Here is a 121,896-nt window from a genome sequence, read left to right as displayed (position 1 = left end):
GCTCCGAGGCGGCTCCGGCCCAGCCCTGGATGGACCCGCCGGCTCGGGGCGCTCCAGCACCGCGCACAGCACCGCCCCGCCCCGCAGGCACCGGCGCCAACGCCACACGGGACGCGCGCCGTCCTACGAGCTGGTGCGAAGGCTGTAACCCAAAATCTGGCAGAGCAGCTGCATGAATACCCAGTTGAACGTAAGATCCAACACTCACAAGTCAAACTACAAAGTGGTCCCACTTGGGGTATTCTTGCAGGTTTTGGTTTAATTGAGCAGAATTGTAGGGGTCGGATTTCACCGTCGGCATCAGTGCGTCACGAGGCGTCCAGCGCTTCGGCGGAGAAACCGGCCCAGCACCCGCCTCCCGCCGAACCGCGCCGCGCTTTGATCGGGCGTTTTCCCCGACACGCCGCCCGCTTTATTGACTTCTGCTTCGCTTTAAAAGAGGCATCTACCGTTTTGCTTCCCTGAAGAAGCTCATAATGTTATAATTCAAGTGTCAGGACAGATTAGGTTAAATGTACTGTGCGATTCCCAAAGGAAAACAAACTTCCAAACACACTCTGTTTGCCTTGTTCCATGTCATGGATCGCATTAGAGCCGAACATGTAATTCTGTCGCCTAATGTGTTAAAGTTGGCATGGATTTTACTCTGTGCGCAAGGTGAGAAATGACTTAGCTAACACAACATCTCGCTCCCCTCTCTTGGCGTTTTTTCTTTATGAGATTCTGAATGTGACATTTTCACCAAAAATCCCCGCACTTATTTGTGAAAAATGTATATTGAACCCAAAACACATCAAATGGAAAGAAATCACAGATGGTTTTATTCACAAGCAGTAGAATTAATGGCCTTCCCTACTCTTTATAAATATTGGAAGCAGATGAGTTCATTACTATTTCACTCTAATAAAGAAAACCTGCTTGATTTTGACAAGACATCTACTTATCTGGTGTTTCTACTGAATAATAAAGCTATTTTCTTTGAAAAATAAAGAAAAGTTATCAATAATCAAAAACCTGCCTAGAAAATTTGTCAATCAAAAAAAAACCAACCCCAAGTCATTGTTTCTGATAACACAGAAATGGAATTCAAGGGATTTTGAAAATGTCCCTAATTTTCAGAACAGAAAGTCTGAAATGTTTACTTTGTGGTTGGCTGAAATTTTTACATCTTTCAGCAAAGCAAGCGGGAAAGTGAAACCATCTGAGGCGGCTTTGGAGCGAGGAGACTCAGCACACGCCGGAGGAGCCGCGGGCGCCGTCAGCCGCGAGAACCGCGCGCGGCGCTGGGGGCGCCTCCAGCCCCGCCAGGAGACGCGGCCCCGGGGGGTCCAGACCCCAGCGCTCCAGGGCCAGCGGCTCCGGACCAGCGGCCCCGGGACCAGCAGCCACCGCGGAGGCGAACGCTGAGTCATTTCTAACCCGAACAACACCCGCCATGTGGTCATCCCGTTAGTCATGGAAATCCTGTGTTCCTCCTGTTTATGCTCCTTTCAACACTTATTAACCAAGAGGGAGGGAGGTTTTATTGTGAACTGCAGAAGATGTTTATCCTCTCCAGGGCCGTGACAATCGGTTACATGGCTTATCCATCATTTCAGAGAAAGGAAAGGATTTTGAGAAACTCCCAGGGCAAGTTAATTTTTAAAGCCGTAGGAGGGAGAGGAGACAAGAAAACAAACAGCACCGGAGCCGCAGGCACACAAAGCCCAGCACAGCCCAGCGCCGCGGGACCGGCCCCGTGCCCGCCGCGTCCCCGAGCCAGAGGCGCTTTCCTGGGGGAGCGCTGGAGACACCTCGCCGGAGACAAACAGCCGCGCGGGGCCGGCAGCGCCGGGCTGAGCGAGGAACTGGTCGTGTTCCTAGAAAACAAATTCCGTGAACAGACGGCGTAAACCAGCGCCCGTCTCGCTGTTCTCATCCCGCCGCTTTGTGCCTCTGAGCACCAGGCGCACGCTCCAGCTCTGGTCTTTGAGCACAACAGCCCTGGCCAAAGTGCCACCGATGTCTGGAGGGGCAGCCAGGGATGTCCTGGAGCAGCAGGGAAGAGGGAGCACGATGCCTTTGCTTCCCCGGCTTTCAGCATCTCCTACCGACAGGACCCCTTCCAGCTCATCGCCACCAGCCACAACGCTTTAGAGAACGGCTGCTTCAGATTCTGTGAAGGATTCATTTTGTTTTAACATTCGACAATTACCTGAAGATTCTGAGCAGCCGAACTAGGAAATGCAAAGATCAGAGGCTGAGCAGAGACGCTGGGATTTCGGTAAAGCCTGGAGCGTTTCGGCAGCAGCACGAGCCCCGAGGCCTCGCGCAGAAGTGCCGTTCACCTGCGGGCGAAGGTCCCGGGTCCAACCGCAGGCACGCGAGGGCTGGGGACGCGGCTGCTCCCGGCAGGTGCTCCAGGCAGCAGAGGAGCAGCACCACGCGGCTCCACGAGCGGCAGAACCGAGGCCACGTCGGCGGCAGCAGCTCCTCGGGCAGGAGCGGCGTTGACGCTCGCGGGCGCGCGGCTCGGCGATGGCTCCGCGGCAGCTCCGTCCCGCGCGCCAGCACGGGGAGACGTGAGCTGGTGCGCAGGACGGGCTCACTCTGCTTTACGTCCCCCTGCACCGTCACCTCCCCGGCCGGGATATTCGATCAGGTGGCAGGGACGGCTCCCACGGCAGCTCCGAGACGCAGTGACTTAGTTTTGGTGGAACAAATGGTTCTCACTTTCGAAAGTAGGTTATAAAAACACGTGCATGAAGAGAACTTTGGGAGCTTGGGTATTAATCTCCTTTAATTCAAAGACCACTCAAAATAAGTGAGACAGAAATATTGGCTGGGATGAGAGAAGATGCCAGAGGTCGTATTTTGCTCCATCAGCTTGGGTCAAGTTTAGATGAATAATTTAGCACAAAGGACAACAATTTGCAGTTTTAGAGCTGCGGTACTGGCCTGTCCCCACCTGAGGAGTCCTGTCCCTGCCGGGTCTGGCTGCCACCAGCCATGTGGGTACCGGCCGGCACGGCAGCCACCACCACTGGGACCCGGCAGCGCCACTGGGACCCGGCAGCGCCACTGGGACCCGGCAGCGCCACTGGGACCCGGCACCACCACTGGGACCCGGCACCACCACTGGGACCTGGCACCACCACTGGGACCTGGCAGCGCCACTGGGACCCGGCAGCGCCACTGGGACCCGGCAGCGCCACTGGGACCCGGCAGCGCCACTGGGACCTGGCACCACCACTGGGACCCGGCACCGCCACTGGGACCCGGCAGCGCCACTGGGACCCGGCACCGCCACTGGGACCCGGCACCGCCACTGGGACCCGGCACCACCACTGGGACCCGGCACCACCACTGGGACCCGGCAGCGCCACTGGGACCCGGCACCACCACTGGGACCCGGCACCGCCACTGGGACCCGGCACCGCCACTGGGACCCGGCACCGCCACTGGGACCCGGCCGAGCCCAGGGAACGGGCTCTGCCCTGAGCTGAGCGCTGCCCTCACCAGCACCCTCACCATCCCTGCGCCAGGGATTCTTGCCACGTTGTGCCCCATCCTGCCAGTAATGAGGTGTCTCCTCACTGCTGGGAGGCGGCCAAAGGGACTTCGTGTGGCCCTGTGCAAGCTGCACGCTGCTGTCACCTGCTGGTGCTGTCACCTGCTGGTGTGTCACCCTGCGCGCTGCTGTCACCTGCTGGTGCTGTCACCTGCTGGTGTGTCACCTGCTGGTGTGTCACCTGCTGGTGTGTCACCCTGCGCGCTGCTGTCACCTACTGGTGTGTCACCCTGTGCGCTGCTGTCACCTGCTGCAGGCGGCTGCTGCAGCACCTGCTGCTCCGGCTGCAGCGCCGGCGCTCCCGGCGAGGCCACCGCCGCCCTGAGCTGCAGCATCTCCTGTGTCCAGCAAACCTGAGATCACATCCAGACGCAGAAGCGGTTCCAGGTGCCGCAGCTACAACCGCGACACAGCAGCTGAGTTCAGAACAAGCACCGACTCTTCACTCTGGGAACGCCGGGGCTGGGAGGTCACGGCAGCGGCGGCGCGGGGGGGCAGGAGCGGCTGCTCCCAGGGATGCCCCTTTCTGCTCCCGCGAGGCCGAGCTGCAGCATTTTAAGCTGCTGCTATTCCAAATTTAAAATGCACACAAAGCACAGAGAACAAACTGATTAAAACAAGTTTTATTTAACAAATTATATTAAGAATACAGACTAAGTTATCACACAACGAAACTTCCCTTCGTAAAATACAGGAGGGTCATCTAAAATAAATATAAAACGTAGTAACATTCATAAGATTAATGCACAGTAAGTTCACTTTCAGTAACCCAACAAAATGCATAGCATCTTAAAAAAACACTTTGCAACTGCATAAAAGGTTTCTCTTTTCCATTATGACATTTAAAACTGTTGCTGTTAGGAAACAATTTCACAATAAACGACCAGAGTATCCAAACTGTTTGGTTTCCCTGTACTGAATGAAGTGAGCAGCACCTTAGTGAGGAGCAGGGGAGCCCCCTCGCTGCCGCGGCCCCCGGGGCTCCGGCCGGCAGCGCTCGAGCCGCTGGGCAGCGCTGCGGCTGAGCTCGGGACGCGACGGCAGCGAGAGGCGCGAGCCCTTGGAGAGGGACCGGGGCGGCTCGGGGTGAGCTGCGCCGCCCCCGTGGGACCCGGGGACAGACGTGGGGACAGACCCCGAGTCGCCCGCGGGCAGCGGGAGGTGAAGGCCAACGTGGGAGCGGCCGGCGCCACGGCACCGCATCCCGTTTCCCTCCCGCCGCACCAGTGTCCGTCTGTCCATGCCGGAGCTTCTCCAGGCTCCGCGTGTGCGGGGTCAGGCTGAAGAGCTCAGGAAACCAGGGGGACGGGGCAGGTGTGAAACCAAAGGAGCCCAAAGCTACAGACTACCAACAACCTCACTACACAGGAGGCTCCCGGGGACCCCTCCTACAAACACCGCGGGCAAACTGGGTGACAGTCAAAGGAAAAAAGGCTGACAAAGTTCATTCCTATGTAACTACAGCTACATCTGTCCACACTTGAATTTTATCACGAAGTTCACACTCTACTTTCTGGACTAATTCCTGCCTTTCCCCGCTGACACAGCGACGGCACCGCGGCCCGGCCGGCCCGCGAGCCGCCGCGGCGCACGACCTGCCCTTCGCCGCGAGAAACGCAGGAGGCAGCGTGTCACCACTAATGCACATCGGAAGGTGTATTTGCAGTAAGCAAACCCCTCACTACTGCTTTTCTGTCTCTGTTGCACACACATGATAATTTGGCAAACTGATTTCTCCATCAGCCACAAGATTAAGCTACCTAGAGACTAGTTTTGTTCTAGAAATAGAGGAAAGCTAACCAAGCACATCTGATAAAGCTCTGTAAATCCGCTTTTGCTGCTCTCCATTGACTCATCCCCTCCCCTTACGCTCCAAAGGCTTCTCCACAGCCAGACAACAGCCACATCGGGCTCCCTGACTGTCTATTGCCTGGGCCAATGCTCCCGCAGTTGCCTTTTGGCCAGGCGGGGAGCGAGGTGCAGAGAGATGCTGGTTCCGGCTCTGGCACTTGCCAGCGGGGAGGACCTGCTGCCGGGACGCAAGGACCGGCCTTGCAAGGACCAGCCTTGCAAGGCCCAGCTGCAAGTACCAAGGTTAAGGAACAGCAAATAACACCCGCCTGTGGAAATGCTGATCTGATGCTCAGGATCTTGGGCATTCAGAGGGGAAATAAAAAAGCTTTCCATAGTTGGTGGACTGAGAAGCCGACGCGTGACAGTGAAGCGCCCTGAGCTGTGTCTCACCGCGCTCCCCGCGCGGCTCCGGGCCCTGCGCTGTGTCTCACCGCGCTCCCCGCGCGGCTCCGGGCCCTGCGCTGTGTCTCACCGCGCTTCCCGCGCGGCTCCGGGCCCTGCGCTGTGTCTCACCGCGCTCCCCGGCGCGGCTCCGGGCCCTGCGCTGTGTCTCACCGCGCTCCCCGCGCAGCTCCGGGCCCTGCGCTGTGTCTCACCGCGCTCCCCGCGCAGCTCCGGGCCCTGCGCTGTGTCTCACCGCGCTCCTCGGCGCGGCTCCGGGCCCTGCGCTGTGTCTCACCGCGCTCCCCGGCGCGGCTCCGGGCCCTGCGCTGTGTCTCACCGCGCTCCCCGCGCGGCTCCGGGCCCTGCGCTGTGTCTCACCGCGCTCCCCGCGCGGCTCCGGGCCCTGCGCTGTGTCTCACCGCGCTCCCCGGCGCGGCTCCGGGCCCTGCGCTGTGTCTCACCGCGCTCCCCGCGCGGCTCCGGGCCCTGCGCTGTGTCTCACCGCGCTCCCTGCGCGGCTCCGGGCCCTGCGCTGTGTCTCACCGCGCTCCCCGGCGCGGCTCCGGGCCCTGCGCTGTGTCTCACCGCGCTCCCCGGCGCGGCTCCGGGCCCTGCGCTCAGGACCTGCCCCGTTCTCAGGCTCTGCCAGCAGCTCCGGGAGCTCAGGGGCTCTCGCGGCTGCAGCTCTTCGCCTCTGCTGCGCTGGTACCGCAGACGGCTGTGCCGGTACCTCGCAGAGTCACGCTGCAGAAACGCTGTACAGACACAACTTGGCTTTCAAGTTGCTTTGCAGATACACCCTGAAGCTGCTTTGCTAGGCCAGTGTAAGAGAGGGAAGAGTGAGAACCAACTACACAAATATATCCCGAAGATTTCAGAGATGCTGGTCCCAGCTCCGTGTCCTGTCAGCGTTTAGAGCCATCCAGTGTTTCTTGTAGGTCACTGAAGAGAAAGCTGAGCTTGCTATCTTTAAGGCAGCTGAGCAAACAGAACTGTTGCTGTAAATATAAAGCACCAATTTTCTCTACTGATGCTGTCTAAGGTAAATCTCACGGGAAGGGACTCGAAGCCACCTGCCCGTTTCTCTGGGACACAGCAGGAGCGCCCCGGGCCCTGCACGGGAATGAGAGCGGCTGGGGGCCCGGCAGCCGCCCCCGGCTCTGCCGCGCACCGGCTGCCCTGCCCGGCCCGGCCGGAACCGACGGCAGCGCCGCGCGGAGCTTCACCTGCTGCGTGTCCACCGCGCCACGGGAGAGCGATAAACGGATGCCGCAGAAAACCACAGAACAAGTGACAGGCAGAAAAATAGAAAGACAAAAGATGGATGAGATGGGCATAGTACTACAGCATGGAGTGGATTTGAACTTCACGTGAACCTGAGCCGAATGACCAGGCTGCCATGGTGTGTTCATTTGTCGGTGTCGGCGTCATCAATCTACCCTTTGTGAGCCTGGCGCTGAGGTCTGGCTTTGCTTTCCTGCAGGATAAATAAGAACTGAAAATGGTGCTGCAGCCTCCAAGTAAACGAGCACGTCCAGGGTCACCCAACCTCCGGAGCTGGTGGGAATGGTGGAGCTTTAACTCTTTTGCCCAAACACGACACACCTGCAACCAAATGGGCTTCGCTTTCCAATCGCACAGCCTTGCTCTACGGAGGCAGCATCGCAGAATTATTTACTTGATTGGAAGAAGTTGAAGCAAAGACCTGGAATCAGTCTGTCCTGAATGTTACGGTAGTTTGTGCTCATTATCCCAGCAATATGGTACGGTGCCTTAAGACCAGAAATGAATCTTTGGACAAGAAATACTTTACATATGTACAAATAAAAAATACAAGCTGACAGTACAAAACCTACTGTTAGTCACCATCTGTCCAACTAGAAAACGCGAGATCAATCACGAGCAGTGCAAAGCAGGTCAGGGCACACGTACGACCCAGACCGAGAGCGGCAATACTGTTATTTGTTACTACGGCAATTGCATTTCAATAGGGTTAGGTAATCAGTATCTTACAATAGAAAAAGTTGTACATTGTAACACTACTCAAAAATTGCCATTTTGCTGCCATGATGTAGCTTTGTTCTACAGCAGACACTTGAAAAAGCAGCACGGAGTCAGATGGGCACTTTTAAATAACTTATTACAGCAACAGACTTCTCCAGGACATGCGTTTGGTGGGGAGCAAGCGGAGGTCAGCGAGCGCAGGCGGGCGGAGGTCGGGGTTTAACGGTCCCGCTCCGATCCTGCGCCGCGGCAGAGTTCGGTGCTTGCCGGGAGCGCACCGCAACGGGCGCAGCTCTCGCTTTAGCAGCTGGTGGGGCGAACACTGGAGCACTGTCCCACGCGTCGGGCAGGCGACAGCACGCAGGCTGTCAAGGGGCCAGCGGGGCTGCTGCCGGCACCCAGCCCGGGAAGAGACGCAGGATGTTTGTCACTGCAGGTCCTGACGGACGCACAGACACGCTGTGCAAAGCACGTGCTTCACCTCAGGAGCTGCCGTGCAGCTGGTGCCCCTGCGCCCTGCGCCATGCCAGGGTGGGGATGGGCCCAGGGCAGCTCTGAGCAGCGACCCCAGCCCTGCCCGCCCAGCAAAACCAAGGGACCCCAGCACGGGGCTGAGCGCGGCCACAGCGGAGCTGCCCTGTGTCTGCAGGCGGGCGGAGGAGACCAGGGCATCGCTGCGCTGGGCTGCTGCCTGAAGCGAGCGCCGCGGGGGCCTCCCCGCCTGGCGCGCAGAGCCCAGCATGGCCCCGCACCAGCGCGGCCGGGATGCCCAGGGGCCTGCAGATCTACTGGCCGCATCTTTTACTCTTCCTTAGTTTTAGGGTTCACTGCTGAGCATCTCTTGATGATCCGCGCGCTCATGGCTTGCTGTTTGCAGCAGTTCGTTACAGCTCTGGCTTCTGTGACATTTCTGTCCTGCAGCGGGGGTTACAAAGTGGGGACAACCGAGGGGCTGCTGTCAGGCTCCGGTCACGTACTCACGTGGAGGCGTCTGCAGCGGGGGGAGCAGCTGCCAAAGGTCGCGCAGTCCCAGGTGTGGAGCGGCGTGTGCAGGAGCTGGTGCAGCGCAGGGTGGGCGGCGATGGCAGGAGCCGAACTCTGCCGGGACGGCCCGTGCCGCGTCCTGCTCAGTAGTACGCACGCACACGCTGCTCCGGCGCCGGCGGCCCCTCAGGACTGCGGCACGGGCGGGCACCGCGTGGGGCTGGGCGGCAGCCGCGCCGCCGCGCTCTGCTCCGTCCGGAAGCTGTAGTCGTACTGCGGGGCAAAGCGAGAGAGAGGAACCGTGGGCATCGCCGACGCAGCCGGGCAGGGTGCACGGCCACATGGCCACATAGCCACATGGCCACACAGCCACACGGCCACACGGCCACACAGCCACTCAGCCACTCAGCCACTCAGCCGCGCTCCTGGCCCGCGCTGGGACAATACAACAAGTGGCACAATGAGATAAGGACCAGGCCTGGCAGCACCCTGAGCTGTGACATCCTCCCTGCCCCAGGCAGGGCCGCAGCGGGGGAGCCGCTGGCAGCGCCTGAGCCCACACCTGTCAGTCCTGGGCAGGATCCACCCCCTTCCCTAAAATTCAGCGTTAACATAAACAGGACCACGCTAACCCGGTGCGTAAAGCAGCCAGTCAGAAAGGTTCTCCTTTGCAGGCCTCGCTTACACAAGCTAGTACCACCAGAATTAACATTTTTGGTTTGGCATGGTGCATGAAACTTGGTACAAACAAACTGTTCCACCAAGAGACCCCAGCGGCTGGACAGACCCCAGCAGCCGGCCGGACAGAGCCCAGCGGCCGGCCAGACGGACAGACCCCAGCGGCCGGCCGGACAGACCCCAGCGGCCGGACGGACAGACCCCAGCGGCCGGCCGGACACAGCCCAGCGGCCGGCCAGACGGACAGACCCCAGCGGCCGGCCGGACAGACCCCAGCGGCCGGCCAGACGGACAGACCCCAGCGGCCGGCCGGACAGACCCCAGCGGCCGGACAGACAGACCCCAGCGGCCGGCCGGACGCTGCTGCGGGCAGGGCCGCCCCTTCGCTGTCTGGACGCGGCTGCGCGGCCCTGGGCAGCGCGGCGCGGGGAGCGTGCCGTAGCAGTGCCATCTCGTGGCACGCTGTGGCACCCCGGCAGAGATCACACCGTCCAACCCGGCTAAGGCAGGGTCACCAGAGCGGGCGGCACAGGGGTTTGAACGGTTCCAGAGAAGGAGCCCCCACAGCCACCCTGGCAGCCTGGCCAGGACTCCGCACCCTCGAAGGAAAGAAGTTCCTCCTCGTATTCAGATGGAACCTCCTGCACTTTAGTTTTTGCCTGTTACCCCTTACCGACGAAATGTCCCCAAGTGACCTTGCTGGCACCTGTCCCCAGCCACGCGTGTTGGGACAGAGCCGTGGAGCTGGATGCACTGGCTGTGCCAGGGCTGCCGAGGGTTGTCCCTGGTGCCGAGAGCGCCGGGAGCCGCGCGAGGGCTGCACGCTGCTCCTGGACGGACGAGCTGGACGGCTGCTCCGGCCACTCCCGATGGACACGGACCTGCCCGTCCCTGCTCCGAGCCGAGTCCTGTCTGTCCCGGCTGCGGTGCCACCAGCGGCACTGGCGAGGCCGCGGACGCTCGGGCAGCTGCTGCCGCCCCCGAAACGCCGACCCTGCGGCCGCGGGCCCCGGGCCGGACACGGAGCGCGGGGCTGCGGGGCTGCGGGGCTGCGGGGCTGCGGGGCGCGGCCGGCAGGGGGCGCGCGGGCGCCGCGGCGGAGCGGCCGGAACGGGGAGAACCGGGGAGAACGGGGGGAGAACCGGGGGGAGGACCGGGGATAACAGGGAGAGAACCGGGGATAACGGGGGAGAGAACTGGGGAGAGAAGCGGGGAGAACCGGGAGAGAAGCGGGGAGAACTTGGGGGAGAACCGGGAAGAGAAGCAGGGAAGGCTGGAGGAGAGGCGGGAGCGCCGGGCCGCTCCGGCTGCACACGGGGCCGCCTCCGAACCCGCACACGCGTCTTCATTAGTTTTCCCTCAATGTCACGATGTCACAGCGAGCAGCACCAGCCCCGAGCTAAATAAGCAATAAGCCTCATTTTTCAACACACAAACACATAAAGATGTCAGCTCAAACTGTTTACTAATTAACACTTAAAAAGACACAAATTAGATATGCGTGGCTAAGAGCAATTATAATCAAGACGAATTTCTCTAGTCATTTGGGAACTGAAAAAAATGCCTAATTGCTGGAACCAATGTTTTAAAAACTGAAATCATGCCAGTTAGCAAATATGTTCATTTAACGAACATTTCATGTGACTACGCTCTGGAGAATTGACTACAAACATGAGAACAAGGAAAAATATTTCTGTATAAAATTAAAATTTTAAGCTCCTTTAGATTTACAACTTCTTCATTAAATATATTTGCAAAGAGCAGCCCATGAAAACTTGTAGCAATTAAGTGGTTAAATGAACTGCCTTCCTTGTCAGTATAAAAGGAATGATTAATATTAGATGCTCACTTTACTAATTAGACTCTCTCTAGACTTTTTGCTCAATGCCAAGCCGAGATGAGGACGGGGCGCACCCTGCAGCCCGCGCGGCCCGACGGCCCGTGGCACCGCTACAGCCGCGTGGCACCGCGGCCATCACCGCCCCCGCGGCCATCTCCACCACCACGGCCCTCGCTGCCACCGCAGCCCTCGCTGCCACCGCCGCCACCGCGGCCCTGACTGCCACCGCGGCCACCGTGGCCCTGACTGCCACCGCGGCCCTGACTGCCACCGCAGCCACCGCGGCCCTCGCTGCCACCGCAGCCACCGCGGCCCTGACTGCCACCGCGGCCCTCACCGCCACCACAGCTCTCACCGCCACTGCGGCCCTCGCTGCCACTGCAGCCACCGCGGCCCTCACTGCCACCACAGCCACCGCAGCCTGACTGCCACCGCAGCCACCGCGGCCCTGACTGCCACCGCGACCCTCACCGCCACCACAGCTCTCACCGCCACTGCGGCCCTTGCTGCCACCGCGGCCCTCGCTGCCACCGCGGCCCTCGCTGCCACCACTGTCCTCACTGCCAGCACTGTCCTCACTGCCACTGCAGCCCTCGCAGCCACCGCCACCTGCGCCATGTGCCCGGTGATGCTCCCCTGTGCAGCACTGGCAGGAGCCGCCAAACCAACCCCTGGGCCCTGTGGGGAGAACCCACAGCGCTGCCGGCTCCTCTGCGCCCCGCGTCCACCCACACAGCTGTGGCAGACGGCAAAGCCGTCTCCAGCGCAGGCTGCACCGCCATGCACCGCGTCCTCAGGCTGCGGGGGCCCGGCGCGGTGCTGCTGCACGGAGCTGCCGCGCGGAGCTGCTGGCTGCCGGCACGGCCCGGGCGCGCAGCGCAGGCGTGTGCCCGTGTCTGTCGGCTCTCCTCACCGGGCTCGTCTCGCAGCCTGGAGGATGGGTGCGTACATCTGCAAATGTGGCGACCGAGAACAATAACTCTAGGAATTCTTTGGGAGCATTTTGCCAGGCATCCAGCTCCAGGGAAAACGTTCACGCTGCTCTGGAAATCCAGAAGATTTGCTGTAATGGTGCTATTGCTTGCAAGGGAAATAAAGCCATGCAGAAATTCACAATATTTATATGCGTAGCTATCTATGCGCAGACAAGATGCTTCATCAAGGAATATGGGCTGCATAATTACACTTTTCATTACCCTGAAACACGTACAGCCTGTAATGGAACACGAGGGTGCCGGGGAGCCGGCGGGTATCAGCCTCTCCTCACAGGGCCACCAGGCACCCCCGGTGCCGCTGTCCCCCAGCCGCGCAGACACGGCCGCTCAGCACCACGCGGCCCGTGCCAAAACGCCCCCTCGGGAGCACCAGAGCGCCCTCGCTTTGGTGGTTGTCTCCTCCCCACGCTCGCCGGCAGTGCAGCCTGGTGATCCTGGTGACAAGTTACCAGCACCATCCAACTGAAAATGATGAACTAGGTTACCTGACGTTGCTTTATCAAGTCCATTTGCTTCCCTGAGATGCAAGAGGCAACCTAACACAAGCAGTACCCTGCTTGTAACACGTTTTGTTAATACATGAGAAAGAAAAGTTAAATAAGAAAGACATCTGAATTAAAAGGAGGGTAGCAGACTTTGCCGTTAGATTCGACACCTAAAGCTTCTTCCCCGGCACAGATTACAGTGGACATCGCTAACTCTGAGTTTACTGTTTGACTCCGCGCTGACTTTATGCACCAGCAGAGGCTCGAGAAAGACAAGAGAGACCTTTTCCACAAGGGGAGGGACCTTACAGCGGGGTGAACACAGCTCTCACCGCACCCGCTTACTGCCCGCCTGGCTACCCACCTCCTTCTCGATTTCTGCAAGGGTCTTGATTGTGATGCCCAGGAGATCAACCGGCTGCATCTGGAAGAAAAGCAAAAGGGAAAAAAAGAAACAGAAATGTCAAATTAAGGGCTTTTTTGTTTTGTTTTGTTCAATGTCAGCAAATATTCTATTACCAGAGATTTACAGGCACCATCTGTAAACACATGCATAATCCTGTTTCTCAGCCCACCACACGTGTGAAGAAGATGATGGATCAGGGATAACAGCTCTAACGCCTTTCTCCCCCGGTAGGGACAGCTGACACCCATCCGGTGTCACTTTGCACAGGGGGATTTCAGCCGCCCCAGGGCGGCAGGGCGGCCGTGACACCCATCCGGTGTCCCTCGGGGCGGCTGTGACACCCATCCGGTGTCCCTCGGGGCGGCGGGGCGGCTGTGACCGGCGGGCACTGCTGACCCCCTGCGGATCGCTGCGGCCGCAGCGCCGGGCGTGAGCGGCAGCGCCGGCGGGAAGCCCGACCAAACTGACCATGTGGTGGCAATGGTGTCTAAAGGATCCGAGGGGAGGATCAGCACGACCTGATCTCTCTGCATTTACCCTCGCAGCGGGGACTCCAGCTTCCTACCAGCGGCCCGTGAACAACGCCTCAGAAAGCAGTGCTTGTGAAAAGCACGTCCGGCTGCACACGCGGGTTGTGTCAGCAGCAGGAAGCACAAAGCAGGAGCACCATGTGAGAAGCCAGACAGAGCTGATGGCTTGGTGCTTGCCTTAACAGCTTCTTGTAAATTGATTTTTAAAGAGATATTGTTTTAGGATCGGATGGATCAGAACGGGCAATGGGATGCTGAGCGTCTGAGCTCTGGATCACCGAGTTAAACTAGCACTGGGGCTCAGGGACGCTCAAACTCATTGTGAATCGGTACAATCCACGCTGAGGAATTAGAAATGCTTCCAGCACCATACAATCCCATTGCTATTTCTGTTTCTGACAGTGATAAACCTTCAACTCCCAGGACAATTCAGTTTTAGGAGTGAGCTGGCAGAGCCATTCCCACCTGCAGGGAAGTACTGTCACAACCTGGGGCACCTCACCCACTGGGAATGTATGAGAACCCACAAAAGAAAAGCTCCCAGAAACAGATAATTTGTGTTGATGTCTTGTGATCACTCCCCACGGAAGGATGAATTTCAGACGATGGGAGAACAACAACGGCAACTCACCCCTTCAGGAGCACAGGCAAACTTCTCCGAAATCATAAAAGGCACTCCATCCATCGCTGAAAGGGACAAAACGAGCAGACACATCACATTTCCAGCTGACTTCTGACATGCAACTTCACACATTCCCAGTGACAGACCAAGTATTCACGGCATTGACACGACTGATAGCTCACAGACGTTACCGCCAGCGGTTTCCTTCTGCCTGAGACACAGCTGGCTCAGGAACCCACGGAACCCTCCTGCTCTATCCACATACAATCTCATGGTCTCAATTCTGAGCGTCCCCATTTGGTTCAGCTGCCAAACCAGGACAGTATTTGAAACCAAACCCAAACAGTTCAAGAGGACAGAGATCTATGGAGTGTTAGCACACAGAGCCACCTGAGCACGGGGACAAGGAGCACGCCTGGCCCGTGTCACTCGTGCCCCCAGGGCAGTCAGCGCCCTGCCCGGCAGAACGCCAGCACCGGGAAGCACCGGCCCCGGCCCGGCCGTGAGCGGCGGAGCCGCAGCACCCGCAGACCCGACCCGCAGGGTGGACACCAGCACTGCCCGGGGACAGACGCGGGGACAGGACGGCACAGCTGCGTGTCACCGGGCCAGTCCCTCTCCGCACACAACCTCAGCCATGCCACCAGCTTCGTTTGCCTTCCTGTCTCTTGTGTTTTCTCCTTAGACAGTGCAATGATGCTCGGTGGTTTTGTCTGGCCATCACCACGCTGGAGTCTTGGCGGAAAGGCTCCCGCAAGATGTGTCAGTGCAAGGGAGACGCTGCTTCTGAAACGTGTAACTCAGCAACTTCCACGTGACTGAAAACGGCGCATTTCTAAGGCAGAGTGCAGACCCAAACACGGCCGCTTTGTTTCAGTGACACTGTAACATCTTATGTCTTTACATTTCAGCTCTGAAAGAAATATAGACTTCAAACTAGAGGCAGTTTAAGCCCTGAAATGCCCTCGAGTAATCCTCAAACAGGGTTTTCTTCCACAAAGCATCCGCACCCATGAACCCGGTGTTTCTCTGCTTGCTGGTTGTAACTTCCACCAGCACCAGTGAGTTACCACACTAGTGATTTAACAAGGGTTATTTAATCATGCTTAGCATTTTACATTGGCTTTGTGTATTTTTGACTTAAAAAACCCCTCCACCAGAGTAATTTCACTATCAAAGGTGCTATGTGGCAGCCACAAAACTGCGTGAAACAAAAGGAAACAGATGAAAAGCAGCATCACCAAATCCAGGAAGTTTTGAACCTGAAAGACCATCTGCGTTTGTTATCCCGACAGAAACCTGCTTTGATCAGTCACACGCCGGCTTCTGTAAAGCAATTTAGAGAATAAGCTGCGCTGAGCGCGCCCGTCTCCCGCAGCCCGGCCGCCCTCGGTCCTGCGCTGCAGCGCAAGGCGGCAGATGAGAGCAGGGTGTGCCAAAGGCTCAGCAGCGCAATTAGCATTCTCCTAAACAAACGAGCTTCAACAGAGCTGTAATTAAGCAGGCCTGTAATTAAGTAGATGCCCTTTATCATAACGATCATGCTTAAAAATGGCATGATGCATGGAAGTGTGTTATTAATGCTGCACTCCCAGCGCGCGGGAGCGTGCACGGGAGCCGGCGTGTCAGGCCCGTCACGAGGCTGCTGGTAAAACACATTACAGAGAGCCATCGGAAACCAGCGTTCAGCGGCTCTGTCCACAGCCAGGCTCCAGCACTCAGGAGGAGCTCAATACCCCCAGTGCAGGAAACTTTACAGAAATAAAGCACCAGAGGCTGCCAGAGCCGCAGCGTCCCGGGCCCGGCCTGCAGAGCTGCGCAGGTGCATGGAGGCTGCAGGCAACGGTGGGACCGCAGACACGTCCCTCGCCTCTGCTCCCGGGCTGGACCACGGCCAGGAAGGACAGAAGGACAGCCCCGAGTCCCCCGCTCGCCCGTGGAGGAGCTGCTGCCGTCCCGCAGCAAGAGTCAAAGCTGCTGCTGCCTACAAAGGGCTTTTTCACATTCACAGGGATGGGGCACCCAACTTCCTTCCCCGAGGGTAAATCCAAACCCAAGAAGATTAACAGATGCAGTGACAATGTGCTCCAGCACAGCCCTGAACCAGCTCACGCCAACACCAGGCCAGTGCGGCGATGGGGCTGCGCAGGCGGAGCTCGGGCTCCGCGATGGGGCCGCGCAGGCGGAGCTCGGGCTCTGTGATGGGGCCGCGCAGGCGGAGCTCGGGCTCCGCGATGGGGCTGCGCAGGCGGAGCTCGGGCTCCGCGATGGGGCCGCGCAGGCAGAGCTCGGGCTCCGCGATGGGGCTGCGCAGGCGGAGCTCGGGCTCTGCGATGGGGCTGCGCAGGCGGAGCTCGGGCTCGGCGCTGGCGGGCGCAGCAGCTCCGGCGGCCGGCCGGGCGGTGACGGTGGCCGCGGGCAGCGGCCCCGGGGCAGCAGGAGCCCCCGTGCCGCCCGCGGGTCCAGCACCCGGCACGGGCACCAGCGCGCCCGCCATGCACCACGAGACAGCGCGCAACTGCCTGTACAGCAGTCAGTTAGTTCCATAATAAAATTAAATGAAACCAGAACTGTAGGAGGCTTTTAATTCCATGTCCCTTGTTCTGATGTTGTGCTGTAAATAAACATCAGCAGCAGCCTCTCGTTTTCTCCCCGTTTCCTCTGGAGCATTCCTGGCAGGCTCTGATGAGCAGACACTGTGCTGAGATTGTGCCCAGCGTCACCAGTTCCACGGGCAGCACCAAGACTCACCAGCCAGATCCGGCCCGGAGCGGCGGTTCTTGTTTCAGTCTGGTCAGGAGCTATTCAACGTGCCTCGATGGCAATCTGGGCCGCATTCGAGACCAGAGACGGTAACACAGAGGGCTAAAAGGAATTGGTGCTGGTGCGTGAGAAAGTACAGCTCTCTTTCCAAAGGCAACATGTACTGATTCAGAACAAAAAGGTGGACAAGGTCCCACTTTTAAAGCATTGCCGCCACAGCATCACTCGTGTCACCACGTGAGGAAACTCAGGCCGTGGCAGCAGGTTCTCCCCGTGCAGCTGCACCCACAGCGTCCACACAGACTGCAGAGGTGCCTGCGCCTTTCTCCCTCAAGCAGAACAAAATACAACGGGATTTCAGAGAGCAAATGTGTGCGCTGGCTGTCTGCTGTCCCCGGAGCGGCTCCTCCCCGAGGGTCACAGCCAATTGGCTCAGTCACTGCAATCAGATAGAGGAGCTGAAAGGAGCCAGCGGCCAGAGCGTGTTCCGGTCCCCGTGAACCCCGCTGGAGGAGGCTGCTGGCGCCCAGCAGGGCACGGGGCGCAGGGCCACAACGGCACGGCCGCTTCCCACCGCGCCTGCTCCTTCATCGGCACGCGCTAAGACTTGCTCTGAGCCTCTAAAGGGCAAACCCCAAAACTCTGCTCTATAAATAAAACTGGTTAGCTCGCTCAGAAATTCTCTTTAATCTGAAAAGTACTGTCACCCTCCCATAAGCACAGGATAGATGCTGCCTTCTGTGCCGGAGACTCCAACTACATCTCAGTTGTCAAATTAGCAATTCATCTTTCTTGAATAACTATATTTTTAGCAAAGCTACCAGATTTAAATAATCAGACCTGCCAATGCTACCCTAATTTAAACGTGCTGATGAACTTTCCCAGGCAGCATCAGCTAACATAATGAGTTTCTGGGTGACAAAGAACTTCAGACTGTAGCTCTCTACACTACCCGGCGTAATAAGCACTTGTTCTTTTCTACAATGCGCACATAAAAGAGGAATCTAAATAATAATTGCTGTAATTATCTTGAAAAATATGTGGTGATTAATGGTGATTATGAAAATCTGTACAATTTTCATTGAAATCTCCAATGATCAGACGCTTTCTCGAAACAGCCGTTGAGAAGCAGCCAGGGACACAAGAAGCACCACGACGCGCCCGGCGCGGCCGCCGCCGGCCGGGGACCCCGCGGGAGCTCCCGGTGACCACCGGGTGACACACGGGTCATCGCCACAAAGTTCAACCTGCTCTGTATGCAAATAATTAATTACTCTTGTATCCAACTAGCAGTTTGTCATGACACATTAACGACTTGATAGACTTCTGTGAACTAGTGAACACAGGACAGCAGAGCGCTTCTATCGTCATTTAATTTAAAAACGATCCTGTGTGAAATTATCTAGTCGTGAGTGATGGAAGCACAAAGAACAGACTCAGCAAAGCTGCTTTTGGATCATTGCTTTATTAATGGTAACGTCAGGGAAATGAAAAATGCTAACATGGTCACAGTCGGCTCCGGGCACAGCTGAACGGCGGCCCCGGCCCGGCGGGCTCGGCTCGCACGCCGCGGCGAGCGCCGGTTCTGCGGCAGCGGGGACGCGGCCACGCACGGGCCCACGCACCTCGCTCCCGAGGAAACAACGGCCGCTTCTGCATCTCAATTCCCACCATAAGCTTTTATAGCTCTGCATTTCTTTATTGCTGCTTCTGCATGGCCTCTACACTGCTGATGTTCAAAATATTTAAATAAATACAGAAATAAAGCCCTTACAAAACATTCTCCTGCGTAGCTTTGAACATTAAGCATTGCTAATCCAAACCAACCAAAAACCGTCAACGCGTACCATCACCGCTTTTACAATTTAAATGATCTCCCATTTCAGAACGGCTTTCTGTAACTCCACAAGAGCCTTCGGGCTTTGCCCAGACCTGGCGCCGGCAGAGTTCACGTTGCACCACGACGAACGTCTCGCAAACCGGCCCCGGCAGCGGCAGGAGCGCAGCAGAGCTCACCTGTCCCCAGGAAACTCAACTCTCTGCTAACGACGCCGGGGAAATAACGTCTGCACGGTTCCGTGGGAAGGGCCGGGCCTGGCAGAGGGCGCGGGCAGGGCCGCCGCACACACCCGCCGCCCCCCGCCACCCAGCGCCGCGGCAACGTCCTTCACGAGCACGGAGAACAGTTCTACAACATCTGCAACGCCCCGAGGAGGACGTGAGCTCTGGAACAGACACCCTCTGCTCCTGCGGTTCTGTACACAGGAATTTAAACAGCAGCCTGAAGAGCAAACACGTGTGTGCGCCCTCTGCTACCGCGCACCCAGCCCCAGACGGACGCCACCGCCCTGCGTTTCCAAACCGCTCATGGCAGCAAACCCTCAGGGGTAAAACAGAGGCAAACTCTCTGGCGAGCTCCTGCCCAGCCGGCTGCAACCGGGAACGCTGCGACCACCCCAGACTGCAGACACGGCCCCAGAACGCACACCTCTTGATGTAATGAGGTACCCAAGTATCCAGATGTTGGCCCCGTCTCCCCTGGCTCCTCAGCAGCGCGTTCTCAGCCTGCCCAGCGCAGCCCGGTGAAGGGACCCGGGGCGCAGAGCTGTCCCAGCCCAGCACACCGCGATGTGACAACCCGGCGGCCCCTCCGGGCCACCCTGCCGCTCCGGCTGTCGCTGGGGCTCGCGGCTGTGCCGTTCCCACGAGGCCGCGGCCACCGGCTGTGCCGGCGCTGGGGCGGCCGGCCCGGTACAGCCCCTCGGTACCAAAGATGCTGGTGAGAGCGGCCCCGCGAGGCCGGGCCGGCCGGGCCCACGCTGCGCTCCAGCAGGCGCTGCCCGCAGCCCCCGGCAGGGGCGCCGGCCCAGCTCGGCCCCTCCGGACACGCTCCCGCGGCGCCGGGAGGAACCCGGTGCCGGCACCCGGGCCGGGTGGCGCGACGGCACCAGCGCCCAACCACACGGGGCTGGGTGCGGCGAGCAGGAGAGCGGGGGCCTCCGGGAAGGACGGAAACCTCCGTGATGGGGAAGGTTTACGGCTTTCCTGTTCGTCTTGAAATGACTTTGATTAAAAGAACAGACCTGGACTAAATTTTCATTTTTGCTAATTTGATTGTCAGCCCTGATTTTCTCTGTTTCCTGCACAGCTCACGACACAGCACAATTAGTTCTTTACTGCTAGATCAAGACATGAAAACACTTGAGAAAATACTCCTGGTTTTGATTATTTTCTTTTTTAAACAGAGCGAAGGTTAAGCACCGCACGGTGACGCTCAGCGGTACCTCAGCGCTGTGGCTGTATCAGCACCACAGAACATGGAGAGACTTCAAACAAGCTCTTCAAATTGCAAGTGTTTAGGAGCTCTTGATTTTATTATTTTTTAATAAAATGTCGTCTTTGAAGTCTCCGCACCACACTAAACTTCAAAGATCACACCTAAGCATGTGCTACTTCCAAGCAAGAACCCTTAATTAATTAGAGCAGAGCAGATAGAAAGCAGGGCCCGGCGCGGCTGCGGCAGGTCCTGCGCGGGCCGGGCGCTCCCAGCCTCCACGCACGGGCCGCGCTGAAGAGAAACACAGACGCTTCGCAATTACTTTCAGCTCCAGCTGTAATGACAGCCAGACTCCTTGGAAGTCATTAAACATGTCGCGTCTGGCTGCCGCGGCTGGGCAGGACAGGCCGGAGCGAGCGCTTGCAAAAGGCATCTCGGGAAGCCCCACAATGGTTGCTCTGTTCCCTGGCCGGCGCTGGAAACTTCTCCCTCTTGATGAGAGAAACATCCTGTTGGGTAAGGCCGCTTCCTCCCAGCCCCGGTGTTTCCTGCGCTGCAGCTGTTTCAGCACCGCAGGCTCGGAGCAGGGTATATTAAAGGAACATGCGTTCTGTTACAATATCTGGCCCCGCAAGCTCTGATTTTCCTTCGCAAGGTGTGAGGCTGTACAGCAGGGCAGGGGGGTCACCGAGGGCGCTGGGCTCCCCATGGCAGCTGCCATCCTGCCCCGCAGCACCGGGCACCTCCAGCTGTGCACCAACTGACCCACAGCTGTCCACAGGGCTCCCTGGGGAGAGAAGGGTGCACAGCACCCTCTCAACATGGTTTTGTTTTGAAGGACTGTATGTTTTCAGAACAGGCAGCTTATGGCTTCCAGCAGAGGCAGGGAAAAGAAGAGGGATCAGCTGTCCTGAAAGCACCACGCTCTCCATACCATGGGCACCCCTAAACCCTAGTGCGAAGCAGAAACTCAGCCCGAGCGCGGCTGGAAAGGACAGGGACACCCGTCTGCCAGCAGCAGCTCTGCAGTGCACAGGACACGAGCTCCCACCATCCAGTGATACGACATCTCACCGCAAGAGCCTCAACACGGACCCAAAGCCGAGCTCTGCAGTGCAGGAGAGGAGGGCAGCATGGCAAGGGCAGAGGTGCTGCACCAGACCCGCCGCGCTGCACCAGACCCGCTGTACTGCACCAGACACGCTGTACTGCACCAGACACGCTGTGCTGCACCAGACACGCTGTGCTGCACCAGACACGCTGTACTGCACCAGACACGCTGCGCTGCACCAGACCTGCCGCGCTGCACCAGACACGCTGTACTGCACCAGACACGCTGTGCTGCACCAGACACGCTGTACTGCACCAGACACGCCGCGCTGCACCAGACCCGCCGCGCTGCACCAGACCCGCCGCGCTGCACCAGACCCGGCCCGGCCGCAGGACACGGCACCGGGAGCGCAGGCCACAGCTCTCCGGCAGGAGACCCACCGTGCCACCGCACAGCAACTCAGGATCCAGGTCTGCTAATGTGATTTAATTTTTAAGTGCTCAGAGTTATTACTGGAGCCACATATTCTACCAGGTAAATTTCATTTGCATATGCAAATTATCTCTAAGTACACTGCACCATTAATATGATCACTAATTACATAATAATAGTCACCAATCTCTACACAGATCAAACTTACAGTTTTGTAGCTATTAAGGAAATTGTACTTTGTAATTAAGATAATCCTCATTTCCAGATGCTAATTAACTATATAATAATTAGCTGCTTTTGCTAATGCAAATTAAGTATTTTCATCCTTATTGGTAAGAGTTGCTTATCACTTAAAAAAGAGGCAACCTAGAAATAATCCCTCCTCCCCCTTAAAGGTGAAAAGGTAACTCCATTTTTATCAGTCTCATTTGCAAATGCAAATTATCCCTGATTAATCCAGTCACAGATAAATGAGTCCGGCGGACAAGGACCACGTGCGCCCCCGAACACCGCAGGCCCCGTCCCACCCCTGCGCGGCACCGGCACCCAGCACAGCACCGGCACCCAGCACAGCACCGCACCCAGCGCGGCACCGGCACCCAGCGCAGCACCGGTACCCAGCGCGGCACCGGCACCCAGCACGGCACCGGTACCCAGCACGGCACCGGCACCCAGCGCGGCACCGCACCCAGCACAGCACCGGCACCCAGCGCGGCACCGGCACCCTGCACGGCACCGGCACCCAGCGCAGCACCGGCACCCAGCGCGGCGCCGCACCCAGCGCGGCGCCGCACCCAGCGCGGCACCGGCACCCTGCACGGCACCGCACCCAGCGTGGCACTGGCACCCAGCACGGCACCACACCCGCCGGGCCCGTCCCGCGGCACAAGCGAGCGGCCGGCACCGCCCAGCGCCGCCACCCCGCGCCCAGCGCCCCGGCAGGGCTCAGCCTCGGCTGCGGCGCCTTCAGCATCTGCTAAACCAATCCACCCGCTCCGCACCACCATTTGTCATTAATTATGCTAATCAGCAAACCATTACTCTCCGATGACACCACAGCACTTATTAGCTAGTTACGGCTTTTCAAAAGCACAGCTTATTGTGTATGCAAGCGCCGCGCACACATCAGCCCACAGGGAAGGAATGTCCAATTATGAAAAGAAGAAATTTGCTATTATCTCCTCCTAACAAACCAATTTAGTAATTATAAAAGTCTCTGAACTCAGAAGGATTTTTTAAGAAGAGCTGAGTGATGAAACCGGAGAATTTTGTTTGCAATAACTTTCTGAGTTGGAACTAAAGTGACAATGGGGGACTGAACAGTTTTTATTATCGTAATTACAATTCTTGCATCTTGAGATGATCAAAAAGTAGAATTTATCTAATGGGATGACTCTATTTGGCCCTTCCCTTCAACTACCCCATCTATTCTAGTTAACGGATCGCGGACATGTCCGTAGGTCCAGCCTGCTCCCGTCACCACGTACGCGGCTGTGTGAGCAGCACCGGCGCTGCCGAGCGCCCGAGCCGGGGACTCGGTGTGCGGGACCCGGCAGGCGCGGTGCCGCGATGGAGCACCACGGGGACACGGTGTGCGGGACCTGGCGGGCGCGGTGCCGCGATGGAGCACCACGGGGACACGGTGTGCGGGACCCGGCGGGCGCGGTGCCGCGATGGAGCACCAAGGGGACACGGTGTGCGGGACCGGGCGGGCGCGGTGCCGCGATGGAGCACCACGGGGACACGGTGTGCGGGACCCGGCGGGCGCGGTGCCGCGATGGAGCACCAAGGGGACACGGTGTGCGGGACCGGGCGGGCGCGGTGCCGCGATGGAGCACCACGGGGACACGGTGTGCGGGACCTGGCGGGCGCGGTGCCGCGATGGAGCACCGCGGGGACACGGTGTGCGGGACCCGGCGGGCGTGGTGCCGCGATGGAGCACCACGGGGACACGGTGTGCGGGACCTGGCGGGCGCGGTGCCACGATGGAGCACCACGGGGACACGGTGTGCGGGACCTGGCGGGCGCGGTGCCGCGATGGAGCACCACGGGGACACGGCCGATGGCGCCTGAGTCCCGGCTGAAGAACAGCCCCCTGGAGCACCCCATTCATTTGCAATTCCTAAGTTGTTTTGCCCACTGCGAGAGCAACACCACTAGTTTTAGAAGCTTAATACGTGTTAAAAGCTCATTAATATCATCAGAGTAAATGGGCCTATTAAAACATCTTTAAGCAATATCTGAACATAAATCTCCCTAAACTATATTTAATGACTGTACTTAAGATACATTATATGCAAGCCTTAATGAGACATTAGATAGCATTTTGAAGATTAAAATTAGAGAATCCATATAAAGTCTGTCCACTTAATGTAGCCTTAAGCTACACTGATGAAAAGCATTACTATCAAATTATTACTTCATTAGAACAAATATTTTCTAATCATTTCTGATTTATGCCATTAGTTGTCTCCATATATATTATTTGTGTATATATATGAGCATACACAAAACAATTTTCTAGTTCCACAGGAGACAGGAGAAATTTTGAGCTTTCTAATGGTTGAGTTAATTACTTGTCTTTTTTCTAGCGAGTTAAAATTAAGCGCTCTTTATAATGTCCATTTACTGTATCCCCACTTTTCTAGTTTAATTGGAGATTTTTAATTCCATTAATCACAAGGTCACTTTTTAAACATTTGCTGACTTGCTTTGTGAAGACCCACAAGATGCTTTGGACTCGGCCCCAGACTGGGGGGAGGTGGACATGGCACTTAGTGCCACGATCTAGTCCATGGACCGGAGTTGGACCAAGGGTTGGACGCTATGATCTCTGAGGGCTTTTCCAACCCAGTCGATTCTGTGATTCTGTGAGGTCTGAGCGCGGTGGCGGCGGGGCAACCCACGTGAACCCACAGCACCTCGCGCAACCCACGTGAACCCGCGCAACCCACGTGAACCCACAGCACCCCGCACAACCCACGTGAACCCACACAACCCACGTGAACCCACAGCACCCCGCACAACCCACGTGAACCCGCACAACCCCACACCAACCCCACACAACCCCACACCAACCCCACACAACCCCACACCAACCCCACACGAACCCGCGCAACCCACGTGAACCCACAGCACCCCGCACAACCCACGTGAACCCGCGCAACCCACGTGAACCCACAGCACCCCGCACAACCCACGTGAACCCGCGCAACCCATGTGAACCCACAGCACCCCGCACAACCCCACACCAACCCCGCACAACCCCACACCAACCCCACACCAACCCCACACCACCCCACACCAACCCACGTGAACCCACACAACCCACGTGAACTGACACAACCCACCCCACCCCGCCGGCAGGACGCGCGGCCCACGCCGAGCGCCTCAGGCCCGCTGTGGCACAGCACGAGGGACGGGACATGGTGCCAGAATTAACCCGGGCCCGCCGCCGTCCCGGACAGACCCACAGCCCGGGGACACCGTGCGGGGACCCGAGGCGGGAGCAGCCCCTGCGCAGCGGGACGGGCGCAGCCCCCACGCGGCACACGCGGCGGGACGGGCGCAGCCCCCGCGCGGCACACGCGGCGGGACGGGCGCAGCCCCCGCGCGGCACACGCGGCGGGACGGGCGCAGCCCCCGCGCGGCACACGCGGCGGGACGGGCGCAGCCCCCGCGCGGCACGGGCGCCGCTGGGACGGCTCCTCCAACAAGTGAGCCACCGCCAAAACGAATGGCAGTAACGCTATTAGCAAGAGGCCTTTATGTGTGGTTTATTTTGTATAAACAGCTTTTCATTAGATAAATGAAGCCCAACAACCTTTATAAATGTTTTCAATTATGAAATTATGCCATTGAGACATCCAGCTGACGATAATCAAGGAAAACACCAGTGACACCTCTTGATAAAGTCGGAGCGTGCTGCCCGGATGACTGCTCCTCCCAATAAAACAGCCTATCCGCACCACTCATTAAACCCCCTTTATTAGAGGAAATCTGCAGCAACAAGACTATTTTCATTTGCTCTGCCCCAGTCTCCTATCCAAAGAGAGAACATCTCAGCGTAACAACTCTGCATCTTTAACGGTGCAAATGAAGCATTCTTCATCAATAACAGCCCGGTTTGTGCACTAGAACTCCCTTTTCTTAGCGCACAGCACCGAACAATGAGCAACGTGTTCTATTCTTCTTTGTCAAATCACGGAATGCTGCACTAGAATAACTCTGCTGGTCAATGTAATATAGTAGATTAAATTCAACTTCTGTGCAGAACCACTGTAAAACAGCGTGATAAGAAGGCTATAAAAAATTTAATTTTACTCCAAACTCCATCAGAAAAAAAAAAAATGGTGTGAAAAGTAATTTTGCATAATCAGTACACGCCATCTGGAACAATTAACCGAGTTCTATAGAACTACGAGGATCAGTCATATCTGCTTATTAAAGATCAGAAATTATACAAGTAATAAATCCTTGAAAAAACTAAGCGTACTCCCGCCTGTCAACGCTATTTTAACTTCAAACACTGAAGAACGCCTGATAAGGCTGAAAAGAAGAGATTAATATATGCAAATTACATCCAGCATTTAAAATCCCCAACAACTGTCTCTGGTTTTCTGTCCCTTATTGCTGCCTTTATGTTTTATTCATACACCAACTCACCTGTCACTTCATAAGCTATAATATTATGGGGGTATTATTAAACAGCATAAAGCCGTGCTTTAATTGGAAAGCTTCATTGCATTTTCCAATTATTTGGAGTAAATTAAAAGCAGATGCACATAGTTTAATAAGGAGTCTAATATCAGTTCCGGGAAATCAAAATTCATTGTCATTACTGTGCTGTGATAGTTTTGCGAACTGTGCTCAATTTCAGAGGTTTTGAAAAGGAAATCTGCCTATGCGATCTGTTAATTGTCATTTGGTTAATAACTGTCTAAATAGCCAAAGCACGGAGCGGCTCCCTATTTAGAAGAATTAAACCACGGCACTCGGAAGCGCAAACCGAACGCAGCGCAAGGGTCGCGCCAAAACACGCCCGCGTGAAGCCCCCCGAATACAGCGTGAGCGCCGCGCTCCCGCCGGTGGAACTCGCGCTGCAGCGCTTCAGCCGAACTTCAGCCTCCCGAACGCCGGGTGTTACCAGAGCTCTTCACACGCTGCGGGTTGTCCCGGGCTATTGGTGCAGAGACTGAAACGGCAACGGGGCAGAGAACAGGCCGACTTTAATCTGCGCCTCAGTGAAGAGGGTTCAGCGCAGAATAAAGCTGCTGTCACAACTTGTCTGTTCTTTGCACCGTCCTGGTTAAAAGTCAGTGTCACAAAGAATAAATTTAGTTCCACTTGTATTCTTAAGAAGAGCAAAGAGCGTGCACGTGGGAGCGTGGATGGACAGCGAAACGTGGCACGGGGCCTCCCCTGGGCGAGCAGCGCGCGGGAGCCGGCGGCGCAGGACGGCACCGCCAGGGCGCCGGCAACCGCGCCGGAGATGGGGATCAAGCAATTCCTGTGCAGCGATCCAAAAAACAGCAGCTCCCTTTTTTCAGAATTACCTGTTTTAATAAAGCAGACACACTGTGCCAAGCGAACCATTTAATTATCTGGAAAAATGGTGAAGCAAAACAATAGTTTGCAAAAATAAATGACTAACCTCTGATTAAAACGTCTGTCCCCATTACACACAGATAACAGACACTGTATCTTCTAAAAGAAAACGTACACTGAAGAGAAGTAAGCGCAGCGGTGGCACAGACAGCCCGGCATTCCGCAGCAAGACCCGAGCTGACAAACGGGCGCTGAAATGTAACAAAATCTTTAATTGTTCTGCCATTTCTTAATCTAGAAACACCTCTGAAAAGGACTTATTATTAAAAAAAACAAAAAGGCGTTGTGGGTCAGTGGCAGAGCTGCGGGCAGAGCTCCGGCACCCGGCGCAGCGCCGCGGCTCCAGGGCCCCTGCGGCAGAGCTCACCCACCGCCACGCCGCGGCTCCAGGGCCCCTGCGGCAGAGCTCAGCCACCGCCACGCCGCGGCTCCAGGGCCCCTGCGGCAGAGCTCACCCACCGCCACGCCGCGGCTCCAGCGCCCCTGCGGCAGAGCTCACGCACCGCCACGCCGCGGCTCCAGCGCCCCTGCGGCAGAGCTCACCCACCGCCACACCGCGGCTCCAGGGCCCCTGCGGCAGAGCTCAGCCACCGCCACGCCGCGGCTCCAGGGCCCCTGCGGCAGAGCTCACCCACCGCCACGCCGCGGCTCCAGCGCCCCTGCGGCAGAGCTCACGCACCGCCACGCCGCGGCTCCAGCGCCCCTGCGGCAGAGCTCACCCACCGCCACACCGCGGCTCCAGGGCCCCTGCAGCAGAGCTCACCCACCGCCACACCGCGGCTCCAGGGCCCCTGCGGCAGAGCTCACCCACTGCCACGCCGGACAGACGGACGGAGCTCCAGAGGAGCAGGAATCTGAAACCCAACCGCTACCACCAGGGCAGCGTGTGAAATAAACGCTTCCAACAGAGCCACCCGGACAAATCCCAGCTCCCTGCGCCCAGAGCTGCGTTATCCAGCACACGAAAGCAATGAGGTTTCCTTCTCAGGAATCCATGGGCTTTGATGTTTTTCTAGATCATTAACAGCAGTTTCCACTCTCTCTGCTGCCTCCTGAGATCTGGATTATAAACTCACGTAGAACAAACGCTGAACCTCCGGACTTCCCACGGCAGCTCCGGCTGCGCCCCCGGGACGGTGCTGCTGCCCCAGCGGGACCTGGCGCGGGGGGTTCGCCCGGTGACCCGGCGCACCCGCTCTGACCCGCCGGCTGCAAACGTGTCCCCTGCGGCGGGTCCAACCGGCCCAGCGCACAGCGGTCACCGCTGCCACCACCGCGGTCACCGCTGCCACCATCATGGTCACCACTGCCACGGCCGCGGTCACCACTGCCACCGTCATGGTCACCACTGCCACCGCCGCGGCCACCACTGCCACGCCAGCCCACGCCACGCCGGCCCACGCCGCGCTGGCAGCACCCGCTTCCCTTCCCTGACACCTGGTCAGGTGTGTCTGGGAACAACCTCACACGAGTAACTGTGCTGATAACGTGGTTAAAGACAATCACAAACCAGCACATTTAAGATAAGAAATTCACACAGAGGTATTGCTGAATCAAATAGCGGCTCCTAAGGAAATGAATGGCAAATCCTGCAGCTGTGCTGACAGGCACCCAGGGCTCTGGCTGTGGTATGACAGCTGTACCTGTGAGTTCGCACACAAAATGGACACAGAGAGGCTCTCATTGCTCTTCGCACACGTCCCGATGGGTCTGCGCAGGACCATCTCGCGCTTCTGTCCCGACAGCCCAGGAGCAGCTCAAGAGAAGGTACAAGTGTTGACTGTCCTATATTCAAATTCCATCACTTCGTCCGCTACAGACCCGTCTTTCTGCACCACGATCTGCCACAAGACTCAGATGTTGGCTACAGGAACATTTCAGGGCACCACGACAGCCCTGCCCAGCTGTGCGGGTCACCGGCCCGGCAGCGCCGGCTCCGCCGCCCGGCTCAGCCCCGAACCCCCGCCGGGACATGCCGCCTGTGCCCCCGCGATCCCCAAAACCCACAGCTGGGACCAGCAAAGACCCCATTTTACAAACTCAGTCCCTAGTTTCCAACACAAAATCCTGCCCCGCGCTCTGCGAGGTGCGTTCGCACCTTTCCCAGCCCTGCTCCTCCTCCCGAGGTGACGCAGCCGGTGCGTCTCAAACCGGGGGACTAAAGCGATTCTGGGAGCCAAGGCGGGGGCGGGAGCAGCAGGGGGGCTCTGGGGGTCCCGCGGGGGCTCTGGGGTCCCGCGGGGGCTCTGGGGGTCCCGCGCAGCCCCGGGCAGGGACAGCTCTCCCTGCAGCCAGAACCGAAGGGCCTTTCAACAGCAGATACTGTAATTCAAAGGTTTATGTTTCAGTGGCACTGACACTGCAGAGAACTCACTGGAGGAAAGATCCCCAAGGCACCGGCACCACGGCCTGAAACGCTGTTTATTGACTTCAGAGAGAGCTCCAGCGCAACCAGAGCCCATCCAATTAGTGCGGCCTGCAGGAATATTTGCACTCCTAAATCTCGTGGTTTCTGAAAGGGTTAAAGCTTATTATCAGCATATAATTTACAGGCCCTTTCTCCCAGGAAAGAAATAATGCACAGTAAATGCCACATTCATTTTAATAATACATGTTACAGTCTGTGCCCAACATCTGCACAAAGGTAAAGCAGACAGATCTTCCTGACATGTCCCACTCTGCCATCCAAACACAGGCTTTTTGTTTCTTAAGTGACGGAAGGTTTAATCAAGAAAGCAGGCAATTCATCAATCGAAACAAGGCTGCTCCCGCCGCCCTGACAGCGCACACATGCTCTGTACAGAGAACCCCGGCCACCTGTCAGCAGCACCTTTACAGCAGGATATACAAACACCCCGAGCGATCAATCCTCCGGCTCTTCCCATTCATTTCTTCGTTTTCTTATTATATTTTTCTTTATGCTAGATGTTGCGCTCATTCTCTGCAGGGATAGATGAGAGACAAGGCAAGCTATGGCTGTTTATACACTATCATAAAAATTTATATACCCTTAGAGTGACTTATTTCCCTTCTATTTGAGTACCATTATTATAAATAATTTTTCACTTCATTCAGGAATTTTCCCCGTACGTTATTATCCGCGACTGCCCGAGAGGGCTCCCCCTCCCCCCCCGTCCTTGTGGCTCTGATAAGCCAAAGCAATATGCAGCCAGGAGATGCTCAATCTGCAATGAAGGCGCTATGCAGCCACAACAACGTCTTAATTAAGCTGAAGGCCATGAAGGAAGACTGCGCTGTGAAATACCGAGCGGTGGCTGCCGACAGGTCTGTCTGGAGCACGGCGCTCTTCTTCAGCACCCGCCCGTTCCAACAGGCGTATTGAACCCGTCAGCTCCGCGCCTGCTCCAGCAGCGCCGCAGAGCTCCCGCAGCCGCTCGGGGCGGCTCTGCCCGCCGGCGCCGGGGCCGACGCTGCCGGCGCCGCGGTGCCGCCGGGTCCCACGTGCACCCTGTCCCTCAGTTCCCTGTGCAAAGGAGAGTCTCCCGAACCTTCTGCTCACTGACGTGCCATTGCCAAGACTGGAAATGGCAAGAAACTGGTTAAAAACTGTAGTTACTGCTTCCAGGACCATTTTTCCTGGACTGCAGCTTTGCAATAGTAAGTACGTTACACTCCCCAAGGAGTAACAGGACAGCTCTGGTGGGGATCCAGCAATTTCTGACAAAACGTACTTTGAGATACAGAGAAGAATCAAGAGCCAAAATTCATTTCACCTTCCATAAAAAGGCTGAGCCCCAGATGGAAGCGCCGTTTTCACTGACTACTGAGAAAGCCTTGGGTGCCTACAGAGAATCGAGACCGCGCTGCAAGTCTTGATTTCACCCTCCTTCACAGCCCCCCGCTTCTAAATAGCCCGTCCTGTCCTCACCACGAGAATCCACATCGAGGAGATACCCAAGAGGAAGGTGAGAGACGGTTCATAATGGCTTTTGTTTCCCTGTGCCAGCACCGGGAAACCTGCCGTTCGGTAGGAAACACCCTCTGGCAACACCGGGCCCTGCGGACCCTGTCCCCTCGCCCTCCACGGCCCGCAGAGCTGCCGCATCCCACCGCTCCGCCGGGACCGCCCGCCGCAAACCGCCGCACGGCACAACCCCTGGGGCCGGCGGCGGCAGCGCGTTACTCAACGCCGCGTTGCCATGGTGCCGCGGCGAGGACACGCGGCCCGCAGGTACAACCGCTGCCTGCAAACTGCGCCCATGGAACAGGAGCTCCAGCGTGGTTTCCGCGGCGCGCCGGGGCGGCTCTGCCGGGGCACCGGCGGAATTGCCACAGCACCATCAGAGCTGCTGGAAGGCGGCGGCGCTCAGGGGTCGGCGTGCAGCCCCTGCGGCGCACAGGATGCTCCGTGCGACTGACCCTTCCTTCAGAAACGATCCCCAGCTGCTACAGCCATGACAGCACACGTACGCACAGCAACTTGTGTAACGCTGGCTCTGCAGGAGAACGTCCAGCTGGGGGAAAAAAAGAATGATATACTTTGGCTGGAACGTGCTCGTGCAGATGTGGAAGACCAACGCCATGCCCGGTTCCGCAGGCCCGTTGTGCGCTTTGCCTGTGACCATCGGTAAGCGCTGCGGCTCCCTGCGGGTCCCGGCGCCAGCAGCGGCGCAGGAGCCCGGCGGGCTGCGCTCAGAGCTGCCGCGGCCGTGCACCCCACGCTTCCCCGGGACAGAAAGCACAGCCCCCCGTCCTCCACACCAGACCGCCTCACCAACACAGAACACGCCTTCCCTACACCGCTACATCTATTAGGGCAGAAGAATCACAAGAAAAACGAATACTGACAAGAATTATGCAATTGTTATATTCCATCTATGTAGGAACCCGAAGCTACACTTTCAGTCATAGATTACCTTTTAAATAACCCTCTGATTATGGTACATGAATTAATGCCATGTTCCTACGTTAGAAGTGTCACTCACTATTAATAGCAAGAACCTGTGAATAGCACATTTTTGCCATCTTCCCTGATTATGCACAAGCGCTCCCTATGGCACAGCACACCGAACGCGCTGCCGCGTCTGCGGCGCTTCCAAACCCTCCTGAAAACCTCCCTCAGCGTCAGGTTTAAAGCCAATATTTTTCTCCTCTTGCAAAAATGACACAAGAAGAGAAACGGTGGCTGAGTGTGATTCTACTATGCCTATCACAATATTTGTTCAGGTGTAATATTGCTCCAAAAGAACCTCTTAAGCAAAACCGTCTTGCTCCCCAGCACCACTCGGCTGAAGCACAGACCGTGCGCCAGCCCGGTAAGAGATGAGGCAGGTGAAACGCAGTTGTGCTGCAGCTGCACGTTGACATCTTTCTTCAGTTTGCAGAACAGAAAGTCCTTCTGCCCCGGGTCACCAACAGCTCCTGGAGCACACGGCTCCGCACACCCAGGAACCACGGACCCCACGGGCCCCGAGGACGGGCTGCCCGAGGACGGGCTGCCCGAGGACGGGCTGCCCGAGGACGGGCTGCCCGAGGACGGGCTGCTCGAGGACGGGCTGCTCGAGGACGGGCTGCCCGAGGACGGGCTGCCCGAGGACGGGCTGCTCGAGGACGGGCTGCTCGAGGACGGGCTGCTCGTCCCAGCGCGCGCCCCGCGGCAGCAGCTCCTCCGGAAGAGCGGCAGCGGGGACCCGGCCCCAAACCAAACCCACCGCGCGGCCCTGAAGCACAGTAACACGTTCCTGCACCCGCATGGGTGAAAGAAGCGGCTTGATCCTCAGCGCTCTATTTAAATATACACATTTTTCCTGCAGACTAATGCTAGTTAAAAATAAAAGCCAGATAAAATATTCATTGGTAGTTTTTTTTCCGCATTGACATCTGGAAACTATTACGAGCTCTACCCCTTGTATGGTGAACGCAGAGAAAACAGCAGCCAGAGAGACCAAGTGCGCACGTGCGAGCGCACGCTTCTCAAAGACAACGCACAGCCCCCATATCCTAAGATCTAGTTTCAAATTTGCCCTAATACTGGGGAAACAAATCTATGCAGTGCCAGTACTCAGAATATAGAAGTGGGAAAGAGTAAAGATCTCGTCTGTTTTTAATGTGTACGTTCAGTGTAGCAGAGAACAGTGTGTACGAAACGCATCCTTGCTGGGCAGGACGAAGCTGAAACAGGCAGAGACGTCTCTTAGGATTCAATGTGATGACCACGAAGATGATGAGCCAAGTGTGTGCTGGTCCAGCTTTCCAGGAGAGCTCTCATGGAGCTCCTCCCCCAGGGCTGCAATCTTCCACAGGGAACAACTGCTGCCAGTAACGTGTGCCTGGGCATTCTGGGGGGTCTCTCTGCACCCCTCCTGCTCTCCACACTTCAGTGGCCTTGACGAAAGCTGGATGTGTCCCGGGGGTCCACACCTGGCTGGCGGGGCAGGCAGGGCTGCTTTGCTTGGTTATGCTCGGTTACGCGGGAGAGCAGAGGAACATCGCGCGCCCCAGCCTACCTGAGATGGCGTACAAATTGGAGTGCTGGTGCTCCAGGTCCAGGCGAGAGCTGTGGCTTTTCCCGCGGAAGCTGGCGGGGAGCGTCAGCGAGATGTGCCTACGGAAAGACATGGGAACGGACAGGACGTTACTACAGAGCAAAGGAGGCTGCTGCTGTCGGCTCGCGCTTGCTGCGGATTCCAGTCAGGTTAAACAGCAAATACTGATTTTAACATCGCTCCCAAAAGCCAGAGTGGGCCCCAAATACCCGCGGGAGACCAAGGTGGGGATTCAGCCGCTACAACTGAGGGTGGTTCTGCTGCCATTAAACCCTCCTATAAATAGGAAAAAACAGAGCTCGTGGAAGTCAAGTTTAAACTATTTTCAGCGGCTCAGAGCTTATTAAAAGGAAAAATGCGGCGCTCGGCGAGCCTGGCCACGGGCGCGGTGGGCGACCTTCCCGGAGCAGGCGGCGCGGGAGGTGGGATGTGACCCCACAGCCGGGGCTGCCGGAGCTGCCGGAGCTGTTCTGTGCCGGCCCCGGCACCCACCACAGACCCGACACCCTGGGCAGGGCACCAACAGCCAGCGGCACATGCCAGGGACGCTGCCGGGCACGGGGAGCTGAGCAAGGCTGCTGGCCGCGCTGGGCACGGCTCTGCCCCACGGCTCTGCCCCACGGCTCTGCCCCCACACAGCTCCACCGAGAAGTCTGCCACAAGAAAAGACTTTTTGCCAGTAACCATTATTGATAGCCCATGGATTTCTACGCTTCGATGAGCGATTCATGCTTCTCCGTTTTAATCCACGCCTGCACTGTTCCAGTGCCGATCCCGAGCCTGTGTGAGCGCCTGTACAACGTCGCCATCTCGCAGACCGCACTGCCGCAGGTTCTGAAGCTGCCCGTCCTCCCGGAGCAGCTCGGTGCAGCAGCACTGGGTGCAGGTTCCGCTTCGCGGGCGCCAGAGCTGCCGGGCACGGTGACACCTGCGGCATCGCCCCCGTCGGAGCAGGGCGGCTCCTGCGTCCCCCCAAACGCCGTCCCTGGGGGCCGGGCCCTGTGTAGCCTCCAGCAGAGCAGCAAATCCACCTTCTTAGCAGGTTTTATCTATTGAGCAAATCATCTGGAAATTATCTGCCTTTAAAAAAGCACACGTTTTGTGAAGAACTACGTATTTTTAGCCCTTGACGCAGCTAATGGTGAACAGCACGGATAAAATAAGAAACAATGAACACCAGTTTGAGTTTGCTTGTGTTTCTCAAAGCTCTTTCTAACCAAAAAAAGATGGCGTGAAAATATTCTGGAATTTGGCTAACAGTTTGCTGTTTGAAACACAATCCATATGAGCGTCCTCGCAAGCAGAGGCAGGTTTGTCATGAACACGCTTTAAACCAGAAGACTGCTGCCTGTAGGCACTACACGCTTTTCATTTGCTTTTAATAGCAGTATCCAAAAATACCTTCTGAGGCACCAAACCAGCTCACAGAGAGACTCGCATGGGCACTGCTCACCGCGCCTCTGCCCGCCTCTGCCTGCACCTCTGCCCGCGCCTCTGCCCGCACCTCTGCCAACGCCTCTGCCTGCACCTCTGCCCGCGCCTCTGCCCGCGCCTCTGCCTGCACCTCTGCCCGCGCCTCTGCCCGCAGCTCTGCCCACGCCTCTGCCTGCACCTCTGCCCGCCTCTGCCTGCACCTCTGCCCGCGCCTCTGCCCGCAGCTCTGCCAACGCCTCTGCCTGCACCTCTGCCCGCGCCTCTGCCAACGCCTCTGCCCACCTCTGCCCGCCTCTGCCCACCTCTGCCAACGCCTCTGCCCGCGCCTCTGCCCACCTCTGCCCGCACCTCTGCCCGCACCTCTGCCCGCACCTCTGCCCGCACCTCTGCCCCCGCCTCTGCCCCCGCCTCTGCCCACAGCTCTGCCCACAGCTCTGCCCACAGCTCTGCCCGCGCCTCTGCCCGCGCCTCTGCCCGCAGCTCTGCCCGCGCCTCTGCCCGCGCCGCAGGAATTGCTCTGGGAGTAACCAGAGCAAGGCCAGTTAAAAGGCCATTTTCTGAGCAGAGGGTTTGAGAAGTTTAGCGGCTTCTGCTGCAGGAGGGGCCGACGCTGCTCCTGGACAGCCCTCCCACAGCCCCACCGGCCCGAGGGACGCAGCCACGGTGCCGCAGCCACGGTGCCGCAGCCACGGTGCCGCAGCGGCTCGGGGGCCCCGCACGAGCGCCAGGAAGGAGCCGGCAGCTCCACAAGCGCACGCCACAGCTGTCCCGTAAGGCTCCAAACCCTTCGTCTGCAAATGAGTTTCCGAAGCGCATCCCGGCTGCCAGCAGCACCCGGCAGCCCGCGCCAGCACTGGCTCCGCCAGCGCCATATGCTGACGTGCTGCGCACGCTCCGCGCCGGTAATTAAAATGAATCGCTGGCATCGGGGGACTCGGACCACACAGCCCAGCGCGGCGGCAGGAGGTGCCGCGCCCAGGCCGCGGTGTCTGTCTGTCTGTCTGTCTGCTCCCAGCGCGGGGCGCGCGGAGGCGCTGGGCTGAGCACCTCAGACCTGCCGTCGCGGGGTCGGCAGCACCAAGCGCCGGCTCAGCTGTTCGAGCGCACTGGGGAAGGACGGTGTCCCCTGGGTGTCCCCCGGGTGTCCCCCGGGTGTCCGCCAGAGCCGGTCCTGCCACGAGAACACGGGGCTGCGAGGCCACAAGCCGCAGGCAGTGGCTGCTGCCAGATCAGCTTTCCCCTCCCCCGTTCCTTTCTTAAAAGCAGGACATCCTAGGGAAAAAACAGGAAACAACGTCTAGTTTATTTTAAATTAATGCAAACTTTGGCCAGGATCGATATAACTTATACCTACAAAGTTGGTTGCATAATGCATTTTCCTTATGCGTTGTGAGAGCTAAATCACTTTGCATTGCAGAAGACAAAAAAAACACAAGCAAAAGAGAGGCTGCCATTGAAAAGCAAGAAAATCCCAATTACAAAGTCCCCAAGTTCCTAAACACATATCGTAGAGTATGTGCAGCTCTGCGGCATATGGCAAATCAATTACTAGTTTAAATTTTAAAACAAAAACATGGTAAATGTGCTGCAGAAATAATCAAGAACAACGGTTTGGTTTAGATTACAGCGGCCACTAGAGTTTTGAATACAATTAATCATCATTCCAGGCAATGGGAAGCCATATTGACACTTATTCCTAATTTGAATATTTAATTAGGGTGAAGTTCTTCATCAAATTATCACAGAACTGGGAGGAAAGCCTAAAAGATTTAAACAATTACCACTTTAACCCTTCACCGACTGCTCACCTGTGAGCACGAGAACCTCTCCCGGCTCTGCAAAGCCGGCGGGCGCCGGGCGGGCGGGCAGCGGCGGAGCGGCCAAGCGCCCGGGCCAGGCCGCGGGCACCGGCGCTGCGGGACGCGCGGCAGAGCGGGGCCGGCCCCGCAGCACCAGGGCGCTTCCCCTCCCGTGGGTTATTTGGTTTTCTAACCGAGCAGCCTGTCCAGAACCAGCCGCCGGTTCCCGTGCCCTGGGACAAGCCCCGCTCTGCAGGGACGGCGAGGCGGCCGCCCCGGCCCCGGCCCCCGCGCGGCCCTTCGTGTGCTGTGCTAATCCACAGCAGAAAACCTCGTTTAATGAGGAGTGATATAGTTACGAACTCTCTAGAGTCATAATTAGAGCAAACTAATTGAAGTTGTGTTTTGACACACTTTCCAAATTCACGGGTACTGCATGACATATTCACAACACTACTGCTGCACAGCCATGGCGACAGCAAAATCATTAGGCTAATAACGCTTATTTGCATTCTTATCATGCCAGCAGCATGCCGTTAAATACTGCTCCAACCAGTGCTCGTTCGCTCTGAAAGTTTCCACCAAAAGATATTAACAGTAATTATTAGTGCTTTAGTGGAATCTCTAACGCTGAGGAACGGCAGCTCACATTAACTATCCCCATGCCAGTTATTTTCCTTCTGAACCGTCACAAAAAGCGGTTTTCCGCCTCCCCGCTGACCCAGAGCACGGAGGCGGATTTGGTGCCGCCGGTCCCTGGGGAGGCGGGAGGACGGACCCGCGCCGGGAGCGGCCGCGCCAGCCGGCACTCGGTGACACCACAATAGTGCTCCCAGCACACGGCGACTGCCAGGCAATTCAGGATGAAACACTCGCAGCAGCGCAGTTCAGGACGGGGTAGATTTAATTGCTCTCGTTAGTTCTGCAGTCATTAAATCCACAGCGCAGGCCTGCGCACAGCAGCACGTGATCGGATCCTTCACATGCTACAAAGGGGCTTGAGGTCTGCACACATTATGGCCACTTCTGGAACGCTTTTGGAGAGAAACTTGCATAGAACAGGCCCAGGAATGCCCAGCGGTTCCAAATCAGTTATTAATAACTGTCTCAGGAAGGTGATGAACTGCTTTTGAAGTCAGGGGGCAAGTACTCATAAAAAGCAACAGAGCATCGTAAGAGGAAATGCCAGATATCAAAGGATGCTTCATAATTCATATAAAAGTATCAACAACACACAGCAAAAGAACAATGGTAAGTTTTTGCTTTCCAACTGGATTGGAAGAGCGTGGTAGAAAGAACAGGCAAAGCTCTGAAGAACTGCCCAGGTTATCAAACGTGTGAGAGGCCTCGGTGCACGCTGCAGGCCGGGCCCGGCCCGGCCTCGAGGAGCCGCTGCGCGACTCCAGCGCATCAACAGGCCCGAGAACAGCGCTGCAGAACGGCAGCCTCACAGGAACGGAGTCATACCTTCCATATCAATGAACCATGCAAAGGTCAGGCCTCACGAAAAACTGAGGGCAGAACAATTAAAATTCCAAGCTGCAGAAAGCTAGAAACACACCTATCAGAAGTTAACGTCAGGCTGTAGCTCTCAAGAAACATAATCCAACTCGAAAGCTTTGCCTGTCGAGGGAGGAAAAGCCCATTTCTAAGAAACAAGCTGCTGGAGTTTCACTGACAGACATCACAGGATGTCCCAGCGACCGCTGGCTCTGTCAGAACGCGTTTGCCCAAGGCAGCTCCGGCCAGCGCCGCGGCAGACAGACACCGCCGGGCCGGCACCGTCCAGAGCAGCAACCTCCGGCTCCAGCATCATCCAGAGCAGCAGACACCTCCGGCTCCAGCATCATCCAGAGCAGCAGACACCTCCGGCTCCAGCATCATCCAGAGCGGCAGACACCTCCGGCTCCAGCATCATCCAGAGCGGCAGACACCTCCGGCTCCAGCATCATCCAGAGCGGCAGACGCCTCCGGCTCCAGCATCATCCAGAGCGGCAGACGCCTCCGGCTCCAGCATCATCCAGAGCGGCAGACGCCTCCGGCTCCAGCATCATCCAGAGCGGCAGACGCCTCCGGCTCCAGCATCATCCAGAGCGGCAGACGCCTCCGGCAGCGTCCAGAGCCCCACGTGCAGCGGTTCTTCACAGCCCCTGACTTCACTGTGCTCAGCACTGCGATGCCAGAACACCTACCTCATACTCCAAAGAACTGCAATGAAAACCAAAACCGCGAGGCAAGAATCACCTCGGGTAAGGACTTCATTCCAGACAATCTATTCTAATCGTGTAAACCAAATATTTAAATACTTTCTAAAACCTTCCTGACCCTTTGCCTAAAACAAGCAACATATGGGCTTTGCAAGCATTTCATCTCATTCCAAGCTACTAAAATATCCTGTTTCCCAAAAATCAATGAGAGCTGGTGGTGCCAGATTCAGATTCTATAAAAGCCCGAACGCATGAGAGAATGAAAAGGGGAGCGAGGGATTCTTTCCACTTTCAGAGCTGCCCGTTTGCGTCCCGGCTGCAGCACGGGCAGGGCTGCGGCACACGGCGAGGGCAGGGCTGCGGCACACGGCGCGCGCAGGGCCGCGGCACACGGCGCGGGCAGGGCCGCGGCACACGGCGAGGGCAGGGCCGCGGCACACCGCGAGGGCAGGGCCGCGGCACACCGCGAGGGCAGGGCTGCGGCACACGGCGCAGCCCCCGCGGCCCCTCTGCCGAACCACAGCAATCCCGGCTGATGGAACAAACCCTGGCACCGCCAACAAGGGAGCGTGATCTGCTGCAGCCCGGCAACCCAACGCGTGAGGCTTCACGCAGGACGGAGCTCCTGCAGCCTCCTCTGTGCAGGGGTTCATTGAGATCAGAGGACTTGAGTAACCAGCATAGGACAGCTGCCAAAGAACAGAAAACCCCAACAAGTTTAATTTACACCGCTGCAGGCCCGAGCCATAGCGCACTGAATCGCCGGAGGACGGCGGCGAAGCGGCAGCCCCGGCGCCACGAGCGCTGGCGGGTCCGGGGCTGCGGGGGCCGCTCGCGCGCCCGCCCTGCCCGCAGGAGCCTCCGGATAGCGGAGCAGTGGGAACAGCCGCCGAACAGCAGAACTGCTCCAGAAAGACACGTTACAGACAGTGTGAGCTCCCTCAGCCAGGATCTTAAATTCTGCCAAATCAACCGGCACCCAGAGCGCGGGTCCCCGGGGAGCCCCCGCTGCCCCGCACCCGGCACTGCCCCGAAACCTGCTCAACAAATACCCCACAGAATGACCCATCTGGGAAGAGCGCGTTGTCAGCACTTTGCCAGTAATAAATAATGACAGTCCAAACACTTTGCTAAAAGCAATAAACTCAAGGAGTGTTTTGGAAAATGGTGAAAGTGACTGATTTAAAGAAGGAAATATCTGAACGCAACCACATGCACTTCAGGGTGAAAGCACAGATTACAAATCAACAGTGGCAGAGATCATATTAAATAGAAGACAACAGTGAAGTTTTAGGGAAAAATGCTCAATTCCCCCGCAGGGCTTATTTAACAACTGCGTGGAGAGCTCCTCTGAACAAACACCTTCGGTTTGTACTTAACGACCCCGCGCTGCACCCGAAGAAAACACGCCTCCAGGAATATTGCTGTACCAGGAACAGGGCTCCATGAAGAAAAATAACTTTAAGAGTATTGAGGCCTCTTCACTCAGAGCACTCCTCACATTTTTCAATGCACGCTCAAAATCAGCTAAATCAATCAAACTTCTTCTAACCACAGTTAATGTCTCTCTCTCAGCTGCCGCAAGGTCTTCTTGCGCCTGGAAACCACTCGTATTGTTTAAACATTTTCTCCTAATCATGGTTTTCTAGCACTGACGCACACTGGACTGTGACCAACTCTTGCACGTCTTCATGCAGCGGAGCTGGACGCCAGCCACGGGCTCACAGCAGCTCCTCGTGGGGAACGGGCTCCGAGAGCCGTGTGCCAGCACCCGCCCACCGTGAGCCGCGCGCTCCCACCTGCGCGCGCACCCGCCGCTCTGAGGCTTTGCTTCTCACCATAGACTGGAACGGGTCCGTGGAATCGTTTCTCCAAGCTTTTGTTTAAAAACTAGGAATATTGTACTGTATTTCACGATGCAAGTGATTTGAGCCTTCAAGCCAAAGAATATGTTTTATTACTTGTAAATCAGAAAGCAGTGTTACTACAGAGCTCTTCTGCTGGAACAGATTAGAAAACGCAAGTGCATGGCGAAAGCAGCGCCCTGTGGAAAGAGCAGCGTCACACAGCCCCCGGCGCTCCTGAGAGCAGAACCAGCCCGGCAGAACCAGCCCCAGCCCGGCAGAACCAGCCCCAGCCCGGCAGAACCAGCCCCAGCCCGGCAGAACCAGCCCCAGCCCCGCAGAACCAGCCCCCAGCCCCGCAGAACCAGCCCCCAGCCCCGGCACAACCAGCCCCCAGCCCCGGCACAACCAGCCCCCAGCCCCGGCACAACCAGCCCCCAGCCCCGGCACAACCAGCCCCCAGCCCCGGCTGTTTCCAGCCCCCAGCCCCGGCACAACCAGCCCCCAGCCCCGGCACAACCAGCCCCCAGCCCCGGCACAACCAGCCCCCAGCCCCGGCACAACCAGCCCCCAGCCCCGGCACAACCAGCCCCCAGCCCCGGCACAACCAGCCCCCAGCCCCGGCACAACCAGCCCCCAGCCCCGGCACAACCAGCCCCCAGCCCCGCACTGAGCGGCGTCCGGCTGGGCGAGGGCCCCGGGCAGACCCCGCCGCTCCGCACGGGCGGCCCGGCCGCGGCTCTGCCCACGCTCCACGGCAGCTTTCGCAACTCTTGGCTTTGCTCCCCACCGCAGCAGAAAAGCATTGAAACCCTGCAACCTTTTCCTATACAGACTCTCCATAAAATCTATTTAAAACGTCTTAAGAAAAAAATTAGGATAGCTATTTATAAATAATGTTGTTGCTACTTAGAAAATAGGGAAGGTAAAAGGCTTTCCACTTCCCTTCAATTAAGCCGCTACACAGACTAAGCCCAGCTCATCACCAGACTGAGCCCGGTCCCAGCGCACGGGCTCGGTGCTGCTTTATTAGCTGCCACCTATCGCACATCATCAGCCTCCAGCAGAAAGCCGCACACCGGTCGCCTGCCAAGCTTACATGACAAAGTTCAAACGCCGTTAATAAATCAATTTGAAAAATCAGACTTCTCTGCCGAGAAAGGAAATTCTTACATTCCGTAACGTTAAACTCCACTGGGAGCAGAGGAAGGGGAGCAAATCATTTCCCTTTTCTAAGGGAAGCAGCTCAACTATTTAAAAGGTAATTGGGAGCATGGGAGGAAAATTTACACATGCTGCTCCTATTTCAGGTTTAAGTAGGGCAGCTGTTGTCTTCTTATCCAAAGCAAAGCAGCACGACCCTGGTGCAAGAGTCCTGCCAGGCCAGCGCTTCAGAGCCGAGCGCTCGACGCGCAGCTCCGTGCCGCAGGCGCGACGGCGCAGGAGCACCCGCGGCCGCTCCGGGGCCCGGCAGCCCCGGAGCAGCCTGGGACACACACGTGTGCATGGGGCACGGCCACAGGGTGGAACACACACACACACACACACACACACACACACACACACACACGTGTGTGCACGGGGCACGGCCGCAGGGTGGAACACACACACACACACACACACACACACACACACACACACACACACGTGCACGGGGCACGGCTGCAGGGTGGAACACAGACACACACACACACACACACACACACACATGTGCACGGGGCACGGCTGCAGGGTGGAACACACACACACACACACACACACACACACACATGTGCACGGGGCACGGCTGCAGGGTGGAACACACACACACACACACACACACACACACACACATGTGCACGGGGCACGGCTGCAGGGTGGAACACACACACACACACACACACAGGGTGGAACACACACACACATACACACACACGCATACAGGGCACAGCTCCAGGGTGGAACACACACACACACACACACACAGGGTGGAACACACACACACGCACACACACACAGGGCACGGCTCCAGGGTGGAACACACACGCACACACACACGCACACACACACAGGGCACGGCTCCAGCTGGGCATGGAGCCCGGGGGGTCAGGCAGCGCAGAGGCAGCTCTGCCACGCTGGGGCCGTTCTGGACCTGACAGCGAGTGCCCAGCCACGCTAACGCGGCTGCAAATACAAGTGGAGCGCAGCAAGATCTCCCTTCTCCCTGGTAAGCCATTAACCTTTGAGATGACAGCCTTACAAACTAAATGACTGAACGATTCCCAGGGTCAGCGCGAATCTACATTTCCAAACCCTGACATCAACAAGTAAAAGTTGTGACTGAATCCTGGTCTCACCAAGAGGAAGATTAAACGCCTGTGACACATCATCTGCAATCAGAGCGCTCCATTTCCCAAAGTATCTGTCACAGATTGATAACATCCACGCAAAAAGTTAAGTGCAATTATGTCTGTCACTGTAAAACACACTTCAGCAGCACTGACTGACATCTTGCTTGCAGCTGACACATTGTGAGAGGGCTGTCTGAATGACGGCGGCAGAGGCTCCCGCAGCACCTCGGAAGGGATGGAAACGCGCTCCCGAACTGAAGAGCCGTGGTGTAGGCAGTCGGAAGGCAAACGGTTCGAGGCTGGCTCGGCGCGCACCCACGGGAGTCACGGCCGCGCTCCCAAAAGGCGGGGACAGCACACACCAATCCCGCCGCACCCGCCCCAGCACCGAATAACGCACTGTGATCTGTCCACCTGGAATAAACCAGGCTAACCTCATCTCTCTACGGTGACGTAAGAATAACAGGTTACTTGTGACTACAATCTTCCACGAACATTAAGTGTTGAGTAACTTAACACATTGCTGATAAAGTACTAGAAAAGGCTTTTAAGTAGTATGTGTTCCCCGTAATAATGAAATATTTGCACGATGCACCTTTATATACATTTCTATTTCTTAAAAAATATATTGGATAATAAATAATCGGAGTAAAAAAACAGACATGAAAGATGCTTTGAATGATGAGGCTGGTGGTGTAAGAGTTACCTGTAAATCACGTGCGGGGCACGAGCGTGGCGCTGGCTACAGACAGCTGGTTTTTACTAGGAGGCATTAATGTAACATTCAATTATTCCACTGCATACTGGCTGTTTTAACTCAGCCAAATTAGAATACATTTTATATTGACTATTTTGACATTTGCTTTATTTGGCAAGTAAAACAAAACTGATCCAATTTCCTTGCAGCCATTGTAAACCATAAACTGTACAACAAGAGGTTATAAAATATATAAGCCTTGTAAACACTTCTTTTCAGACTGTCACTGATGCTCTGAGCTCTAATTTTGGCCCTGTTCCCAATAGCTGACGCTGCTCTGCCGCCTCCCCTGCCAGGCCATAAAGTGACCCTCGCGCACTTGGTGATTAAGGGCCACATTGACATTCTCCTGCTATGATAATTTTTCCTCTTTATTGTGGAAATCTGCTCAGGCAGGAATTTCTTGCAGACAGAAAATGAAGATGTGTGCTCTCAAATCAAGACATCTCCTCCTCTGATCTCGCACGGCTTGTGCTGGGATGTAGCTGGTGGCCAGCGGAGCTTCAGAACAAGGCAGCGGCTCCCGGTGGGACGGCTGCGATCCCCCGGAGCCGCTGGCTCCTCATCTCTTCCGCCTCGGCTGCGTGAGAAGCGAGACGCCCTGTGCCCGCGGCACAGCGGGGAGCGCGGGCAGCGAGCTGCGCGCGGCCACGGGACCGAGCGGGGCTCGGGAACGCAACGCCCAGCGCTCCGGACAGCTCCGAGAGCCCTGAGCGCCCACGGCGCACCGACTCTGGTCACACAGCGCAGGGCCGTGAAAAGGAAAAGAACAGGGCCAGTACTTCAAACCACAAGCAGACTGATTCTGGAGAATGAGCAAAACCTACGTCCCTATGCGCTAAAACCTGCACGAACACTTCTCCCTCCCTTCGGTCAAGGAGAGAAATGGGCTTGGCTGCAGCTCTGGCCCACACGCGCTGTGGGAAAATACAACATCCCGCAGAGTTTAAAGCAAAGGAAAGTGCACTTTGCTGTTTCCCTTCCTCTGCAGGCTTTTTCTTTCTTTCTTCTTCTTCAGCCACATCTTTCCACAATGACAGTCAAAGGAACTTCAGGAGTGAAATACGTGAAGGGACAACACATCCCCTCATTATCAGATCACGCCACATGACCGCTGACCCAGCACCCTGTCCTGATTCCGCGAGGCACAGTCAGTAACAGCACAGCACGGGCAGCGAGCGCAAGGGGCTGCAGAGCAGAAACTTACTTGGGCAGGTTCGGAGCCGGCGCCGGCGCTGGGGCCTGGGCGGGAGGAGCGGCAGCCTGCGGAGACTCGTGGTTGCGCGGAACTCTGCCCATCCGGTACCAAATGCCCATGCTGTTCAACTCCCTGTGTGATCAACACAGAAGATGTGACCACCACAAACAAAGGCTGCACACATGCACAAAGATCAACACCAGCGTGTTTCACAAGCACCGTGGTGAGGGAGAAACAGACTAATTGGAAAAGAAAAACAAAGCAGGTAGTTAATTCCTGCATCAAATTCAGTAACACTTCTGTAGACTTTTCCAGTGACGAGCTTTAGCTCTTACAAACTACTACTCAGGTATTACAGGAAAACAGGGTGCTTAGCCCTGGCACAACTGGGTTCACAACGGCTTCTGGAGGGAGGGCACCTACCCGATGAACGTGTACTGCGGGGGGGCCTGCTTAGACCTGCCCAGGATGCGGATGTCGCAGATCGCGGCCTCTGTGGAATCTCGAGGGATGAATTTAATGCACAGCCTCTTCTTTCTGAAAGCTGTTTCTTCTGCAAAAACAAGCCAGGACACAGGGTGGGTTTTATGCAAGATTAGGGTATAAATGTTATTTATTGTCTCTCCAGATATTAGACAGATAATTATGGCAGGAACTAGAGCCAAAGAACAGCTCCGTGTCAGCAGCCCAGACAGTGCAGTGCCGCTCAGCGACTGGAGAAATCGTCTATCAGGAGCTGTGTGTACACTGCGTGAGATTTGTCATTATCCACGCGACACGCCGATCCTCCCCGGCCAGACACCACGGCTGCCACGCAGCACCCACCACCAACAGCAGCTGCACGTGGGTTCTGCACTTCCACGTGCTCTCACACTCGCCTTCTCTTTCCAAGGTAATGTCTGCCTTGTTTCCACGTTATCCAGCAAGGAAAACTCGAGCCCACCGGCGTTAAGGCTCATCTGTACGATGAATTCATGCATGTGCGCGCAGATACACCCGCAGCCCGGTTCGGGTCGGTGGCGTGACCGGGCTGGCACCGGCACAGACACGGGTGGCGTGACCGGGCTGGCACCGGCACAGACACGGGTGGCGTGACCGGGCTGGCACAGACACGGGTGGCGTGACCGGGCTGGCACAGACACGGGTGGCGTGACCGGGCTGGCACCGGCACAGACACGGGTGGCGTGACCGGGCTGGCACCCGCACAGACACGGGTGGCGTGACCGGGCTGGCACCCGCACAGACACGGGTGGCGTGACCGGGCTGGCACCCGCACAGACACGGGTGGCGTGACCGGGCTGGCACAGACACAGACAAGGGTGGCGTGACCGGGCTGGCACCCGCACAGACACGGGTGTGCCGCGTGGGCACCACGGGGGGCTCCCGCAGGGCGCCGCCGGCAGCACGCCGAGCCGTCTGTTGTGAACGCAGCCACCTGAGAGCCGCGACAGCAGCCTATTGATAAACTGAAAATCTAAAGTGCAGACACTGCATTAAAATCTGGAAACAACTACAAACAAGTGCCTGCAAAACAAAAACCCTTCAGTTTAATATGAATAAATATCCTCCAGCTTAAAAATATGCTCTCACTTCAACAGATGGCAAGCAGCCCTGCCTCTGCAGGCTCCTCCAGTTTGTAAACCGCACCTTGGAGAAGCAATCCATCCGGCCTCGGGAACGTGCTGTCGCACGGCACCGATACAGGCGCAGGCAGCGCGAGGTGTGTCGCTGCGGCATCTGTGCACGCAGCTCTGCAGCCACAGCGCTGCTTTTTAAAGACCTTAAATACCTGTACCCCTGAGGTCTAGTCTTCTGCTCTGGAAAACTGGGGCTTCTATTTGAAATGCCTAACACCGACTTTAGGAGCCGAGGGTTTAAGGCTTCTGCATCTGAAAATTTTCTCAGAACCTAACAAGGAGAACCATATTTAATATATTTACTACAAGTCAACTGCCACTTAGAGAAGAGCACAGTAACACATATAACCACAAATTAAACTCTGAACAAAATCAATGCCTCTTATTTCACTTTCACAGTAAGTACAAAGCCGACTGCTTTTGTCTTTGGTCTCTTTCACACTTGGCTGGAGTCTGCAGTCTGCAGCAAACTTGGTTTAGGAGCTCGATTCATTAATTACACATGCTTAACCAGAGTTAATTTTAAGTAAACATATTATAAACACTCAATCGAAATGTGTTCATTCATGCTAACGGGGGCAGGGATACGTACCACTTCATTAATACAGACGATGCCGCTGCTTTAAAGATTGTATGGGTCGCAATCCAATGCATTTGAAATTAATTACTAAGTCCCCTCCCACCTTTCCAGCAGAACTCCCACCAACACTCCAGCAGCGCAGGGAGCGCCCAGCACCGCCAAGGGCGAGCAGGACGCGCCGTGGCTGTCCCCGCGCCACGCGTGCCAGGGCAAGGGGTGACCCAGGGCAATGGGAAACGGGCTGCAGAGCTGCCCGCCTCCTGGTCACGGCTTCCAATCGGACCAGCAGCGAGTGGAAAACCCTCCTCGTCTGCTGCAGACCTGGATGAACTATCCCCTGCAGAGCAGGCTCGTCCTGCTCCTACCTGGGCCGGATTTCAGTCCTGAGGAGCGCGGGCAGCAGCCCTGCTCTCCAGCACAGCCACACGGCCAGCACGGCCGCCCCGCAGCCCCGCGCACTGCAGCCTCACGTCCTGCAGCCCCGCGCCCCGCAGCCCCGCGCCCCGCAGCCCCGCGCCCCGCAGCTCGGCCACTGTGCTTCCCAGGGCCTCATCCAGCCTCCCCGGGGGCTCGTCCAGCCTCCCCGCGCTCCGAGCCCGAAGCGCTGCGACCAGACCCAGCTCCAGCGAGTCTCAAGGGACCCGAATGCACCGTTTGGGAGCTGCTGGCTTAAACGCTGCAGCAAGGCCACTTTCCCTGGACATTCCACTTGTGCTTTTCCTCAGCAAGCACAAACACCCCCCATGACCCCCGCCACCACCTGCCAGGCCACGGGCCTTTGTCTGCTCATGGAGGGAGGCGCAGAGCCGGCGTGCATGGAGCCAGCACCACGAGCACGCGCCCTTCCTTTCGGCACCCGTTTGTGAGCATCCCTCAGCACCACAGCTCTGCTCCCTGGGCCTAGTCCATCCTTGCAAAATGAAAGAACGAACTGCTCCTGCCCAGAGCTGCGCTGCTCTACAGGCAAGCGGGTGACGCTTGGGCAGCAGCATTAAGAAGCCTGAACGGTGCAGGAAAACCAAAGGCTGTTTATGGCAGTCCCGAGCTGCCCCAACACGCGGTGTAACCCCAGGAGCAGCGGTGCTGAGGCGCACAGCCCCGCGCCGCCCCCACGCAGGCACCGCCGCAGCGGCTGCTCAGAGCGCAGGACTGACAAACAGACACCAACTTACGAGTGTCGATGGTCTCCTGGATGGGGATGAAGCCCACCGGTAAAGTGTCCTTGATATCAATGAGCTTCATGTCAACCAAGACGTTGCCTAAATGACTCTGTGGAGAGAGAAAAGAAACAATTGGCTATGACAACATCATCAAATTCAAACCCAGCTTTCTCACCCACTAAACCCCAAGACGTCTTGTCATTGTATTTGACCATCAACTTCAGAAATGGTAAGGAGGTACCAAGCCAACACTTGCAACTGTCGCCTCACATGATGGTGGACTGGGAGATACCAGACAACCTGCAGCACCTATAGACTTACCCCTCGTCCACTGACTATTTTTGGATCCTTGGAAGCAACCAAATTCTTGCCTTTGGAAACACATCAGTTCAAAGAATTAACTCCACTAACTCAGCCACTAAGCAGGTGACCTTAGTTCTCACACATTCCACATCTACAGTAGCAACATGACATTTCTGTGACAGTAACAGCAGAAAGCACTACAGGAAGATAGTTCATGCAGACACAGCCAAAGTTATTACATGCATTAGCTAATTAGTACTGAATAGACATGGTTCTAGCTCCAAACGCAGGCACGCTCCAGAAGAGCAGGCCATTTGGAATGAAGAACTTCATTTGGAGTCCATATGAATTCTGAACTGATGCCTCGTCCTATTAATCAAGGCTTGAAGAGCTCAAAACGCAATTCAGAATGACAGCCTCCACAACTGGTTAGAGACCACATTTTCTTTGCAGTTCTCAAAGCCAGTATTGCTGCCAATAATCTGGACTCACGTATGGAAGAAAAACACACTTTCCTTACTCACAGCCTTTATAAACAGAAACACCATACAGAACAAGTAAAATTTCATCCTAAGCCATCAAACCGTGTCTGCGTCTTTTACTGTTACTGGCTGTTACATACCTCCTTTAGCTTTCATCCGGCAGAGCATTTCAGGCCCCTTGCCCACGTTCTGCCCGGTGCGGAGGCCCGGCCTTGGGAAAGGCCCACGGGCACGGCCGCGGTGCGCCAGGAGCACCAGCCCCCCGCCAGCACCACCGCAGCGGCGCCGCCCACGGGCTGCGCTGGGAGCTGCACCAGCACCACCGCAGCGGCGCTGCCCGCGGGCTGCGCTGGGAGCTGCGCCAGCACCACCGCAGCGGCGCCGCCCACGGGCTGCGCTGGGAGCTGCACCAGCACCACCGCAGCGGCGCCGCCCACGGGCTGCGCTGGGAGCTGCACCAGCACCACCGCAGCGGCGCTGCCCACGGGCTGCGCTGGGAGCTGCACCAGCACCACCGCAGCGGCGCTGCCCGCGGGCTGCGCTGGGAGCTGCGCCAGCACCACCGCAGCGGCGCTGCCCGCGGGCTGCGCTGGGAGCTGCACCAGCACCACCGCAGCGGCGCTGCCCGCGGGCTGCGCTGGGAGCTGCACCAGCACCACCGCAGCGGCGCTGCCCACGGGCTGCGCTGGGAGCTGTGCCAGCTGCACCGCAGCTGCTGCGCCCACACGGGGCTCACACGGTCCGCTCGTGGGACACGGCCGCTCCTGTCACACCCTCCGCCGCCCCCTTTGACTCACTCCTCGTCGATATGAGGAACGTGCGTCCAAACCGCGCCGAGCAGGGAGTCCTGCCAAAGGCCCAACAGGCACTGGCCGAGGGTACTTACACTGTCTCTGGCAGCCGGCGGTTGCTGCTATCCTGCAATTATTTCTGACAACCTCACATTTAAGGTAGCCACAGATAAACTTAATACTCAAATCATCACAAATCCTTCTGTTCGATACCCTCCCTGCCTATTCTGGGGCTATTATTCCTGCTACTGCAGGATGAAAAGCACAATTATTGTCAGTCCCGCGCAGGACACGACATTTCCCATAGCTCCGGAGCTCTGTTTGAGCCTGAGGCCAGCAGGGAAGCGGAATGCGGGCGAAACGCGGGAACCCGGCAGCCCCGCGCTCCTGTCGGCACCCGTGGCGGCCTCTGCAGCCGCAGCGGCTCTTCTGTTCCCATTGCTGCTGCAAGCGCAAGTACAAAATGGTATCTCACACCCTGACGACTGAGCCACCGAATATCCAAAGGACGACAAAAAGCAGGATTACCCACTAGATGGAGTGCATTCATTGTAGAATTAAACAGCTCCTCAGAAAAGAGGAAGTTTTCACAGCAGCCTGAACCAAAACGGCTGAAAGGCACCGGGCTCTGGCTGCGCGTGCTCTCTGCCCCGCAGAAGATGTGCGCAGCAACCGCTCCAACCAGAAATCACTTATGCTTAAGAGCCATACTAGAAGATGACAAGAATGTGGCAGCACATGCACAACGTGGGCAAATTTTCAAGAAGCGGTACCAAAGACAACAAAGACAGAAATGCCAATCCTGCAGGAAAACAGGCACGATGCCCCTGCATTCAGAAACGAGCTTTTCCTCCACCAGCGCTACCTGCAGCATTTGCTGCTCTAGGTAATCAGAGTCAGAAGCTCATCAGGGTCTCGAGCACGCAGCGCTCGCTGCTGCAGCGGGAACGCCGTGAGGGGGGGCTCCCATGCAAGCACGCCCTGCGCTGCTGCCTTCATTGCAGATTTTGCCAGCTATTTCCTTCCAAAAAGAACACAGCCAAAATGCAAATATCTAGCTGCTGCCGTTTGCCTCCTGACTCACCCAAACCCAGTGAAATGCCTGCCTGAATTATAATTGGCTCCATAAAATGAATCATCTTATGGGTAAGAGCATACCAGGCACAGATGCAAATCATGCAGATACCCAAACGGACTTACATTTTCTTTTGAAAATGATCTCGTGAAGCACAGGTATCGTGTGACCTTGGATTTAAATAGGCCGTCTTTCCAGAGGTCAGCATCCAAGCCATCTGCTGTTTGTGCAACCTGGAAAGAAGAGGCAGAGGGGGAGAGGAGACACGTGAGCCAAGATAAAGTTAATATATCTTCAGTTCTTCCTCCTCAGACCTCTTCTAATTAACGGCAGCCCGAACTCTCACTGCATCTCATTAGTTTCTTCACAAGGTGCAGAGCAAAGAACTTCCAAGAGGAGGTATAAAAAGAAGTTCTAAAAATGCTGTCTCTGGGGAGTCTGTTGATTAAAGATGCTCCGAGAAAGGCTCCCTAATGAGGAACGGCGACTTGGGCTACAGGCTCCGAAGAGCAGTTTGGAACAGTCAGCATACCGAGGCGCTCGCTACCAGCCGGCACGCAGGGGCGCGCCGGGGCAGGCGCGAGGAGGGGCCGCGCACACCGGCAGAGCAGCTGCCCCATCTCAGCTTCATCTTCACAGAAAAGCCACCGAGGAGCTGGTCAGATCAGAGGCACACGCCGCACGGAGGGCGACGGAAACGGACCCTCCGCCCGAGAGACGGGCACGTTCGAGCAGAACAGGAGCAGGTCTGACCCGCGGCTGAGCGCGGAGCAGGCGCGAGGCAGCACCGCGCCCAGCGCAAGGGCTGTGCTGCGCGGCTCAGCACCCACCCGCTACCGGCTGGGAACAGCCCTGGCCCCAAAAGGTTTGTTGTCGAATACGAGAGAAGGCAGCAAACAGGAGAAGGGCAGCAGAACTAAGACCACCCCACCGGACTAACACCCAAGCGGTGGCTCCCAACAGGAGATCCCCTGCAGCCCCGCTGGACGCTGCCTGCTGCCCCTCGGCCGGGCAAACCGCTGCCCTGCGCTCCTCCAGCCTCACCAGACTCAACTGACTCAACCTTGGCCCTGGAGCAGCCTGATAACAAAGCGCTGACATTTGTTGTTCCTGTTCGCACCCATGTTTTGTTGAGCAGAGACTGCACAGGGCGCAGGAAGCAAGAGATGTGTGCTGACACGACCCTCCAATTATCCAAAGTGCAGGAGAGAAAAGCGTGTTTATTGTCTGATCAGCAAAAGGAGCAAAGTGCATTGGCCGCTCTTTGTGTTTCATCAACTGCTGTTTGCAAGCCCCTGCTCCGCTCGAGCCCCTGTACGACACACAGTTTTGTGGCCAGGCTTCTGCAGAGAAACATGCACCATTTTTAAACAGTACCATTTTCAAAGAGGATTTGGTGGCAGCCAGGCTGGCCCGACAGCCAGCGGGGCAGCGCGGGGCCGGTGCCGCGGGCAGCTGACGGCAGCAGCCAGCAGCGCCGGGCCTGGCGCACAGCGCTGCCCTTGGGGACACGGCCCTGCTGAGCAGCCATTCGGGCCCCTCCGACGCGTCCCCCCCGCTGAGCTGCCTGTCCTGGCAGCACCAGGCGCCCTCGGAGCCTCACGGGACGTGACCAGCGGAGCAAAAAGCAGCCGGTGGCAAGAGCTTGGCAACCCCGGGCCCCACGGGAATGCCAGCAAAACCATTCCTGCTTCTGCCAAAATGCAACCGTCACAGGCAACGTCAGCAATTAACCCCGAGAGCTCTGCCTCCACATCATCCTGCTGAAGACTTCCTCCAAGCCTGGAGACTGTAAGCATGCATTAACTTGTCGGAAAATTCACAGGGAAAGAAAACAGAGCAATACAAACAGGAAACTTCTTACATCACCTGCTGGGCTCCTGCAGGCAGGGAGGATCCCACCACCTCCGGCAGCAGAGCGGTGCCCGAGCAGCGCGGCTCCGCGACGGCAGCGCAGGAAGGGAGCCGGCCCGAGCAGCTGCGGCAGAGCTGCCGGCACCGCGCAGCCCAGCTCACCACGTCCTGCGCTTGGCTAAGAGGAATGTGCGGGATGGAGGACACGGCACCCAGCACGGGGCACCCAGCACCCCAGGCAGAAGGAATGGTCCTTCTCATGGAGCTGGGGGAAGACACTCCTCGAGTATGTGCTACAAAGAGATGGACTTGACGGGGTGACACCCAGTAAGGAAGGTGTCCCCCAGCCCAGCCCTCCGAGCGCGGGGTGACCTCCCCTCTGCCCAGCAGTCGGCACGGAGTTACTGCTACCACACACAGGCCTTTGGCAAACAGGCCCCTGAACCGCTGGCCCCGCGGGAGGGTCTGCCCCACCGCAGCCGTGCAGGGCGGCCCTGGGGGCGCAGCACCTGGGGCTCTGGCCCCGGAGCAAAGCTGCAGCTGGAGCTGGTTCAGTCTGCAGCAGGAGCTGCGCTGGAACCGCACCTCTCCCACCCCGCTCCCGCCTCCCACCTCTCCTCCTTTCCTCCCCACCCACACGCTCAGTCCTGCCAGTCTGGGCGGACTGTCAGGAATCTAAGTTCAGGCACACTCTGTACACTTTGGCAAAATCAAGTCCTTGGTGTGCCACTGTCTGGCGGGTTTGGGCACCAGGACGCCCCGTCACATCGGGCGGCAGCCGGAGCAGCCCCGTCGCAGCGGGTGCTGCACGGCGGGAAGGACACGGCACCCGCGGAGCCAGGCCGTGGGTCTGCCGCACGGGGGCTGGAGCAGCAGGCGTGTGGGAGCCACGCTCCAGGTCCAAGGCTGCAGACCACGGGCACGGCCCCACGGCCAGACTGCTGGTCCCAGGGCCAGACCAGAGCTGCCTGTACACAGAGAGGGAGGCAGCAGAAGCAGAGGAAAGGCGGCCTCCTCCGCGTGCCCCCTAGGAGAGAGCGACCCACATTCACAGGCATTATTACAACCCCACTGTAATTGGATTAAGCCACAGGAAGACTCTTTTATCTTGTTTAGTTTAAACTGCGTTAGCGCTGAAGCTCCCTATTAAACCACAGACAGGCTATCTAGGGTGAGCGCGCTCTCTGCCCAGCCATTTAGGCAGAATGCAATTCTGTTATCACAACTCTCACATTGTCCCGTGCTCCTTTATCAGGGCAAGCAGCTAATTACACAGCCTGGCTCACACAGGTAATCAGCACTCAGAAAAATGCCGTAAATGCAAAAACCTTCCAGGTCTTTAAGGAGCCTTTTCACAGTTTCCTTGCTCATGCCCTCACTTCAGCCTGATCCATTTTCTCCCTTCTCACACTGAACAGGGTGAGCAACAACCCAGAGTACAAGATGTGAGCAAAGCCTCAAGTCAGCTAGTTTCCATTCCTGACATAGAAAAGGTGAGCACATGGACTACGAGCCAAATATTTCCATACAGAGCTCTGCAAGCCCAGTATTTTATGACATTTCACTGTTTGGGACACTAATCTATGGCGGGGGAAAGTCACGTTGTTGGTTACACAGCAACCAAGCCACGGAACAAGCAGCTGTTAAACAGTGACCTCCCTTTGTCCACTCACACGTCTGTCTCTGCCGGCCCAGCTGCTCGCCAGCCTCCTGACAAACTTAGTTCAGACCTTTGCGTTCTGTCCATCAAAATCATCCTTGCAGTTTCAGCTGGATGTGAAACTCTTGCTTCCCATTCTGGAGCTTCTCATCATCATCGTGCAGTGCTGATATGTGGGATTAAACAGCTGATGTGGGATCCATTTATGCAGAGATATAATTTGTGCAATACTTAGAACTCCTTCAGGATGGATGTTACTAGGATTATTAAATTTGCATGCCACAGTGGCCAGCTGTTTCTCCAAAGCCCTCCTCCAGGTAATTAGGCTCCTCCGGAGTGGCACAGATGAAGTAGCGCGATTGCACCCACAAACCTGCACTGAGGGAACGCACTAAGTGCTGCAGGCTGAGAGGTGGGTGGCTGGATATCAAATTACTTCTTAAAGCACATGTCTAAGGCAAGCCCTCTCCAGAAGAAATGCTGTTCCCAGCAAAGTAAAGCCTCATTAGCACAGAACCAAAGCATTAGCAGCGGCAGCTGAAACAGCTCTACTTACTACATCATAACCTGTCGGTGCTCGGTTCCGCGACGCAACCACACCGACACCTGTGATGGGGTCCATGGGCACGTCGGGCAGGGCGTCGGAGAGGTCCCGCACTTCAGGCATTATGGACTGATCCTGAAAGAAAGGAGCGGAATTACCGGGCGCTCAGCCGCGCAGCGCAGCAGCAGACAGAGCAGGGAGAGCCGCATGCATGCCACAGCGCCTGTGCTGACACACCACGCACTGCCAGGCTAAACACAGGATTAGGCCAGACACACCTTCTGCACTTTCATTTGCTCCTGATAAGAAGGTGCATTTGTGCAATGCCCAATACGTTTGGAATTTAGGCAAGCGGCCTCCTCTGAGATTAATTTTGTTGCTTCCAGGGTACTTAGCATGGACTGGTCGCCATCTAGCAACGATGGGAAAGGCCAGGCTCATTCCCTTCCCTCCCACAGAGCAAATCTCACCCCTGCGTCAGGCTGGCTGAAGCAGCTCTGCCATTTTAAGCAGCAGGAAATCTGCTCCCAGGGGCTTCACTGGGAGGCTCCCCGTCCATTACGGGCGTTAGACACGCCGGGGGTGCCCCGCGAGTCTCCAGTCTCATCACACCCCCCCGAACCAGACCATTCTCATGTAGCAGCACAGATGTATCTGGCGCCGTATGCAAAATCTCGCTGGCTGCAGAGCCTCAACACCAGGGCAACACAGATGAAACAGCACAGGACGGTCTGATGCAAAGCAGACAGAGGCCTTGAAGAGGCCCGAGCATCTTCCAGGAGAAGGGAGACATCACCGCGTACTTGAGGGAGGGAGATATGCAGAGGGGACAGAAGCGGGTAAGACCAACCCATTCCAGAGAGATGCTGTTGCAGGAAGCAGGAGGAGAGGACAAGAGCGCTGCTGACACAACTGCTGAGGAGGACGGGAGAGGTGGAGCTGCCTCAGCACGTGGTCTCCTGCCAGTCCGGACAAGTCTTCTCCGGCTTCCAGGCAGGAATGCCCCAGGAAACCTCCCCCACGCACCCCCAGATAAAAGAGCAGTGCTTTGTGTAAACAAGCGCCGCTGCGCAGAGCCAGACAAGCGGTGAACCAGAGCTTCTGAATCCAACTCCCTCCTCAGAGCAATTAAACCCCAGCATTTTGAGGCCGTGTAGACGGCTGGTTACTTACTGCTCCTAGAAAAGGCAGAGGTGAGTGCTGGTGCCAGTGGGACCTGGGTTTACACTTCACAATGCCCAGTCTGAGCAAACATCATGCTGCAGGCAATAAAAAAGAGCAAGTCTGGGCCCTATGTAAATATAATAATGTCATACCAACAACCAGGCTACCTGAGGAGTCTAAAGTAACAGAAACCAGTGAACAGTAATGGTGAAAACACTATTGCCAGCGAACCAAGCCTGGGAGAGGTTTCTGCTTCGGCACCTGGACAAGTACCCAGCACGTACAGAGCACAGCGGACCCGCTCAGCTCCCTGCGCACAGAGCACAGCGGACCCGCTCAGCTCCCTGCACACGGGGCACAGCGGACCCGCTCAGCTCCCTGCACACGGGGCACAGCGGACCCGCTCAGCTCCCTGCGCACAGAGCACAGCGGACCCGCTCAGCTCCCTGCACACAGGGCACAGCGGACCCGCTCAGCTCCCTGTGCACAGAGCACAGCGGACCCGCTCAGCTCCCTGCGCACAGAGCACAGCGGACCCGCTCAGCTCCCTGCGCACGGGGCACAGCGGACCCGCTCAGCTCCCTGTGCACAGAGCACAGCGGACCCGCTCAGCTCCCTGCGCACAGAGCACAGCGGACCCGCTCAGCTCCCTGCACACAGAGCACAGCGGACCCGCTCAGCTCCCTGCGCACGGGGCACAGCGGACCCGCTCAGCTCCCTGCACACAGGGCACAGCGGACCCGCTCAGCTCCCTGCGCACGGGGCACAGCGGACCCGCTCAGCTCCCTGCGCACAGCGGACCCGCTCAGCTCCCTGCGCACGGGGCACAGCGGACCCGCTCAGCTCCCTGCGCACGGGGCACAGCGGACCCGCTCAGCTCCCTGCACACGGGGCACAGCGGACCCGCTCAGCTCCCTGCACACGGGGCACAGCGGACCCGCTCAGCTCCCTGCACACGGGGCACAGCGGACCCGCTCAGCTCCCTGCGCACAGGGCACAGCGGACCCGCTCAGCTCCCTGCACACAGAGCACAGCGGACCCGCTCAGCTCCCTGCGCACGGGGCACAGCGGACCCGCTCAGCTCCCTGCACACGGGGCACAGCGGACCCGCTCAGCTCCCTGCGCACAGGGCACAGCGGACCCGCTCAGCTCCCTGCGCAGTCCAAGCCTCCAAATCTGCCTGCGCTGCTCCACCGGCTCAGCCAGATGCCTTGCAAATAATCCAGAACCTGCTGCCTAAAACGCACAGTACCCAGCAAACACAACGTGAATTCACAAAGAACTTACAATCTGTTCTTCATACAGATGCATGTTTTCTGAAATTTTTCCAAGTCACTCTTGATAACGTGATGACTTGTTATTACACATCAGGAGGAGCTGGGAGATAATTAATGCTGATATGAGCTTCTCTTAGGCTATTTTGAACTGAAATCCAGGTAAGTGGCAATACTCCCCAGCACGCTGAGAACACGGCACTGCGGGTTCCGGCACAGCTGCGCCGTGGGGGAGCAGATCCGCTCCCCTGGCACCTCCAGCAAACCCACCCCGACACCAGCTCACACCGACCCCTCGGGGTGCCCCCTCGCAGGCCTGAGGGAGCCCGGGCAGGCAGGAGCCCCTGGCGCTCCCTCCTGTGCCGCAGCGCTGATGGCGGGGACAGGGCTGACACAGGCCAGGGACCTGCTGCCCAATGCTGCCCCAGCAGGGACCCCAGGCCACAGCAGGGCTGTCCTGGAGAGGACAAGGACAGGGCTGGGGGGCTCTGGCACCACAGTGGGAGCCGGGGCAGCGCCCCTACCCCCAGCGAGTGCCGCTGGGCAGAGCCCCGGCCCGACGGCACCTGTCCTTGGTGGGAGGAGAAGGGCACCTTTGTCAGAGCACGGCAGGGGGAGGGGAAGCGCCATCAATCCTGGCTTTGTACCGGCTCGCACAAAGCCCCTCTATGGCAGCAGCGGCTGAGCACGGGGAGCCGGGCCTTCCGCCTGGGGAGGGCGGGCGGCGGAAGCTGCGGGTGAGACGCCATGCGGCACAGGGCCCGCAGCGGCACCCCGCCGCGGCAAGGGCCGAGCTGAGCGCCCCACGCCGCCACCGCTGCGCAGCGCCCGGCCAGACGGGCACCTTCCTCTTCCTCAGCCAGCAGCCCACGCTCACAGCTGGGGAAGACAGGAGAGCAGAGCCTGCCCAGGAAACAAAGCTCTGGGTCTGCAGATAGCACGGTGCTCCCTGCTCGGGTCCGCAGCCGCGGGGCTGGGCCTGTGCCTGGCACCGCAGCATGGCAGCACCGCAGCATCAGAGCCTGCGGGCGGGCTCTGCCGCACCACACCAGCTTCCCGCTGTGCGGGTGGCATCGAGGACTCATCTGGAACAGATACAGGGCAGCACCCATTGGTCTGCACACTCGGATAAATGTTTTTCTGAACTCTGCACAGGTCAGAGGGGAGTCTCTGGACGGGTAATTGTGCAGACGATTAGTTACATTGCACTTCTCCCCTAGGGCATCTGCAAAGTTTGGTTTCTTTTCCATCATGCCTTTGAACTTAAAAACAAAAAACAAACAGTGAAAGAACAGATTAAATTAAGGAGCAGGATTCTATAAATACTCCCATTAGACAGCTTGTTATTTTAATGAAGTTCTCTTTAAACAACGCGAGCTTGACCTGTACGCCCACCTAACATCACAGTGGCTGAGAACTCAAACCAGCTGACCGGGAGACACCTTTCAACATCCTGCGCTGAGCTGCGTTTGCCAAGCTCTACCGAGGGGCTTCCGCTGTTCCACCCGCTGCAGGGTTATTCTGGGAACGGCCCAAAACAATCAGAAGGACGTTTTTCCCATTAGCAGGGAGCACGCTCGCTGGAGGCCGCTCTCGGCTGCAGGACCCCCGGCCGGCCCGGGCGGGCAGGGGGCCGGACGCCAGCCTGGGGCAGCGAGAAGCTCCCACACACGGAGCTGCCTGGACAAGGCCGGGGGGGAAGGATGTGCCACCACCAGGGAAAGCCACCGCGCGTCCGCCGGCACCGGACCCCGCAGCACACGACACACAGAACCGGCTCCTGCTGCCTTCACTGTCCGTTCCAAGTATTCCACTGAGATCACTGACCACACACACTGCCGAGCTTTGGCTGGGACACGTATTAGCAAAGGAACGCTTTTCAGAAATGAATGTATTATTGTGAGTTTATAGAGTATTTTTCCCTCTTGGTGTTCCTTTTCAACAAGTCAGGCAAGTTCAAAAGCTGGTGGGTACGTGGCCAGATCAGGCCTGGTGATGTACTTGCTACAGAAGCATCACGCTGCCATCAAAGCGGGTCACGTTCTGAAGTTAAGTAGCAAGGGACTTGGAGAGAGAATGGTCTCATTGTTTCTTCCTTCAACTACAAGCCCTGCACTTTGACACTGACTTGCTCTTCCCACGGGCAGAAAAGTATAAGCTAAGGCAAAACTAGAAAAAAATTATCAACTACCTTACTGAGTTCCTTCACCCCACAGGAAATAATCCCATCAAACCGAAGCAGACACGCTGCTAAAACCCCCGCTTGCACGCTCAGGTTATCACTGCACCGTTTTGAAAGGCGGTGGGTACTGCTGGCTCAACGCGAGTTGCAGTCACACCGCGTACCCCACCCGCCGGCCCTCGCAGCGCCCCGGGAGCAGGACACGGCCAGCCAGCTTCCTGTGCTGCTCATGGAACGGGACACGGCTTCAGTCAGAAAAACAGGAGACCGTGGCGGGCACAGGGTCAGAGGCCTGGAGGCTCCAGCACGAGCAGCCACAATTTCAGATTCATTTTTCACCCCAAACGAAGGCATGTCTGGAATCAGCCCTGCACCCAGGCTCCCATCTTCAAGACAGCTGCAAAATCTCTACAGTTTGTGCCTTAGCTGCATGGAAACAGGAACTTAAGTCAGGGAATGAGCAAAACTGAATCTTCTGTTGCTTCACAGCACTTCTAACTATGGACACGCATTTGAGAAGAGTGTCCTATTTCAAACCAAAATAGGTTTCCATACACAGACAACCTTGCACCAGGGCAGCAACATTTAAATGACATTCAGTTCAGTTATTTCTATCTTGGCACGTGTATGAACAAATCTCGGGGGGCTACGGGAACCCTAAGCCTGGGATTCCCTTTGTCAGACCAGTATGCACTGCAAGACTGAAGTGGTGTGTGTTTTATTTCACGCCTCCAGAAGCTCAAGCCAAGTCTTCATCCCAGTATCCTGAGAAAATCTAGCGGGTAAAGTTATCTCAGCTAAAAATTACAGCAATGACACTGCCAACCTGCCACACAACATGCAGGCTCTACTAAGTGTGCATCAGCATGTTCTCACTCAGTGAAAACACAACGCAAGATGGAGAAAGCTCAGTTTTAGCCCGACCCGCTGAACACCTGTGGCAGCCCGGCCTGTCCGCGCCGGCTGAGACCCTGCGGTGACCGGGACCGGCCGGGAACGGCCCGCTCAGAGACAGCACGAAGAACACTGGAGCTTGGAGGATCTTTGAGAACCTCTCCAGAAACCACAGGGAAAGCTCACAAGCCTCGGTAATGCAAGAGATAAGGACACAAAACACAGCTCAGTATCGCTGCTCCGGCCCGTGCTGTAAAGAGAGAGCCCACACTATCACCTCCACACACAGAAACCTGAGAACAGCTGAGAAAATGGGCGGTCAGGCAAACCCACGCTGTGAGCATTTGCAGCAGCAGACACACAAAACACGCGGGTTTGGGGTTATTTTCTCTAAGCAGTCACTAATAAAACCTGCAGTAAACTCCCGAGCGAGTCGAGGTCAGCAGGGCCTTGCCCCCCGCCCACCCCGCCGTGGCCGCCCGCCCGCAGAGCCCTTCGATGCTTCCAGCAGCGCCCGGGGCCGGCCCGGCCCGTCTCCCCGCGGCCCCGGCGGCCCCGCCCGCCCCGGCTGCTCCCGCCGGCCGCTCCGCCGCGGTCCGGGGCCCGGCGGGCTCCGGCCCGGCCCGCAGAGCCCCGGCCAGGCGAGCGCCCCCGCCCGCGGAGGGGCCGGGAGGGGCGGCCGGGCCGGGCCCCGCTGCCGGACGCGCCGCCCCCGCCGCGCAGGAGCCCCGAGCGGCCGCCGGGCCCGACCCCCGCCCGCGTCGGGGGCCGCGGCGGGTCCGGGGACACTTAACTGTTGCCCGGGCGCTGGGCGGCGGGTCGCGGCTCCCCCGGCGCAGGCAGAAGCAGCTCCTCATCGCCCGGCGGGGCCGGCGCGGCCCGGCGGGAGGAGCGGCGGCGGGGGAGCGGCCTGCGGGCCGGGCGGAGCGGGGCGGGGAGCGGCGGGCAGGCCGCGGCCCGGCCCCGCGCGGAGCCTCAGCCGGCGGGGCGCGTCGTGCCGGGCCCGGGCAGCGGCGGGGCCGGGGCCGCAGCGGCGCAGCTCGGGCTCCCGCCGCCGCTCCGCGCCCGGCCCGCGGCGCGCAGGGCCCAGAGCCCGCCCCGCACCGGCCCCGCGCCGCCCCGCGTCCCCCTCGGCGCCGCTGCGACCCGTGCCCGGGCACTCACCGCGGCGGCCGCGCAGCGCTGCTCCCCCGGCCGGGCCCGGCCCCGCGCCACCCGGCCCCGCGGGCCCTCCGGCCCGGCCGCCCTGCCCCTCCCACGGCGGGCGCGCCCCGGGGCCCAGTGCCCCCGGCAGCCCCGGGCGGCGCGCTCTGCCCCGGCCAGCACAGCGCGGGCTCCGCGAGCCTCACACCACGACACTAACCTCCACAGAGAAAACCATTCCCTGCTGACCCCCCGGTGGGGGCTCCGCAGCCCCTGCGGCTGCTCCGCTGCGGCCCTCGGGGAGATGGGCGATGCCAGCTGGAAAAGGGGCTGAATAATTGTGATGGGGTCAATGGAACCGCAGTCTTCCTCCTGAAACCAACTACACCCAGGAGATGGGCAGCAGCTGCTGTGCACCCATGAAGGGCAAATTGTGTCCAGCCAAACTGGTTTTCTTCCTGAGAAAACAGTCCTTGGGCTTAGAGGATAAGCAGTTTTGGGAGCAACCTTGACTTCAGTAACATATTGGGTGCTCTCACCATGGCCTTGAAAAACAGACAAAGCAAATATGCTCCCGGGAGGTCAGGGGTTGCCAGGCTGCTTGGGTAACGCGAAACCGTTGAGGGTCCTCAGCACGGGAGACATCCTGCCCGGGTTCGGAGGGTCTGCCCCACTCAGTGTTATCACATGCCAGTGGTGAAATTGAGAACACACTTATTAAATTAGCAGATGATGCAAATCACAACATAACCTGGAACAGCAGCATGGCCTGTAGCGTAATCATATAAAATAATCCTGCAGCTGGCCCCCATTTGGTTTTGAGCACCTTACCCCAAGGAATGTCATCAAAGATAATCTGGAGAGCAGCAAGGTTGGTGCAGGGTTGACATCAATGGCCTTTGGTGTAAGACTGGAAGAGTAAAGAAAAAGAAAAAATCCTGGAGTAAAGAATGAAATAAAGGAAAGAGGAAAACACATGAATTTGTAGGTGAATTAAAGAGGAGACAAAACTGGTGGGTGTGAAGTGCAACAGATTCTGCAAAGGTGAAAAACTTTACAACCACAAAGAGTGAAACACGGCCTGGGAAGTTTTCATCCCGGCCAGGCTGAAAGCCCTCTTATCAGCCACCGCTCAGTCGTTCCCTCGGGGCAGGGATCAGGCACCATTGTCTCCCTGGTCCTTCCTAGAGCTGCTTTCCTCTGACTGTTTTCCATGACATGGTGCCTGCTCAGAGCCACGGATTCCTTTGTGCTGGGAACGTGGCCTCTGTGATTTACAAGAGCAGAAAGATCTCAGATTATGTCATTCAAATTTCCTCCCATTTGTCCACTTTTGCCCCGACAGAATCAGGCACCATCTGAAGGGCTGGCGCATGTATTGGAGGGTCCATCTCTGTCGTTAGAGGGTGATTCCTTGTCTGATGTTCTACCTTTTACTACACCACTAATTCCCTGTTTTTCTCCCATCTCCTTTTAGCTCAGATTGGGTCACCCTTGGGGAGCTCTGCTCACCTGTTCTTTTCCCACCCAGATAACTGTTGGCGCTGTCCAGGTACGTCCCTTTAGCCAGACGGAGCCGAGCAGGAGCCCCTGGGCCCGTAGCCCGTCCCTTTCCCCGGTGTCTCCGGGCTGGGTTTGCACCTTTCTGGGGCAGGAGGGAGCTGGTGCCGCAGGGCTGGGCGCAGCGCGGACGGGACGGGACGGGGGAGCTCCGGGGTCTGATCCTCGGGGCAGCTCCAGCTCCCTGCTCTTCATTCTGGCGTGGGCAGACTTACAACCGAGACAAATACTGTGAGCTTTGATTTGTTAGTATTTGAGAGGTTTGTCTGAAAAGCAACATGTGCCTTTTGTATTCCTCTCTGTGAAGCAAACCAAGTGTTCTGCAACAGCAGAATCCTGTCGTCCCGCTTTCTCCCGCATGGAACCCTGGGCTGGGAACAAACTTTCCTCCTCTTCTGGCTGGTGCTTCTCTCCAGCAAAGCGTGTTAGACCGGTGCTTGCTGAACTATGGTAATAACTGGGTGTTCCTACCCACGGCTCTGTTCCCTCACTGGCTAACCAAGGCTTTCTGGCTTCTACCACATGCAGCCCTGATGCCTGATAGTGGCTTCTGCACCCAAAGATTAAGTATATATATTTTTGGGGTTTTGAGCGATAAGGAATACAATGCATTTTTTTTGATTTGGAGAGTAATTTAGAGAAAGGGAAAGATGATGCCTAGTGGAAATGAGAAATATATGTCCCATACATAATATATGCCCCAAATGCCCTATTACAAATACAACAAGATTTCCTGAACTGGAGAAGTTGTTACACATTACAGTGTGCTAATGCTCCCCCACGGAGATGCTGATACTGAGAGAGTCTTTAGTGTAATAATATTAAAAATCCTAGAGTTTCAATAAGATCCTCCCTGCTACCACAGCAGTAGGAAATGAATTGATTTCAGAGGAAGACTCTAATTGCTGCTTAGAATCCACAAAATATTCTAAGATACACTGCAAACATATATCCCAACGTGTCTGTGGCATGATCTGCAATAACGTTTGTTCCAAAGAGACAGTCGCTCTCCAGCACAGCGTAGCTGCGGTGTCGGCTTTGCCCTGGAGGGCAGGTGCTGTGGCAGCGGTGGCTCTGCCGCGGTGGCTCTGCCACGGAGGGCGCCGCGGCGGCTCTGCCACGGCAGGCAGGCTGCTCGGCTCTGCCACAGAGGGCACCGCGGCGGCTCTGCCACGGAGGGCGCCGCGGCGGCTCTGCCATGGCAGGCAGGCTGCTCGGCTCTGCCACGGAGGGCACCGCGGCGGCTCTGCCACGGAGGGCAGGCTGCTCGGCACGGCCGGCCGGGGAAAGGCACCCTTGTGTTCTTCCACGGAGCAAAAACACATGCTCCAAATCAGCGAGTATGTGTGCACTTGGTGTTAGGTACACGAATAACTACATCGGAGTTAGCTAATCTACCAGTGTCAAGTTACTCAAAAACATAAGTATTTGCAAGTATAATGTTTTCCTCTGAATATTTTACATAAATCTTTTTCAAAATGCATTTATTTACTTGTGTTTATTCAGAGTGTGTCTTTTCTCACGAGTTGTGCACTCAGTCACGTACATGCCGTCCAGTTTGTACCACTGTTTTGTTTTCAGGACACTGAATAGAAGGAATTTAAGTCAATCTTGGCTACAGTGCTGGGCTGTGGCAGAATGAACACAGCTCACCCACCCTTGAGCGATGCATGCCAAGATCTGCACCTTCCCGAGCATTGTTCCAGATAAACATGCGCATCCCGCAGGCCCCTGAGCCGGGCCGGACCCCGTCCTGGCGCCCGTGGCGCTTTGCTGGGTGCGCTGGCGCCAGGAGGGGACGCGCAGCACCACGGGGCCCCGGCGCAGCTCTGCTGCACGTGCGCCGTCCGTCGCCCTGGGGAGCGGGAACTCCTGGCAACCGCTGGTCAGGCTTCACCATCAGGAGGAGATCCCGGTTTGCAGGGGGAAACACTGGGACGAAGTGTCAAGGATCCTGCACCCTCACCCTGACTGTAAGCTCAAGTCCTTGTTTAAATCCTTTGTGCTGCAGGAACTAATCTCTCTGTAGCCACATTTAGCGTAGCAGTGAAATACTGCTGCACGTACCATTTTTTCCTGCCTGTCTTTAGAGGAGAATCAGCCCAGAGCTCAGCTCCAGGCTCAGCTGCTGCCTGCTGGTTCTTGGAGTGAGGTTTAACCTGCTGCCTCCTAGCGCTCCAAAATGTCTCTTTGCAGCTACAGCTTCCCTTCTGTTAATTTGTTTCTACTTTTAGCGTTCATTATTCTGAAGGGAATGAAAAGATCCATCGCCTGTGCACGTTTTAATTTGGGCACCTGAGTGAGTGGGCAGGTGCTGTCCCTGCGCGTCTCTGCCGGGTCCCCGAGGCCGGCGCCCGCGGGAGGGGGGAGCGCGCAGCCACCGGCCAGGAGGGCTCCGCCGGGTTTTGTCTCCAACAACATCCCGCGGGGTTCGCCAGAAACCGGAGCTACTGAACCTCCACCCCAGCAGCCGGGGCACAGCACTGCCCGGCAGAAGGGGGACAGCGGTAGGGCCAGACCCCCACTTCTACAACAGCAGCAAGTTCTTAACTACAGAGCAAACAACCCACTCCAGAGGTTTTTAAAGACCTGCAAACTCCACAGACGACACCTGCTTTCTACTGGGACACAAGGGGCTGCTTTTTAACTATGAGATCCCAAAGCATTTCAGGTGGTGACACGATCCTGAGAAGAGATGCAGAGATATTTCAGGAGCTCACTGTAGCCGAAAGCCCGCAGACCACCCACCAGGTTCCACAGCAGTTTTTGCATTTCATTTTATTTTGAGTTTAATCTTTTGTTCTTGTTCAGCAAGCCTGTGTAATATTTCCTGCAGGGAGAATAGCTCACTGTTCTACTGCTGCCATCCTGCACGTCCAGCAGCCCTCACCTCCGAGCTGGGGTGCTGGTTCCTCGCCACAGTGGCACTGACACTCCATTCTGTCCCTTTCAGTTCGGTTTGGCCACAGTGCTGAAGTGTGCAACTTCAGCCAAGCTTAAAATGCATCATTGGTGCATTGAAGCCGAAGAGGGAAATGTCACACAGCATCACTGCATCCTTGGTTTTGGGGCAATGCACGGGCTCTCAAGTGACCGCCCCCGCAGTCCCCACCTGGCCAGCACCACGGCAGACACCCGCAGCATCGTCAGGGACGTGCTGTGTGACTGCAGGACAGGGTGGCGAGTGATTTTTAGAAGGGGCAAGTGTCTGTGTAAGCACACGGCTCTCAGACACCTTCAGCAGGCACAGGGCTCTTTACAACACAAAGCAGCAGCATTCAGCCCGCTATTTATATATTATGGATCATAATATTTAAGTGGCCCAGCTATAACCCTGTAACTAGTTTTCCTTGACAGCATGAGTATTGCTCAGCACATACTAACAGCTGTCTGTAAAATGCATTTATGAATCGTTCATACATCTCCCCAAAGTGGCAAACCCCTCACCGCTGCCCCGGCCAGCGGGGCCGCGTGGGTTCTGCGTGGGTTTGCGAGCCTGTGCGAGGCCCCGCAGCCAGGACCAGCCCCCTCGTTCTGCAGAAACGCCCGGGACTGGGGTACAGCTGGGGTTCCACCCAAAGAGGGGGCAGGAAAAACTCCATGCAGCTTAATTACCAAGGAGAGCCACACATCCGCATTCCCAGATTATGAATAATGGCCACAGTGAGATGGAAACCTTTGCTTGAATAATTTTGAATGATGAACACATTTGGGGAAATAATGTTTTCTTTGCAGGCCTCTGTGGATGAAATGGTGCTGCTCGCCTTGCTGCGGGGTGGGCACTGTCCCACCCGCTGTCCCCGCGGGCGGAGGGAGGGACCAGGAGCGCTGTCACTGCCCTGCGGGGCAGCCCTGCAGGTCCCCGCGGGACAGTCCCAGCCGGTGGGCAGCAGGGGTGCGGAGCTGCCGTCCCAGGAGGGCGCTGGAGCTGCCGTCCCAGGAGGGCGCTGGAGCTGCCGTCCCAGGAGGGCGCTGGAGCTGCCGTCCCAGGAGGGCGCTGGAGCTGCCGTCCCAGGAGGGCGCTGGAGCTGCCGTCCCAGGAGGGCGCTGGAGCTGCCGTCCCAGGAGGGCGCTGGAGCTGCCGTCCCAGGAGGGCGCTGGAGCTGCCGTCCCAGGAGGGCGCTGGAGCTGCCGTCCCAGGAGGGCGCTGGCAGCAGCCGGCGCTCGGGTGACGGGTGTCTGCACACGGGAGCACCGGCGGCTCAGTTAATAGGTGACCATTTGCCAGGCAGCGCTGGGCAGTTGGTCACGGCTCAGCTGCCTTTGCAAGACTTTTCCTGGAGCAGCTCCTTCTCCACTGAGCCATGCAGGACCCCGAAGACACAGCTCTGGTCTTCAGACTCCCGAAAGCAGGGCCACAGCCAGCACCCTTCCTTCCCTTCCTTCCTCTTAAACCAGAAGAGACAACCACCGTCGCGGCCCAACCGCTGCAGCCAGAGACCCAGTGCCCCCGCCACGGCCCCATCCCGCCCGGCCCCGCAGGTGCGCGGCAGCGCGGGGCGGCGCGCAGGCCCGGCCCCCCCGCAGGAGCGCCAGCTCCCCAGCGCGGCTCCCAGGCCAGCTGGCAGCGTCAGGCGCTGCCGCTCGGCTCCTTGGCTGCTGCAGCTTGTGCACATTAGCACGCCAGCGAGCTTCTCATCCGTCTGACAGGACTCAGCGTGGATAACGATGCCAGAGCCGGTCATAACTGGACAATTACGGCATCACTAGGAGATCACGAATACTCCAATCCAAATATCCTTAGTAAAGTGCCAGCGGAAACAGCCAGAGCCTCCCCAGCCTCACCTGGCTGTCCCCAAACACAAGGTCACTGCTCCGAGGGCACCCCAGCACCCTTGCATAAGGGCAGGATCTGGCCAGGTTAATCATGCAGCTGAGGCTCAGGACCAGAAATGAGGTATAAGCTCAGAAATGGGGACTTCATGGGAAACCAGCACCCTCTGTGGCCAGCGCTGAAGCAGAAGCCCCAGCGCTGCCAAGCAGCCCCGTCCCCACGATGGCTGCAGCGACACGGGGGGGCTGCACGCTCAGCACCGCTCCAGCGGCCTCCCAGCTTTACCCATATGAAAACATCACATCTGTACATCCCTTTATGAAAACACACTTAACAATCCTTACAAGGAGGGAGATAAAAACCAGAAGGGAGCACGTCAGCCGGTTCCCTCAGAAAGGTTTCTGCATCACGGCGAAGTACAAGAGGGCGGTATCACGTGATGGGAGAACCTACAGATCACCCAGCATCACTAATGAGAAGCAATTCTTTGAATACATAATTTGACATCCCATTTTATTTTCTTTCCATCTTTGAGTTTACTCCTACATAAGCTTTAAGGTTTTTGTTCCACAACTACGGGCCTGCAGACCCCTGAGAGCGCATCCTGAGGGCACAGACCCCCGAGCAGGGCTGCTCCCCCCATCCCCCCCCTTGCGCACCGAAGGGGGGTTCAGCACAGAGGGAGCAGCTCTGCTTTCAGGGTGCATGATTTGCCTCAACAACGTGATAATGAGCTGACATTAGAAAGAGAAGGGCTCTTCCAGCTCATTTCTAGCCAAGAGGATGCTTGTGCCAAGTGTAGCTTTCATATGGAAAGTGATGCAGTTTTTCCAATGTAACTATTTTAAGAACAATTTCAATAACAAAGAAAAAAACCCCTCACCTGAGTTTAACAGGAAGGCCCATTCACGGGGTTTCTTTTTCTGTCAAAGACCTTGTTGGAAGATGCTCTGCTTCCTCTGTCTCTTGGGTAATTGTGGGATTTTTTACAGAATCTTCTCTTGTACTTCATTGCTGCTGTTCTTCTCCTGTCAGTGCCCCCATGGACCGAGGGAGGGCAGGATTTGGTGCCTCAGCGCAGCACCAGCCGGGATGCCCGTGACAGGCACCAACAGGCACCTTCCCAGGGCTGGAGTGGGTCCCTCTGCCTGGGGCAGCAGCACAGCAAGCGCCTGTGCAAGCTCCGGCGTGCAAGTGCCAGCATGTGCGGCTGTGCTGGGGCTGTGCTGGGGCTGTGCTGGGGCTGTGCTGGGGCTGTGCTGGGGCTGTGCTGGGGCTGTGCTGGGGCTGTGCTGGGGCTGTGCTGGGGCTGTGCTGGGGCTGTGCTGGGGCTGTGCTGGGGCTGTGCTGGGGCTGTGCTGGGGCTGTGCTGGGGCTGTGCTGGGGCTGTGCTGGGGCTGTGCTGGGGCTGTGCTGGGGCTGTGCTGGGGCTGTGCTGGGGCTGTGCTGGGGCTGTGCTGGGGCTGCAGGGCAGGGACCCCCACACCAACAGCCCCTCCCAGTGCCACAGCACAGCGAGCAGGGCTGGCCATGGCCACCCCCTGCCCGCACCACCCAGCAAGACACCACCCATGGGACAGACAGGCCTGGGGCCAAGCTGGGAAGCCAACCCACAGGTCAGATCCAGTGGCTGCCAAGCAGGCCCAGAGCTGAGCTTAAATGGGCACCTGGGTGGGGGTGTGGTGTGCCCAGGTGGGGCTGCTTAGGGCCATTAGGGCAATTAGCGCCCCAGTCCCTGGGTGGAGCTCTCTGGGGAATGTGATGAGCTGTGCCTGTTCTCAGTGGTGCTGAGGAAACCGTGCTCAGGGCCCCCTGCCCGCCCCACAGTGACCCCATGTCTGTAAACACCACCCATGCTGAGCAGAGGCAGACCCGGCGTGGTCCCCGGGCTCCCCGGCAGACAGGACCCGCCGCGCTCAGCGGTGCCGGAGGGGGGCGCGCGGCTGCTCCGCGCCCCGTGCCGGGCTGCCCAGCACCAGCTCCGCGAGCTCAGAGGGACGGGCCGTGCAGCGTGTCCCCACACTCGGTCACTGCCCCGCTCCTCCCTGGGCAGCAGAATGGGCTGAGAAATGCCCCATCCTATCCCGCCCCATCTATTGCTGCTGTCGTCTTAGAAGTGACAGTAAAACAGCATCCACATTACGGTGACATTAGCCAAATAGCTGCCACAGGGCTGCCTCCCGCGTTATGCTTTTCAGGCAGAGGCCAGCAGCAAGAGAACAAAAACTGGTTTTATGTTGCTTCAGAGCTGTGTCGGCTCAATGAGCCAACAAACCCTGCGGTGCCGGCGCGCGTCCTGCTCGCGCTGCTTAGCACACGGAGCATTGAATTATTGACAGGATGCTGCTTGTGAACCTGCAGCACTCCTGACCCAGATACTCGTCATCACTAAACCTGGAAGACAGAAGTCTCCAAAATGTCAAATTTGCTGAAATATTCATGTTGTAAATACAGATGGTAAAAAATCTCCGGCGAGGTTACAGCCTGCGTATTTACTTATGTCAGCTCCACTAGCGAGAGCGGATGAGTCACAGCCACTTTATTAAATTCACACGCAATAGCAAGGAAGGCGATGCACGATGTTGAACGGGCTCTAGGTGACACAAGCTCCTTGCATACATTACCTCTTCCTAGAAAAACCACTCCTCTGTTCCTCCACTGTGACACAGTATTAACTCTGCTTTCCCCGTCGCCCTGCTGGAAGCAAGTCAAAGCTGCAGCATTATTTCTGCAACAGAAGGTGCAACAAGCAAATGGGCATTAATCCTGAATAATGGATCCAGCCGCGCCGGGACGAGCCGCTCCTGCTCCTGGGAATGCAGAATCCAGGGAAGACGGGAGCTGCTGGCCCAGGACGAGCGGCGGGACCCGTGCAGCAGAACCCACCCTCGCAGGAGTCGAATTCAGCTCCGTCATGGGGAGATGAGCACCTGTCCTGGGAGGATGGACCGAGGGAAGCGCTCAGGGAGGCAGCTGGGGCCCCGCGCTCTGCTGCTCTCTGAAGCAGCTTCTCGGGCAGACCCGCGCTCCCCTCCGGCTCCAGCTCCCCGGGCTGCCGGCGGACACGAGCGGCAGCGCTGTCCCTGCCCACCTCCCCAGACCCAGAGAGGTGCCCTTCCCTCCGTGACCCGACTCCCACCGTCAGCCAGAAGGCTCCCGTTCAGGCAGAACCACGATTTTCCCTGAACCCCATCATCAGCTGACAAAACAGCTGTGCCGTTTTCAAACTTTCTTGTTCAGGGCTGAGCCTGCAGCCTCCCATCCTGCCGCCGGCCAACTGGGACCGTCACAGCCACAGGGAGCTGGGCCAGGCCCAGCTAGTGCTGCAGTCACAGGACCAGACCCCTCTTCCTACAGGCAGAAATGCCTTTGGCGCCCACCGCGTGCTGACTTAATTCCCTCTGAGGATTTCCCAGCAGGGCTGGAGCTCCACAGCCGCCCAGAGGGACGTCCTTGCACAGGGGCCGTTGTTGGGGCTGGAGGGAGCAGCCCAGGACGTGCGCGGGCGCCCTGCGCACCCGGGAGCCGCTGCGGAGCGGAGGGTGCGAACCCAGCGCTCCAGCTGCCTGTGCCGCGCTGCCCTTGTGCAGTTGTCTGCCAGTTGTGTGTGCCGATTGCTATGAATGCCACCATCTGGTGTGCCACGTGGACATCATAATCTTTTCTTAATTACATTAGCAGTGCAATCAGTTACTGCATTACAAGGCCGGCGATGAGCTTTTAAATCTTGGTGGAAATCATAAATAATTGCACTAAGTACCAGGCGCCAGATGTGAGTGCCAACTTCAGTTGCTCTAGATAAATAGTAACCTTACAACAGTGTTAGATAACGGTCCAGTCGCTGCTTTTCATGGCTTAGCAGAGGCTGCGCTCCCATTTTCCCAAGCGGGCTCCATCCCCAGTGCTAGATTGAAAGAAAAAAACCCACAAACCACAAAAAGGCTTTTTCAAAATGTTAAAAGTAACAGCAACATGGAAGAAGAATATGTTGAATATGTTCCCACTTCACAGGGAGAGAGGGCGGGTTCCGGGCAGCCTTCCCTCCCCGGAGCCCCTCGTGTCCCTGCTGGGGAGGGCCGGGGCTCAGCCGGGTTCCAGCGGGACGGAAGGACAGCGGGATGCACGGACACGGCAGCGGAGCCTCCTCAGCGGGCGGCAGCCGCGCTCGAGCGTCCCCGTGCCGCGGGGCAGGGCTGCTCGGCTCTCCCCCGCTGGGCCAGGGCTGGGTGCTGGAAAGCCTTCTCCTTTCAGGAAAGTTTGGGATTGTTTTTAAAAGAGGATGCCCGAATCCCTGACAAACTTCTTCACCAACTTCTTTGGGGTCAGGAAATTCGCTGAAACAATCCTGCTTGTGACTAATTTAAGACCTGAAGGAAGAGCCTTCGTCACAGAAGCAGTCTCACCCACCCCGTGTCCCGCTCCCAGGGCAGCGCGTGGCGCTCTGGCTCTGCCATGGCTGTCCCCGTGCCCGTTGCCAGCGGGCGCTGCGGCTCGGTCACCGGGCAGCCAGGTGGCTCATGGCCGCCGTGGCTGCCCAAGCTGCCAGCGCAGCGTCTCTTTCAGACGCCGTTCAGAAGCCGCGCGGTGGGAGCTGCTGTCCCCACGCGCCCCTCGCTCCAGCGGCCCCGCTGGCAGCGCAGCCCCCGCCTCACCGAGGGCACCGCCGCCTGTTCCATGTTGCTGGGAGGTGGCGGGGAGCGGCTCGTCCCGGCTGTGACAGTGTGACACAGTGGGACACAGGGGGACACACGTGACACAGTGGGACACGGTGTGACACAGAGTGACAGTGTGACACAGTGTGACACAGGCACGGCCCGGGGCTCTGGTCCCCGGGAGCTGAGCAGGGACGCGCTCCCCCCGCTGCACCGGGGCTCCCCCCCCGCCCCGGGAGAGCGCACGGTGCGCGCCGGGCGCACCCGGAGAACGGGGACGGTACCATTGCGCTGTTTAAATAAGCAAAGTTTTTGTGCAAAGCAGAGGTTAATGTACTTTATTGTTCAATGTCATGTTTATAGTGGTTTGTTGGAGGAAAAAAATGTGATTAATTGCCCAGAAACCCACGGATCTACAATTATTTGGTTGTTGTGAACAAATAAAGGGCTACAGTATTCATCATATTCAAATGAGGCAGTAAAATAAATGATGGCATGCCGTTTATGAACAAAACCTAGCCGTGTTCCCTCACAATCTGAAAATGTACTCGAAAAATTGTAAATGAGATACAGCCATTGTCGGGGGCTCGCTGGTGATTTGTCTTTGTGTAACGTTTTGCAGTGCTGACCCATCACTTGCCTGTTTTAATTTATGTCACAATATGCACCTTCATTATGCACTTTATGAAAACGAAGTGCCAATTTGTAATAAAGACTTGTTTTCAATGAAATCTCCTCTTTTTGGTAGGTGTTCTGCTTTTCATTAGCACCCATTTCACCAGGCCTAGTTAAAGAGCACAGGTACAGACTAAATATGTCCGATCATTCATCATAATTTTGCTTTCCACTTTGTCACAGCTTGGGTATTTAAGGAAGATAGATGATACAAGATGTTGTCTCCTTTTCAGACTCTTTATGCTCTGGTAAGTGTGTCCGATGCAGAATTATTTTGCCACTTTATTATTTTCCAGTGAGTGTTTGTCAGAGCCGCTGTGCCGCGGCGCAGTGCCGGCGTTCGCTGTCACTCACCGGCGCCTCGGGGCCGCGCAGCCCCCGTGCTGCCGGCAGCTCGGCTGAGCTGTGCCCGGCCCCGCGGCCGAGCCCAAAACCTCAGCGCCCGCGCCCTGGGGCTCTGCTCCTTCTCACCCTGGGCAGCGCTGTGCAGGTGACGGTGGCGCCCGCAGGCGGCTCAGACTGACGGGGTGTCCCACGGCACTGGGGCCGCCCGCCCAAACCCGCTCCCCTCCCTCCCGCGGACACCCCGTCCTCTTGCTGCCCAGCAGCAACCCTGGTCACGTCCTGCCCAGACCCTTCTGCTGTCCAATGACCCTCGTCACCTCACCCTCCTCTGCTCCGACCCGGGGCCGTGCCCACGCTCGCGGGCGACGGCGTTGCTGGTGGTGTCCCCAGCTCGGGTGCCGGGCTCCGCGGCACTCGGAGCAGCCCAGGGCGCAGAGCCGCAGCCCAGCCTGCGCCAGCCCCAAGGCGCCGTCCAGAGCGGGAGTGCTAACGAGCTAACAAATGTCTCACAGGTTTTGATAATGAGCAGCACGCCAGAGCCAAGGCCGCGCTCCCCTGCCCGCAGCGCTGACTGGCGCAGGCGGGCGCTGCAGCACAGTCCCTGCCGGCGCCGGGACGGGCACAGCCGGCACAGCGGTCTGCAGCTCCAGACTCCCAGACCAGCAGAAGCCTTTGGCCTCAGCTGCCAAGCACCGTCTTGTGCACGGCAGCAGCCCGGGGGACAAGGGCTGTGGACATTGCTCGATGGCGGGGCTGACTCTCCCCAGGCTGGCACGCCGCGGCGGCACAGATGTGCGAGAGCAGATAGAGCCGGGGCGCAGAGGTGCCAGGAGGCTGGTGGCAGTGCCAGCGCTCATTGTGCTGCAGGGACGGCTCGGGACGCGTCACTGGGAATCAGCTGCCGCCGGCTCGGGCAGCAGCGCAGTCCCAGCAGCTCTGTGGCTTTGTGTCTGTAATCTGCTTGCAGCCACATTCCTCTGTTTGGTCCTTCCCAGCTTCTGCTTCCCTGGCACGTTACACAGGCTCATTGGGGCTGGTGATGGAGCACCAGGTGTTTTCATCCATTGCTGCTCTCCCCAGAGCCGTTGTGCTCAGGCACCCTGAGTGCACGGTGCAGCCGCAATCCCGGGCGGCAGGGAGAGCTGGGGCTGCCCAGGGCCCTCCTTGGTCCCCAGACACTCAGCAGCAGGGGCACAGGCAGAGCCCACAAGTCCTGGGCAGGGAGCAGCGCTTGTCACGCAACAGAAAGGAGCTGAACGTTTTGCCGTTGCCCACACTGGGTCTGTGAAAACCAAGAGATTCATATTTAAACTCCCAAGCCTGTCAGGGCGCTTGGGGATCGCGGGGCTGGCGTTCGGCTGCGGTTCCCGGCACAGCCGAGGGGCTCAGCCCGGGGGCAGCTCCGCTCCCGCCGCAGCCTCTGCCGGCCCCGCGGCTTCCAAAGGCCACAACCACGATCCCCAGCCTGGGCTGCCCAGCGGGAATGCGGCTGTTTAAAGCCCATGCTTTGAGCTGGGACAGGGGTCACATGCGGAGGGGGCTGGGACCCACCTCCGGGACAGGTTGGCTCCTATAGCACCTATAGCTCCTTACTGAGTGCAGCACGGACTGCACGAACATGTTCATTCCATTCCTAAAAGCACGAGAAGAAACCCACCATCAGTACGGCTTCCAGTTCTGCTCTTTAAGTATCATATAATTTAGATTAACAGATATTTTGCAGATGCCACCATACTTGACAAGATATAATTATTTTTAACAAGAAGAAGTTGTTTTTTTGACTGCTCTCTGAATGCAGGGCTGTTCCCCAGCAGCGATCGTGCCACGCATTGTGCCGGAGAGAACAACTCTTGCCGCAGAGCTGTAAAGTCTCCTTTTCTATTTGCATGTAGTATTTATGCTAATATTTGTGACTCACGAAGATGTCCTTGAAAAGACTGCGCAATCCGTTTCAGGGGCACAATCTCCGAGCGTTGCAAAGCGGCGCTTTTCCTCCTTTCCCAGCCTGCCGCAGATGGGATTTCAGACCGGTCACAATGAAGCGCTGGCAGCAGCCCAAGCGATGGCTGGGCAGAGCCTCCAGCTCCCTGCAAGAAATGCCCCGCTAATTAATCTTGACTGAGGAGAGAAAAGAAAGCAGAGCACGGAGCAGAGGAGGAGAGGCAGAAGGTGCAAAAGGAAGAAAAGAGGGACTTGGCGCTGTGCGGCTCCCCAGGCGCGGCCTGTCCCTGTGCCACGGCGTGGCCGGAGCCGCGGGCCTGGCGCCGGGTGGGGGGAGCAGGGCCTGGCGCCGGGTGGGGGGAGCAGGGAGGGGTTGCCAACTTTGAGGATTTTTCATTTTCTGGAGCTCATCTGCACGCCTGCTTGGAATACCCGGCATTTCCATGTCTGTCTGTAAGAAGCAGAAGAGCAGCAAAGCCAGAACCAGGGCCTGGGGGGGACAGAGTGAACCCCGGGGTGACTGGCAGGGAACCCGTGAGCTGCGGCCCCGTACTTGTGGCTAACACGGCACGGCTCCAACCTCCCGCTTCACCAGTGCCTGAGCCACAGCCACCGGTAACGACACCAGCGTGGTATTTGCATTTCTCACGTGAACCATCAAATCTAAAAGCCGTAAAGCAGGGAGAAACCAGAGCATCCCCAGGTTCCTCTGCCACGTGGAGCCCCCAAAGCACCCTGTCCCCCGGTTCTGCCCCCCGCCTTGGCGGTGCCGGCAGATCCCCGCGGATGAGCCCGTCCTGCCCGCAGCACCGGGGCAGCGCCGGGGGCAGCGCCGGGGGCAGCGCCGGGGCTCAGGTCGAACCCCCGTCCCGGCAGAGCACGGCTGGAGCTCAGCACCGCTCGCCCGCGGCCACCGCGCAGAGGCCACCAACACACCCTCCGTTTCCTCAGGAGATCAGTTTTCCATCAAGGAAAGCACTTTCACTGAAATGGACACACTTCTGGGGATGTCAGTTCTGATGACACCTTTGATGGGAGAAAGATTAAACAATTTTTTTCCCTTTTTATGTTTGGCTGAAAATTTTGATTTGATAAGGTAAAATATTAAAAATACATTTGCTGTTCTTAAATAACTTTCGCTTAAAATTGCATATAACATTAAATATTTAGCATTATAGTATGTAGCGTGTTGTATTCATTAATATATATTTATACATAATAAAACAATTTGATATTATCAAGAAGGCAGCTCAGATGCTTCCAGATGCGTCTAAGTTAACGTTGTTGGTGGTTTTTCCCCCTGTTCTACAGTGAATATTTAGGTTCTGTTCCAGTTTGAGAGGCAGATGCATTTTGGGGAGCCGGAACGTCCCGCGGGCCGGACACGCGCCCCCCGGCCGCTCCCGTCCCAGCGTCGCTCTGGCGTTCGGGTGCCGTGTCCCCGGGCCGTGTCCCGGCAGCGGCGGCTTGTTCCCCCGTTTTGGCCCTTGCCAGACTAAGGAGTAATGGTATGCAGAATGATCTCAAACCACCGCTTATTAATAATCGTGGATTATGTGAGATGCATGGTATTGATTTAAATCCACAGGGCAGCTTTGGGAAGAGAAGGTTTAATTTATAGAAACACTGATGTCTGATAGCAATAAATAATTAGGGAGATTGCAAAAAAAGGGTTCACAGGGCACTGCCCTCCAACTCCAGCTGGCTGCTCTTATCCTGCTAATAAATTGGTTAATAAAAGGAGAGAGAGAAAGCCTGGATTCTGGGGTTATAAAAACAAATGACATTTTTATGTTTAGTGGACAGGAAAGAAAGGGGAAGGCAGAGAAGTCAGCCGGGTGCACCAGGAATCACGTTGTGGTTTGCAGTCTGCATTCCTTAATGACATTCTCATTAAAAGTTCTTGCTGCCAAGTGCTGTTTGCTTTTGCCTTCAGAACTGTCTGCATTAATAATGAGTAACTCTGCTTGGAAGTTATTTACATAAAGTATTGTTCTCATGTCACCGCGCCGACAGCCGCGCTCGGGGAGGGGACAGCGCCGGGAGCCGGTCCCACAGCCAGCACGGCGGCCGAACCGGCACCAGCGCTGCAGCCCCCGCTCCGGCAGCGGTGACCGCGCTGTGACGGAGGGACGGGACGGGCGGCCCCCCTGCACCCGCGCCCCCGCTCCCCACACAGGGCTCGGGCACCGTCTGCCCTGGCCCCGCACCCAGAGCGTTGGGTGTGAAACCTCGCAGGAGACCAGCACAGGCGACGGCTGCTCCTTTGTTTTGCGGGCTGGAGCCAGTCTCCAGAGCCACACGTAGCACCCGATGAAGCCATTTCAGGTGTTACCAGATAACAGCACTGCCTGGCATGGAGGAACCACCACTTTCCACCCACACGCACGAGGGTGCGACGTGGCAGCCCCCCACGTGTTCTCGCACCGTGATGCCTCACGATCCCGGTGCCGGCGTATGCACCGCGGCATCCCACGGGTGAGCCATCCACGTGCCCGTTTCTAGGGAAAACAGCCCATTCCCTGCAATCATAGCGGGGGACAGCAGTGAACAAGCATTTTGAAAGGTTATGGCCATGAGCGCCGGCACCGCAGGCCCGTCAGCCCGGCGAGCTGCCGGCGGCCCAGGCTGCGGCGCCACCGGGTGTGCGGCCAGCGCTTCTGGAGGCTCTACCTGCTCCGCCATCACAAGCGCAGCGCTAACCGGGGCTCATACACCCCTTGATAATATTGTCATGCATTATTATAAATATTGTTACTTACATTACCGTAAAAATAGAAACCGCCACGGGAAATAGGAGACCCTTTCACCAGGCAATAAACCAGCGCAAAATGAAAAGCGAGACCTCACCGAGAGACCAGTTAAACTGGGGTGGAAGGGGAGGCGGTTCCTGAACAGGAGCTGAGCACATCCTAGAATCTTCTGCAGGGCAGAACTGTGTAACAAGTCTGGTTTCAGTTGAACAGAATGGCTTGCTCCAGGAAAATTTAAACATTTAATTCCAACTTCTTATGTTATGTGCACTTCTATAATAGTACAAAATTGAAATGAAACAACAGTCTGAAGTGGAAAATTGAAATGTTCTCCTCTGAAAAGGTTGAGGCTGAATGTTTTGACCTTATCAGAAAACCTCCCCCCACACCCCCCACTTTTCTTTCAAAACAAATTTTTGTCAAAGACAACACATTCCTACAAAACGTCTTGTTCTGACCAGCTGGCATTTCCCGACAGGGGCGGCCGAGCCGAGCGGTGGAGCTGCCGGGGCCAGGGGTGCCGGTGTCACCATCCGGCAGAGCCAAAACCACCCCCGGTGTCACCCAGAGCCTGCCATGTCCCCACCAGCAGCTCTGTGAGACGGGACACGCCGCAGTGTCACCGGGCGCCTGCACAGAGAGAACGAAGCCACCGTGTGCCCGCTTGGTACATTCACCTGTGCGCCCCAGAGCTGGGACAGGTTTTTCCAAATAGATTCAGTTGGCTCAACAGCACATTTACCGTTCCCTGCAAAGCTGGCCTGGCCACAGACAGACGGGGGGACACCAACACCTTGTCAGCGCTGGCGCCCGAGGGGCCTTTCTGAGCCCTGCGACCAGCCCAGGACCCTCCGAGCCCCGGACCCGACTCACCCACAGCCACACCGGGCTCCTGCGCCGCGTGTCCCCAGCGGCGGTCGCCTGCCACACCACCCTGCTCCAGCACATGTCCAGGGCGTCCATTCCAGTAAATTTTGATGCATTGTGTTTACTCCCGGTCTGACTGCCCGTCCCCGCAGGCGCGGTCCCGCATCTCCTCCTGGGCAGCTCCATGGCTGCTGCTGCCTTGGGCACAGCTGAGCACCATCAGCTGAGCACCATCAGCTGCTCCCCAGCTGCCTCCCCGAGCCAAGAAATCACCTCCCGAATCCTGCAGGTGTTTTCACTCCCGTTCCTGGCACGCTGTGCCTGATTGCCCAACTTGCTGCCCGCTCCCAGCCATTCCCAGGGCACAGCGACAGCCCCACGGCATCACCGCCCGCACGTGGCCCCGGGGGCTCTTTGAAAACCCCGGCCTGGACATTTGCCATTTCGGTTCCCTCAGCGATGCCGTCAGCTCATCCTCGGCCTCGCAGTCGCTGCTGAGCCCGGAGAGCTGCGGCAAGCACAGCGCCAGGCTGCGCAGCTCGGCCATCCAGAGCCCGCGCCGCTGCAGACACCGACCGGCTGCTGCCCAGGGCAGCGAGCGTCCCTGTGCACCCGCACGCGTGAGCAGCGGCACACGGGCCAGCGGCGGCCCGGGCACGCACCGCGGCGCACACGCGTGCGCTGGAGGGCACGGGCAGGCATGGGCAGGTGCAGGCACAGGCATGGGCGGGCACGGGCACGAGCACAGACACGGACACGGGCACAGGCACAGACACGGGCACAGGCAGACACAGGCAGGCACAGGCACAGACACGGGCACAGGCAGGCACAGGCAGGCACAGGCAGGCACAGGCACAGACACGGGCACAGGCAGGCACAGGCAGGCACAGGCAGGCACAGGCAGGCACAGCCCATCTCTCGCCGCGCAGCAGCCGCGCTGTCCCACGCTCCCCGGCTGCTCTCCTGCGCATCCCGGAGCCTTCCCCGGCCCGATCTCCCTCTCAGGGGAAAAGCTGCACAAAGGGCCATAACAAACCTCCCAGATGCAGCGAAAGATTTTCATGGCAAGAAAACAAATAAAATGTTCATAGTGATGAAGTGAAAAATGAAACATGCTTTCAGAAAATGGTCCTTTTCTTCTCCGTGCCTGGGAGGGGAGGCCTGGGGGGGAACACAGACAAAGGTGCTGAAGGTCTCAATTATCTCACCGCTTAATTATTCCATCTCTCAGAAGGCATCTCCGGGCAATTAGAATAATCCTTCACGCGGTGCTTTGCCAGGGGCTCCCGCGTTCCTCCTGTGAAGCACCAGAGCCGGAGTGGAATTTGTATTTTTAACTTTAGCAGTGACCTGCAACTAAAGGAAAAATAAAAGTTTTTTGAAATATTAGTTTAATAAGACATGAGAATAATATTAAGGATATGAGCCTCCCTTATTTATTATTTATATGTATAGTGTGATTTAGAGACACACTTGAACCAAACAAGTCACTACCAAGGAGTGGATCTATCTCTCTATATATATATTAAAAAAACCTACAATATTCGCCTGGAGATTCTGTCCACATATTTGGAGATTGTGATTTAACATACACAGTTTATCAAGGCTGGTGTGCTGCACGGAGAGACTGGAGTTTTATGTAAGGGTATAAATAATCAATGCACATAGCAACTTTAAATTACTGCTAATGTGTTTTACTTATGTTCCCACTAGAACGATATGTGAAATAACAGGGAGTTGCTAGGCACACGCTTGACAAATAATATCCATGAGTTTCCATTTTTATTATTTTTATACATTTCTTATTAAACTGAGCGGCACAGTTCAGGCCGTGCCGCCAGCCCTTGCCGGTGGGTTACGGCGGCACGTGAAACGGGGGCTAACGCTGCTGCCGGCGCGGGCCGGGGCGAGGGGCTGCGTGCCCCCGGTACCCCTGGCACCCCCTGGCACCTCCTGGCATCCCCTGGCACCCCCTGGCACCCCCTGGCACCCCCTGGCACCCCCTGGCACTCCCTGGCACCCCCGGCACCCCCGGCACCCCCTGGCACTCCCTGGCACCCCCGGCACCCCCTGGCACTCCCTGGCACCCCCGGCACCCAGCTTATCCCGGAGCCCACGCAGTCCTGGCCCGGCTGGGCCAGTGCGCGGGTGCCGTGTGAGCACGGCCGCGCCGGGCCAGCATGAAAGATGCCGTTAGAAATTCAAATACTGAACACGGCACTGACAGCAGAGACACTTGAATGGACGGGAGGAAAGGTTTGCTCTAACGCGTGCAATCATCTGGTATTTGGGTGCTGGGGCTGTTACAAAGCCCTTGTCTGCTGAAGTGATTGGTACACGAGCAGCAAAGCGCGCGGCGGCGCTGCCCCGCACCCACGGCGCTGCCGCGCTGGAGCCCAGCAGGGAGCTTCGCTGTTTTCCATTAAAACTGTTTAGCAAACAATAACTATTTCTTTGTAAACAAGCCTTTAAGTGTTTATTACTATGTCACCATCAAAACATTTAGCTCTGTGCTGTGTTTAATGGAAGGAAATTAACAGAGTGTTTTAAAACGTTCCTCTAAGAAACGCCAACACGGCAAAGGCGTTTCCCGCGGGCGGGGGCGGCGCGGTGACACCGCCCGGCCCTTGCCGCGCCACCAGCAGCCCTCAACCGCGGACCAGCAACGAGGGGCCAGCGGCCTTGGCACAACGTGCTCACGCACAGACCACACGTCACTCTTCAGAAGGAGAACAGAGCCCAGTCCTACACTATTAATGGGGATTGAAAAACTTGCATTAACCTCAGTGAGAGTGCACGCAGACTCATAAATACGAGACCTAAATTAAATAATTGTCATCTAAGACTAGTAGCCTACAGGTCCCTCTTGTCGCGGTGAACTGCCGGCTGTCAGCAGGGTGGAGCTGGGTTCCGGAGTCGGGAGCACGAGTATTAATTTGGTCAATACGGCTGTCAAGATTATCCTTCAAATGCGTTTCCAAAGAGCGAGTGGCTGTGAGTGCCCGGGCGGGCGGGGGGCAGCAGCTCCCGGCAGGCTGCGGCGGCACCCGCGACACGGTGACACGGCGACACGGTGACACGGCGACACGGTGATGCAGTGACGCGGTGACACGGCGATGCGGTGACGCGGCGATGCGGTGACACGGTGACACGGTGACATGCCAACATGGTGACACGCACTCGTGCACACGCAGCGCAGAGGGAAGTTGTCCCTCAGCACCAAACTTGGCACGGGGGGGGAACCCTGTTCAAGTGAAAAGCAGCTTTGGATCTTTAATTAAAAACCAGGGTTCACAGCACCAGGGCATTGACTTCCACTAGTTAATCTCCATCACTTCATTTCACCACCAACTTCCATACTCTACAAAACTGCTGGAGACAATTTTTATTGATTGCTCTTCAAGCCGTCAGAAGCGTCCCTGGCTGATCATATGTTACCCCCAGACACCTTGTGCATTTCAGATAATAACTTGGTGCTCTAGAGAAGAAATGAATTGGATGTGCAGTCAGTAACTGTCCAAGTGAATCATGTTACTATATGTCAGCGGCCTAGGCTCTGACTATCATTCTAACAGAGAGAAATCCGCTATTTTCATGGCTGTTTGAAATTATTTTCCAGATGAATAAGATATAACAACAACTACTTACAGTAAAGAATAATATGGGGAATCTATTTGCTCCTTGGAAACAAATCTTTCAAGTATAATACTGTTTAATATTATTTAATCTGTAACTACAAACATGAAATTTTGTAAGTAGCTTTCACGTAGTACAAAAATCTGTGAGGGGAGAGAGCGGGAAGCGGAGGCTGAGGCTGGCGCGGGTGCCGGGGGGTGTTTTGTGTCTCAGAACTGCACATGTAAGAGTTCGCACAGACAGGAGCGCAGAGCCCAGCGAGGGGCTGAGCCCGGGCAGGGCCGGGACCCCGCGCCCCCGCGCCCCCGCGCCCCCGCGCCCCCGCGCCCCCGCGCCCTGGGACGCCCCTCAGAGCCCCCGCGCCCTGGGACGCCCCTCAGAGCCCCGGGCACAGGGGCTGGGGGGCTGGGCAGCCTCCGCATACAGATGTTTTGAGTGATGGGTCACATCTGTGTTTTAAAGCAGCAAAAGTGACAAGCACACAAAAAGAAAAGGTTGTTTGGTGGCTTGGAAATGGTGCGACAAGGGCTGCAGCTCCATGACCAGCAGGGACATAGGCCACTTTTAATTGTTGTCGTGCATTAGCTCATCTTCTCTATTACTGTTGAGTTATACTGAAATGATTAAATAAATCATGAGATACAACTCTTGAAAAAGAGCAGTTTACTCCTTTGGTGGATGAAAAAAGTTGAGGCAAACTGTATTCATTCTGATGAGTTCTGTGGTTTCTGTGAGACCAGGATTTACCTGTGTACGGAGTTGCATCCATCCCAGGAAAGCGGCCGTCCCAGCTGGGCACCGGCGGCGGTTTGCCGTCCCTTTGCACCGGGGTCCCGGAGACCCGTGCCGGCTATGCCATCCTGCGCGCGGCTGTGTCACCGCAGCCCTCCTGAGTGCAGCTGTGTCACCGCAGCCGTCCTGCGCGCGGCTGTGTCACCGCAGCCGTCCTGCACGCGGCTGTGTCACCGCAGCCATCCTGAGCACGGCTGTGTCACCGCAGCCATCCTGAGCGCGGCTGTGTCACCGCAGCCGTCCTGAGTGTAACTGTGTCACCACAGCCGTCCTGAGCGCGGCTGTGTCACCACAGCCGTCCTGAGTGTAACTGTGTCACCGCAGCCGTCCTGAGTGTAACTGTGTCACCGCAGCCATCCTGAGCGCGGCTGTGTCACCGCAGCCCCCAGGCAGAGGCGCCCTCCTCCACAATCCTCTTTTGTGCGGTACCTGTCCCAGCAGCGCGCCCGGGGGCCGGCGGCCGCGCCGGGCCGGCACAGACGCGGTTTGGGTTTGGCAGAGCAGAGCGCCACCGCCTTCCCTCCCTCTCTCAATCTGTTCCCGGCTCCTCGGCTTCCCGCGCCGGGCCCTGACGTTCTGTCAGCGGCTCCCGGTGGGAGCTGGAAGCAGAAAATGCTCCTGCCACTCGTGACGGCTGAGCCTGCTCGTGTTCCAGCTGGTAAGTCATAAAGAAACGGTAAAACACAACCCCCTCAGGGCTGCTGGGAGCCGGATCGAGTTTTTCCATCTCTCCCCAGAGACGGCTCTTTATTCTCACACTGACAAAACTAATGGCCTCGCCAGGTCCGACAGTGACAAAGCAGCCGATGGTGCTGGCCCCACCACTGCGGTGTCATGCATGACGGGGCCGGACCCCGTCCCGGTCCGGAGACGGGTGTCTGTGTGAGTCCCACTCATGCTGATGCAAGCCCAGGCTTCTCGCAGCTTGAGATCATGTTTCCAGAAAAATATTTAATTTTTAAGAATGAAATCTTAATTACTACACCAGGTTTCACAGTGAGACTGTGGTGCAGGAGCCCTCCCATGCTCAGGCGGGCGCAGGTGGTCAGGGTCCCTGCACCCCCCAGCGCCTCCTCCCGGAACCCCCAGCACCCCTGCTGCCCACCGTGGCGCTGGGGGTCACAGTGCAGGTCCCAGGGAGCCGGGGGCGCTCACCCCTCAAGGTTTCCTGTGCCTGGCGGGCTGGTGCCGGGGCCGCCCGGCGGGGCTGGGCAGGTGGATGCCTGCACACGGCGTGCTCCTCCATCATTTAATCTGGAGTGATGCATATAGAAATTTAGATCAGGCAGCTTGACATTCCTGACTGCTGAGGCTGTGAATCGATGGCCTCTCTGCTCCCTGCCGGGGAGATCGATTCCCCAAGCACAATGGATTGGTTTCATCACTTTGGTTTCACCTTGTCAAAGTCATGTCTGATTTACTTTAGTCTGGAGGGCAGATTTTAAGTATTTCATTGCATTTTGCAGTCTCGCCGTGTGTCCCGCCGGTCGCCCTGCCCTGTGTGGCAGGAGCCCCGGCACCCGCCGTCCCGGCAGCCCCGGCACACCCCCCCGGCCAGGCAGCGTTGGGCTGGGCGCGGGGTGCGCGCCCCGTGGGGCTGAGCGGATGGGAACGGCCCGCGGGCTCAGAGCACCCAGCAGCCAGAGTGAGACGTGGCCCGGGCTCAGGTGCGGCTGGAAACGCCCCTGGGACCCGTGTCCCCGCTGGGAGTCCCGGGGCTGTCCCGGCTGGGAGGCGGCTCAGTCCAGCCGGAGCAGCTGGGCTGCTCGGGAAACCAACAGTGCGCATCATTCCCCAAAAGGAATGCAAGTTAAAACACTTGACTGCAGCTGGTGTGGCTGCGTCTCACCCCGGGACAGACGGCAGCCGGTCCTGCGAGCTTCCTGATGGCTGCTTGTTAGCAAAATTATTTTCCCAGCACTCAGTTTGGCCCAAATTCTGCTTTGTCCGATTATACTCCTGGGTAAGTTTCCTGAATGTAAGTATTGATCACTCTTCAGACGGGTTTTCTGTCTGTTCTGTACATTACCTCTGCTCTTCTCCAGGTAATCAATTATATTTTTATAGCTATGGGTATTAATCAATATACACCAGCTATCTTAATTGATTTGTCTAAGGCCTTCAATCTGCATTCCATCAGTTATCTGGGAGGGTCAGGGCCGTGTGCGGGGGGAGCGGGTGTGCGGTGTCCCCACGAGGTGACGCGCGGTGTCCCCACGAGGTGACGTGTGGTGTCCCCACAAGGTGACGCGTGGTGTCCCCACGAGGTGACGTGTGGTGTCCCCACGAGGTGATGCGCGGTGTCCCCACGAGGTGACGTGTGGTGTCCCCACGAGGTGATGCGTGGTGTCCCCACGAGGTGACGTGTGGTGTCCCCACGAGGTGATGCGCGGTGTCCCCACGAGGTGACGCGCAGTGTCCCCATGAGGTGACGTGCAGCTCTGGGCCCTTTCCAAACTCTCCACCAGGCTCTTCCCGCCGTCCCTGCGGCCATCACCGCTCTGACCCCCCCGCTGCTCATTGTCGTTATTTATCTGTTATGATGGCTTCTGGGGGCCACAGGAAGGGTCAGGGAACAACCGTATGGAGAATTAGCAGTAATATTTCAGGGGGGAAATATATATCTCCTGATTTAAACGGAGCTAGGAAGGGGGATTGGGCTGGGAGCCGAGCCCGAGCTCCCCACTGCTCCCTCTGCCGCCCGCCGGGACCGCGGCACCGGCACGGGGACACGCGTCCCACACCGGCTTCCACCGCGCCTGGTCACACGGGTGACTTGAAGTTTTGGTACTCGCATGGACAACAATAAACATTTATGATGGGAAGGACCCTCGAGATGCTCCTGCTCCCCCGGGGCGGCGGGGATGCACCTTTGGTTCCGCGGGAGCCCCCTGGGCGCGGGGCACGAGCTGCCGGTGGCACTTGGCCGGGTGAGCACCGGGCTGGAGCCAGGCGGGCATGCGAGGGTTAATTTGGGAAGATCTGTGTTGATAATAAAGCTGCTTTTTTCCTGCCGATGATATGATCGGAGCAGGGTTGCTATGGCAACGGTGGCCCTAGAAACCCCAACTGCTGGTGGCGGATGGCGGGTGCTCCCAGGACAAGATGTGCCCATCGACCCATCCCCTGCCCGCCCCACCGTCCCCTGCCCACTGCCCCCTGCCCACCCCCCATCCCCTGCCCACCGCCCATCCCCTGCCCACCCCCCGATCCCCTGCCCACCCCCCATCCCCTGCCCACCGCCCCTTCCCCTGCCCACCCCCCATCCCCTGCCCACCGCCCCTTCCCCTGCCCACCCCCCATCCCCTGCCCACCGCCCATCCCCTGCCCACCCCCCGATCCCCTGCCCACCCCCCATCCCCTGCCCACCGCCCCTTCCCCTGCCCACCCCCCGATCCCCTGCCCACCCCCCATCCCCTGCCCACCGCCCCTTCCTCTGCCCACCCCCCGATCCCCTGCCCACCCCCCGATCCCCTGCCCACCGCCCCTTCCCCTGCCCACCCCCCTTCCCCTGCCCACCGCCCCTTCCCCTGCCCACCGCCCCTTCCCCTGCCCACCCCCCAATCCCCTGCCCACTGCCCAGCCCTTTGCCCACCAGCCCATCCAGCCTCTCTCCCACCTCGCGCCCCCGCCCCATCCTGCGCCACCGCCCCGACGCGGCTGGTGCTGGTGCTGGTGCTGGTGCTGACACGCACGTGACGCGCTGCTCACTCAATCACGCGCCCTCCTCCTTCCTCTGCTCCCTCCCCAGCCCATTAATGAAATGAAATAAATTTTCCGTTTTTAAACATGAAGTTTTAAAGAAAAGCCGCAGTTCTGCGCACGAGCAATTCCCAGCGGAGGGGAGAGCGGGGAGCGGGCCCGCGTGCTAAATACGGAACAAAGCCTTCTGTCTGAAAATACCTATGAGGAGCTAACAAATGCTAATGACAAAATAATGTATGGGGGGTTTAACGCTGGATGCTTTTTATCAGCAAATTAGCACAGTTATTATGCTGTAAATGCATTTAACAATAATTTGTTTCAATAACTGTAGAACTGGTATTTTAAAAAATATACACCATATTTAGAGCACTTCATCCATGAAGGACCATTATTGTTTTTTTCCTCCCAAGAGAGTTATAAAGGTCTCTCTTACAAGTGAAAGAAATACAATCATCACCCTTCACAGTTCAGTTATTCTCTTTTATTTTATTCAGAGCCATTTAAAGTTGTGTTTTTAAAGGAAAAAGAGAGAGACTGCCTTTAAAGGGTCAGGTCTGGAGAGGGCCTGGGGACCTGTGCGCTGTGCCCGGCTTTGAATGGAACAGCTGGGGCTGCTGGATGGGCGAGCCGGCAGAGCCAGGAGCGGGCAGGAGCGGGCAGGGGCGGGCTGGGGTGGGCAGAGGTGGGCAGCAGCAGGCAGGAGCGGGCAGGGGCGGGCTGGGGTGGGCAGAGGTGGGCAGGAGCGGGCAGGGGCGGGCAGGGGTGGGCAGGGGCAGGCAGCAGCTCCTGAGCAGAGCTGAGCTGCCCGCTCCTGCCCACACTGTGGCGCGGTGGCACTCGGTGGCCGCGGGGCACAAGGCTCTGGCAGGACCCTTGGCCAGGTCCCCGGTGAGGGGCCGTGTGCCCGAGGTCGCCTCCTGCAGCACCCCCAGCCAGGAGGAGGTGCGGCCCCTGCAAGGAGCATGAAGGAGCAGCGCAGCTCGGCTGCAGGCTGCAATTTTTAAGAATGGTTTGCTATAAAGAGTATTAAATGGCGATGTCAGCCTGTGGATCCCCTGTTCCAGGGGCTGTGCAGGTGGGTGAGTCACTGGGACGATGCAGGTGGGACAGGGCGATGTCCCCTCTGCCAGCGGGAGAGCAGGATGTCCCGGCTCCTGCAGCCCCTCACAGGCCTGCGAGGATGAAGAAGAAACGCTCTTCACCGGCCGTGGCCCAGCAGCCCCCACCTCCACCAGCGCCCCAATACCGGCCCTGTCCCCGCGTGGCTGCAGCCGGCCCCGGCCATGTGCCCGCTCTGTCCTGGGCTCTGTCCTGGGCTCTGTCCTGGGCTCGGTTCTGGGCTCGGTTCTGGGCTCTGTCCTGGGCTCTGCCCGCTGGGTGGTCTCAGCAGCCATGCAGGCAGCGCTGCTCCGTGCTGGAGCTGCTTGTTTACAGCCTGGCTCTTCAGTCACAAACCATTAAGGAAGAGAAACAGCTACATAGACACTCACTGAGAAATGGATTCATGTGTAAATCAGCTGCTTTTAAAATTTCACTGAGCATGAAAGTTCACCTTTAAAATCTACATAAACCACAGCTGTTCCCAGGGCATCCAAGGCGTAATCCTGAGCCAGAAAGGAAACATTCACATGTTTAACACAAGTACAAGACTGTCAGAAAGCCCAGCCTACACCCGCACCTTTACACACCCCTCCTGCTCCTCTCGGTCAGGATCCAGCGCTGGTTGCAGCACCCAGCACCCAGCACTCAGCACCCAACGTGGCTCCGCTGCACCAGTGCTGGCCGGGAGCGCGGGCCAGCTGGCCACGTGCCACGCAAATGCACGGAGAGCCTGTGCCTGGATCTGGAAGCTGTGATCTGACCAACAGGCTGCAGGGGCTGGTTTCCAGGAGGCATGGACGGGCCCTGTCCCGGGCCCTGGTGATGCACGGTGCATTCTCAGGCCGCGGGGTGAGTTGCGGTTGCGTTTCGGCTGGAGAGCAGCTCTGCTCTTAGCTCACCCCAGCAAGCACTACTGATTTATAAAATCAAACAATAACTTTCAGGACAGGCTACTCACACCATAAACATCTGAAAGAAAATCCATCTCTTCTCCATGCAAAACCACTGATGAGTTCATGAACTGTACTGCGCAATAAATCAGTTGTGCTCGTGCAGGAGAGCTGAGGTTTTTTAGGTTCCTAATAGGCACTCTGACAACGTGATTGCTCCATATTTCTTTGTAGCTGTCACCTTTGCAGGCCTGTCAATGCTCCTAATCTTTTTTCATTGTGATGTCAAGTTTTGGTAAGTGAAGAGGTGGGAGGTGGGATGGGACGTGAGTGACACCGGGGCTGGTTCCCGGAGCTGCTCCCGACGCCCCGTTCCCCGGCGGGAGCTCCGCGGCGGCTGCCTGGGGACGCGGCATCGCGGGGAGGGGGGGGCCGCCAGCCCTGAGCTCCCCTCCCCGCTCCCCGTCGTCCTCCCTGCCCCCCCAAAGCCGCCCTCCCCTGTCCCCTCCCGCCAGACCCGCAGACGTGCTGCTCCACGACCAGAGCCAGCCCTGAGCCACTGCTGCGCACCAGGAACCGCGCCTTTAATATTCAGCACCTGGATAGACAATAAAAACTGGGACAAATAATCTAGTTGAGGCAATTACCTTAGCATAAATGTATATATTATTTATAAATTGCTTTGAATATATAAATAATATTGATAAAATTTGCATGAGTAAAAAGAGACATAATTACCACATGATGCCTCAGAGCAGTGGATCCTGCTGGCTGCTTGCTGCCCTCATTCTCATCCTGGGGACCCTGCCCCAGCCCTATTTTGGGGCTAAAAATATGAAATACACACTAAACTGAGCTAAAAAATAGAGCCTAAACCAAGCAAACCAGCTTAGAAAAGTCAAAGCTGCCCACGTGGCCTGTCCGAGCAGGCTTGGCTGGGTCTGGGGTGGGGCTGTGGCATTCAGCAGTGAGCCCCGCGGTGATTTACTGCCCGGGCACTGCCAGGGACACCACGACGGCGCCACCAGCCACCGCTTGGCACCGCAGCCCTCGCACCCCCAGCCAGCGCCGCCTGCTCCCCCTCTGTTCGTGGATGGGCCAGGAAACACCGTGGGCTCCCACCACTTCCCCGCCTTCACCAAACCCCACCCGGAGTGTCTGTAAAGTTACATTCTCCAGCAAAGTGAGCACAGGAATGAGAAGGAGCCCACCCCGCCTGGTTCCCGAGGACGTCAGATGAAGTTGTCTGAGCTGGCGCGTCCCACACGCCACACGCAGCTCTTTAATAAAATGGGCTGAGATTTGTTGATAAGCCTGAAGCAAAGTCAATGTGAAGTGTCAATCCCACCGTTCGCGGGAGCTTTCGGGGGTCAAGCTGCTTCCTCAGTATGATCGTTGTATCAAAGATATGTCAGCCGCGTGTTAACTGTTTTCTTATGAATCGCGCTGGAGATCAGACACGAGGCGCAGATAACGCGGAGCACGGGGCTGCAGCTGCGCTGCGCTTGCCAGCCCAGGCTGCCGCTGGCCCTTGGGGCTTCTCCGCTCTCCGACCCGCAGCCGCAGCGGCCAGGCCAGGGCCAGGGTGACAGCGGCCCCGCGGGTGACACGGGGCTGGCGGGGGGCGGCGAGCAGGGCGCACAGACACTGAGTCCATCGAGCTTTGTGGGTGCCCCACGTGTGCCCGGCTGTCCTTTGCAGGGTGAGCATCTAATGCTTGTACAGTCTGCACTAAGTGAAGCTGAATGAGAAGAAATCAAAAGAAGAGGGGTTTAGTTAAGTATCAACCCAGATTTATGCAACTTTCTCTCCCCATCATAAACGTTAATAAGGAGCAAGCAGTGGCTCGGTGTGGCAGGCACTGTCGAGCCATGAAGGGATGTTAATTCCAGGCTCTTTGAGATGGACTGAGCGCGACACAGAGCCTCTCTGATTTGGAATACTCCTTGGGTTTGAAAGTTAAATAACATGAAGGGGGATTTAGTAGGTAGTAAACTATTAGCGAATCCAGGATTTAAGCTCCAGTATACATGTAGTGTATTTCATGATTGCCAGACTGGTTAATGGAAGTGTTGCCGGAGGAGCTCCCTCCCCACGCCGGGTCTGCGCGCCGGGACGTGGGGCTGTGGGGCACGGGCACCGTGGGGCAGCAGAGGGACCTCCCGTGGTGGGGAGCAGGACAGGGCCAGCCAGGGCCATCCCCTGCTCCTGCACATCCCACAGGCAGTTACCAAAGGTGACACAGCCAGCCTAAGGAAGGACTCGCAGAGCCCACTAAATCTCTAGTCATCCCTTAAATAAAACTTTATGCTGGCTAATAAATTTTAATGCCACTTGTCAGTGCTTGATAACTGCAATCACTTAATGGAGGAGGAGAAACCCCAGTGCTGGAGCGCGGTGGCTGTGCCGTGCGCGGTGCCCGCGGTGCCCGCGGTGCCCAGCTGGGGAACAAGCAAATGCTGCTGCTTCCCCCCAGCAGCAAACCAGCCCTGCCGGAGTGCACCGGGACAGACCCTGCAGGGCTGGGGAGCAGCTGCGCCCGGGAGAGGAGCCCGGGGCGCTGCGGGGGGGGTCACGGGGCGCTGCGGGGGGGGTCCCGGGGCGCTGCAGGGGGGGTCACGGGGCGCTGCAGGGGGGGGGTCACACTGAAGCTCAACCACAGCACCACCGGCGTGCCCCAGCGCCCTCCTTACATGCACCACATCTCCTCAGGTAAAGTCTTGGTTTTCTTGTCCTCAGACTGGAGCAGCGGTGAGTTGTGCTGGCAGCCCTGACCGCTGCACCGCACAAACCGCAGTTTCAGAGCCGTGTTTGTGTCCAGCTGACGTTCAGAGCAGGAGCGGTGTGAGGGTCCCCGGGCACACCGTGCACCGCGGGGCTCTGGCCTTTGGCTGCAGCTGCTCAGCCACACTGCAATAATCAATAATGATAATAATTATTACAGGACCAGCAAGAATTTTCTATCAAATCAAATCACACAATGAATAACTTTCATGTTTTATTATCTGTCACCTCCAGCCCAGCCCAGAGACAGCTCTGACCACAGCCAGGGCAGGAGACCTGCTTAGCTGTGCCTCTGAAATCCAGGCCTCATCAGCACAGCCTTAAGCCGGTCTGAATTAGCATGGCTTTGGCTCGCTCATCCTCTGCCCGTCTATTTTTAGGCAGTATATAAAGGCAGGAATAAAATACCCCTGTATGGCCTCCCAGCCGAGTGACCGACCCGCGGGTGCTGCCCCCGCCCCGGTCCCGCAGCCCCGCGGGCGCCGGGGGCTGCAGGACGCAGCGCCGCTGGGGCGCAGGCTGCTGAGGGGCCACCAGCCCTCGCGCAGAGTCGGGGGGTCGTTTGCTGGTCGAACAGGGAGCGAGCAGAATAAAAAGCAATTTATGCCATCTCAAAACAGTAATTTTCAGTGTGTTTGGGGATAGAAAATAAAAGCATTTGCTTTTGGAAGAATGAAATGTTGTGTTTGGGATTTGGGGGGAATTGTAAAGAATAATCAAAAAAGTTTTCAATTTTCAGAAAACTGCTTTTGAGGCCAAGAAATTTGCTTGATTTCACAAAAGCATTCAGTACTCCGGAAGCTGTGTGTTTTCCCCACTAATTCAAAACACTGTCCCAGCTTTACTCAGGACCCTGAGCCCAGGTTAACTCCAGAGTTCATCCCTCTGCAGCATCTCTTGGCCTCCTCCCATGGGCACAAGAGGCCGCTGGGACCTGGCTGCTGGGCCAAGGCAGCGGCTGCTGCCGGGGATGGTGGCTCTGACCACAGCCTCACCCGTAACCCACCTCACCCGTGGAATTCACCTTTTCGTCTGCACCATACAATGCAGTAACGGTTGTGGCTGCCAGGCCTGCCCAGCGAACCCCAGCGAGAGGAATCACCTACTAAGGCGGAATGTGGGAACAGACGAGATTTATCTCACTGGACAGGGGAGCATCGTGCAGGCAGGAGATCCGTGTGGGAAGGATCAGCTCGCTTTGCATAATAGCATTTCCTTCCCCCGCTTGCCCCACATGCTGCCTTGCAGCACGGCTGCACACGGAGATTTCATGTAATTTTGTTTTAGTGCAGAATTTAATGTTAAGTTTAAATATGTAATTATCTTTAATTGAAATTACATCCATGCTTTTCATTAACAAGATGCAAAGAGTGAGCAGTATAACGCAGAGATGCGAGATCCAGGCTGCACAGCACACCAGGCTAGGCTGCAGCTCTGCTGGTGCTCTGTCCCGGGACAAGTCCCGTGAACTCCTGCAAGAAGTTTCAGGAGCGGGTTTGCACAGGCACCCGGGATGGGCGGGACAGCGCAGCCCCCTGCCCGGCAGAGCCCCCCGGCCCTGGCTGCACCCACTGTCTGCGTTCGCTGGGTGCTGGTGCGGCCCCTGCACCCCGAGCTGCCTCCGGCCGGTCTCCACCGCTGCTCCTGCTCCGGCCGCGCCCCCGCGCCCGCGGGAAACGGGGCCCGGCCCGGCCCGCTCCGGGAACAGCAGGAGCGCTGCTCGACGTGCACCCGGGAACGGCCCCGGGAACGGCCCCGGGAACGGCCCCGCAGGAGCGCCCGCCCTGCCGGGGGTCCCGGCGCCGTGTGCCCTGGCCGGGCAGCGCGGGCAGCGGGGACAGCGGGGGCAGTAGGGGCAGCGCAGGCAGCGCGGGCAGCGCGGGGGCAGCAGGGGCAGCGCGGGCAGCGGGGGCAGCGCGGGCAGCGCGGGCAGCGGGGGCAGCGCGAGGCAGCGGGGCAGCGCAGGCAGCGCGGGCAGCGGCGCTGGCCGCCGGGTCTGTCACCAGGGGGTAGCATTGGTTCGGCGCTGCCGCTCCCGCCGCGGCGCACAAAGGCCCCGGCAGCGCCGGGTCTCGTTCCTGCCGGCAGCACGGGGCTCGGTTTACTCCGTCAGGCAGCCGGGAACGAGGCATTTCCATAACTGAACGTACAATTGCATTTGGAAGCGACCACAGCCCTTCTGTCATGTTGCATGGAAAAAATCATCTGTTTCTAGATTTAGTCCTTTTCAGACCTTAAGGTCAGTGATTCAAGCGGACATTAAACTAATACAGCAAGACAACGTTGTTACAACTGTCTGGTGGCTCTTCTGGAAAACGACTTGCCCTCTCAAATTCTCGTGCGTGGGTCGGAGCTGCTCCTCAGCCAGCGTTGTGTCCCCGGGGAGCGCAGGGGTTCACCAGCACACCCCGAGCTGCAGCTTTTCAAAACCAGAGCAGTCCACCATGTGTTTCTGCACCTTTACGGTTCGGGTGGTATAACCCAGCCCCTCGTCCTGGCACCGGTTGCAGGGGCACACGGATGAACCCACCCCGTCCTGGCATCCTGGTGCCGGCTGTTGGTGCCCAGGAGCCCTGGAAAAGGCTCGTCAGAACCAGATCTCAGCAGCCAGCACTTGCCACCAACCTTGGTTTGGGCTGAGAAAAGCATTCTACATTTTTGATGTAATGTTTCCTAATGTTTCACCCAACAACCCATAAATTTCACAAGAACAAGCCTATAAAGGGTTTGTTTGAGCAGAAAAGGACGGATTGCTACAGGCTGTAACTGCAGAGTGAACGGCCTTGCAGGAAGCTCCTGACAAACAGCAGAGGAGGGTCGGTATGTGCCCAGGACCCTCGTCGGGCAGACTGACCCTGCCCGTGCCCAAAGAGCAGAGGAGGGTCGGTACGTGCCCAGGACCTCGCCGGGCGGGCTGACCCTGCCCGTGCCTTTCAGGAAGCTCTTGGCAAACAGCAGAGGAGGGTCCGTACGTGCCCAGGACCCTCGTCGGGCGGGCTGACCCTGCCCGTGCCTTTCAGGAAGCTCTTGGCAAACAGCAGAGGAGGGTCGGTACGTGCCCAGGACCTCGCCGGGCGGGCTGACCCTGCCCGTGCCCCCGGCCAAGCCCGGCCGGCTGCTCCTGCAGAGCCGCAGCCTGGCCGGGCCGGTCCCGCGCTGTGCGCCGGCCGCGGGCACCTCCCGGGGACAACCAGGGCACTGCGACAGCGGCACCAACACTCCAAACAGCTCCTGAGTAGAGGCAGGAGCACGGCGCACTGCTGGGGCAATGCAACAGAGGACTCTTCTTACCCCATCTAATCAGCCCAATTTAAATTCCTCTAAACAATTATTTTAAAAGCAAGGAGAAAGACCTTTCTGTGTGAATGATTACATTGTTCACCGACCGTGCTCCACAAACTTGGGTCTTTGTTGCCACCAAAGCAGTTTCTTACCTTTTACATACACAATTCCTACGGATTTGCACTAAATGCTCTTCAGACTTGTTAGTAACAGTCAGTGAGACAATCAGCACATGCTAAAGTCCTGCTCTGACAGTGCAATCAATTAAATACCAATTAATCAGTTAATCAGCACCAAAGATACACGGAGCAATGCCAGTGGTGGCTGGTTTCTAACCCTGAATGTTTAATGCCAGTTCCATGTATGCAGCTTGACAGGTACATTATTTTTGTGAGAGGCGGTTTCAGACAGTGGGATTTCCAATCTGTGGGCCAAGCTGAACCAGCACTGCAAATGCTTTCCCATGTGTGCTCATTAGAACAGCTAAATAACTCCCTTCCTCCACATCACCGGTGTTTGCATCTTCTGCTGTGGTCATTTTCAGCCAATATCCTTGCAAGAGAAATTAAGTAATGCTTCTGCAAAGCGCTTTTTAAATGCAAATGCTTAAATATCCTCACAACTGCATAACAGATCATCAGTGTGAAGTTGACACTCAGATGCACAATTATAACGCTGTGTCCTTGTTGTTACCTGTGTGAGGTGGGAGGAACGAGACACAAACCGTGTGTCCTGCACAACCCGCGCCTGGCAGGAATTCCCACTGCGGACGTCAGGCCCCCCGTCCCGCAGGCCACGGCTTTGTCCACGCAGAAAAACACAGAGAGCCCAAAACAAAAAAGGGTCAAGGACTTAGGAATTTGCTTCCAAATAAGAAGAAACTAAATTTGCCATGGAAGCTGCCACAAATGCCTCTTCTAGCTGTGGAGATAGGGAAGATGCCAAGACCCCGGAGCACCAGATCTTGGCCCCCGCCAGGACTCTGGCTGACGTGTTTCCCACGGGCTCTGCACAGCCGGGGGGACCCGGCGAGCTCCTGCACCCCGGCACCCGCCGCCCTTTTCTGGGGACACCCTGCGGCGCGGGAGCAGCCGCCCCATGGTCAGTGCCGGGTCTCCTGCGCCTCCTGTGCCGGGGAGGACCTGCCCTTTTCTGGGGACACCCTGCGGCGCGGGAGCAGCCGCCCCACGGTCAGCGCCGGGTCTCCTGCGCCCCCTGTGCCAGGGACAGCTCCTCCTGCCCTGGGGACCCCGTGTCAACGCTCACGTGAAACGCGTCCTCAGCACTGACATTTGTGGCACTGGTGCTCCAGCCCCAGGGGAGCTGCTTGAACAAATCTATTTCTAGAGCACTCCTTGCTCTTCCCTCCTTTCTCCTCCAGCCCATGACCATTCACACCAGAAAGTCTCTCCATCTGCATCCTTTTGCTCTGCAAAGCCCTGAATGCTTCTCACGGTAAAGCCGGGACAGGTGGCCTCAGAGACCTTTTCACCTCAGGCATGTCCTGCCTGTGCCTTAACCTGATTTGGATGTGTCTGTGATGTGAGTGATACACCTACCCAGAGCCCGAGACCTCCAGAAGCCACTGCTCGTTTCCATAGACCCCCATAAATGGATAACTGGCTCTTTTAATCTTGTTACTAAATTGTAATGGAATTATCCCTCTAATCCTTTGGAGCAAGAGCAGAACTCAGCTACCAATATAAAATTAAAAAAACCCTCTCAACAGTAGACATAGATTTTAAAAGTATTTATTTTGTGCTGCTCTCAGATAGGCTGTATATGAAATTTTATTTCAGAGGAATAATGCCATGTAGTGCACTTTGTGGCTGCACTGTGATTAAGTCCTTTTTAATCTGCTGTGTATGGTGAGGTGCAGCGCTTTCCCAGCACAGCTCCCTCCCCGCCAGACTCTCTGTTAATGGGGTTACCGGCTTATCGGGAGGAGGCAGAATTACCCAGCTACAGGAGGTTTTTACTCTGATCTGCTTAGGAGCGCAGGCCATTTCAGGGCAGGGAGGGCGCTGGGTGGTAAGCCTGTTTCCTCCTCGGGCCCATGTGCCCCTCACTGCTCCATTTTCTTGCAAGGAACTTTCTAGCTGATAAACCTGTTTAGAGGGCTGGGTTCCTGCTGCTGCTCTGCCTGCCTCGCCATGCAGGAGCCGGCTGCGGCCAGGACGGGCGCTCGCACTGCTGCCTGTGGGACGGGAAGCCAGGGCAGAGCCAGCGAGTGCCCGGTAGCCGAGGTTGCCTGCACAGTCTTAGTGGGCACAGCAAACCTGTGTTTGATGGCAGAAATCACTGGCAACAGGATGAGGAAAAGCAGTTGGCTCAGGAGCCTGAGGTACCTGGTGCCATCAGGAACAGGCAGCTGGTGCTGCCACGGCACAGTGCACGGAGCCATCCTGCTGTAACCGCTGCAGCATCCGAACGGGTGCTGTGCATTCCTTTTCACCCACAGCTCCCAAATCTGGACTCTAAGAGGTGGTGGTGAAGCAGGGATGGAGACCTGGGCAGGAGAGGCGGTGGTCAGGACAAGCAGAGCGTGGCGAGAAGGGCTGATCTTCACACAACACAACCCGGTGTCATGGGGCACAAGGAAAATCGTACACAAGCGTCCTCTGGGAACAGATGGGGTTACAGACAGCAACACATCGCCATCCATGCAGGGGCTTGTAGCAGCGTCTGTGCAACACGAATCAATAAACCTCGGCAAGAGGGACCTCGGGCCCTGGCTCGCTCTGCATGCGGGGCAAGGCGGGAGCGAGGAAGGAGCGGGCTGGAGATGTGCTGGCGTCCTGTCACAAAGCATTTGCTGACCTTTCTGTAGATATTTCTCAGAAAAGGCTAAACGCCCGGGCCAGTTCAGAGGGTGCTGTGCTCTGATCAGCACTCTGCCCGGGGCCACGGCCGCGCTGACAAATCGCAGCTGACCTGCGCCATGGCGGGCTGGCAGCGCGGCGAGCCCGGCCCCAGCGCCTGCTGCTGCCCGCCCGGCCCCCGCGCCTGGTGCTGCCCGCCCAGCCCCCGTGCCTGCCGCTGCCCGCGCCTGCCGCTGCCCGCCCGGCCCCAGCGCCTGGTGCTGCCCGCCCGGCCCCCGCGCCTGGTGCTGCCCGCGCCTGCTGCTGCCCGCCCGGCCCCAGGTACCTGGTGTGCCAGTGCTTTCCTGAGCTATTTTCTCTTCCCAGCCTGACCCAAATGCTGCCTGCGACGGTGCACAACTGCACCTCGCCTGTGCTCGCCTCCGCACAACGCGGCCTGCTAGCGTCCCCCTCCTGCTCCCCAGAGGTGGAAACGCAGAGGGAATCTGCTAAAGGTGGTGTCAGAAGTTCAACACCCCACGGCATGCAGAACGCCTGAGCGACGCTCAGGAGGCTGGTGCAGCGCCAGGGGCCCGGCGTGCCCCGCTCCGACACAGCCAGCTCCGCGAGGGAGAGCTCGCACGGCCGTTGTTCCATGACGCGTGTGCGCAGGAATGCGTGTGCATGTGTGCGTGGGAATGCCTTAGGCCCAGCCTGCAAAGATTTATGTACGTGCTTAACTCTTAGCAGATGAGAAATCCCACTGAGACTATGCATGTGCTACAGGTTAAAGACAGGCATAAAGCTTTGAAGAGTCTAAATCTTAGATTATAAAGATTATAAATTTTAGGAGGACAAGGACAGCCCCTGACTGCAGAGCAGCCGTGTCCTGCAGACAAGAGACAGGCACTGCCTGCACCGCACCGCCCGCCCTTCGCCCTCCCGCCGGCACCGCGCGGCGGGGGCCGCGCGCGCATGGCATGCAGGTGGCACCAGCCATCTAGTTTTGCTTGGTATGATTTCAAAAAGCAGGGCAAGAGGAAACTATTTGCTGCTACTCAGTATTTTTAATTCAGATTTTCACAGCTCTGCCTGTCCTAAATCCCAAGCAGATGGTGCAACTCAGCCCATCTCCTCCAGCAAGGATGATCCCCGGGGCCTCCCTGCAGAGAGTGTACATTTCAAAGGATAATTCCACAAGCGCTTCTTACCCTGATCCGGAGCCTTCTGGGCGTCTGTACACTCCATCGCTCTCCGCACAGACCCGCTCTGCCTCGCACCAGCTCCGCCGGGGCTTCCTGTTCTCCTTTGAACGGTGAGCGGAGTCCCAGGCTCTCAGATGCAGCCTTAGAAGCAACGGTGGCTGTGGAACACAGGCAGCAAAGCAGAAAACAAACAGAAAATAAAAACAAACACAAAAAGAAGGAAAATTGACTTCCCTGATCTGTGCTATAAAAACGGGAACTGTCCCCTCGCCTTCCAAAGGCGGAGGTGCCCCCCGGCTCGGGCGAAGGGCACAAGGGAAGCCCTTCGCAAAGCACCTTCCCTGCACCCACAGCACCTTTTGTGCTCGTGAAGCATTTCTGCACTAACAAATCCCATTTGATAATTGTGTTGCAAAAGCCTCACTCTGAATATTTAATAGCATTATTGCTAGTTATCAGCACAAGGAGGTGATAAATCACAAGCCGCCTTTACCCAACACTAGGCAGAGCCATGAGGGGGGTTCAATCTCATGTCCCTCCCTGCCCCCATGTCAGAATGACCGTTAATTAAAACCAAAACCAAGCAACCTGCCCCCACCTCCTTGGGTTTCACTCCTTTAAAAAATAAGGCCACAGAGGCACGTATGGAGCCTGGCCTGGCGGTCCCAGGCGCCGCGAGCCCAGCGCCGCGGTGCCCGGTGCGCCCTGCCCGCTCCGCCGAGGTGATCCAGCTGCCCTTTGTCTGGCAAAAATTAATTCTCATTTGCATTACCTCGACTAAATGTCACCCACCGATATTTTGTCAGACATTAGCAGCGCTGGCAGAGAGGGCCACGGGATAATTGCGTTCTGCCGAGCGCTGGGATTTACATAATTTCAGACAGCAATTAAAGAATCCCTGGGAATTTTTTTCTCCTCTTCCAGCCTCTCCTACAAAGCAAGTGTTCGTTTACATTAAGCGCTCCGCTCCTCGCTGTTCATTTGCATAAAATTAAAGGTTTTTGTGTTCTGGAACAGCAGGGTAACATTTAAAATTCTGTTTCAAAAAGCTCACCTTAGAATAATAAAATGTTAATATCATTTCACGGGCTGGAGAAGGTTGCCAGCTGCCTTTCACTCCGAACTTCTATCCAATACTAACTGCTTGGGTGGCTGAGATTACTATTCTTTTTTTTGTTAAGATATAAACTTTTTTGAAAAAGTGGGGGGATGTAAATGTGCTCACCGATGGGTCTCTGCAGGGCTACTCCAGAGCAGAATGTTTGTTTACTCCATAGTTTTTTAATTAAAAAATAATGCAAAAGAGCAGCAGTGGAATATTATAGGCTTTAATGTGCTGTTGCACTCCAGACTAGGAGAGGAAATGCAATTTGGATCAAAACCCTTTCATTTGCTTTCCTGGAGATGGGAGCGGCGCTCCAGCGAGAGTCCGTGAGCAGGACACGTGCTCTCCCAGCGCAGCCCGGGGCGGGCAGGAGCCGCGCGCGCGGGCAGGCAGGAGCCGCGCGGGCGGGCGGGCAGGAGCCGCGCGGGCGGGCGGGCAGGAGCCGCGCGCGCAGCTGGGGCGCGGTGGGGAACGGCAGCGAGGGGGGGCTGGGTCCCCGGGCCCCCGGGGGGCGGCAGGGCCGGCGAGGAGCAGCTCCCGCGCGCTGCGGCACAGGCCCCGCTCCGCGGGCAGGAGCCCCAGCACCGGGGTCCGTGCCACGGGGTGCTCAGGAAAGGGCTGGGGCCAGGGACGGCCCGAGCTGGAGCTCTCCCAGCCACAGCTGCCGTTATCCTGGGCACTCTGTCAGCACTACGTTTTTAAAAGTGACATTTCCACCTGAAGACAACACTGTCAAGGTCCCTGACTGACCCTTCTCCGTCACCAGGGCCGGGGTGCTGTCAGCAGCGCTGCCTGTGCTCCCCTCCAAGGACACAGCCCCAGCCTGGACCCAGCCTGGGCACAGGCGCCCATCAGGCCAGGGGGCGCAGGGGCTGCCACGGGCCATCCTGTGCCCCATCCTGTGCCCCATCCTGTGCCCCATCCTGTGCCCCATCCTGTGCCCCATCCTGTGCCCCATCCTGTGCCCCGTGTGGGGTCAGGGAGCCCCCACCGGGCCCACGTTCACCCTTCCTCCATTTGTCACCTTTGTCCTCGTGCCACTCACCAGCACCAGCTCCGCTCCCCTGCAGCCGCCGCCGGCACCAGCCCCGTCCCGTGCGCACCGTCCCGTCGCTCCCGCAGCGTGGCTCCGCGGCAGCGCGGGCGGGAGATGTTCCACCTGGCCGTCTCTTCTCTGCCACCATTTGGGGCTGCTGTAGGATTGTTGCAAAAAAGTATTTCATTAAAAATGAATCAGAACCCTGGCCGCTGCGTTATCTGACTGGTTCACAGGCAGGAGAATATCGAGCACAGTCTATGTCCCTGGTGCCCATGTTGGATTCCTGATTTTCTCCTCCAGGCTACTGAAACTCCTGCCTGCCTGTAAGCAAGTGCCACCTTTTTGTAATGATTTGCACAGGAAAGCTACAGCTTCACAACTGCAGTGGACACGAGCACAGGACAGGCTCGGGCTTGTAAGCACCCAGCTCGCCAGAACCTGCTATAGCTGTTTTCCAAACCGTGTCTCTGGGAACTGAGAATTACCATTGTATCCCCGTAAAATGAATATAAATCAGGATCAGCGCGCTGTACTCTTCACATGAGCGGCTCACAAGTAGCACGCGTGCCAGCCTGGTGTCAGCGCTGTCCTCATCCCGCGGCTGCAGGACACGGCCCGTTCCCCAGGGCTTCTGTGGTTCCCACGTGCTCCTCCTGAGAAGTTTTAAAAGCAAAAAAACCCCTGACTATTGCAAATGTGCAAAGCAACGAGCAGGCAGCAGAGTCAAGGATGAAGAATAAAACGTTTTGCTCAGGAAAAAGCTGAGTAACCCGCGTTGTCTGCAAATGCTCGGAACATTTGGCAGCAGAGGTCCCCGAAGAGCAGGGAACGCCACCCCAAAGGGCCAAGACCACGCACCCGCTTTTCCCCAGCACCCCAGCCCCTGGGACTGAAAGGATGAGATGCTCTCATTTATAAAGAAAATCAATTGCATTTGCTTTCATTGTGCTTTTAACACACCAAATATTTTCCACGTCTGTTGCATTGGGACTAGCGGGACTGACCGCGAGCAGGCACGAGGCCGAGCAGCCGATCGCAGCCAGGGCTCCGCGCCCAGGGAAACGCCGGCTCTGCAGAAGCTGTTTGCCTTCTGGGTGAAAATGAACCAAACTTCTCAAAAATGAAAACGGAAAAGATTTGCTTGGGAATTTCTCTTAGGAAAAAGTCAAATTCATTTTAAAATTTTTCATTTCGAAATTTGTTTTCATTACTTTTACAGTATTTTATGACATCAGTAGTAGTGCATAATGTGACCTGTCATATCATGTCAAGTCATGTCTTAATATGCATAATAGTAGAAGAAGTGCATAATATTACATGTCATATTGACATAATCAGAATATTCTATTATTATTGACTTTGTCAAACTAATTACAACATAGACAGGAAATATTTTGCTCTAGAAAATAAGATTAAAAATGTGCAGCCTCTAACAAATAGTTATTGCCCTTTGCAACTGCATTTTTATGTTTTCAGTGTATTTGTATAAAAATATTCAGACTGGCCAGTTACATAATGTTATGCACTGCTACATATCATGCCAGGAAATAACGCAATAAAAGAATTAAAACAGTCCAAGTGAAATTTTCAGTTTGAAACAATTTCAATTTTTCTTAAAAACCAATTCTCAAAACAAAACTAAGAAATCTGTCCACGTATGAACCCCGAGAGCTCCCATAATGTGCTGCCCATGTGGAAGCGGCTGCGCAGGCAGCGCGGGGCGGGCACCCCGCTGCTCACACGGTGCTCACCCCGCTGCTCACCCCGCTGCTCACCCCGGTGCTCACCCCGGTGCTGCGTCACAGCAGCCCCCTGGGATTTCTAATTGACTTGACACGTTATAAATTGCCTAACTTGGTTGTGATTGCTGTGAAGAATGGTACTTTAAAGGACTCAATATCTGTATATCTCCCTTTGATAAACATTGGCTTGCTGAGCTTAGATCTTATTTATTTACCCTTGGAGCAGGTTCATTACTATGTATTAGGTAGATATGACATATTTATGGAAATATGGGGACTCTTTATGGAATATATTAAGATTAAATAAATCATTGACTATGTGGTCAAGAACTACAGCAATCCTGATGAATGATCCCATGATTTTTTTTGATCCTTGCATAATTTTAAGAGCCATCCCCTTTGTCTTCCCGGACTCCTGCAGAATTCCCATTGTCCCACGCGCTTGGCACTGCCAGCCCCGGCACGGGAGGAAAGCGGCAGATCCCGCCTGGGCACCCCGGCACGTCCAGGTACCCAAACCCAGCCCCGGCACGGGAGGAAAGCGGCAGGTCCCGCCTGGGCACCCCGGCACGTCCAGGTACCCAAACCCAGCCCTGGGACCCTGCTTAGCACGCTGAGAAATGGTCCTGATTCCCTTATCCCATGTCAGCCACTCTCAGTAATCTGCCATGTGCATCCATTAGCCAATGAATTTACATATCTAATGGCACATTTTCACAAATTGGTGGCAATTACATTTAAACCAGCTTTTTTGATACAGATCAGTGAGAGCCACAGCTAATGACATAGGTTATTTCACATATCCCTCGGCCTCAAGACAAACAGAGGCAGGCAGAGCACAGACTGCAGCACGGTGCTGCCGACAGAGGGGCAGCAAAAGGCTTTGCTGGTGTCCAGGTTAAACAGAACGGAGCTGCCACGGGGGCTCCATGGCCGCCCTCTGGCCTGTGCCATTTGAGTTTCTCTTTCTTTGCAATCCCATTTGTGTTTAACTGTTGGTACCCGGGGCTCCAGGCGGCGGGGCTGGACGCGGTGGTGGCCGGAGCATCTCCGCAGGGCAGGCACCGTGTTTGCTTTTTGGCTCAGGACAACTAATAAAAACCTGTAAATACCAGGGGATTCTTAAGGATAGTTAAGTAGCAAACTATCTGTTGATAATAAAATTTGCTTGCTTCTCAGAGATATCCAATTTGCCTGCTATCCAGAGAAAGGAATTGGGTGTCTGCTTCCTAAATTGTTTTAATCTCTGGCAAAGAGTGCTTCTGGCGGAGTCCCTCAGCTGGAAAATAGGAAATGAGTTAGAAACAATAGACAAACGTGAATAATGCAGAGCTTAAGATGTCTGATCTTGATCTCGAGAAGTGAAGCTCAAATAGACTCCTCAATCCACCCGCGCGTCAGCACCCGGGAAGGCGCGCGCCCTCGCTGGGGACAGGGACACGGTGCCGGGTCTGCCCGGCGCGGGGCGAGCGGGACGCAGCGGAACCTCGGCAGGCACAGGCAGGTGCCCGGGGACTGACACGGTACCCTGGGCTTGCATACAGTGATGTTTTTCTTGATCTTCCCTTCGCGGCCTCCCTGCAGGTGCCCCGCTGGCCCCACTGCTGCGAGGGCGGGTGCGCGGCCGAGCGCCCGGACGCCCCGCACGCCCCGCCGCCAGGCTGCGCCTTCGCTTTCCTCTTCACAAACATTTGTTCCATAGCTCTTCAAACATTCTTCCACAATAGTCTTAAAGGATTTCAAGAAATCTTAAAATCTCAGTGGAAAAAACCCCACCTCCACTTATCTCTCAGCAGCGAGGTTCTTTCTCTTATAACCCTGTTAGTAACATTCACAACACTGCGACACTAATTGAACTTCTGGATGCAAAGAGGCCCCTGAGCAAAACGCTGCTCCCTGACGGCACGACAAGGCCTGTGGGAGCCCCAGCCCCGCCGCTGCGCCCCGGAGCCGCCGGTGCCTCGTGCCGCGGGCAGAGCGCCCTCCGGAGCCGCCGGTGCCTCGTGCCGCGGGCAGAGCGCCCTCCGGAGCCGCCGGTGCCTCGTGCCGCGGGCAGAGCGCCCTCCGGAGCCGCGGACAGACCCCGCGTCCGCCCATCTCCACCCTCGGCAAGGACGGCGCCCGCCGTGCCGCATGCCGGCGCTGCGGGCGCTGCCCTGAGCGCTCCAGGAAACGCTCCTCTCCATCGCACTAAGTGAAACAATTCGAACGGGGAAAATCTTGATAAAACTTTAATTAGGAAAACGGACTCCATCTGTAACATATCCCCATTCTCCCCATGTATTAACCCTTTTGCCATAAATCTGCCACCCTTGAAGAAACCTGCCTTCCTCACAAAACCTACTCAGGGTTCACATTATTTTAATCAGTTAGAGGGGTTTAATACATTATTGATTTTTAGGAGAATTGAAAAAGCTCCCGTATTAAGTCCAGGTTGCTTATTCTTTCTGTATATGACATTCAGGTACTTGTGAAAAATTATACCAATTATGAAATCAGCCATTTACTGCTTCAAAGTGCAATCAGTTGTCACACTGGAAAGCACTTGCTCCTGAATATTATTAGTTGGGCTATGTGCACAGGAAAGTGCTGAGAGGAAAGACTTTAACCAAAGGGCAATTGCATGAAATTTACTTAGAAATAGCTATTTATCACCCTTGGATTTCCTACTGTTCAAATCCACTGCAGACACTTTATGGAATGAAACAGCCATCTCACCAACGTAACTCAGCCAACTGAGGGGGTTTTTTCCTCACTGACATTAAATGAAAAATTTAGAAGTCATTGTAACAGCTTAAAGATGCATTATCCTTTTTGATGTGCAATTTTAGCTTCATATCAAAAGCCATATAAAATAACCCCCGCACAAACACAAAAAAGGAACTTTTAAAAGTTTTATGACATGTAGTTCATCTTACCTTTTATACATCTAACAGGCACCGCATCTCCCGCTGTTCTCAGAGACCATTGCATGATTACCACGATGGGGGAGAAAAATATTGCCATAGCAGCAGCAAAGCCAGCCGAAGGAAGGATTAGTCTCTGGAGCCTGGGAAATGGAGGGGAGAAGCTGAGCACCACAGCACCAGCAAATTCCTCCGGAGCCGAGCACAGCGCGATCAGGGAGAGCTGCCATTAGAGGAGCCTTCAGTTGTGTCACAAACCGCCACCCTTAATGGGTTTTGCTGCAGGCAACAAAGAGAGAGGGAACATAAATTAAAGAGGGTACATTCAAGAGAAATTCCTAGCTCAGTAAAGATGTCTTATCTGCTTGTTTTCCAGAGTGGACAAGAATTTTAGAAGGCAAGGTCAACTTCTCAAAGCAGGAGTGGGGCTGGTCAGCCAGGGAGCACCGGTGCAGCCCCACAAACATGCAGGACTGACACATGTTTGATGTGACCATCGCTCCTGCTCCACCAGCTGCAGCCGTGACCCATCGCTCCTGTCCCACCAGCTGCAGCCGTGACCCATCGCTCCTGCTCCACCAGCTGCAGCCGTGACCCATCGCTCCTGTCCCACCAGCTGCAGCCATGACCCATCGCTCCTGTTTGATCAGCAACAGGTGTGACCATCACTGCAGGGCACTGGGCAAGCAGAGCCCCTCACACGTCATTCGCCAAGAGCCTCTTCCTCCTTCCCTCCTTTCTCCAGGTGAAATACACATCAGGACTGGAAGAGCTGAGTGGTTTCCATGTTGGCAGCGTGGTGGGGTGGGCAGTGGTGAGCCTGAACACAGTCACCATGGAATACAAAGAGGGAATTCAAAGCAGCTCCTGACCCACTGGGTCTTGCAGCCCTAAGCGAGGAGTGAAGCCAGCTTCAAAATTACGCTGGTTTAGAATTTCAGGTGCAAATCAAGAAAGGCAAAAGGAGGTGCTGAAATGAACTGCCTTCCCAATATCATTCAGTGCGGTGTGGGTGCCTCAGATGTCAAACACAGCATGTTACAGAATGCACCAACAAGAGTCTTAACAGGTGATGGCAACCAAGATCTAATAGTCTGCTTTATAGCACAGAAATAATGCAAAAACAGAACACTTACTATATTTTAACTTAGCACAAGGATTGTTATAATACCATTTAATTTAATAAATAGCAAAGTATTTATAAATGAACCATTTCATAAAGTGTTACCAATTTCTCCATACACAATAATATGATTTGCACAAACGTTTGTCCTTGAGGCAATAGAAATTTTCTTTGCAAATCAATCCTTACAAGGACTGTAATTAGTATCTGTTAAGGCAGCCAGCAGTACCTGTAGCTGCAGCTCTCCCATAAAAGCCTTGATTGCTGCAAGCTCTCACACAAAGCTAACGACACAGAAGGAAAATGCACACGTTGTCTAGACTATTCATTTTAATCAGGCAAGAGTGATTTTTTGTGGCCCATTTGATATGACTTTTACACAAGATACAACCTCGCTCCACAGGGGCTGGCAGAAAAGGTCAACACTGCTGTATAAAAATACATTGAAAGAAAGAGTTTGGAAAAGCCCAAACTACATTTAAGGACCAGCACCGTTCAGGCAGAGCCGCGGGCGTTACATCTATCTAGTGATTTCTGAGAAATTTATAAATGTACTAGTTTGTTTTAAATGTTCAAAAATTAAATACTCAGGGGCTTATTTTGTGCTGGCTTCCTTAGTGATTGGGCGCAGAGGAGAATCGCTGTGAGATGGTGCACGTTTGAGTTAAGCTGGGTTTTAGCAGATACTGTTCCCTCAGAAAAGGTTTCGCACCCCAGGCGGGTCCAGCACAAACTGCCCGGGGGACAGGCGCCCCACGGCCTGAGCCAGCGGTGCCCGAGGCTGCGGCTCCCAGCACCACGTCCCCGGGTGACCGAGCCAGCTGCGGAGCCCCGGCCCGGGACACCGTCCCGCCGGGCCCCCCCCCGAGGGTCAGGTCGGCAGCCGTCCTGGCCAGCGCTGCCACGTCGGGGTGTCTCGGGAACCCACGGGAGCACACCGTGCACCGTGCCCCATGCCTCGTGTGGATCAGCCACGTTCACAGACAGCCCGAGCTGCCCCGAGGCCCCGGGTGCACCACGCTCAGGGTGCGGGACCCCGTGCGGGACAGCAACCCGCACCCATCCCGGCGCCGCTGGGCTGTTCCTGCGCTCGCGCTGGAGCAGCGCTCAGCCATGCCAGCTCCCTCCTGCTTAAATCAATGTTTTGCAGACTCTGTCATTATTCCATGCTGTTCCAAAGCAGTGTTTTGCTGGGTGCAGTTTAGCTAATACTGCTCTTGATGATTACCGCTAGCACAATATAAAATTAGCGACCCTCCCCTGGCCAGCAGGAACACCACAAGTGGAGCTGGAGCTGCTTGGAACAGCAGCATACAAAGGCAGCCCCGCACAGTGCGCTGTAATTAAACCCTGCGCCAGGCTCGCACGGGCAGCCTGCCCAGAACCTCCCGCCCGGGGCCCAGGCGAAAGCCACTGTCCAGCGGTCCCTGCTCGGGGACACGCCTGCTCTGCCGCGCTGGCACAGGACGTGGCACCGCTTGGCACAGCCGTGGCCGCCCCGGCACGCAGCTCTGGACCAACCTGGACAGGAGCCCTTTGATGCCTTGGACACAGGCATGGGTTGGGGTGTCTGTCTGTCAGAGGGGTCACCTCGATCACCCCGGTGCACTCTAAGTGCCACCAAATAGCACAGCAGGAGCCAGATTATTCTGTGAAAAGGGTCTAAAATGGCAGCTTTAGGTCCAAGTTTCAGCATTAATCATGCCATTCATCATCATTACCCACAGTCACACCAGTCGCTGCCCCAAAGGCAGTGGCAGGGGCTGATGCACTTTGCTGCTCTCTCCCTCCAAGGGAGGAGAGGCCAGGCATCAGTAAGGTCATTGATCTGGAGCATTCGCCTGTCCTCCTGAGCAAGGAGGAGGTTAATTTATCACAGGATGGAGAAAACTCAGTCTTCAAATTCCCTGCTTGCTCTTAATTAAACAAAGACTAGGATGTTGGCTCAGCCTCACCGTGAGGACCGGAGGCGGTGGCTCCGGGGCACAGCACGGGCCCGGCTCCCGGGAAAGGCCGCAGCGCAGGGGAACAAACCGACCCCTTCCCTCCCTGCTGCACAAACACCCGGGACCCGATCTGACAGTTCTGCGCGGCTCCGACCCCCCGCAGATCTGCTGCTGGACCCTCATGCTCTCCAGAATGCATTATCTGCATGGAAAAGTGTACATATGAGGAGATGGTGCTTTAGAAATGGCATCTCTTCTGGCCCGAGAGAAAACACAGCCACAAGGGCAGCACTCACCAGCAGCTCTGGCTCCCGAGTGCCAACACAGCAGTTGCCGTGTGTGGGATGGGACCAGCAGCTGCACAGAGCACCACGACACCACCGCTGCTGCCAAAGAACCGCCACCAGCTTATCCGGGGTCTTCAAGCGAGGTGCCCCCTGCTCCGAGGGCAGAGCAATGTCTCTGGCACAGAGGGTGATGCTGAAGACAGCTGACAACCCAAACCATTGCTCAGGCATCCTCATACAGCCTCTTTGAGGCTGAGCATCCCAGGCCCGACACCCACCGCACGGTGGGGAACAGGGCACAGGAGTGTCCATGCCCACCCCAACCCACAGCTGCAGGTGCTGTGCAGCGGGTGCTGCAGAGAGCAAGAACAGCCAAGTCCATCACCAGCCCGACTGCGAGGCCGCCCGGAGACCCTGGCGTGCTCCACGAGGCGTGAGCGGAGGGTTAATCCTGATCAGCACTGTGCTCGCCTGGCCCCGTCCGAGCTCAGGCCCCCCCAGACACAAACCAGCGCAGCTCTCCCCTGCGGGGCTGCACCCAGCCCACGGGAAACCACATCCGACTGCGCAGCACAGCCTGCAGGCTCTTACCCTCCTGTCCACAGAGTAAATGAGGTGAGGAGAGCGATACAGTGCGCTCCCGCCTGGACCGACAACCCGCGCTGCTCCCGGAGCTGCTGTGCTGGTATTAAACAGACAAGACAAGCTTGCCGTCAGTTATCAGCCAAAAAAATAATGAAGGAACAAGGCGGCAGAGCAAAGCCAAGTCACCTGGATCAGCCAAGTGGAGAATTTAATTTCTCACAGGTTCCCCAGCAGCGAAGCGTCTCGGTGCCACAGCCCCGACCCCACGGCTGCTGCTCCATCACCAGCGTGTGGGCTGCCCCGCTCTCATTTCCTAGAGCAGGGCTCGGGCACCGCGGGAGACAGCTCTGCCCGACACGGGCGTCAGAGGGTGACAGTCAGCGGTCAGCGCAGCCGGCAGCCTGGGCCGAGCACACAGGGCAGCATCGGGAGAGCAGGGCTGTGAGCGCTCGCAGCCCCGCTCAGCCCCCGCAGCACAGCCCTGCAGCAACGGGCGCACCTGGGAGCGGGGGACCCATGTCCCTCCGCAGGGAAATCCTGCTGTCCCGGTCCTGAAGCCACCAGCATTTCTTCAGTTTGCAAAGTGAGTGAGGGTGTGCAGGAAATTAAACTGTAAAGATCCTGATAGCAACAGAGCCTGGACCAATTTTGGGCTCCTTCCATTTGAGTCTTTTTCCATCCCTTTGCTTCCAAAAAACACTTCTGGGAACTCATCCCTGGTGTCAGTGCTCTGTGCTCAGTGTCACCGACAGGTCTGGAAAACCAGTCAGTGGTCTGGGACAGCCCCAACAATACAACTCACGCAGAAGCAGAGGGAATAAATCAGCTGCCAGGGAGGGCAAACCTGCCGTCTCCTGGCACCGGTTAGTGCTGCGGGACCATCTCCTTCGTTACTCATCCTGGGGCAGAAATATGGGGCTGAGCTGTAAACCAGTGGGAATTGGCTTCAGTCTCTCCCCCGCTCCAGCATGTGCTAAAGAATTTACTTTCTGCTTTTTCCTTGCATTATCACAAGTGCAGTCTTGATGAGACAAAAACTACAAAACATCATGCAGTGACCATCAGGGTACCACGCACTGGCCAAATACTCATCTCTCTGGGCTGATGCTCAAATTTCAGACCCATTTCTAGAAATATTTTTAAGTTCACTCTTGTGAAAGGGAAGAGGCAAGGGGGTCCAGGCATAATAGATCCTTCTAAAAATGTAGCAGGGTAGCATCAAACTGAAGGTTGGATAATTCAGCTAACAAAGGCTGAGGTCTGCGCGGCCAGCAGCCCCCAGGAATCCCTGCTGCAGGGGTCCCCGTGTCCCCAGGACGGAGCAGCCTGACCCCCAGCACCCACCGCAGCGCCCAGGAGCTGCAGACAGCTGGTGCATCCCGGCACAGCTCCCGCACCGGGGCTCACGGACCCGCTCCCCCGCCACCAGGAGCATTGCTCTCTGCAGCGCTGCTGGCAGCACCTGCGCAAAGTGACACGCTAACAAATGGGCTGAACCAGCCGGTTTCTGCCTGGGAGAAATCATGCAACCATTTCCAGCTCCACACCGGCATTTACAGCCAAGTTATAAACTCCTGTAAAATGCTGACAGACCCTTCGCTACAGCAGCACTAGCAGGTGCCCCATAATGAATGCGCTGAATGACCTACCAAGCAAAGTTATTGAGGCAAAAAGCACCGCAGTCATTCAGCAAACAATTAGAGAGCGTCCTGGTGGGGACAGTGTACTAACAAGGGAAGGCGCCCAAAGAGCTGAGTAAGCAACCTGCCTTCCCCCCAAATTCCTCCTCTTCCCAGCCTGGGCTCTGATCTATAGCATGACTCACTGCAGCTCCAATAAAGCTTCAGAGATTGTTATGCTAAATGAGAAAAAAAGTAATTGCCTTTCCCCCATCTAGAACTCCAGATATATAACTTGGAGAAATATAATTAGCTGCTAACTTCAAAGATGCATTGGAATTTTTGTAATGGGCATTGAGACCCTGTATTAAAAAAAGCTAAAAGAAAAATGATACACTCCTTCTTGTAAATGGAATAAGACTTAAAGGTTTTAATTAGGATTCACTATGCATCTGCAGCTAGGAAAACAGGAAAAATATCCTTGTAGGATCTTACTGTTTGAAAAACACACGTTGGGTAAGAAGCTTTCTGCAAAAGTAATGAAGAAGAGTGCAGCATTTTTGCCTTATAAACAATAAACATCTATTATTAAAAATAAGCTGTTCTCCTAACTCTATTTAAAATGGTTTCAAACAAAGGGAGATGTTTGCAACACAACCCTGTGACGCGCACCTGTGCGCAGTGGGAGTGGGCACCAGTCACACTGCGTGTCCAGCCCAGCTACGAGAACATGGAACACAACGTGCACAGAAGGATGTGGAATGCTGGAAGGCTCCTTTGTGTCCCACCCCGAGCGCAAGCCGGGCACCCTGCGGCTCCCCACATGAGTAGCCTTTTCTCCAGAAAGCTCCCTGGGTGTCATAGAGGCTCACTGGCAATAGAGGAGCCACAGAAAGTGGTTATTTCAGCCAGCTGGGAAAGGAGACGAGAGGCCCCTCGCTCTCCTTGTGAGACAGAACAGGCTCCATAAGGGGCTCAGCGCAGAACATGCTGCCCCGGGGTGCACCGGGGTCACCTGCACCCCACGGGCTCCCAGGACCACAGCCAGGAGGAGACTGGATGATTGACACACTGCACAGGGAAATCCACACGGGAGAGTTACTAGACAGAGAGAACAAGGATCTTTAGTGCTGTTTACTATTTAAACATCTTTCTACCAGAAAATACCCTATAGCTGCTTCATAGGGGTATGTTCATAGACAAAAAGACTTATGGTTAGGAAAAAAGGCTTACAAGAGGAACATAAAACTTCTCCAGCTTACCTTCCAACACTGCAAACACCGGGCAGGAAGGAGCAGAGGCCCAGCTCCCATCAGGACCACAGGTGTGAATGCTCATTAGCAGCCCCAGGTGTGTGTCCTGCCTCATTTATCCCAGTAGCCCCACCCCGAGGAGGGGCCAAAGGCACCCAGGCTGCCCATAAGTGTGGGGGCTCGGGGGCTGCCCCATGGCTGGGTGCTGTGGCTGCTCTGCGCTGGAGGCTGCTCTGGTGAGTCCTGCAGGAATGCTGCCGTTTGCTCTGTGTCCATGTTCTTATCTTGCTTCTGGGGTTTGTGGTAGTTGTGTGGTGCTTGGTGCATGTTGTTGTTGCTTTCTGTGCTATGTAGAAAAAGCTTGACTTGTTTCTTGAAGAAAAAGCAAAGTTTGATCTAATCCAAATTTTGGCTCTTATGTGAGCTTGGACTAGACTGTAGAAAAAAGATGCTATGAAAGGTAACTGTAGTTGTTTGTTTGGTATCTGTGTTTGGAACAACTTTCAAGAGACATGCACACCACCTGTGTTTAGGGAACAGAAAGGCTCTGTTTTCTTGTGCCTGTTTATGGGAAGGTGCTCAGTGTCTGAGCTGTTGCTGCTGTCCTGCTCCTGCTTCTCCTCGCAGTGTGGAGACCAAACTGCAGAACAAAGTTTGTTTTTTTCCTGCTGCTTGATTTTTAGTAAATCCTTTTCCTTTTAGGTTCTGTGTAGGCTAATTCTCGGTTGAGTGTCTGGGCTGCAGCAGCTGGCGCACATCAGTCCCTGAGCCCTTGGCTGAGGGAGTGCAGGAGCGTTGCTGTTCCTCCTGGCTTGGGCAGGCAGCCATGATCCACTCACTTAAACATTTTCTGGTCTACTTAGGAGAAGCAGGAGATGCTTCTGTTACTTGGCTTATTTATTCATGAACAAGCTGGGGTAGCTGGAGAGTGCTGAAGTGTAACTTGGGGTCCCCATTCCCAGCAGTAGCTTCCAAGTTGCCAAAGGGACTGGGCCATGGGGGAGCTGATGAGCAGGGGTGCTGGGAGAGCTCACCTGTGTGTATGTGAGCAGACAGCATGTTCACCTCAGCTAACTGGAGAGCTGCCAGCTCGGGAACAAACTGGTGCTGGGATGCCAAGCCATGGGAGTTGAAGCCTTTGGAGTTCCAAATGCTGTTAGTGCAGGAGCTTGCAGGAGACGGGCGCGCTGTCCCCGTGTCCTCCTGCCAGCGCCAGCCCTGCCGGGGCCACGGGGCCTCTTGTGCTAAGGGGCGGCTTATTCTTTGATGCTGTGGATTATACTTTATCTTGTGTTTGGCCACTTGTGAAACTGGGCCTTGATGGATTGTTGATAAACTGTGATATAGGCTGTTGCCTTTAATGAGTCCTTGTGGTGCAGGCTGACCACTTGAGCTACTGCAGGGATGGGGCTGTGCTGGGAGAAAGAGGGGCTGGGGGGTCTCATAGGGAAGAGGGGGTTGCTGGTTTTTAACAAGCCTGAGCTGCTTTTCTATTTTTAAGGAGAATTCCAGGTATGCATTCTCTAGTATGTAATAATGAATTCCTGCTTGATGTGTTCCTTGCATAATGCTAACCACAAGCTCATCTCTAATCTGAGTTACACAGGAGCTCATCACCACATAGCTTGAGAAATCCTTTATTGTGTATGCATGGGCAAGCACATTATAAATACAGAACTTGGCAATAACTCCCAGCCTGCCTGGCAGCCGCCGAGGGGCTGGCGCTGTGTGGGGTGGAGCTGGGGGGCTCCTGATGGCTCCCCCATCCCAGGGAGGCCTGGCACAAACCGGGTTTGGTTCAAAGGTCTGCATGCGCCTGTTAAAGAGCAAAAGGAAGGTGGTTTATTTTATAAGAAATCCTTGTTTTACTTCTTAAATGTTACACTGCTTGTTGAGGTTGCATCTCAGACTGAAGACTTGTCCGCTCTGGCTCTGTGGCCGCGGCTCCAGGAGCGGTGCTGGCAGCGGCCCCTCTGCTCCATCTCTCACCCACATGCCACAATGGTCCCGTCTTTGCCCTTTCTGTGCCGCTGTCCCCGAGCACCGCGGTGTCGCAGCATCGCCGGCGCGGAGCTGCTGCCCGTCCGCGTGCCCTGCGCGAGGACACGGTGCCGAGTGCTCCCAAAGAATTTATTTCCACTAGCGAGTGAATTGCCCATAACTCACGACAAGCAGAGCCTCGAGTGATGATGAAGGTCAGCCCATCAGATTCAGAAATAAATTGTATCCTATTACAGCCTCCTATTAGGAGTCTATTTATAGCAGGGGTTTTCAAACTGCTGGAAGTTTGGAGGGCTTTTTGGTGGGGTTTTCGCTTGGTTAGTGCCGGTCTGAGGGCATGAGCAGCTTTGCTGTGGAGCGAGCGGCTGTGCTGTTGGTGTGGAGCGGCCCTGGTCGCGGGAGCCGCGGGGTCTGTGGGCTGCACGGAGCCTGTTCCGGAGGCTTTGCTGCCTGCTCCAGCACACGCTGCCCTGCGTTTATACGGGCAGCACGGCTCATTTCTGCAGACAGAAAGCTCTGCCTTTCTCCTGTATTCACCCCTCCTATTTACCATGCCACTGTAATCCCCAGTTGATAGATAATGTGCAGGATGTAGCTTGCCATGGAAACAGAGCCCTGGTTCTTTACACTTTTTAAAGGATTAATATTTCTCAGCATGGCTTCATTATTCTGATATTAAAAAACATTAGTTATGTACCATTTCACAACCCTCACAGACCTTAGCATGCCCTTTTGGGCACAAGCTTCCCTATAGGCAAAATAAAGAGATCTGCCTGGTAGCACAGGGCAAAGCATCTGGTGGCATCTCGACTGCAATGTGTTCCCACTCCACCCCGGCTGGCAGCGTGACGTGGGACACGTTGGTGTTCCCAGCAATGCTCTGCATAAGGAAAAAATGGAGCTGCTGCTAAAACACCAGCACCACGATGGCAGCCAGCGGCAGCGCTGCGGAGATCGCCCGTCAGAGCCCATTGAGCGTGAGGGATCTCACCCCTGGCAAATGAGAAGCTACAGATTTTAATGTTGTCTTCCATCTCCTTGAAAAATTTGAACTTCCAAAGGGTCTGGGACAGAGGAAAATTGCCGTGAATTAAGTTGCCTTATTCTATTGAAGAACATGGTTTGGGGAGAAACACGTGGGGCTGCTCGCTGGGAAGTGAAGCTGCTTTTGTTCCCCACGCCGGCTCCGCTGGCGCTGCCTGCGCAGGGGGCGCCGGGGCGCGGGACCCGTGCGCCCGGGTGGGTGTGCAGCTGCATGGAGTACTCGCTCAGGTTAAGGAGGGTGGCTCACTCACGCTGGGGATGGCTGGGAGTTTAGTTCCTTAAAGGCAAAATAAGAAAAACAGTTGTCTTCTAAACCTCATAAATCTGTACAGTAAAAGGTTTGGGCAAAAACATTGTTTTTCCTGTCAGAAATGCAGAATTAAGGGCCATGTGACTTGGTAATTGCTGTGGACTTTTTTCTGACAATAAACATTAAACTTAAAACTGTATTAAAATCATTTGACAATTTTTATGCTTTAACAGCTGAGAGTGAATAATGTTTTTTGCATATAAAATACCTTCTCTTGTCAGCCTATAAAACTGTCAGAAATAAATTCATCAAAAAAGATTATATAATTAAAAGTCACTTCTTTTCTTTCTCTAGTTTAGTTGGAATTATTTGTTTGTCACTTTTTCAGGACTAAATTGCTGCATTCAGAGACAACTTTCTTTGTTAAGACTATTATGAAATGTGTGATTCTTATGAAGGAGCCCAACTTTCTCCTCTAATGTATCAATTCAATATCACTGTTCAGAAAATACTTTTAGATAGTACTGTTTCTAAAAAGCTATTTTATTCTGAAGATGAGCAGGAGCAGTAATAGAAAGCATCCAAATGTAGAAATGGTATTTTTATTATTGAGCAGCATATAATTTATGGAAAATTGCTGAATTAATTTAATAGCAAAGTAAATTGTTAGCACTTCAAATTGCAAATTCTCTGCAGTGAGAGCCGTGCAGGTGTTTAAAAGCTGCGGCAGCGTGTATCTAAGGGTGTATCTAAGTGTGTATCTAAGGGTGATGGGGAGAGGCGGTCGGGGTGACGGCACCTGCTCCGGCGCGGCCCGGCGCCCGGGGCGGTTTGCGGGGAGCCCTGTGTCCGTCCCCATGGAGGTGCTGTTACCCCGTCCTCGGGGACCCGCGGGGCGCCCCCGCCACCCCGGCTCGGGAGGGGCTGTTCTGACAGCACACGTTCTCTTAACAAGTCGCCTCTGCTCTTTAGTGATGAGAAACCGTGAACTTCTCAGGGCTGGGTGGATTTGGGGGTAACTGGATTTTCAAGGCTGGAGGGTGATAATGGCTTATTGATCTGTTGTTAAGTTATTGGAGCCTTAATGGAGGCAATAAAGCAATAGTGCGTGTTGCTGTCACAGGGCTGCAGAAGCTGGGAGAGTAATTAAGCACCTTCCTCGGCATGCAGAGGGGAGGGCCTGGTGCCCCCCCCGAACCTGCTGTCCCTGTGCGGGGACCGGCCCGGGTGGCCGCGGAACAGCCGGGTCCCTCGCCCCGGGGCTCTGCTGATGGCGCCCGGGGGCACTGTGGAGAGTTCCACAGCTGATCCGCGATGTGCTGGTGTGAAATGCCACGCTGCGGGTCGAACGTGCCCTGCGGGTCCCGTTGCGGCTCCCGAGGGGCATTTGCTGTGCTTTGTAGGGCTTTGGTGCTCTGCAGACAGAACGGGCCCCGGCGGAGGCGCTGCGGGTGCGGGTGGAGGGGGCGCTGCGGGTGCGGGTGGAGGGGGCGCTGCGGGTGCGGGTGGAGGGGGCGCTGCGGGTGCGGGTGGAGGGGGCGCTGCGGGTGCGGGTGGAGGGGGCGCTGCGGGTGCGGGTGGAGGGGGCGCTGCGGGTGCGGGTGGAGGGGGCGCTGCGCCTCGCACAGGGCTGGGGGTGGCTGGCTTGGTGCCGTGCTTCTGATCTGATAAATCATGAAATCTGGGTTTCTTGTGTGATGGTTTAATAAGTGGTGTGGGGGGTTCATGCTGGGATGCACCGCAGCTGCTGGTTTCAATAGGTCCCGTTTGCCTGGGAGCTGGAGGCAAGGCTGATCTGCTGCAAGCGTTATCTGTTGGTATGGTAATTATCATCTGTGATTAATCCTGCTCATGCTGAAAACTGTGCAAGCCTTTTCCAGAGGGTTCGTCTTCATGTTTGCTTCTGCTCTTCTTGAGTAATATGAGTTGACGTGAGCTATTGTTGAAGAAGATAGACAGAGGTGTCTGTAGAAAGGGGCTTTTAGCGACAGGCTGGGATGACTAGAAATGTCCTGGCAGAAGATGCGATCCCATGAGGCTGGGGGTCAGGGTGGGTGATTCAGCTGCTCTTCAGGGTGCTGCCCTGTGATAAGGGTTAATGAACCCCAGCTTTCCTTCCCCTCGTCTGCCCACCCAGCGCTGTGCTCAGAGAGGAGCGTCTGTGCTGTGACTGTGCTGGGCTGCGTCCCTGCGCCACAGCATCCGCACCCATCCCATCCCGCCGTGGTCAGCCTGAGAATCCTGCTGGAAGGACACAAATATTCATCTGTGGAAAGCTGGAAATACCTATGAAATTCTCTGGACCCTCAAGAGTTCCACAGTCATCATTTAGGCAAGTTCATGCTCCATTAAAAACAGTTATTTAATACAATAATCATTCAATTAAAAGCCTCTTGAAGTGGCTGCCAGGGCCTATTTGTATCAATACAATATTTTAATTGTGAAAAGGCTAAATACGGACCCGCCAACTGTGATTGTCAAGAAAATGTTGTTGAAATGTGTATTCAGTCCCAGGGAGGCTCTGGCGATGGAGCTGGTCCTTGGGCACGGAGCGGGGCAGCTGCGCAGGCGGGAGGGACGGGCACGTCCTCCCGGCTGCCCCGAGCGGGGGCGGCGCTGCGGCGGAGCCGGGACCAGCGGCCCAGCTCCCCGTGGAGCGTTCCCGCGGGCGCTGCGGTGCGGGAGCAGCCTGGGCTGCGGGCGGGACGGAGGAGCGAGGCAGGACCCCGTTCCCACCGCGCAGTCAGGTTGGCTGGTGGCGCAGGAGACCTCTGCGCGGGGTTCCTGCTGGCGCGTTCGCAGTCCCGCACCCTGCGCTTTGCCTCATCGCACAGGTGCCATCGCATAAATATTCCAGTCACTATTGCTTACTGTCAGACCCAATTTAGAGAAGTACCTGTCTGTTACAAATATTTTATAGTACTTGAATATGCAATTTATGTAACATGCCCAGCAAAAGAAATCCATTATATGGTTTTGTCTGATTGCAATTCTGGCATTGTAACAGTAGGAAAAAATTAAATTATTCTAGGAAGTTGCAGTCATGACGAAGACCTGACCGCTCTTCTCTGAGAAAGAGCCGGCGCTCCCTAGCTGTGCCAGAGCCGCCACACGAGCGCGGTGTCCCCGGCCTCGTTTCCCCATTGCCAAAGGAGAACTGGGCTTCCCTGGGGAGCCGGCAGCAGCGGGTGCGGGGGGGGTGTGGGGGTGCGGGAGGGGTGTGGGGGTGCGGGGGGGTGTGGGGGTGCGGGGGGGTGTGGGGGTGCGGGGGGGGTGTGGGGGTGCCGGGGTGTGAAGCCGCTGCCCTGGGGGGCCTGGGCAGAGCTGCTGTGACCAACCCCCGCTCAGCATCCTGCTCAGGCTGCACAGGGCTGGGGAAGAGCCTGTTCCCCCCTGGCTCCCACCCTGCTCCGAGAGCTGGAATTAAGGGCAGGTAATGGCTCTGCTGCTCTCACACCGGCTGTCATTGAATTCCCATTACCCGTATCTCTGGCTTCACGTTCATTTGCATTTTGCAAAGTTGCCTCTCTTTTACCTTGCTCTGATTAGGTCTGTCTGAAGTAAATTACTGAGTTCATTGATCTGAACAGTTTTATTTCACTTGGGATGAAACATACCCAGTGTGTGGCCTTGGAAGTGACCATATATCCAGGGCACACCAGGGACGTGTCCCCCCAGCCCTGCTGAGGGCCCAATACACCAAAGCTTCTGAACTGCTGATCGGGTTAAACCTTTTGGTAACGCCAGAACAACTGGAGTGGTAGGAAGAGATATCATAGGTTAACTCAGCCTGGAGGGGACCTGAGGGGTCTCTGGTCTGAGGTTCTGCTGACAGTTTGGGGCAGAGCAGCTGCTCGGGGTGTCCTCCTGGCCCACGGGTGCTGGGCCGGGGCTGCAGCGAGCGCTGGGGGTTCACTGTCAGGAGCCTTCGCTTTCCTGATCCGAGTTAAAGCGCAGTGGGGTCCCTGTCCCTGCCGGCGCGGGGTCAGCGCCCCGGAGCCGCAGCTCTGGCCTGACATGTCCCACGGCTGCGGGAAGGGTCTGAAACCGGCGTCCGCTCCCGCAGGAAACGGGTCTCCACACGTGTGTTGGGGAGGAAAAACCAGGTCAGAGTACAGCAGAGAGTATTTATTTCCGCTGGGACTTTGTGTATTACTTGTGGTATATTTTATGGATAGAGTTGGTCCCATATGTCTTGGGGAAGGCGTTTGGCTAAGCAATGTGTTAACAGTTAGTGTGCTAAGGAGCCATTGTTTGGGTACTTTAGTTTTGACATTTAAATGCATTTTTCAAATACAGTGAGATGAATGTGATGTCACCGGGGAGTCACGAAGGACTCTCAAGCATAAAAGCAGACGGCTGGGTTTTAATCTTTAACAGTGCACCAGGCTCTATCCCTGCAGGTCCCTCCAGCAGACGCTGTGCTGTGCTTTAGGTACCTGGAATATCAGAGGGTTTTATCCACTCATGACACGCTATATGAAAGAAAAATGTGTGTAATGCAAAAGTGATATTTAATGCCACTCAGACCTTATTTTGTTTGACCATGGGAAATCTAGAGGCTAAAGATCTTTGCAGGTTTTGGCAACAGGCAATGGGTCACACACAAAATGGGCCTGGACTCAAGTGTTTATTTTTACTGATCTATGACTTCTACAGAATATCAGGATTTTACGGTTTTACTCTGCAAAACATTAATGTGAGAACCCTAGGAGGAAGGCTGTGAGAAAGTGTTATTGATAACCGAGTGCAGAGATCCCACGTCTGAAAATAACATGACACGGTTTTAAAGAAGATATTTAATTGCACAAGCACAGGGAACGGGAGTGTGCTTTCCTTTCAACGGGAACGTGACTCTTGCATTCAAACGACTCAATTCATCACACTGTGCCTCTGGAACATTTCTTACAAGCTAAAGCAGACAATTTAAAATCTTAGCTCCACCTTTTTATA

General features: G+C 56.6%; 1 protein-coding gene across 8 annotated transcripts; it reads right to left on the bottom strand.

Annotated features, from left to right (window-relative positions):
* Positions 1-4,155: 4,155 nt before the first annotated feature.
* MVB12B (multivesicular body subunit 12B) lies at positions 4,156-62,400 on the bottom strand. 8 transcript variants are annotated; one of them, XM_082067990.1, is made up of 11 exons: positions 62,302-62,358; positions 56,797-56,882; positions 55,636-55,758; positions 51,691-51,798; positions 48,927-49,023; positions 45,961-46,090; positions 45,547-45,669; positions 33,930-34,027; positions 14,342-14,397; positions 13,139-13,198; positions 4,156-9,049 (listed from the first exon to the last, which is right to left on the bottom strand). In XM_082067990.1, exons 3-11 carry the CDS (start codon positions 55,744-55,746, stop codon positions 8,963-8,965), a joined length of 870 nt encoding a protein of 289 aa, XP_081924116.1. In that variant the 5' UTR covers positions 55,747-55,758; positions 56,797-56,882; positions 62,302-62,358; the 3' UTR covers positions 4,156-8,962. The 8 variants fall into 8 exon arrangements, with proteins under 8 accessions (XP_081924116.1, XP_081924115.1, XP_081924117.1 ...); XM_082067989.1 differs by lacking the exon at positions 62,302-62,358 and adding an exon at positions 61,932-61,984; XM_082067991.1 differs by lacking the exon at positions 62,302-62,358 and adding an exon at positions 58,075-58,093.
* Positions 62,401-121,896: the final 59,496 nt, after the last annotated feature.

Source organism: Streptopelia decaocto, assembly GCF_964273445.1.
Source record: "Streptopelia decaocto genome assembly, chromosome: 17".
NCBI classification, from domain to species: domain Eukaryota; kingdom Metazoa; phylum Chordata; class Aves; order Columbiformes; family Columbidae; genus Streptopelia; species Streptopelia decaocto.
The sequence above is the reverse complement of the archived record's forward strand: the minus strand, read 5'-3'. Positions and strand labels throughout refer to the sequence as shown.

Coding starts and splice junctions, on each gene's coding strand:
- MVB12B (XM_082067988.1), bottom strand. CDS start 61,994: ATGAGGAGCTGCTTCTGCCTGCGCCGGGGGAGCCGCGACCCGCCGCCC. Junction 45,670..45,960: donor CCGCAGTACACGTTCATCGG/GTAGGTGCCCTC, acceptor TTGATCACACAG/GGAGTTGAACAGCATGGGCA. Junction 34,028..45,546: donor CCGGCTCCGAACCTGCCCAA/GTAAGTTTCTGC, acceptor GTCTTTCCGTAG/GCACATCTCGCTGACGCTCC.